Consider the following 106442-nt stretch of genomic DNA (forward strand, 5'->3'; position numbering starts at 1 on the left):
GTATTTTTCGCCTTGCCTAGTCAACACGCCAATCTATCCGTAGCGTATTTTTCTCTCACTATTTCTCTCCCATATAAATTAGTGCGACGGAGACATTGGCGTTTTTTTTTATATGGAGCGTAAACGATTATGATGTTATTTAGGCATCTGAAAGTCCTGAAACGAATGCTCAAAATGCGGAAAGCATTTCGTTTACTTAAGTGTGTCGCTCAAATAGGCACATAATGGCGTGTAACGATAACGATCAATACCTAAAAAGAAATTAACCATATCACCAAATATGAAAATGATTGGATGAAAATGGTAAGTTGAGATTTTATGCTAATTTAATCTCCTCCCTCCTACCCTTATCCCACGTTATGTGGGGTCGGTACAACATGTCTTCCATTCTCCTCTATCTTTCGTTATCACAACACTCACATCTTTCTTTCTCATGTCCTCTTTCACATAATCCATCCATCGTTGCTTGGGTTTACCCCTCCCTCTCCATCCACCAACCTTCATCTCCAAAATTCTTTTGCCTATATGATATTCATCCCTCCTCATTACATGACCGTACCACGCCAACCTGCCACTCCTCATCTTTTCCGTTATAAATAGGCGCAACTATACTTTTAACTAAATCAAATTACATGTTCAAAATGCGTTTAATATATAAGTACTTATACAGCTACATATGCGGTAAAATACACGCCCGCAAAGTCAAATTCCTCTTTCTGATTCTAGATATCAGACATCGTCTCAACCCTGTTTCAGTGGAAAAGCTCCCAGCATCATCGCGCGCGAGCGCAGTCCGCCGCAGACACCGGCGCGTACGCACGTTCCGTACGCCCGCGCGACCAATCACGGCGCGGTAAATAAACGAGTGTTCGCGATAAGCGCTGCGCGGCGCTGTCAACATACGATAGTGAGTTTTTGTGAGTCCTTAATTGGGGGTTAGTGTACGTTAATTAAACTGTGACTTCTGAATTTTTCGAGGATTGACAGTGGAGACGACGAATTTTAATAATATAATTTTATTTAGGCCTAACTGATTTTGTGAGTAAGTGGTTGCCAAGTCGCGTAGTTACGCTGCCGTGTAAGTATTTAATAAGATTATAATTTGTGACGTATAGGATGAATGTATACAATGTATTTCAGATGAAAACGTGTTTTTCAGTACAGATGGTGTTTTTTTACGCACTAGTGCGAGAAGTGGTTCATTATATGCTAGGTCGAAACTTCGGAGAGCCATCTGTACTGAAAAACGTCGTACGATACAAGTGCGTAAAAAAGGAAGTTCGAAACGAGTGGCGATAAATTAAAACACGACCGTAGGGAGTGTTTTAAATCGACACGAGTGTGCTATTACAGTAGGTACAACTTTTTCGCACTAATGCGCAAAGTAGTACTTTACTTGCCTATAATATTGAAACGTTAGAGGCCATAATATACTGTAAATTGTTGTACGATCGTCGGTCGTGCTTAAATTTATCACCACTCCTTTCTACTATCGTCTTTTCAACACTTGTATCGTAATGTATTACCTACTACCTATACATATACACTTGTTATATGTTCCTATGAAGATAGTAGGTATATGTTCCTATGAAGTTACCGCCGCGTGTGGCGTTATCTTTAGATCCTCACGTGTGATAACAATTATGGAGGCACTAGAGCGGTATTCCACATTGCCTTTTCACAGTTCGTTACATTATTAGTCGCGACATGGCTGTGATGCCTATGATTAATTAGGTGTAATGAAATCGGATAAAAAATGGTTATGGTTAAAAAGTGTAGGTACACTTTTCAGCGTGGAAAATAAATTCGTAAGTATTAAAGATTAAGAGGTTCGATATAACGTCAAATTAACCCAGATAGGTAACCATAAATGCAAAAATTCTTACCCCCGGATTATTCGGGATATTTTGGTGTTATTTGAATCGGTGTTATAACACCTGGTAGGGTTGTTGTTGTAGTCCTAAGGCACCCCAGGCCCTTTAGCACAACTTGCCTTGTCGCGCGCGAGTCCATACATCAAGCGCGACTTCAAGTATGGACTCGCGCCCGACAAGGCAAGTTGTGCTAGAGGGTCAGAGGTGCAAAGGGCCTTCACCAGCTCGCGCCACGCCTTCCTATCTTCAGCGACTCTCGTGGCCTCGGTCCAGCTCAAACCGCTTCCATGAGTGAACCGGGCGCCCGGAGCCACGGCTTGCATTTTGCGGTTTCCAGCTAAAAGCAATGCTTGCGTTATTTCCTTCCCCTCTCCGAACAGTCCCTCCTGGTAGGGTTAAGTGGGTTAAAGCACAGTATAATAAAGAGTACTATCGTACAGTATGGCCACTCCCTCTCCCCGCTGAAAGTGCCGCCCACCCCCTCTCGGTTACCTGTCAGTTACCGCATGTCAAAAACGCGAACGGTCGACCTGTCATATTTCACTCATACAAGCATAGCACGCGTTCACCCACACGAGCTTAGACTGTGTGCTAGGAACACGCCTCTTTCATATATTTAATCGCCAGTGGTTAAAGTGAAAATGGGCAACATTGGGAAAAAATCTTGTAAAGCTATTCCTGATGTCATCGCACATACAGGTAGGTAGGTATATCATATCATATCACTTAAATAATTCTTCAAATTATAAAACTAACAAAAATTTTCAGCAATTAATTCTTTGCAGCACTATTTACGGATCTCAATATTTTTGATTTAATTTTTAGTTCTTAAAGTCCCAATAATGTTTTATTGTTTTTAATTATTCCGCATGCAGAACCTATATTTTTTAAACACCTTGGTGGATAATAAATAGACTGAAGTGTAAACTTAGTTCTTACCATTGTTAACTATCACTGCGATCAAAATTAATAGCAATAAATGTCAATCAAATAACGAAACTCATGATAATTCAAGTTTAATGGTGGGCTTTAAAAGTAGGTGTCGTTATTCAAATGCCTAGATGACCGTTACGGGGTCACCATAAATAACGCCAAGATATTAAAATTCGTGTTTCTGAGAAATAAAAACTATGACCTTTGGCTTTAAAGTGATATGGGGTATGTTGTTACAAACGGTTTAGCTATTTGCATATTGTCACTACTTTGAAAACATCTCGTATCTCACGCTGCTCCTCAAAGTTAAAACGCAGTAAGTCTATGCATTCCATACATACTTACTACAATTTTCTTTTCATTGACAGACGAAGATACAAGTTTTTTTAAAAGTAGTGACGATATGGATTATCATAATTACACTATCAGTACTAACTAATCTACATAGAGACTGTGCAAGTGTTATTACAAACGCCATCGTTTCATTGAAGTGTGAAGTTATTAATGTCCTAAACAATGAGTTATCAAAATCGCGGCATGTAGCTCTACTACTCCTACTGTACTACTACTACTACTTTACTTATTATTTACCTAACCGTTTCACTGAAGACAAAAATGCAGCGTTAGCGAAACTGATTTCATTTCAACCAGCTTTACACAACGCTAGCGTTCGTCCTCACCCCGCCTATAAAGGATGTAGGTACCTAATCACGTGGAACTCATATGTTGTACCTGTACCTATCTACTAATCACATCTCTTATCGTTTTACTTAGGCATAAGGGGTCTTTAAAGTATGACGTACCTAAGCAGATTGATAACAATTATTTTCCCCCATTTCCCTTGATGTCAGCAACAGTAAGCAAAGCTCTTCTTATGACGCTGAAATACCCTCATTCCTCTACTACAACAAGGCACCTGCGTAATAAGTATACCTACGTACTGGAAACTCCGCACGATGCCATCACCATTATCCGCGATAGCGCCGTGTCGTCGCTACACGATCAATTGATCATAGTGGTATCAAGATGAAATAGTCGCTGTGCATTTAGGTGTGAGGCCGACGCTCGTAACTTGTCGTAAGCCTACACCTGCGATGTACTGCGTGTGTTATATATTATAGTCGCGCGAGTGAGGGTGGATTCAGCTTAAACGGGCCATAAAAGCGATATAACATTTCTATTTTTTCGAAAGAGATCGTAAGGATACTGACTTGTTCCAGTAGTGACATCAGCTGTTTGTTTACCTAGCAAATCAGAGATAAGACAAATGTACTAAGAGAATATCGCGCCTGACGTGACTAGTGCTATCTCGCAATTAAACCAAGCATTCTTGCTGAGATTCGCAAGAATGCCTTCAAAAATACTCTACATCCTGCGATTGCCTTGATTTAACTATTTGAATTGCATTATTTGACATCGACACAACGTTAGCGGCATCTAAACTACACTCAGAGACAATTATCGACAAGTTTTAAAAACTCAGTAGGGGAGAATCAGACCGTATTTAAATATTTTTAGTTAATTCACTTTCATTGTGTAAGTAAGTTTGACTAATATTAGGTACATTAATTTCCCAAACTGAATATAAATTGAATATTGAGTGAGTCCTGTAACTGCTCGGAAGTCTGAGCAAATTTTTGGGAACAAGAGATTTTTGCAGTACTTCGCGTGTACCATGTCTGAGGTGAAATAGTTATTTGTTATAGGTACAAGAGGGCAAAGTTGTATTTTAACGCCGAGCGTGGAATTGAAAAACGAGCAAGTGAAAGGATTCTATAGTTGAACCACGAGCGAAGCGAGTGGTTCGAGAATAGAATCCTGAACTTGCGAGTTTTTTAACACACGAGAAGTAAAATACATTTGCACCCGAGTGCAACACAAAACTTTTACCCTCACTATAGCGAGGAAACTACAACGCAAAAAATGCGTTTATCACTGCTTCCAGTAGTTCCACAGGTGGTAAATCATCTTTATTACTAGATTCACCTACTTTTATCAATTTTAAAGCAGTTAATTTGACTTTATTCAAGGTCAAATTACTTTACCCACTAGTGGATAACATGCGTTTTTACCCGCTGGTATTAAAGGACAATTTAAAACACGTGTTTTCGAGCTAGTGAGGGGAAAAAAGTCTAACTTTACAGCAATAGCGATATTATAGCCATCCACAAGCTCTTTCGTTGCTTTTAACAAGCCCAACATTTCTGAAAATTTCTAATTGACATATAAATGAGAGCGTTCTTGCCATATTTTATGAGTCCTATCCTATGACAGCCTTCCCTGAAATTACAATGAACACCAGTTTTTAGTTAAACTTATATGCCAAACCTACTCCAAATATCTGAACAACACTGAAGTAAAAATAGTATTGCTTAAATTTACAAAAAATATGCGAAAACTAGGTAAGCGAATTCAGATTTTAGGTCATTGGCGATGGCGCCAAGACCTCTTATACTGGTTTGCCTTTCCTCGGCCGCTCGTACTCGCTAAAATATTTGAATACTTATCGGTCCAGCACTCTCTCCCACGCGACACCCGATACCAAACAATACTCGTAGACACCGCAGACGAGCTACGCTGTCCTGCAGAGGTTCATTCATTTAGATTTAGGTCTAAAAAGGAAAGTTCTTACAGCTTACATTCAGCTTTGTAGTAGTTGTGCAGGCAGACATTTGTCAGATTTATCAGACGGTGCTATTATAGAAATTACGAGTATAGAATAGAATAGAAAGCCTCTTTATTTTCTTAACAACTACGTACATAGTATATATGTTACACTTGTTTTACATTAATTTTAACTACTTATTGGTTTTGACATAAATTTGATTTAGCTATTGTTAGTTTTAGACTTAATCTTATTGTTAGTATCTTGTTATTATTATATATATATATATATATATTTTTTTTTTTCTTAGTTGTTAGGAACCCCATTTTATTGGGTAAAGGCCTCCTCCAATTTGTTCCATTCGTCCCTGTCTTTTGCCTTATTCATCCATGTTGGGCCGGCGGTAGCTGCAATGTCGTCACTCCATCGTTTTCGTGGTCGTCCTGACTTTCTTTTTACGAAAACGATTATAGAAATTAATAATTATAAATGGAGAATCTATGTAAAAAACCAGAACGGAAAAAAACGAAGCACGGAGTGAGATGTTGCCTTATCAGGTTTCCAGTAATTATGGTGGGTTCGACCCCCGCTTCGTATGTCGTTCCGTTGCGCAGAGGTTGACCATGGTTCAGACGGAAACGCAGCATGCGTGAATGCGTGATAGGTACCTTTACGATATTTGACTAGTTTAAGTAGGATTATTTGGTTTAAAGTTTAATCATTTGCTGGCGACTTTAAGTGATATCCTGATATATTTTTATCCTTCCAAATCTCAAGGGAAGGCGTTCTCAATTCGTCTGTATTTTTTTATCCGTCGCCTCATATCCCAAGAAGGACGGTTATCAAGTCGTCTGTATGTTTTTTTTTATGTTTGTTCCTCGATATCTCCGTCGTTACTGGACCGATTTTGAAAATTTTTTTTTTGATTGAATGTATATGCATACAGATTGGTCCCATTTTTCTCAGAACCCAGTTCTGATGATGGGATCCTGGAGAAATCGAGGGAACTCCTCAAATCTGAAAGGCATACATATGGTGATTTTTGTGTTTTTAAAGGAACAGCATGCATTTAGGTACGGAACAGTGACATTTGGTGCAGTGGAACTGCTGATGATGGTCAGAACGGAACTCTTCAAATCTGAACGGCACGCTTATAGTGACTTTGGTATTTTTATACTAACAGCATGCACTTTCGTCCAGAACAGTGACATTTGGTGCAGTGGAATTTCTGATGATGGTCAGAACCGAACTCCTCAAATCTGAACGGCACGCTTATAGTGACTTTGGTATTTTTATAAGAACAGCATGCACTTTCGTCCAGAACAGTGACATTTGGTGCAGTGGAACTGCTGATGATGGCCAGAACCAAACTCCTCAAATCTGAACGGCACGCTTATAGTGACTTTGCCATTTTTATAAGAACAGCATGCACTTACGTCTAGAACAGTGACATTTGGTACAGTGGAACTGCTGATGATGGTCAGAACCGAACTCCTCAAATCTGAACGGCACGCGTATAGTGACTTTGGTATTTTTATAAGAACAGCATGCACTTACGTCCAGAACAGTGACATTTGGTGCAGTGGAACTGCTGATGATAGTCAGAACCAAACTCCTCAAACCTGAACGGCACACTCATAGCGACTTTGGTATTTTTGTAAGAAAAGCATGCATTTAAGTTCAGAACAGTGACATTTATTTAGTTATGTTTGTTAAGCATATTGAGTTTTGAAGTCAAAGTTTGTCAAGCTTCGATTTCTTGTAATATAATCGGATTCATGAGGAATTGAGGAAACTCCTCAAACCTTAACGTTATAAGTATATTCATTTGTGTTGCCATCCAATAATTAAAGCATTAAAAGCAGTTTAAAAAAATACTTACACATATCTACATAATCCAACATTCGCAAGTAGCTTTCACCAGAACCCGAAAGGCGTCGGTTTTTTTTCTTAAAAATTTTTTTTTTAATGTTTGTTCCTCGATATCTCCGTCGTTTTTTTGATTGAATGTATATGCATACAGATTGGTCCCATTTTTCTCAGAACCCAGTTCTGATGATGGGATCCTGGAGAAATCGAGGGAACTCCTCAAATCTGAAAGGCATACATATGGTGATTTTTGTGTTTTTAAAGGAACAGCATGCATTTACGTACGGAACAGTGACATTTGGTGCAGTGGAACTCCTGATGATGGTCAGAACGGAACTCCTCAAATCTGAACGGCACACTTATAGTGACTTTGGTATTTTTATAAGAACAGCATGCACTTACGTCCAGAACAGTGACATTTGGTGCAGTGGAACTGCTGATGAAGAGTGATCCGCCCCTGGTTAGAGTTCCGTTCTGATAATCATTCTCATCTGTAAGTACTTCAGAATCATCCAAATTTCAAAATTGGTTCAGAAATGACGGAGATATCGAATGACAAACATTAAAAAATATACAGACGAATTTTATTGATAACATAATCCAACATTTGAAAGTATTTATCACCAGAACCCCAAAGGAAGGCGGTTTTTTTTCTTAAAAATTATCTGCCAAGTACTTACCATAGATTTGCCATAGATATACATGACGAGCTTATGTCAGTGTCATTGTCTGTCTTTTTATTTTACGACTGTTCACAAATATACAATGTACAGTTCCGTGTTCCCGGCGACATGAAGCTTGCAATCAGCGAAGGTGCCGCTCCGTGGACAGAATTGTGCTGTTTTGTATGTAAGCTGCAAGCAAAGCATACACCAAGGGTACAATGACGAATATGCGTCAATGCAGCTACGCGCAGTGGACAGTAGGCTTGAGAAGTAGGTATCTTCTACGTGAGCTGTAAGTTCCTCTTTTTGACACATCTGTATTGAAGAGTGTAGCCATAGTGTGGTGGTGTGGCTAAGACGTTACGATCGTGTGTGAGCGGAAACCATGCCGTCGTAAATCGACTTGGCGTCGCTCTGTTCATCAAAAGCTCAGGGTGTTAGGGATGGGGTGGGAGGAGGTTACCCAAACTGCCCAAAACCGGAGAAATATGATTCGAGCCCCACACCCCAGCAGAGGGTAACAGGATGTAAAACAGAAGAAGAAGTGGCTAAGACATATCGTTTGCCAAATCTTGCGATTAAGTATTTACGAATTGGTTGAATCAATTAGGCCCTATGTACAAGGAGGCGCCTAACAAAACGGTAAATGTACGTTCACGATAGCACTCTTTATTATACTGTGTTCATGGTTTGTGGTACATCCTGATTGCATATTCGTCTATTTGTCATGTACCTGCATGAATATGGTAGAATACTCGTAAAACGTATTGTGAATCGCTGGCCTTAGGTGCAAGTGCAATCTTAATTCGCACGTCGCCGTGAGATGAGATGAGCTTGCGGCTCTTGTTGCGCGAATCGTCCAGCTGGACTAGCCGAAGTGACAATCGCTGACGCTACATGGCGATCGAACACAGTCTGGCTCTGTCGCGCTACTACAGACCCGCCTAAAATTTACCTACAATTGCATACTTAGGTGGAGTTCTGACGTGCCACGTGCCTAAAATGCGCTCGGAAATTTAGCCACAAGATAGGGTACGCGAGCCACGTAAAGGCACACCAGAGAGTGGAACAGCTACACTTTCTTAGAATTTCTTGTAATGTCTGCTCCAGACCACAGTCGCTGTGGCCGAAATCGGTCATGACAGCATCATCATCATAATAGAAGAGCAACAGTGAGAGCTATACGCTTGAGACCCGTAAGCGATTGAGACGTTGGCTGGGTACTGGGTAATCGTCTCGTGGGAACGACGGGCGCGTATTAAAATTCATTATATAAATTGTGGAGTAGTCGGCGCGTGCGCCGCGCCGCCCCGGTAATTGCGCCCTCAGCCGTGACCCGCGACCTGCGGCCACTCGCACTCTCGACCAAGTCTCTATCGTGCATCGTTTGTCTGGAAGAAATAGCGACTAATAAGGAGTTGGTCTCAAACCCCGGCTTGAGGATCGTATCAATGAGTTTTTCGAATGTGTGATATTTGCATTTGATATTTTCGTCGCTTTTCGGCGAAGAAAAACAAACCGAGAAAACCAAATTAATTTCAATAAAGTTTATCCCTCAGGTTGGAAGGTCAGACGGCAGTTGCTTTCGTAAAACCTAGTGCTTACGCCAAATCTTGGGATTAGTTGTCGCATGACTCGCCGTGGCCCCGTGTTATGCCGGGATAATGCAAGGAAGGGAATGCCAACCTCTGTTGGTTTAGTAGGTAATGTCCGTTTCATTATTTTTAGGTAAGTACTTACTTATATGTTTTGATTTTTGCTTACCTACTGGTATATAATACGATGTCCATAACATGGCATTAGCAAACCAGAAACGCAAAGCCTTTGGAGACGTTCAAGCAATGCTAAGTTGCTCATCTTGGGCGTATCTTCAGTAATTACAGGTGATAGGAAAATCGTGCTGGATTAATATCCGACATTTTTCCGGGATTTCTAGCTCTTCCTTCTCGCCGAAGAAAAAATGCAAAGCTGGAGAGCTTTAAGAGACACTCTTAAGAACAAAATAAAATAAAGAAAGAATTAAGGCTCACTCTCACTCTATATTCATTTATTTTTTTATTATTTACTTCAGAAGAGAGCATCAAACTAATTTAATCACAGAAGATGGCGGGATAATTTAGTTTGTTTGATGCTGCAAACTACACAAACATCACAGCACACACGTTCTCATAGCTGTTTTGTTGGTAAAACCGTCACTCACGTATGCTCGTATGCGTATCTTGTTTCAGTGTAGGCGTATTTTATGACGGACTTGTCGTTTGGTAATAAATCCGTTAGCGTTTCTAAATATTTAAGGAGGCAGGTCTGTACCTACGTTTCGTATGTACCTATTTAAAAAGCGTAGACAAATAGTTTGTACATTATCGGATACTTAGTTACAAGTGTTACAACATTCGTTGGTTAACCAACTAAAGACAAAACTAAGAGGATCTGTCACTGAACGACCTGTTTCTAACCTCCTTATTTTGCCGTGTATCGATTTTATTTACCCGCCCAAACTGGCTTCTTAGATAGGTACCTTAATTGAAACAGGCACCTGATATTACCTACTCATAAAAATAATAATTCCACCCTTGAGTTATTTTGGTAAACAAATGAGGTTTCGAATAGCACGCATCACGATAAAATATCAATTCTGTGACAGCGGTCGAATCAGCACGCAGGTATGTGACGAACAACTCTCGCGCGTGCGTCACCGCTCGCCCGTGAGGCCCTACTGATTTGCCCCTCGCGAGGGGTACTTACAGTTCGATACCTACACGCGCGAGTGGGACAGGCCTGTCTACGGTTGTACTCACGTTATTATATCGCTATCGCAGCGGGCGGAGCGGCGAGCGGCGCGTCCAGTCCACGGAGTGTAGCCGCCGCGTGAACTCCTATAAGGTACAGCGGGGCAAATCTCGACTGGGGGGCAATTGTAACTAATCATTTTTTTCTATTATTACACTATGATGTTGAGTTCTACATGTATCTACTGAACACGCCTACGATATACAATCGATAGACACTCTTATAATAATGCAAACATTGTAAAACATGGAAAAAATGGACCAGTTACATTTGCCCCCCAGTCGAGATCTGCCCCGCTGTACCTACCTTATGCCTGAAGAGGGGCCTCCAAATTGGCCCGAAACATGTCGCAGCAATAGCGATATAATAACGTTATAGTACAACCGTAGATTCATTAATTATTTGAATAATCAACTGTCTAAATTCTGACCACAATATTGACAAAAACATGTTATTGTCTTAATAAAATCAGTCTACATCTCGATATAGCTATATTATCTTCTATAAATATTCAACCATGACACCTGTAAATAGCATGTGAACAGTTATCCATCATAGCCGACTTTCCATCTCATTGTTTTGCCATAGTTGTCGCCCGTATGAGAAAATTAAATGATCTCTGGAAATCTGCACTGGTGCTACCTTTTAAGCTAGCATTGTTAAGGTGGCATTGCTACAGTCACCAGCAAAGCAATAACATCGCACAAAAAGAAGGCCGCAAAAATATCTGACCCAAGTGCGAAGCACAATCCTAAATAATCATAATCTAGACAGAGACACAATCTTATCCGAGCACGACCTACCTCTAGAGTAGAGGTTCCCAAACTATTTTTATTTCCGCCTCCCTGTGTCAAAAAGGAATTGTTACTTAAACCATTGCTATTACTACCACCAGCACCAGGGTAATGATTTGTACTGCAAAATAAACTCAGGCAAGTTAGTTAGTTACATTAGGTTATGGGCCCGGACGTTTCCCTTCCTTAAGAGAAATTCTCTTAGAATGGACTCCTGGCTTTTTTCTTGTACCTACTTACGCTTAAATCGTAAATTTAAGCGTAAGTAGGTAGTCACCGTAACCAAGATTAGGAAATCATCATTCAACAGAGATATTTACGAGAAACTTTATGACCGATAAAATTATCAATTAACATTCAACGTAGGTACCTAATCTACAAATAATAAATAAACATTTTATTATTAAACCCAGATTTGTAATTTATTAGCTGGGCAGGTAGGTATATAGAGTCCACCGTCTGCCCGATTTAGAGATAGAGAGCCAATAATTAGAATCCTTTACTACCAGCTTTGCATTGCAGCATCCTTACATCCTTTTAGCTTACCTTACATATCAACAAAGTACACGGATCGTAAATTTTAGCAGTCTCCAGTCCCCGCACACTTGTACTAACTCGTAAAACTGCATCATTTGTATTCCATCCCGACGAAAACAAAATCGGACGTCAGCGTCCGTTGAAAGATAATCCGGTTTGGGCCGTCGTCTCTAGCGCACGCGGGGCGTGTGATGTGACAAACTCGCATTTCATCATGCAATTGTACTCCCAAATGTGGACCCAGCGAGCCATCCGCGAACGCTTCTGCGAATTGTTTGTCGTACGTCGTACACTTTCATTTACTTGGCGAGAGGACGTCTCAAGGAAAACCAGAGAAAAGCGACATCAATTTTCATTTTAAATGATACACACTTATGAGCGCAAAACTTTCGTTCCGGAGGTCGCGGTTCGAACCCCGGCTCGCACCAATGAGTTTTTCGGAATTTATGTGCGAAATGTTATTTGATATTTGCCAGTTGCTTTTCGGTGAAGGAAAACATCGTGAGGAAACCGGACTAATTCCAATAAGGTCTAGTTGGAAGGTCAGATGGCAGTCGCTTTCGTAAAAACTATTGCCTACGCCAAATCTTGGGATTAGTTGTCAAAGCGGACCCCAGGCTCCCATGAGCCGTGGCAAATTCCGGGATAACGCAAGGAGGATGATGAGGCACACTTATACTAGTTTTCAAACTAGTGTTAGGCAAGCGATTGCTATATCACCCCAGCTCCGGTTGTCACAAATAATTAGGAAGCTTGCACACTCATAAACGTGACCATTCCTAGCTAGTTTTTGTTACGAGAGAAAATATCACGCGTTGTATATAAACAGCCATGTCATATCCATTATCATGAATTACATATCAAATTACAAGCAAAATGAAAGTAAACATGTCATGTAAGCCAAGCACGTTTGAGAGTTAGAAACAGTCCGTTCAAACGCAGTAATGCTATATACTTAAAAGCCTGCACGGTTAGTGCATTATTGCAGGCGATGTGGGGCATGCATTCCTTGTTTTTGCGCGCGGAGCGGTCGGACAGCTCGTCTAGCTGTCGCGGTACTGTTGCGCTCTTATCAGTCTTATCACGCCGCGCTGTCTGCGGTTAATTGATGGCTTGTCGCGGGGCGCGACTAACGAACCGGCCGCACCCACATGAATGCATGTTGAGTGCATTAGCACACCTGATTGTCTTCTTAAACACCCTTTCTTTGTAACCCTGTTGCCGATTATGAGCTGTTTTGAGTAACTTGTTGACTATATTGACAGTGCAAGTGTACAGTTTGTAGTGAAAAGTGGTTGGTGTGGGTTGAACGGCCGGGTAGCCCCTAAAGCTGCTCTCTGGGATGTTTGTCTTGAGTTTGTGTCGGCCCTAAAAACGCAGCAATGTCGCGTCGCGCAAAAACCATGGCGCGCAATTCGCCCCGCGCCCGCACGCCGCAACCCCAAATATTCTTCGAGACGTATCCACTCGTTCGAAATTCGAAATCGGGACGCGTTTATTGGTCACGACTGTCACGACGAAGGCAGTTGGATAACCGACAATCCATTAAAGGACAAATTAAACATACAAATTAGGTAGACCCGGTACATTTTTCTCAACAGATCGTAGTGAAAAGTTTTACGCAGCGTTTTTCCAACATTTGTTTATGCAAACTATCATGCCCAGGTAATTTTTGTCATCGAAAAAATTACGAGTTTATTCAATTAAATTTTCTGTGCTCTCCTTTTTGTCTTACCATCTACGATTTGGTTATAAATTCCAGATGATGACGGTTCTGATAAATGATAGTTAAGGTTAGATGTTGGGTCATGATCTGAAGGTCTGAACTTCGTGTTCACACATGAATGACAATCATGACGACCGATCGTTCACGTAATAGCAGCATTCTCCAATATTTCCCACGCATGTAGCTCGCGCTTTCAGCGATGCACAATGCCTATATGTGTTCTCGAGTCGAGGGAACACTGTTCAATGTTCATAGCTGGTTTTATACTCGACTGAGCTCGTGCCTGGGTATTTATCCCTTGTACTACGTAACGAGTATCTTGTGGCCAGTGTTTAGTCAATGAGTTGGTAAGCTCTGTGAATTACCACCTAGGAAAGTACTCGCGTTTCGCCGCGTCACGGTGTCTAACGATGTTCGTGCGCTTTGTAACAATTGGAGGCACACTTGAAGCATATTAGTGCCTGCCTATTTACAACTTACAAGGCGCGCCAACGAGTTCAGGTCCACAGACATTGCGGACTGTGGGGGTTAGATACTTTTTACGCACCTATCAAATACCGCAATGTACTTAAACTTGTATACGAGTTCTCTCAGCATATAAATAGGCCCTAAATCCATGGATCTTAATGCAATGGCATAAAGTTTGGAATGGATTTTGTTAGTACCGCGTCATATTAGAGCGAACTGTTGTACTTGGAGCTTGTGGAAGCCTCGTTAATATCAATCAGTCAGGAATTACGATCCGATTTAGTAAAACGATTATCGTTTAGCGCGTTAGGAACTTTAATGGTCGGATTTTCTAAAGCTTCGCTGTAACGGACACTGGGATTGTCTTACGAGTTTTTCTTAAGTTTAGCTTTTTTTTAATACTACGTCGGTAGCAAACAAGCATACGGTCCGCCTGATTGAAAGCGGTCACCGTAACCTGTGGACGCCTGCAACTCATTGAGTGTCACATGCGCGTTGCCAACCCATTAGAAACTTGTACACTCCCTTTTGCTGTGTTAAGTACCTATACAGCAATAATTTTTAAGAAAAAAAAAACCGCCTTCCTTTGGGGTTCTGGTGATAAATACTTTCAAATGTTGGATTATGTTATCAATTCGTCTGTATATTTTTTAATGTTTGTTATTCGATATCTCCGTCATTTCTGAACCAATTTTGAAATTTGGATGATTCTGAAGTACTTACAGATGAGAATGATTATCAGAACGGAACTCTAACAAGGGGCGGCTCACTCTTCATCAGCAGTTCCACTGCAGTTCCACTGCACGTAAGTGCATGCTGTTCTTAAAAAATACCAAAGTCACTATAAGTTCCGTTCAGATTTGACGTACCATCATCAGCAGTTCCACTGCACTAAATGCTGTTCTGGACGTAAGTGCATGCTGTTCTTATAAGAATACCAAAGTCACTATAAGTGTGCCGTTCAGATTTGAGGAGTTCCATTCTGACCATCATCAGGAGTTCCACTGCACCAAATGTCACTGTTCCGTACGTAAATGCATGCTGTTCTTTTAAAAACACAAAAATCACCATATGTATGCCTTTCAGATTTGAGGAGTTCCCTCGATTTCTCCAGGATCCTACCACCAGAACTGGGTTCTGAGAAAAATAGGACCAATATTATCTGTATGCATATACATTCAATCAAAAAAAAAATTTCAAATCGGTCCAGTAACGACGGAGATATCGAGGAACAAACATTAAAAAAAAAAAAAAACAGACGAATTGAGAACCCCTTCCCTTGAGATTTGGAAGGCGGTTAAAAAGGAGTGTACAAGCTCTAAGGGGGGTTCGGGTTGCCGACGACTCAAAGGACAATAGACGGAACAAATTAGTTCCATAGATCCTTCCGTCACCAACACACCGCACGCGCACCCTCGTTGAGCTCTGGCAGCCTTACTCACCGAACTATTTGCTTAAGAAAAATAGAAAACATTTTCTCATGCAACGTAGATACAGTTTGTTTTTTAATTTACCAAGAATAAATAATATGTTAGCACCCATAGTACAAGCATAGTACTTTGCTTAGTTTGGGGCTAAGTTGATCTGTGTAAAGTGTCCCCAATAAGATAGAGATGTCATATACTATGATACTGTCTGATCGCAGAATGCAGGCATAACTAAAGTTTGAAAGATTTTAGATTCCTGTCTACCTGTAGACAGCGGGGTGTGTACTGTGTACTAGTGTGCCGTACTTAGCCAATGTCACTATAGTTTAAGCTTCGTAAGCGTTTCGTAGCTAGCGCTACCAGGGGGGTTACCATGACGTGCTAAAGCCGTTCAGTTTAGGTTGAGAGAGAGGGACGGAGCTATGTAACTGCTATAGCTGTGTCCCTTTCTCTCAACCTAAACTGAACGTCTTTACGTCATGGTAATCCCCCAGGAATCGTTCTTCTGTATCTTTTATAGCTAAGCTACTAGTATTTACTAATAGGTACTCACACAATAAATATTTAATTATCCAATTACATCGTCTAGATCCCGTCAATTAACCGCCTAACAGGCTCACTCCTTTATACATACTTATGTTTTATGAGTTTTGAGCTTCAAACCAATATCTGACTTAAACCTTCTACATTAAAGTAAATGTTCTTGCCTAGTCCAAAGTTAGTTCGGGGAACTCAGCCGACAGAGGCGAGTTCAGAGCAAGTTCTCAGCAAATTAGAAATAGTCTTAATTCCTTCATTTGGCTTTTATTTGCATAATGATCACCTGTTTGGAATGATGCCTTCTTCATTAAAAACTTCTAATAGTTATTTGTTATACAAGGGGGCAAAGTTGTATTTGAACACACGAGAAGTAAAATAAATTTGCACCCGAGTGTAACACAAAACTTTTCCCCTCACTATAGCGAGGAAACTACAATGCAAAAAATGCGTTTATCACTACTTCCAGTAGTTCCACAGGTGGTAAATCATCTTAATTACTGGATTCACCTACTTTTATCAATTTTAAAGCAGTTAATTTGACTTTATTCAAGGTCAAATTACTTTACCCACTAGTGGATAAAATGCGTTTTTACCCGCTGGTATTTAAGGACAGGACATGTTTCCGAGCTAGTGAGGGGAAAACGCTTTTTCCAGTGCCCATTCAAAATATCGTAGTGAGTGTAGTGACTTGTAAAGTAATGGAGCAGTCCAAGGGGAAATAAGTACCTACCTATAATATATTATGCTCTCAATATTCACACCCCTGGGGATGAAGCAAACTTGGATTATATAAGCGCTTACAAAACAACCATAAAGGTATAAAGATGATTTTAAGCATCCTGGTGGACAAGAACGGTCGCGTGATAAAGCCTATCACGTGATAACAACGTCCGTTGTTTTCGCACTATCTGTATCTATTGACGCGATATAGTAGGTACAAGTGAGTAAAAAAGGAAGTTCGAAATGAGTGTCGATAAATTGATGAAATGACGATAGAAATCGACACGACTTACGAATTTTCAGTACAGATAGCACTCCAAAGTTTCGACCTGGCATATAATGAACCACTTCTCGCACTAGTGCGTAAAAAAAACACGATCTGTCACTGAAAAGGTGTATAACACAGTGTTCTACGCCCGCTGATAATTCTTTAATATATCTTGAGAACTATCTTATCCTATCGATTTGAAATAGTTGTTAATACGAATATTGTTAACATCTACAAATTGAAGGTAGGTACTTATATTTCTTTTATTTTTTTTAATACAGAGTGGGGTTAGGGGGCGCTGCTGCCTCGGCGCCATGCCGGCATGCTGCTGCCCGACCAGACGTACGAAGGCGCGCCGGCCCCGGCGCCCGCGCGGCTGCCGGCGCTGCTGCGCGCGCACCGCGTGCGCCCGGACTTCTTCTGCGCCAACCGCCCGCGCCGCTCTGCACACGCACGAGACGCGCGCAAGTATGATTTATCTGCAATCTTATAGTAGGTATAGATAGACGATTAAGCAAATCTTGTCACTAACATATATATTCATATTTATTTATTGCATTCCATGGTGTTATAAGATGTTACAAAGTAGGTATACGTGCTCATGGAGGGCGTGGTATTAGGGCGTGGCAACATATTTAATATACATTAAACTCTAACACTATACACATTTTACTGTATACATACATACTTACATAAATAGATAGATAGATAGATATAGATACATTTATTGCTAGGTACTGGCAGGCAAGTATGGTCGCGCGATAAATGATAAAATATCTGGCAGTCCCTATCGCACTATTTGTAAGTGCGATAGGGACGGCCAGATGTTTTATCATTTATCGCACGGCCATACTTGCCTGCCTGATCATACGCTGTCAAACATTGTTACAATAATGTTTAAATATTACAAAAAGATGTCTTAATATTATTTGTACATAAAAATACATATTCCGATTATAAAGACACAGAGATCAACAGAACAGTCAATATAGATAATAAAATAATAATATATCTTAAATTGGAATTTTCAAATCCACACCCATGAACAAACACTTCTCACATAACCTTTTTGTGACAAACAAGCAATAAACATGATTTGGACAATAAAATAATAATTAATAATTATGTTACACCCGCGCTCGTCTGTTATGAGATTGTACATCCCACGGAAGTGCGGAGGTCGAGGCTTCCTAAACGCCAAAAATCTCCACAACCGTGAGGTGTACAATCTCAGGAATTACTTCCTTAACAACGAGTGTGGGATGCATCGTGATGTGGTGGCAGTGGACGGAAACCTCACGCCGCTCTCCTTGGCGAAAGAGAACTGGCGCAAACCTGTGGTACTAAGTACTGCGGACCGCAGGGCGGTATGGGAGAGCAAGCAGCTACACGGGCGGTTCTACAAGGCCCTCACGGGACCCGATGTAGACCTGCTCGCATCGGTGAACTGGTTACGATTCGGGGACCTCTTCGGAGAAACTGAGGGTTTTGCCTGTGCAATTGCGGACGAAGTTATGATGACGAACAACTACCGGAAATATATCCTGAAGGACGGCACGGTCGACATTTGTCGGGCATGCCGCCGTCCCGGAGAATCACTCAGGCATATCATTTCCGGTTGTTCTCATCTTGCTAACGGTGAGTACTTGCACAGGCATAATCTCGTAGCCCGGATCATTCACCAGCAGCTTGCTCTTCAATACGGCCTTGTGGACCGCGAAGTACCGTACTACAAGTACTTACCTGCGCCAGTTCTTGAAAATGGCCGTGCCACGCTCTATTGGGATCGATCTATTATCACTGACAGGACTTATATTGTAGCCAATAAGCCTGACATTGTGATAATAGATCGACCGCAACGCCGGGCCGTGCTCGTTGACATCACCATCCCCCATGATGAGAATCTCGTGAAAGCCGAGAAGGACAAGTCCAGTAAGTACCTAGACTTGGCTCACGAGATAACCACCATGTGGGATGTTGATTCAACGATCATTGTCCCGATAGTCGTTTCAGCGAACGGTCTCATAGCGAAGAGTCTCGACCAACATCTTAAGAGACTCTCGCTCGGTGGTTGGATCAAGGGCCAGATGCAGAAGGCGGTGATTTTGGACACAGCGCGGATAGTCCGACGGTTCCTCTCTCTGCAGCCCTAACCACCGGCAGCTTGGGCCCTGCCCCGCTGCTGGCGGCACCCTAGGTTAGGTTTTTATAATGTGTTTATACTCGTATGTTTTATATTGTTTTGTAAGTGTTTTATTTTATTTTACTTTTATACTCATATTGTAAAAACCCTAATCTAAGAAAAGAAATAAATAAAGGAAATTGTTAACGCCCTGACTGGCAACACAGACAGGATAGCCAACCTCCGGTCACCCCGCTGATCCAATGAGCAGCGGCCAGAGCCTCGACCTGCCGGACCAATAAATGAAGACTGAAGCGCCGCGGTTTCCCCGTCGCGACACTATAAAAGCACGGTGCGCGTCACCAGCGTCCCTTTTTTTTACTAATCGAAAACTCTCTCTGTCGCGTGTCCTAGACAAAAACCTGTAATTTAAATTCCATTAAAAGAAATGGTAATATTTTATACTGTTTTATTTAGACAATTGAGTTCAGGCTCAAACAGAAATTAATAATTAATAACAATCACGTCTGTAAGTCTGTAACCCATAAAGGGGTAGGCCAGCCGAGCACTTGATTCAAGTTTCAGTGCCACTCTTGGCAAATAAGGGGTTGAATGAAAACGAAATTGTCACTAAAGGGCGCGAAATTAAAAATTTATTGGGACTTGAGTAAGGTAACGGCGGCTATCAACGCGGGTACCGAAATCGACGTCCATTACCGCCGCATTTGCAAATACGCATTTTATAGGCAAACCGGCCAATTTCCTAAATAAAGTTACTCACACAAAGGAAGCCTGTTTAGTTGACTAACGCACATATAGGCGCTAGAGAGTGTGAATGAAAGAAGACACTCGCTATTTGACAGTTTTTGCCACGGGGCCGCAAGAAGAGGTTGTGTCATACTGACGCGTGACGCTAAACCTAAGAAAACTCCAATCTCATTTAGTAGTTTACGTAATAATTGTGACAAATAGGTGAAAGTTATGCATTTTAAATTGTTGTTAATAGTTTTCTACATGACTTCTGAGTACTTTTTACGTATTGTTTAGCCTGGAAATGTGTTTAAAGTGGAAATTAAAAGACAGCGGTGAAAGGCGCCATTTTGTGAGTAGATTCTATTACTGTGGTATACCACAGTAATGGTTAAAGTAGTGATATTAGTTCTTTATGCTTTATTTTAAGTATATGTGCTCGGTTATATAATGTCTTACAGTTGTTTCAATCTTGATCTATTCACGCTATCAAAGAACTATTTACGTGGTATGAAAAATATTCAACAAAACCTTAATTTTTAGCAAAAACTTCATTACTGATTTCGTAGTTTCTATGAAAACCGTTAATTTGTCAATTTTTTTAAACATTGAGATAAAGTCTGATGTTTACTTACCAGTTATGTAAACTTGGTTTTAATATAAAGTTGCAATATTTTATTTTGATTAGTAATGAAAATACATCTGTATGACATTGTTTTTATTGCTCGGAATTAGATTTTATTATACTCCAATTTATGCCTATCACCGATGGTACGATCGGATAACCTTCGGTAATGGAATATATAAGAATCTATTACCGATCCATGCAATATTTGTTTGGGTCGGTAATAGGTTCCTAAAGAAGTATCTATTACCGAGCAACATATTAGTCTTGTATCAAAATATGACATTTAGGGTACCGTAAGTACAGATTTCTTAGATGAAACTGAGTCTTCTGTGGGTATTCATAAAGGAAGATAGTATAGGTATATGTATTTGTCATAATTTGTATATTCAACCGTCGGTATTAAGCTCCGAATTTTGAGATGGGTTTCTATTTACCGATGGCAGAAAAACACTGTCATTCATACCCTCGGTAATGAAATCTCAATTCGCGTTAATAGAACCGCAGGCTGTTCATTACCACGGTAATAGAAAATTTAGGTATGCTGGCTTCAATAATTATTTTATGACATATAATAAACTAAAATCATCCAAAAACTCTTCAAAACTAATAGTTCAATAAATACTCTTCCATAATAAAATATTTGTGGCCGTTAACGAGCTTTGATACCCTTAATTTTTTGGAATCTTTTGAAATCTTCCTGAAGTACCACGTTAATAGGCGCCATTACCTTATCATTTTTAGTGTCAAGATTTGCTTGTATATATATATAAGAGTGGTAGAATCAGTATTAGTAGTAGCTAGTATGTAGCAGCCGAAACACCTCTTGCCTCTTTGGAATAGCATGCATAGATAAATATGCCTATATAAATAAGTATTGATGACTGAATAATGTGTTTGGTCCAACTATTAGACAGGGACTGCAAAGGTTAAAATGAGCAAAAATGGCAAAACTCAACAAAAACCTTTGCCTTACACTGTATAGTGTAAGATGGTCAATATAATTTAGAATGGTAATTTATAATTTTTGCTACAGGGCGGTGACGGAGGGTGCGGGTGGCGAGCGGCGGCGGCGCGTACGCCTTTCTGCTACGCAACATGGTGAGTATTTATGTTAAAATACATATCTTAGATAGATAGACAGATAGATACATTTTTTATTCACCACAAACTTACATGCTTTCCAACATCATTTGAAAGCTTCCAAGCAACTTCTACGTAGATCTGTAGACTTATACATAAATACAATGGGAGACCAGGACAACTTCGTCGAAGTGTCTCCGCTGACTTATACTAACGGTTAATGTTCGCCAACAAACTCACAAATCAGCGGCCGCTGGTGCTTTTCCTAATCACCCATTGAGTGTCAGCTGTCTCGTCTAGTGTACGCTAATCAATGAAGCACTCGATCCTAAAAAAAGTTCGATTCAGTGCACGTTTCTCTCCAACAACATCTGAATTATTTGGAAGCTTTCAAGCAACTTAACTACTACAAGTGAGACGTAGACCTGTCCATCAGAGCCACGTAAGACAGGATACAGGACAGTTTCGTCGAAGTGTCTCCGCTGACTTATAGTAACGACTCTCCCGTTCGGCTACTCAGTCAACAAACTCACAAATCAGCGGCCGCTGGTGCTTTTCCTAATCACCGATTGAGTGTCAGCTGTCTCGTCCAGTGTACACTAATCGACGAAGAACTCGATTCTAACAATAATATCGATTTAATTAACGTCGTAATCGTCATCCGAAGATAAATTGCCAACGATTTTAGCAGTCTCGCCGGTGCAGATGCTATTTTAAACGCCAAACTTTTATTAAATTATTTATGACCGCCGTTAGTGCGTTTTCACATTATCCGATCCGATATCGGATGTCGGATCGATATCCCATACATTACATGCCATCTTGGATTTCTTCCATTGAAATCCTTCCGACATCCGATATCGGATCGGATAATGTGAAACCGGACTTAGGAAAACTTTCTTATGAGACAGTGATGGCAACTTATATGCTTATACTTCACTTTTACTAATAATGTTAGTAAACTGCATTAAAATTATACCTAACTAAGGGCCACTTGCACTAACGAAAATGGAGTGTTAACCCGAGGGTTAACCCACCATTTTATATGGAATTTGACAGATGACAGCTCACTATAGTTAGAACCCTGCCGGCGTATCATGCTGCCAATTTTATCACTTATCCACGTGGATAAGACATCTGTCACTCTCACACTGACATACTTGCTAAAGCGTGACGGATGCTTTATCCACGTGGATAAGACTTCTGTCACGCTTTGGCAAGTATGTCAGTGTGAGAGTGACAGATGTCTTATCCACGTGGATAAGTGATAAAATTGGAAGCATAGTACGGCGGCTGAGTTGGTGCAAGTGGGTCTTATATCCATAAAGTTATTCCTCGTTGATCGGTGTATTTGTGTAATCCCGCGTAGGAACAAAAAGTGGACGTAGCGATCGCGTCGATCAGTATCAATCAGGAATTATGTCGTTTCCGTTAGCTTTTTGTATCGTATCGTGCCGATGGTGTCGTAAGCTGCGCCCATTTTCAACGGATTACACACTTGGACCAGCGTAAAACTAGAATAATTTTATTAGACTATTATTGTACTTTGCCCTCATTTGGTCTTCCGTATTGGCTCGATAGAGATCTACGATAATGATAATTATAACTATTAAGTATAAGAGTTTGTGACTTTGGATAAGTACCCTGCGGTTTTTCTGTGGCTACTTTTTAATAAATGTAGTACCTACCTAGTTTATAAGAATATTTTGCATGCTTCTTCAAGCAAAATGTACGCACATTATAAATTCTATCCATCTATTGTAAACACGACATTTTAGCATAAAATATCAATAGGCCGTATATAATATCAACTGAAAACTTAACCTTATAAGCAGGTTTTACGAAATGCAATGTCATATGACTTCAACGTTAATTGTGTCGCTTAACTTTAAAAGTGGGTAAAGCCATTCTGCTATAAGGTTGACTATATAAAAATATAATATGATCTGAAAGATAATCAACCTTATAGCAGAATGGATTTACCCACTTTTGAAGTTAAGCGACACAATTTTGTGAAAAGTTGTCAGTCATTTATTTAATAATATCATTTGCAAATCATGTACAAGAAAATGACAATACTCGTGTGTTAAACATGAGCCCTCAGAGGGTGTATCAACTTATTTTGATTCCTTGCCTTAGGGGTGATATGAATGATATGGGGTTCTTCAAGAAGCAGGTATTATTAGTATTATTAGTGTTCACAAAAGTCGGCAACGCGTAAGTGGCTCCCCTGATGTTGCTCATGTCCATGGGCGGCGATGACTGCTTCCCATCAGGAGGCTCGTCTGCTCGTTTGCAGCCTATTTCATAAAAAAACATGTCAAAATTCCAGCAGAAATATACAAAATACATAATCGAATGTCGTGACAAATATGATAAGATAGGATAAGTTTGCCGTGTCTCTCAGGCTGGTATAGGTATTTTCTGTATGTGAAGTGTAAACTCAAAAACTGCTGAACGGATACTCTGGATACAGTGGATATCATTAATATTAAATATTAGGACATTCTTACACAGATTGACGGAGTCCCAAGGTAAGCTCAAGAATACTTGTGTCGTGGGTACTCAGACAACGATATACATACAAATACTTAAGAAAACATCCATGATAGGAACAAATATCTGTGCTCATCACACAAATAAATGGATTCGAACCCGGGACCGCGGCTTAGCAGGCAGGGTCTCTACCAATTATGCCAGACCGGTCGTCAACTCGGCTTTTCACCCTTTGAGTATTTCTAAAAACCTTTCAGTTTAGGTGTATAATTTGTTCAAATTTTGTGGTACCCGTGCGAAGAAGGAACAGTTTGATCGTACGACGTTCCGGGGTAAAAAATATATCCTCCACCTAATTTAGGACCTCTTTCTCTGAAGCCGAAAGATGGAGAGCAATACGCCTCCTGAATTCAAACTCGTCGTGGTTAGCGCCGCGAGAAGAAATTATAGTGGCAGTCTGACTAAGGAGTTATCGCCGACGCTAGCGAGTGCACCGCACCCCGCACCGTGTCAGCATGCTCGCATTTTTATCACGTTGCAGTAACTTACTAGTACTTACATTATATAAGGTACTAGCGACCCGCCTCGGCTTTGCACGAATTTCAGATTTCAGATCCGTTGCGTACTTTTAAAGATCTAAGCGTACCTACACACTTACACAGGGACAGACAGGCAGCGGCTTTGTTGTATACTATTTACTTAGTTAATTATTTAGTGATAATGATTACTGATTAGTAGATTAGTAATAGATACTAAGTTGTTCATATGCCCGTGTAGTCATGGATTAAAAGTTTCGTCCCCTGGGTGTGGTAGAAGGGGACTATACAATATCACAATTTCGTTATAAATATGTCAACCCCTTAATTGCTACAGCCGAAACAGGAATTTGAGCAGTTTCAATTCCCTTTTGGGAATATTTCATATTTCTTTGCCCTAGGTATTCTAGATAGATGGATATGGATGTTAGATATTGATGAAGCGTGAAGGGCTCGTTCGCTAAGTTTTCCAAATACAGTGTAAGGAAGAAGTTATTTACCTACTTAATACATTGTAACTCGGGTGTCGTGAGGGCCGGCGGTTTATACTGAGTAACAAGTAAATAAGTAACAGCATAAAATAGTGGTAACAGGATAGTAATTTTAAAATTTAGTACATTTCGTTTCGAAGCGTATATCTACTGGCAGATTCTGATTGACTCTGCAGTTTGAAGATAGATAATGTTTGTATAATTTATGTATGTTACAGAATTATAGGTATGTTATCAGTTAGTATTCGTTAGTATTCGAGGTCGGGTGTCGTGAGCGACCGGCGACGGTGTATTCTGACATTTCTGACTACTTAACTTGCTGGTTTTTTTTTATTAATTTGCTCTCATGAAGCTAGGAGGGCTCGCTCGCTAAGTATTCGAAATTCAGTGGTAGGAAGAAGTAATCTAGTACATTGTAGCGCGGGTGTCGTGAGGGCCGGCGGAGCGACGCTATCGCGCGCTTAATTGGCGTTATCGCGCCGCCGACGCCGCATTCAATTGCGCGAGAAATGCACCAATATTTATTGTCAGCGGGAGCTGGTTCCATTTGCTGTGAGAGTGAATCGAGCTGTTAGGAGAACTCGTGTAAGGTCAGCCAGCCGACTTAACCAAAGCCAAGGCACAATCTATCACGCTCCATCGTAGTCATGCTCACGCGCTTGTATCGCATCGTAAACTGGGTAAGCCATAAAAATAGACCACCCCGTGCCCCCCTGGGGCCTGGGCGCTGACCACGTGACCCCCCCCCCCCCAGCACGAAGCTGGATCCGCCCTTGGTAGTATCTTTTTGGTGTGACATAGCCAGTTGTATTTCTATAGCCACGGAGCGTTAACGATTGTGATTTTGGCTAGACCGGGGGTGATTTCAACTGTGTAGAATTTGCAGACTTTGCAGGTTGTAAGTTGGCGTTATGCGATCGCGGAGCAGCTTTAAAGTTGACTAGGCGGAAAAAATCAGGGGTTCAATTCGGCACGGCGAATTTGACGTTTCACGTTGACTCTCAAATGATAGTGGATTGGATCACGGGTTGTCGAATACGTGCAAGGTCAGGAGCACTAGTGAGGAGTCTATCTTACCTTTCCTCTGTCATAGCATACCCATATAACCATAATCGGTCGCCGTTCCTACGCAAATCCTCCTATTTTGTGTACACACAGGTCTTCGGGTCTCAATGTTTAGTCGCAGTACGGTCGACGTTTAGTCGCGGCGACCCAAATGGGGACGATTGGTAACAGGCACAAATGGTCACAGAAGTGACAGAAGTGTGCACTACGCGTGCACACATTGTTACCGTTTGGCGACTACTTTCCGAAAATCATTCGTTCATTTCATTCTTTTCAAATGGCGACTGTCAGAGACGTCAAAGTAAAAAAGAAATAAAACCATTTGACATTAAAATGTAATGGCGTAAGAATTTGTTAAAGATAAATATTGTTTGCATTTGTAATATAATGTGGGCTAATTACCATGGCCAATTAAATTGCTCGAGTGATTTCATAAAATAAGTCTAAATTTATCAACGCGCCATCAATTTACCTCAGTTTAACCAGTAATAATATTATTGACTACTCGGTGTTTGCGTGTTATGTATATTGATTGGTGAAGTTTTAGTGCTCCGGTGCATACACTATACTGAAATATTAAAAATAATGCCTAGAAAACCAATAAAGTTGTTAAAATATGGATTAAGACGGTAATATTCCATGTAAAAACAGTCGCCAAACGGTCACCAAACGGTCGACAAACGGTCGCAAAATGGTCGCAGCGTACACGCGTGACCGAAAGCTGTTTTCAAAATGGCGTAATTCTTGTATTATTTTTTTCCAGGTATCCTCAAACTTTATAAACAATTAAATATGCCGTCGTACTCAGTTGCCCTCACTAAAGAAGATTTAAAAAAAAATGTAACGTGCGTACCGAGCTGCTGGGTTGTAAAGGATCGGGGATCATATTATTATGGTCTTCTATAGAGCAACTAGTATTTTGCGGCATTTCACAATTGACACTTGTTGAAGTAGTCGTCAATAATATTACTATCAACATTAATTTCAGCGATCTGTACTTCTTTTGTCAAGATTTTTGTATAGATAAGTGTCTACAAATTTGTAATGTTAAAGAGACATAAATAAAACGTAGTAGAGTAAATAAAATGTTTTTTTTTGTAACCCAAACAAAATACTTGTAGATACGAGTGCGGAAAAGAGGAAAATCGATACGAGTAGCGATAAATTAATACACGAACGAAGGGAGTGTTTTAAATCGACACGAGTTGTGAATGTCCTTTTCGCACGTGTATCGTATGACGATTTTCAGTACCTAAATCCAAGCTAAGAGTTTCGACCAGACAAGAAATGAATCATTGCTTGATTTGCTCGCACTACTGCGTGTAAAAAGCAGCATCTGTACTGAAAAAAACTATCATTGCGCAACAGAAATTCTATTAATATCACAGTAAATACTCTATTTCATTTGATTCCTACTTTTATTGTGTAAAGCAACACTGCACTTCATTTTTATCAATAAGAATTAAAAACCGGCCAAGTGCGAGTCGGGCTCGCGCACAAAGGGTTCCGTAGCAGCAAATATAATAAACTTATTATGTCAATTATCTCAAAAACTATAAGAGATACTTTGATCAAACCAAAAATCGTTGAAAGAGTTAATTAGCATGCATCACCTCTATTTTTTTTAGAATTTTATACCCCGTAGTTATAAAAATAGAGGGGGGGGGGACATACTTTTTACGACTTTGAGAGCTGATATCTCAAAAACCGTTCACTTTAAGAAAAATGTTTTTTAGAAAACTTTATATCATTTTAAAAGACCTTTCCATTGATACCCCACACGGGTATGTACATCGAAAAAAAAATTTTCATCCCTCAGTTACATGTATGGGGGCCCCACCCCCAATTCTTTTTTTTACTATTTAGTGTCATAATTTTGTAGCGGTTCATACAACACATATTCCCATCAAATTTCATCACTGTAGTACTTATAGTTTCCGAGTAAATCGGCTGTGACAGACGGACAGACGGACAGACGGACAGACGGACAGACGGACATGACGAAACTATAAGGGTTCCGTTTTTGCCATTTTGGCTACGGAACCCTAAAAATTATATATTTAATACATTAAGTAACTATAAAGTGCTTATCTATTTGTATTATCATTCTGCACTTTTCTTAACTTTCCCACATTTCTATAAAATGTCGAAGAGTGCTTAAATGGTCGTCGTCGTTTATTATTATTTAATTCGCTCATATTTAAATGATTCAAAGCAACCAGTCCACAACTTCACAAGAAAGTTTGAGAAACCTTCGTATTTCAGATTGTCATTTGCGGTTACAGTGGTTTAGGAGCAGTTCGGTAATCAGACCTACACATGTGTGTACAAATTCTGTCAATGTCACTGTCAGAAACCGTTCTGACAGTGACAATGACAGCCACAAATTCGTCCACATGTTGTTACCGTTATGTGTGCAAACGTCGACTAATAAAGTGTCGTTAAAAGTCATTCTGACAGTGACATTGACAGCCACAAATTCGTACACATTTTGTTACCGTAACGAGTGCACACGACGACTACACTTTGTTATTGTAACAATACGGTCGCATTGTTTGCACGACGTTACCACGCGTTATGTCCCATTTGACAGTTAGTTACTGATTTGAAGATTTTGCGACTGAAATGGTTGTATGGGTAGAGCTTGTTTGAAATTCGGAACAACAACAAGACGTAAAATCGTCGACCGGGCTCAAGGATGACGCTATTGACGCTAGTTTAACACGACGCAAGACCGGGCCGGGGCTGAGAAAGCACCACGTGACTACCAATCAGCCGTCATAGAAAATGATATGACTGTCTCGGCCTAGCTCAGTCTAACACATTTAATTCTGGATTGTGCAAGTTTTCGACTCACCGCATCTTGCAAGAGCGAATGACACCCAAGTCTTGTAGCGAGGCGTGCGGCTGACGCCATTATCCTCTGCTGGCCGTTGTTACGATCGCGGGAATCTATTTTGCTTCTATTGCTTTGTGTTTTCCTTCAGGTGCTGCTTAGCGCATTGTTTGATAGCCTCGGCGAAGGATAAATAACGGACGTGGACGTGGAATACAGATTATTTTTGCAGCTACTTATTTTCAGCGAATTGTTATTCTATTCGATTGTGTGGTTATTTGATTACATATATACTTTATTAGCAAAGACCTATATAACTCCGTATAGACAGATAAAGTCTAAGAAAAAAACGTACCTCAGTACAGTACCATACAGAAAAAGGTACGGTGGCCTAGATGGCATTACACCTTTGGGGTACGCTCAGCTAGATGGCGCTAATATTAATATATGACATTTTAAAACATATCAAGCTAAGAATATGGGCCAAATTGTCAAAACTGAGGTTCAAAAGTTTTAAGCCTGTATCAAGAGATGGCAGTCTATGCACTTCGACAGTAACTCTCTATAAGACTCGATCCTCTTTGCTATTAGTGATAGGCAAAAGAATATTAGTGATGAATGTTGATGGATGGAGAGGGCCAAACAACGATGGATGGATTGCGTGAAAGAGGACATGAGAAAGAAATATGTAAGTGTTGAGACGATGAAAGATAGAGGAGAAGGAAGAGGAAGACATATTGTACCGACCCCACATAACGTGGCTAGGTAGCCATTGTACTACTCCTCTTGGAATTGATTCTGAAAAGTTGTACTTAATGAAGATTGTCTTAGCATCAACACTGTCAATAGCATCTACTTTCGCAGTTTAGTTGGTATGAAAATGAAAATGAAAATGAAATAAACGAAAATGAAATATTTATTTTTCAAGTAGGGATATTACAATGCGCGTATGAACGTCAAATAAAGCTACGACGAACCTCGTACACTCCTGATGTGCGTCGTGACGGGAAGACGGGAAGTTTAATCCTTTTCCGTTTTGGGCCAAAGTTACCCTTTATAGGTTAAAGTACTCCGATATTACCCATTCTGTATTACTTAAGTAGGTACGTAAGGTACAGCAACATTTCATCCAAGAAGATATCCAATACTTACATAATATAGGTAACCATGTACGTAGCAGTTGAAACTGAAATCTGCATCTCCATGACTAAAGGCCGATCTGCCTTCCGGGCGGGACGCTACGAGTGTGACTGTGTGTGACCCCAGAACATTGTAGATCGCGGGCGATTAGCGCGCGTTAGCGATGCGGCGGCACGCACGCACGCGCAATCGCACGCGCGGCGCCGGCGCCGGCTAGTTTTCCCCCAATCCGCGGGGTTATCGCATGCACAGATTCGGATCTTGCAGGTGTCGTGAAGAAAATTTTGAACTAACGCAAAATAATTTAAATAATATTTGGACAGTAAATAAATCAATAGAATAATAATTTAAAAAACAATATGTAAACACCCGTAATTACAATTTTAACAAAACTGAAAATCATAAAAAAGGAGAAAGTGCCGCCAAGTTTTTTAATAAGGGGTCGCATAAAGTCTTGGAACGGTTGTTTTTGAACAAACACAAAGTGATTTTGCTACAATTTTTTTTCTATTTATTTCATAAATAAGAGAATTGGACAAAAAGTGAAACCAAATAAGTGTTTGGCGGCGACCGAGTAGGTAATACTCGATGGCCATGGGTAAGTGATATTATTCATTACCGTTTCAAATAACGAGATACAATGTTAGGTATCAGCATGAAAATAAAGACTTGCCGGCAAAAAGCTAAGCTACGAGGAAATAAGTTTCGTCCAGAACTTCAAATGGACTCTATTGAGAGCCGCGTGCGTTGCATATGGATCGCGCGGCGGGCGACCGCCGTCCAATCGTCCAGTTTTTACAGGACGCAACACTGTACCCTTGTTTTATCCCTCCACAATTCCTGGTGAGTCAGACGTTAAGTGAGCCTGTACTTGAAGGTTTAATTGCCGTTGGATTGCCCCATTTGGCGCACAGTTAGGCAAAAGCTTCGACCCGTCTTTTACTTTTAACGAAAATGTGAGGACTGTGAACTAAACTCTGGTACCTACTCATTTCTTCATAGTCATTACTTGGAGATGCCTTTACCTACTCTACACATGCCTTACCTTATCTAAGTACGTATCATGAATTCATGTTATCTTAATTGATGAAAACAGGAAATCATAGAAAACATTTTAGGCGTGTAAGTAGAAATGCGTTGTATCTTAGAGTCAGATCAAGTTAAGTTAATTAACGTGCATAGTGTGCATTGCATACGCGTTTTGAAACTTTTGAATATGGGACCAACATCATGAAAAATGATGTGGTCATTCGTACATTTTAGTTGACGTAAGAAGAGTAAATTTTTCAGAGTTGTTAAAATTTTTAATGTAATAAAAATATCAGTTAAGATAATTAGGAAGGACTTAACAACACCTTATATCCTATTTTTACATCATGACTATTCATAATATGTTTAATTCATATAAGTGTAACGCTTCTGAACATATTATATGTAGGTACCTATACGAGTTAGTATAGGGAAGTTACATTACGATATATGGGTGTGAAAAAAATGGGGTCATTTACTCCGAGTTGCAACCGTCGATTCTAATGTGTGCGAAAAGGTGCCATCACCAACCATCCTGCTTAACGTTTCGATTATGGGCAAACTCTCCTAATGGACCCAATTAATGGTCGACAAACATGACAGTGACGTCGTTAACTGTACCACAGTCTTACAGAAATGGAAGACTACTTAGATATTATTTTCTGTGCAACAAAGTTGCTACTTGCTACGAGATTCGTGTGGTGGTAGCGGCCGCGTCATGATGAAAATAAGGGGGATAAAATTATCTGTTTACGCCTTGATTTAAGAACTGAAATAGTTATAGGAATTATTGAATACCCTGTAGAAATTTGATCGAAAAGAAGATTAAGAAGAATCATTGTCACTCAAACAAAAATAAAACGAAACAAATAGACATGAAATAAAAGGAATATAACATCAATAATTTATGACGGTATAAAAAAACCGCTAAAGTGTGACAAAAGGGAAAACCTCAGCATTTGCTGCATGACAGAGCGAAGCATAGCACAAAGCCGTTCCCGGTTGCAAATTTCATAAGCGAAAAATATGTATTTTTTCGGTACTTTCTTACAATTACAAATTACATCTACATCCGTAAGATCAACATGAACGGTAAAAATATGTGAATACGAAGCCAGTTAAAATAAATCAAAAAGTAGACTAAACCCTCACGATACTGTTGACGACCGGTCTGGCGCAGTCGGTAGTGACCCTGCCTGCTACGCCGCGGTCCCGGGTTCGAATCCCGGTAAGGGCATTTATTTGTGTGACGAGCACAGATATTTGTTCCTGAGTCATGGATGTTTTCTATGTATATAAGTATTTGTATATTATATATATCGTTGTTTGAGTACCCACAACACATGCCTTCTTGAGCTTATCGTGGGGCTCAGTCAATCTGTGTAAGAATGTCCTGTAATATTTATTTTTATTTTATTTACTGTACTTTTGATAAAAACCCAAAACGTTGTATGTCCATATGATTTTACCAGCTTATAAATCAGGACGTGAGTAAGATCTAAACAGCAATAACGTCCTTCTTCCTCTGTGATTCCGCAATTCTAAAAATGAACGTATTTCTCGACGCGAATTAATCTAGATAAGGACTCACCCGTGTTCGTTGTTTTACACGGATTCACCGGTAAAAGGCTGTAGCACAGTAGAAGCGGAATATAGTACGGTACCAATTTTTACAGATAGATTCGCAAGATATACACATAAATACGCATAGGAATGCCGTTTGATAATTATATGATGTAATTGACACTGCCCGCATCGCCTGCGTTTGTTTCCCGAGGGAACTTCTATCAATGGAAAATATAGTGGTAAGGTAATACTATAAGGGTCACTTGCACCACCGAAAATGGACGATTAATCCGAGGTTTAATATGGGACCCAAGGTTAACCCACCATTTTATATTGAACTAGCTTTTACCCGCGGCTTCGCCCGCGTAATAAAAGTATTCATTAAGATTTTCATTTGGATCCTTAGGTTTCTCTGTAGGTATATTTATCTGCGATTATTTCGATTGCACATAATTAATACTTTTGCTTGCAATGATTGTAGAAATATTACACATCGACCACAGCGTAGGTAATTCTATATACGCTGGGGAAACCTTTATAAACATCCCACATAGCCCGTATTTCGACACTATGATCGGTGGGTAAAAAGTACTTTTTTCTATTATCCCTTACTGTTCCCCAACTGATCAAACTTATTCTTTATTATTGCAACTTAATCAATATTATTCGTCATTGATATCTAACTCAAAAATAGTGCAGGACTATAGGCCAATTCTCACATTATGTTGATAGGTTTGAACTGGTTTTGATACGAGTTTTTGTGATAAACTTGTTGGTGACTATCGTCATTTGTGAGTGTGCACGGGAAAACGTCCCACTTTGTCGAGTGTGCCATAAAGCGGCTTTGTCAGTTTATTCATATAAAATAAAGATACAAGTAAATCTCGCGTTAATGGTAACCGACAAAAATGGGACGTTTTACTAAACACACTCATATTTGCTTCATTTTACAGCGCAAGCGAACTTAGAGGTCTTGTAAAAAATAAATAGTTAATTGTGAATCGGTCTCCTGAAGTGTGACGGATAGATAATAGGCGCCATCTAGACGTAGAGCGGTGGCATTCGTGCTTGCACGCTAAGCTCGGCGCGCGCGCAGTGTGAACCTTCAGAGCAATGCATCGAGTGTGCTGGCAGTGAGACAGAGGGCGTGAGTGACGTTATTGTTTCAGGAATTTTTATAATGTCAACTTTGCATATTGGTACCTATTTATTATGTTATTGAAAAGTTTATATTTCGAGAGGAATAGAAGATGAACGTTTCACGCGTCGCTAAGAACAGATGATCGGGGTCTTCGGGGTGCGTAGCCGAATGGCATAAACGCTCACGAGACGAAACGCTCGTAGATATCTATCTCTATCGCTCTTGCATATTGGTGTGACAGAGCCAAACTACCTTTCGCGGCATTTCGTTTTCGCTTCGCGTCGGAGAAACGCCATTCGGCTACGGCACCTGCTATCCAATTGTAGAGGAATATGTATTAGGAACTGGGTGCTGACAGCATGCAGTTATCATGCAGTTGGGTCTGTATCAGCTCTAAGCCACCGAGAATACATACATTCAGATCAGATATCTTGCTAAACATTATGAAGCTTTTGTGACTTTTTAGTTTTATCAACAAAAATAACTCACTTTTCTGGAATGCTAAGATTTGATAAACGGAGAAAGCTCTAAAGACAATAAAGAAAAATAAATAAATAAAATAAACAAATATAGGAAATTCTTACACAGATTAAGTGAAGCCCACGGTAAGCTCAAGAAGGCTTGTGTTGCATGTACTCAGACAACGATATATATAATATACAAATTACTTATATATACATAGAGCACATCCAAGACTCAGGAACAAATATGGGATTCAAACCCGGGATTATGAAGTGAAAGAGAAATGTTAGGAAAGCAAACCCTTGGAAGCAGTAGTCGAAGATGGAGTATAGGAACGCAAAAATGTCTGCTGCGAATTTTTTTTTAAATAGCAAAGTAATTCTCTCATATTGTATAATTTGTATTTTTTTAAAGTGTTAGATAGATAAATTTACATAAAACAAACAGATACAAATTAACCAAGAATAATTTCCTTCGTACATAAAAACACATACATTTAGACGCGTGCGCATACTCGTGTCACACATTAGAGTTCAACGCGCGCTCCGCCTGTTTTTATACGAAAACTAGATTACTGACTAATCAAACTAAATCCATTTATTATTATTTCTCGAACATTCAAACATTACAATGTGTGTGTATGTAAGTTTTCCTCAGTCACCTGTTGACCACGAAACCTGAAAAATGTTCGAAACGTCGGGATATATGTATTGTAAATTAATTACGCGATATAATCCTTTTCCATACTTTTATTTCATAAGCCTAAGACTGTTTTGATAGTATTTGTAAGGCTACGAAAGCTCCCGCTGAGGGAGGGAGATAAACAAACCAGTTCCCCCTCCACCCCCCCTCGCCGCGGCGCTGAACTTTTGGGTGGCTGTACTCCGGTGCAAAGACGTTTACAACTCTCAAGCTCTCAACCAAACTTGAGCTGTAGGGGACTTCATTCTAGACCAGAAACGCCGAAATTTACTGAATATTAGGTTGTTCTTTTCAGTTCATTGCCAAGCAGGTGTATTAAAATAGGTATTTCTGCTAGCAAATTTATAGTAGTACCTATTTCATTTAATCAATTGTATGTACAAATGTCACAGTAGGTACAAATAACCAGGTCATCGGATATTTGGGTAAATTCTTCCTAATTTCAGGAGTGGTATAGAAGTTGTTTGGGTTTAATGTGTGTCGACGGCCGAATACTCGGGACGTTTCTACTCCAAAAGTAGGTGTCCGCTCGGCGCGGATAGGGTTACCAGGTGCAAATTAAAATAAGTCTTGATAAAAGTTTACGATTTACACAAAAAATAATATCAACAGGAAATTTTGCTATAACAGAAAATTCCGTTACTCTTCTTGCATTCTTATTGTTACACACGAATTCTAAATATTTAAAGTCGGGTCGCTGGTTCAAATACTTCGAGTCCGGCTCAAAGGACCATAAGAGAGAAGCTATATGTGTAGGTAAAAGAAATGAAAGATCTTTAATATGGGAGAAAATAGATTTTTTTAAATTGTGTTATTTAAGAAATTGGAATTGAACATTAGTTTCTTGAAAAATATAATTTATTCAACACATAACTAATTTAAGTTGTAACTACGGTCGTTAAAATGTAACTAAGTAGATAAAATGTAAGAAAATAACGGAATTTGCACCATTTATAACTACTTATATGTACATACTTCGAATTCAAGCAAGAGTGGTCATGCAAGCATCAGGAGTTAGGCACTGGTCCCATCAAGAGCGAGTAAACTATGGGCTATAAAAACGAACAAAATATAGTCGCTCCCGTGTAAATAAAAGAGACGCGATGATAGAGCGGGCGAGTTATATATAGTTCATGGCCGAGCTATGAGCTACAAATCGCTCGCTCTCTCTTTTATTTACACGAGAGCGACTATCTTTTGTTCGTTTTTATAGCCGATAGCTCATAGTTTACTCGCTTTTGGTGGGACTAGTGCCTTAGCAGGGTTATCAGTTTACGTGAGTCAATGCCATTTTTAAGTACTATGTGTTCCGTCGAGGAACAGAGATTTTTAGTTTTAATTTCTTTTCTTGATATAGTTAAATAGTTATTTCATTTTCATACATACAAGGCAACACAATTTTGAAAGAATACTTTTTTCCATGTATATGTAGCACAGTTTTTTGGAGCTGGCAATTACAGAAGTCCCAAAGCGACTTTCCGGTGCGCCTGCCACGGCACCTGGCGGATATATAGAAAAAACTCTCACTTCGACCGTGCGAGCGCCATGATCTGCGCTCCCGTTATTACGAATTAAAAATAGTTATCGGTGCACCGGCGCGACACAAACGTGAAAATTGACATTTTAAGTGATATTCCGACCAGTGACCTAAGCTTCCGTTTATATGTGACAATCGTTTTAGTGTGAGGATTTTCCCAAAGTGTTTCCACGTGGCCCCACAAGCGCCTCTGGACAAATGTAAGTAGCCTCACCAATTAAACGCCGCTACATATAGTTTTTTGATCCGTTCGATCCGGATTTTCTTTCTCACGTTGTGTTGCCCGTGTATTTTGCGGTATTACGTACCCATCATTCCAATTACATACGTTTGTAGTTCAATTTTTCATTGTAATTTCCGCCATCTTTGCTCACGGCAAAATGGTACCGAATCCTACAGACGGTGTCGAAACCGACACATCGTGTATGACACAAGATTTATTCGAGCGAGATCTAATTCTCGACGAATTAAAACGAGCATTACAGTTCGCAGCAACGAATATAGAACAATTTCGTTCAAGAACTTCCGATTTAACAGCACACCAGCGAAAGTTTACCAAAATTCAAACTAAGATCGAAAAGGCATTAATTAAGTCTAATAGCTTCAACAAAGAAGCCAACATTAAGATTCGAAATGATTTCAACGATTTATATTACGCGATAGTTACGCATTTAAATAACCTAAAGGAGGTAGATGTAGAAAAGCGGCGAGCGAGCCGCATTCCTGTGCCTAGCCAACACGACACGTTTATGAACGACCGTCGAAACTTGCCTAAATTGTCGCTTCCTGAATTTCACGGTGAACCTACTGGCTGGCCCGCCTTTTTCGACTTATTTCAATCGTTGGTCCACAACAACAATGCCTACACTGACGCGGAAAAGTTTAGGTATTTACTACTTTCGGTTAAAAACGAACCATTTAATTTAATTAAATCAATTCCCATAACGGAAAGTAATTATTCAATTGCGATCGATGTTCTAAAATCCCGTTATGACAACAAACGCATTATTGCGTCACAACATCTAGATAAATTATTCGATATCGATTCTTGTTCCGCGCGCTCATCAGCTGTTGCTATGCGAAATTTGCTTAATGTTTACCACGAAAATATTAAAGCACTTGAAGTTTTGGAGTTTCCGATTAAAGAATGGGACTTCGTTCTGTTAAATTTATTATTACGTAAAATTCCCGTTAATACGCGAAAAGAATATGAACGTTCTTTAACCAACCCAAGTGAAATACCTAAAGTCCAAACCTTAATTACATTCTTAGAGCGCGAACTTACGGCGGAACAGATGATTACAGTTTCCCACATACAGTCCACAAAAAATAATTCCTTAATTACAACAAATAAAAATAATTTAAATTCAAATCAAATTACACCTAAACGGGTTTTAATTACGAATACGTCAGACCAAACTCGACCGTATGTCGATACGAATAAGGTTCGATCTTGCGTGAAGTGCAAAGGCTTCCATTCACTTCACAAATGTTTAGAATTTTTAAATTTGTCTACTAAAGATAGATTCACATTTGTTCAAACAAATAACATTTGTTATAATTGTTTATGTTCCGGACATGACTTACGTAAATGTAAATCAAGTTTTAAGTGTCGTAAGTGCAATAAGAAGCACCACACCTTAATTCATTTAGATTCGGACCTTACGCGTACGCGACCCTTCCCGGCGAACAATGAAGCCGCTGAACTAGTTGCCGTCTCGCTCGCTCTAACGGAGCAGTCGCAGCCCGGCGCGGGCGCTGTCCCGAGCCCGACAGCTGTTCACGGCGTGAATCAAAATAATCTAGGTTTAGGTATTGAGCCTCATACGGTGTTACTGTCAACTGCGTTGGTTGACCTTTATTACGAAGGTAATAAAATTGCTACAATTCGTTGTATGTTAGACGGGGGCTCACAAGCAGCTCTTATTACTGAATCGTGTATGCAACGATTAAATTTACCGCGACGAAATGTCAGCGAGCCGTTGGTAGGTGTCGGTGATTTACCGCTCAACCCTAGGGGTACCTTCGTGTGCTCAATTTCGCCCAAGGGCAAACAAAGTCCAAGTATTCCTTTGGAGGCTACTATTTTGTCAAAATTAACCCGTCAAATGCCTAGTGTACCACTAGCACCGTACGGGGAATGGCCTCATTTGCAAGGGCTCGCTCTAGCCGACCCTGAATTTCATAAACCTCAGCCGGTTGACATGATACTTGGCGAGGACATTTTCATGGATGTCATTCGTGAGGGTATAGTCAGGGGTAAACCTGGCACACCCACCGCAATCAATAGTGTATTTGGTTATTTACTAGGGGTAAAGTCAACTTTACTTCTAATATTTCGACTCCACGCCATACTTGTTTTACGTCGTTCGACAACGACAATCTCGAGAAGTTTTGGGAGCTGGAGTCAGTTCCAGAGATGCGGAGTTACACTCCCGAAGAAAAGCTATGCGAATCCTTTTTCCAAAGGACGCATACGCGCGATGAGACAGGGCGATACATAGTTGCTCTGCCATTCAAGCCCGATGCACCGCCCCTCGGCGAGTCTCGGCAAATTGCTCTAGCACGTTTCCACAAACTGGAATACCGTCTAGAACGAAACCCCCAGCTGAAGGCGGAGTATCACGCGTGCCTCCAGGAGTATGTGGATCTTAACCACATGGAGCTCGCGGACGATAACCCCCGCTGGCGCGAGTTATTACATCCCGCACCACTCGGTGTCGAAGATTTCCGACACTACCCGAACTCGTGTTGTCTATGATGCTGGTTGTCGCACAACGAGTGGCTACGCGCTCAATGATGCGTTGCTAAAAGGGCCTAAGTTACACTTAGACATAGTAGATGTACTTCTAAAATTTCGAGTACATAAAGTTGCATTTTGTTCTGATATTAAACAAATGTATCGGAATATTCTTGTACGTGAGAGTGATAGGGACTTTCAGCGCATCCTGTGGCGCAAGTCGCCAGAGGAACCTCTGTGCGATTATAGGCTGCGTACCGTTACTTTTGGTATCAGTAGTTCCCCTTATCTCGCCTTGCGCACAATTAAACAGCTCGCGCATGACGAAGCCGAGCGTTTCCCGCTCGCCTCGCCAGTCCTCCTAAATGACGTGTTCGTCGACGATGTGGTGACCGGCGCAGATACCTTAGCCGAAGCCCTCAATCTGCAGCAGGAGCTGATAGGTATTTGTGCCACGGCCGGGTTCGAATTGCGAAAGTGGCAAAGTAACTCGCCAGCCATTCTCGCTGCCACGCGACCGACAGAGTTTCATGGTGAGCGGCGCGAAAATGTTCATTTTGCCGAAATGGAAAATGACAAAGGGGTCAAGGTCCTTGGACTTCAATGGAATCCAAGATCTGACGCATTTAGTTTCAAAGTTCAAAGTTCTTCGCAGGCCTGTACAAAGCGGGCGATTCTTTCCGAAATTGCAAAAATTTACGACCCCCTCGGGTTATTATCTCCGGTGACATTGTTTGCCAAACATTTAATTCAATTGCTATGGTTAGCCAAAATTTCCTGGGACTCAGAACCCCCTATCGATATTATTAACTCATGGACGAGTTTTATTAACGAGCTACCGCTCCTATCGCAAATTTCTTTTCCTCGTCATATTTTCAATACTGACGACTTCGATTCAATCGAAATTCACGGATTTGCCGACGCAAGCAAAATTGCATACGCAGCATGTGTTTATATACGTCTGACGGACAACACCGGGCGAGTTCAAACCTATTTAGTCATGGCTAAAAGTCGCGTTGCACCTCTTCGGGTATGCCTTACTATACCTAGAATGGAATTGATGGGTTGTGTAATCCTATCAAAATTAATTGAAAGAGTTATGCATCTTTACGGTGGTCACATTCACCCCGATCAAGTGTACGCATGGTCTGACAGTTCCGTCGTGCTCGCGTGGCTTCAGTCACCCCCGCACGAATGGAAAACGTTTGTCTCGAACCGCACTAGTGAGATTTTGTCCCGTGTCCCGGCGCGCTGTTGGCGTCACGTCCCGTCAGCTGATAACAGCGCTGACCCGGCGTCTCGCGGTCTGCTCCCCGCCGCGCTCGTACAAAATGACTTGTGGTTCCATGGTCCTACATGGCTCCAACAAAGTCGCGACTCCTGGCCTATACCAAAACCGGTGGTAAACACGAACGAGGAAAAACGCAATACACATGATTCGGCAAGTCTTAGTTACGCATGTGTGTCCACATTGCCTCCTTCCCCGGACGACGACACTCTTATAACGCGATTTTCGTCGCTAGGTAAATTAGTTCGCGTCACGGCAGTCATATTTCGTTTCTACAATAAATGCAAGAAACATAAACAAACATTCCCAAAGTACGTCACCGTACCAGAGTACAATTTTGCATTAAATCGACTAATATTGATTACACAACAAAAAGTGTTCGAAGACGACATTAAAAGGATTTCGTCAAATAAACTTCCGTCAATTCGTTTGCGGCGTCTCACGCCCATGATAGATAAGGATGGTTTGTTACGCGTCGGCGGACGTATTCACAAATCGCTTTTACCTTTTGAATCAAAACATCAATTGATTTTACCTAAAAGACATCCTCTTACAAATCTTATTATTGACGATGCGCATATAAAGGAACTACATGCCGGTTCGCAGTGCGTGCAAAACTCGCTCTTACAGCGATACTGGATTATCTCTGGTCGTGATATTGTTCGCCTCCGCGTACATCGTTGTATCAAATGCTTCCGCGCTCGACCGACTCGCTGCCAGCCGCGCATGGGAATGTTACCCTCGGTTCGGTTGCGCCCCGCACGTGTGTTTAGTAAAACGTCTTGTGACTTTTGTGGGCCATTCTACGTACGCGCTAATAAGGTTCGTAATGCAAAAATAATAAAATGTTACGTTGCAGTTTTCGTATGTATGAGCGTTAAAGCTGTACATCTTGAGTTAGTTTCCGAACTTTCCACGGAAGGTTTTTTAGCCGCGTTGCGACGTTTCACGTCCCGTCGAGGATATTGTACGGATATATATACCGATTGCGGACGTAACTTTGTTGGTTGTAATAATTACCTTCAAGAGTTATATACTTTTTTACGTAATGATTCGGTCATGAGTGCCCTTAATCAACAAACTTTAAAACAAGGATTAACTTGGCATTTTCAACCACCTTATGCTAGTCATTTCGGTGGATTATTTGAAGCGGCTGTTAAGAGTTTCAAAACTCATTTACATCGCGTAATAGGTACACAAACGCAAACATATGATTGTATGCACACTTTGACGTGTCAAATCGAAGCTGTATTAAACAGTCGTCCGCTCTGCGTTCTGAGTTCGGACTCCGCGGATCCTTTACCTCTTACGCCGGCCCATTTCTTAATCGGTGAGCCCTTAACGGCCCTACCGGACGTTTCTCTGATAGACGAGAACCCTAATCGTCTTACACGTTGGCGCTGGATACAGCAAGCTGTCCAGCATTTCTGGCGTCGATGGAGTCGTGAATATCTCCATCAACTGCAACAAAGTACAAAGTGGCTTCAAGACCGCGGTCCCGCCGTTCGTGAAGGTACTGTTGTTGTGGTATGCGACGACCACCTGCCGCCGCTGCAGTGGAAACTCGCGCGCGTTAATGCTGTCCATCCGGGCAGCGATCAAGTTATTCGCGTCGTAACATTGAAAAGCGGGAACACGTTGTTCAAACGACCTGTTGTGAAGGTCTGTCCCTTACCTTTAGAATAAACTTATACAATCGTTACGACTCTTAATGTTAAGTTAAATATAAGTTTCATAAAATATTTTGGTATACTTTCGTATAGTTTCTTTTTTTTATTTCTTTTAAAAGTCACTCCGTGTCTTTTAAGGTGAGCGGCATGTTCCGTCGAGGAACAGAGATTTTTAGTTTTAATTTCTTTTCTTGATATAGTTAAATAGTTATTTCATTTTCATACATACAAGGCAACACAATTTTGAAAGAATACTTTTTCCATGTATATGTAGCACAGTTTTTTGGAGCTGGCAATTACAGAAGTCCCAAAGCGACTTTCCGGTGCGCCTGCCACGGCACCTGGCGGATATATAGAAAAAACTCTCACTTCGACCGTGCGAGCGCCATGATCTGCGCTCCCGTTATTACGAATTAAAAATAGTTATCGGTGCACCGGCGCGACACAAACGTGAAAATTGACATTTTAAGTGATATTCCGACCAGTGACCTAAGCTTCCGTTTATATGTGACAATCGTTTTAGTGTGAGGATTTTCCCAAAGTGTTTCCACGTGGCCCCACAAGCGCCTCTGGACAAATGTAAGTAGCCTCACCAATTAAACGCCGCTACACTATGCATATGCATACATTTGTAAAATCTTATGATGATTGGGATTACGTATCAAAACCACAAACATTTGTGAAAAAAAATGGCCGATTGTATCGAACGCTTTCGACCGACACGTACCAAGGAAGCTATTCCAAGTCTAAAGCTGAGTTTAGACGTGCAAGTTATTGCTGCAAGTTTTGAGACAGAAGTATATGCAAGAAAGAGATGCAGATATTTGCCACTCACTCTTACCTATAGTTAAGTCTCAAAACTTGCAGCAATAACTTGCCGGTCTAAACTCAGCTTTACATCACGAATGGAATGAAAATCCGCGGTATATCTGGAAAAGCCCACCGTCTGGCAACCCCTCGTAGCTTTGTGTACGCGGAGCGGGGGCGCGCGGCGGGGCGCCTCAGTTCGCCACTGCCGGCGCTCGCGAGAGCTCGCGTGTGATACTGCGGCGCGGCCGCGGCCTGGGATGCGCCAGCGCCGCCCGCCATGGCCACGCTCGGCCTCTCCAAGGTGTTCATCCTCGACAAGTACTTCACCGAGCTGCAAAAGTTCTGGGAGACGGAGAAGAAGCTGCAAGGTGAGTTAGATTTTTTGCCGCGATGAGTCGAGCGTTCGGTTTTGAATCTAAACCTGTTTGCTCGCGCCGCTCCAGTGTTTCTGTGAGGTGTTGCCGTAAAGCCCTTCGCGTCTGAAAGCTCGGAGGACGCCGCTCTCTTGCACTCTAAAAGCTCCACATATAATACGTTGGTATGCCTTTAATGCCTGATCTGGTATAATCGATGTAATATCTATCAGGTAAACTTTTTCAGTCCACCACTTTAACTCGAAAAGTTCATCTCCTTTGCTATATTAGTTCTAGCTTACTACAACTCTACAATTCTGGTATGCCCCAATCCTATATGCCGTAGAAGCTTAGAGAATCCTTGAAACAATCCTTTGTATTTACAAAAACCAAAGCTACGGCTGCACGTAAATTGCCATGACCTCTCGACCACTTCTCAGTATCTATCTAGGTTGTCTACTTGTTAAAGCTAGAACTTTCTGACCGACTTCTATGATTGTTGGTCTGCGGAGAACAGTGCGACCTAGAAAAGACATGTGTTTACGTCGACCAAGTTGTGGTCGAAGTAATATAAGTCGAGGTGCGCGTACGCCTTTGTTTTGGTTCCCGCGACCACGCCGCGCATTCCAATAAGGTCGTTCAGGATATTCTTTATAGCTTTATTGCTACTGCCCTAACTTCTATTTAAGGCAAGGACATTCTAGGATATCTCGGTTGGTCACATAGAGATGTGCTCTCCGTATGTTTTTTTATTTTGTTGTTCGACCTATAGTGACTAGAACTGATTTAGAAAAACACCATAATGATATGTCTTGGTAAATGATAATAAATACTAAAAACGCATTGTTCTTTCGTCATATACCTCATACTAGAGCAAAGTAGTAGGTAGTGTCTATGTAAGATTACAAAATTCGTCGTAGGCGTACCGGATTGAACAATAATTCGCCTCTTCCCAACCAAGAGAATCATCTGTCATCATGTTAAAGTACATTAAAATACATACATACATACATATAATCACGCCTGTATCCCATAAAGGGGTAGGCAGAGCACCTGAACTACTAAGTTTCAGTGCCACTCTTGGCAAAAAGGGGTTGAAAGAAATCCAAATTGTGACATTGCAGTGACAGGTTGCCAGCCTCTCGCCTACGCTACGCCACAATTTAACCCATATCCCACAGTCGACTTCTACGACACCCACGGGAAGAAAGGGGGTGGTGAAATTCTTAACCCGTCACCACACGGGGTAATTAAAATGTACCGAATTATCCAGTATTTTGATTTTCCTAGTGGCTCAGAGCAAAATCGATTTCTTTACTTAACTCGTCCACAATAACGAAATAAGATTGTGAGCGAAGTGGGGTTCATTCAGTGATATTTTCCTCATTCAATAAAAACTTCTGTTTAAACAAAAAAATCTGTGCTTTTGAATGATATTGCGGCTTGATTTCTCTAACAGCCTACATTGTACAGTCGACCAATTTAAATCCTAGAATTCCTAGAGTAGAACCCTGTCTTCTTTTCACTGTGCTGTCTGAGTTCTATTTGCTAGTATATTAGTCACATTGTCTTTTACTATGCAAAGGTTCTACAGTGGCCTAGGATTCAATTCGGTTAACTATACATCATATCATCTGATTCATCTGTGTGGCTACGGCACAGGTAGCGGTGGGTGCGCTCTGAGGTTAGGCGCAGGTCGTTATGCAAAGCGGAGGCTGCGCCTAACGGACGGCGGGGCGGGGCGGGGCTGCGCACGCGGCGGCCTATCGGGCTATGATGACCCCGCTGCTTAAAAGCTTCTACGCAGGGGATATGCTGATAAGACTCCTATACAGCTGATAGCACGTAAAACAAAAGATGCTTAAAGACTCAAGTAGTAACCTTGACAATCATCGATTTTACTAAAAGATTAATTTAAAATTGTAAAAAATAAGAACCAAACTGGGTTCTTATTCTTATTAAATCAAACACGGAAACGTGCTATCTGTGAAGAAAATACTTAATAGATTTTTTTTATAAGAATCGATCTTTGAGAAGTCAGAGCACGTATGTACATAAAAAACTTGGGTAAATAGAGTTTTATCGGGCTACCTATAACTAACCTATTTAATATTGCTTAGTAACTTTACGATAGATAACCACAAAATTAAAATTTTGAGAAAACCCCCGACCGCGACATAGTGGTCCGATTTTCATGAAACATGGCTAAGAACCCTCCCGACTCGAACTCAGCTTTCAAACAAAAAAAAAACTGAAAACTGAATCTAAATCGGTTCATCCGTTCGGGAGCTACGATGCCACAGACAGATACACACTCAGACAGACACGTCCGTCCCGACCCGTCGTTTTTGCGTCAGGGATTAAAAACTCGTCGACGAGTAAGAATGATTAATACCTACTTGGATCGTATAAAATTGCAAATAGATACTTGTTAATTTTACGACACGGATAAGTACCTACATACGACGTGTGGTGTGGGACACCTTGCGAGGTGGGTGGTGTAATAGCATATTATTTTATACGTATTTATAAGTACTACACGTTTTCAAGCGGCAGACGTTCGATCACTGTCATCGGTGCGCTAAAGCACTAACTCACACTGATACCGCGTCCAACAGTTGGGATATCTGATTATTTCGTACCTCTAAAATAATAATAATTCCTTGCCTTCGTGTATCGATGAATGACCGAGTGGTTCAGGCATCCGTCCGGTAGACGGAGTACACTGGTTCGATTCCAGCTCGGAACACTTGGTAACTTTTTCTTTGTATATGACATTTAATGTTTATTTCATACCTACCTGAGATGGAATAATCTTTTTAAACTAAATAAAATAAGTAACAAATTTGAAACAAATCTCACTGATCAGGCAGGCCTGAATTAAAAAATAATAACTATCGAAAAAGCACAAAAGTAGAACTCGTATGCATGCCTAAGCCTAAAGTACCGGTATGAAAATTTCAAGGCTGAATGTTGGGTAAATGAGTATGTCATTATTTTATTACAGAGCTTGTAAGAATTGTAAGCCTTTTAAGCCATTACTCTAAAACGAATAATTAAGTGCTATATCAAAAGCTTGTGAAAACATTAATAATTTATTAACATCTACATAAGGCGGGCGAGGCGCCATCAAGTGTCACGCATCTACCCCTTTTGGAGTATCGTCCATTACATATTTATTAAAAAGACCCGGACCTGAGCTGTCGTTTGTTCTCACGTCTGAATTAATCGCGCTTTACCGATATGGTCGAATTGTCGATATTATGTAAATTCTGAACATTAAAGGAGCTTCGCCGAAACCATCCAACACAAAACTTCTTTTAATCCTTATAGCCAAGAGATACAACCTATAAACTGTAAAAAAAATAAAAAGGTTGTGTCGTAAAACTCGTAAAGCCTCACGTATAATTTGGATGCGATGCGAGGGCGTCGGCCGAGCTTTCTCGTTCTTTGGAGCTTCGGTACCGCTAGCTTCCGACTTGCTTCATACTAGAGATGGGCCGAATACGGACTTTGCCGAATTCGACTTTGCGATATTCGGTTCACCTCTTACCGCCATTTTTAAATTTTATGTTGAGTTAAAATCTTTTAAATTTTTATTATTGGTTGGATAATTTGTTGTGATTAAAAATGTTCCTATAATTATTTTAGTACCTACTGGGTGGCTATGGCAACTCACGAAACGCTACGAAACGAAGCGCTTAGATATCTATCTCTATCGCGCTTGCGCAAAGAGCCAGCGGCGTATCGCTTTTTTGGCGTCGGAGAAATGCCATTCTTGATAACTGATACAGATTGACTAATAAAATTATTTTTTCTTTCTTAAGCTACTTTTTACTTTGTTTACAAAAATAATTGTATTTATATTTTGACGCACATTTACACACTTTCCTTAGAATGCTAAATTATAATGTCACTAGCTTTTGCCCGCGGCTTCGCTCGCGTTAGAAAGAGCCAAAAAGTAGCCTACGTCACTTTCCATCCTTTCAACTATCTCCATTTAAAATGAAATCACGAATTGACGAGCTCCGTTTTGCCGTGAAAGACGGACAAATAAACAGACACACACACTTTCCCATTTATAATATTAGTATATTAGTATGGATTATACGATGAAATACAAGTAACCTACGCTACGCTATAGTTACGTACTTGGTAATTCGGCAATATAACCGAACTATTCGGCCGACTACGAAAATTGAAACACTTGCCAAATATGCCGAATTCCGAATATTCAGCCCATCTCTACTTCACACTATCGACCAATCAAATGTAATATTTAGCCGAGGAATCAAACTTGACTCGTTTAAATTATAAATGATTTATTTTATTTGTAAATGGTAGCTTGGTAACCTACTAATAGCGCACTTCACTTATTTGAGAACGGTAAATATGATTTATCACTATCACTACATAGTATAAAACAAAGTCGCTTTCTCTGTCCCTATATATGCTTAAATCTTTAAAACTACGCAACGGATTTTGATGCGGTTTTTTTTAATAGATAGAGTGATTGTAGAGGAAGGTTTACATGTAGGTATAGTACCCGTGCGAAGCCGGGGCGGGTCGCTAGTTGAAGATAAAAACGTAAAGCTATTTATGAGAGGATAATGATTTTTCTTTTCCGGTATTCACTGTAGATATACTTTACAAACAAACAAGAACTCAGCGGTTACTGAGCGTTCTATAATACACATTTTATGTAATCAATCAGCAATACAAATAATGCAGGTTAGGTTCAAAGATAACGTTATTTACAAAGATAATGCGTGGGACCGATTCGAAATTCATCATTTGTGACGATTTTGATCTTGTTTGACACGACCTTGAACCTACAAATACCAATAAATCAACCTTGAACTACCAATAAATCGATGTATCTGTGGTTGTACTTACAAAACGCCAGTCTCCATCAAAACAATATCACTAATAACCAGGCAATATATTCAACGGCGTAGTAAAGGAAATTTTCATTTTAGAATTTATTCCCTTCAACGTCATTATATCGCGTCATTCGTGTCCCAGAAACTTTCCCCTGTGATTTCAACCCTCCAAATACAAAAACTTGAGAAATTTCCATAACCATATTAAAGTGTTAAAATATGATCGGCCACCATTATGAGCATCGTATAACGTAGCACGGTAATGCGCTGCATATTGCACGCGTGCTAGGCTCGTGCAAAAACACGCGCAATGCGCGTGAGTCGCTCGAGTTTTTGCGCGCGAGAATGCGAATTGAGCCGTCTTCGCGCATCCGTCGTGACAGTTACACTTGCTGTCATTTCAAATGTAGAGGTATGATGTGCAAAAACGGAACACGGAAATGGACGAGAATTTATCTCCGGGATCAATTAACAGACTGTATGAATTAAGTTTCTCTTTTTATTGATCCCTGTGTGTACAATTACGGACCTAGGACTCGAAAGGGAAGCAAGATAAGAACACAGAATTTAATTAGGTATATTTTAAATATGTGTATTTATGAAGTCTATGATAAATTTAGACCGACGACTACAATATGTTTTCCGATCCTATTAAGACAGTAGACTTAGTAGAGAAGTACCTACCTAAATAAATACGTCCGTTTTGGCAATGTTAAAAGTGAAATTATATTTTGTGAATTTGTAGGTTATATATACATACATAAAAACTGTTTAGTCTTCTCCTTAGCGATATGGGTTTTATAAATTTTATTCCAAGAAATAATTGAAGATTACGTGAGATTATGTCAAATTGTCAACACAACACCACGCCAGCAAAATTGTCATTGTTTGTTGCGTAAAAGACATCAACGCGCATAATGCGCATAAAACTTTTCAGTCGTGCTAAACCCACCTTTGTTGCAACTGGATAATGATGATAATGATAACTGATAATAGGTGATAATGGTTTCTTAGAGAATATCAAGCGTTGTTTAATCTATCTACTAGTAAAATGAGTAATTAATGGATAAGAGATATTATGCGGACGTAAACTAGTGTGGATGCATACATTCGTACTTTGTTAGATATCCGATATCCTGTAGCTAATATTTACATCGAAGAACTGAGTAGCATACATTTAAATAATCTAGCTTATCTTAGGCTCAATTACACAAGAAATAGGTCCAAAATCAGCCAGTAGTTTATACCTTTCATGCAGGAAATACCGTTTATTTCGTTTTGTATCAAAAACGAGCAAAACAAAGCAAAATAAGCAAATACATAATATACTATGCTCCAGTTGAACATAATTCAAATATCACCTATAGCTATCAAAAAAAACTTATCTACTATTTGGCAGGACCGTGAGTCTTAGCAAGTTTGGACCTGGGGATTATGTAAAAATAGTTAAATAAAGTAACCTAGCATAGACTGGTCAGAACAAGCTGTATTTAAAAATTGACAAGCATAAAAAATGTAGCTCCTATGTAGCCTTAGGTCTTCGTACCTTTTCCTCCGCTAGACTTAACTAGCTAGTGTCGTATATGTTCCAGTTCCAGGTGATTTATCGTCTGAATTCTAAGCTGTACCGGTTCTGCGTCGCTCTATATCAGTTGTCAACCTGATTAGTAGCTAATACTCCATATTAGTGTAGAATATTAGATGGTGGGGTCCTTGCTGGCTGTTCACCTCAGACCAGACATGCTGCCATAATTCGATAAATTCTAAGTGTAAGCTCTGATATTTCCAAATGTGACGTTTCATAAAATAAAATAAAAACATATCGTATATGCATTTCATGCGTACCTATAATTTTAAATTTGTTGCCTACGATCCGTCGGACCATCGGTTGGTAACAATAAATGTACCTATAGTTTTTATGATACGACGGTGACGTACAACGTAGTTTTGGAACCTTAAATATCAGTGAGGTTTTGGGAGAAACTGATAACATCTTATGAAGCTCGTTAGACAGTCGGACAGTTCGTGGAAGGAAATTCATGTAAACCTTACTGTGCGCTACATGAAGATGAACGCCTTTTTACCCGCAAATCATGCAATGGTAGTCCATAAGCATCAAATCAATTTATACCTAATTCATAACATTTAAATAGAAAACGAATCTAAACTGTGACCTTTCTTCGTAGGCATGAATCAAAATTTCAGACCCCCTGAGGTTCCACAACCTCCGGTTGGCAACCAGCGCTCTACGCCATTATAGGCTCTATACACAGAGTAAATTGTGCCGCTGATGTAATCGTGTCCGCGAGTGCTCCATTTAGCCCGAGCTCGAGCGGACCTGGAGGCCTAGCCGAACTGACGTTCGTTGACGCTACGTGGCGATGGTAACGCAGTCTCTGTTGCGCCACTACACAGAACCGATTTTGGACATAGACATAGAATGGCTTTATTTAATACTAGCTTTTGCCCGCGGCTTCGCTCGCCTTAAATTCAAAAACTGCGCAATGCTCCATAAAAACTTCCACCCCCCATTTTAAAGAAGTGGGGGGTTAGAAAGGGACAAAAAGTAGCCTATGTCACTTTCCATCCCTTCAAATATCTCCTCTTAAAAAGTCACGTCAATTCGTCTCTCCGTTTTGCCGTGAAAGACGGACAAACAAACAGACACACACACTTTCCCATTTATAATATTAGTATGGATCACAATGTTACAATGTTAAAATTAAAATAATTAGGTTAAACATGAATATTAAAAAGGGCCCCGACTCAGCATAATGTTGCAGTAAATTACTGCAACGCTGGTTTTCAGTCGGACCCTAGTAGTTCACTAAACCTAAATTAATTAACCTAAACTAGTTTGTGTGTGTGTGTTTGTTTGAATCTCGGCCATTCGATTTCGTGAAATTCGTTCAATAATATCTCCACTACTAGCGATTTACGATTACTAACAGAATCGAGTGGCCATTACCACTAGTTTTAAAACTACTAGCTGTCCTTTTTCAAAAATAGAATTCCGTCGTTTTCCACAGACATTCGAACGGCGAATTCGTGCGTTCGAAATTCAAAAATCGATCCCCAGAAGAGCGATAGGAGCTACGGAGTGTAAGCGATTGTGACGTTGGCTAGTGCCCTGTGCTGGCTGGGCTTTCACAACGTTGCAACACGACCCGAGCTTTTAGCCATATAAAGCGGTATAGTTCTTAAATGCAAGGATTATATTATAATTTAATTTATCGTGTTCACTACGAGTACTCTACGTATACGGCTCACGAACTAAGCTTAAGCTGTAGGTAGAACTTTTTAAGTCCGATTTAATTATAATCATCATATATATATATATATATATATATATATATGATAGGTTTACATTCTAGAGGAAATTGTTTAACTCACCACTCATTGTAATTTAGGATATCTCTTGTATGGGTACCGATGGGTGGTCTCTTGTGTGGACTTTTAAAACTTGAAAATTTTGAATCTAAGATTCGTAAGGTTTCACGTAGTTGACTAAAAATAGCTTTAATTACTGTTGATACCGATTCGAATTTCAATTTCATCAAAAATTTGTTCTAGAAACGATTTATGTATGTTGTATAGTATGTTTGACACTGACATATCCGGTCCATATCGTATCAAAGTTTATTGCTGACGGTTATAAAAATTCGAACCGGACCAGTATTGTTAGCACCCGAGAATTGTGCTGTGAACGCATAGGCCGTGGAAAGTCAACAGTGTAACATTATGTACTGTTTAGTGTATATCTGACATCGCACGAGCCTGAAGTGCCGCTTGCAATTACGGCGATACGATAGGAATGCGGAGAGAATGTGAATGTCAGCGAGATAATTCCATAATTGTCTTTATTGCATGGTGATGTGGAGATTAAGTGGTTCTACAAATATTGTAAGATATTTTCATTTTTTTATCTAACTTAATGCTTCACGCGAATTGATTTACCGATAGCATTATGTTACAAACAGTAACAAATCATAAGTTTCATCTAAATGTTATATATATATACCAATCACACAGACAAGTACATAAAATTTATATCTTCTGGGCGAGATTACTCCGTCGAAGGCCTCGTCTTTGCCTTTGGCTAGTCTGTGGCCAAGAGTAAGCCCATTTCAATTTAGACTATTATCACAGAATATATAATGGTACCTATTATTCATCCTCTAATGGTTAAAGTCATAATAGTTATTTGTTATACAAGGGGGCAAAGTTGTATTTTAACGCCGAGTGTGGAATTGAAAAACGAGCAAGTGAAAGGATTCTATAGTTGAACCACGAGCGAAGCGAGTGCCTGATTTCAGTTTTTTAACACACGAGAAGTAAAATACATTTGCACCCGAATGTAACACAAAACTTTTCCCCTCACTTTAGACTATTATCACAGAATATATAATGGTACCTATTATTCATCCTCTAATGATTAAAGTCAAAAAGTAATTATAATTGGAGTAATTAATAGTGTTAGGGTTTAATCTTTTCTTTTAATAATCCTATCGTATTATTTAATTTTGTGCTTAATAGAGGCGGTATTGTGCTTTCTCCGTTAGATGTTTTATTGCATATTTACGGTTCCTCAACCAACGTTTGTCATCAAATTAAATGTTCTAGATATTTATGGGACCGACGTAAGAAATACATGCATACACCTTCCTAAAATAATAAAATTGTAAGTAGTTAGGTAAATACAGTCTTTTAAAATAGTTTTAAATTACGAGTGATCTAGTGATTTAGCAAGCAATTGAAGCAATAAATGTGTGCGTGTGTGTGTTAATAATAATAATTTTAACACCCCCTTTCCTCTCGTGGGTGTCATAAAAGTTGGAATTGAGATAGAGTGTAGGTAACTGCAATAAACAATAACACAATGTAGTTTTCAACTCCTTAATTGCTAAAAGTAGCCTTGAAATTCAGCAGTTTCATGACACACACATTGTCTTGCTGCTGTTGTGTTCTGTCTACCCCTTTGGGAGTACAGGTGTGTTTATTTATGTATGCATGTATGTTAAATGGACACGAATTTCCGCTAGGCTTCATATACATAGAGCCGGCTTGGCACCTGCCTTTTCCTTATAAGATATTTTGTACGCATACACAAGTACTCATCCCAGTGTTAATTGATCTCTGGATCCTTCAAGACTAGCATAACCAAAAGGCAGGCTTATATTGGCTGAGTATACTGAGGTTTTGTGAACCACAGAGTATCACTTTCTGTGGTATTTACAACTTAATGGCAACCACTTCATTACCTGTGGAGTTAATTGTGTTACTCCACTTAAACGCAAAATGTTGCAAGTAAAAATACTTCGAATGGGAAATTTTAAAGATTTAAGGATTACCTATAGTCATATCTTGTACTTAGCCGGCTAGCCAGAGATAACTTGGGAAATTCTCTAGAAATCTTCCCATAGCTTCCCATTAAGGGACTAAATTAACTACAGTTCTTCTGTAACTCCGTCAAGATCTGCGGGCGCAGGCGTAACACATTAGTTGGATAAACTTTATGGCATCGGTGCGTCCCTATCGCACTTACAAATAGTGCGAAAAGGATGACCTGACGTTATATCGTTTATCACGCGACCGCGCTTGTCTGTCTGATGTTTTTAGTTCCAGCAATAATCTTTACGGAAAGGCAGGGAAGCAATTGCAAATTTTATGACCATATTTATTCCAATTAAAACATCCCTTTAAAGGGTTCTTAAGAAAAAGCGCCATCAGTGTCGACACATACTTGGCTGTCTTTATACCACGATAGACCGACTTAGCATCATCAAGTCATAACTTATTTAAGAGGCTGTTAATTAAAATTGCTGCATTTTTCTCTCTTTGACGACGTTCTTTATGGCCAGCAAGCATGAGAGTTATGTTATGATTATGGAAGCTTCGCGCGTGCGCGTTTTTGTGCGCGAGCCTAGGATGCGTGTGCGACGAAAGGGCAGAAATAATGACAAAATCAAGCGTAGGCAATAAATTGTGTTAAACCACTATTTGCACTGACATTTTATGAGACAGATTCATATTAATTGGACTGTTCGACATGGTTAAAACCATACCAGACTGGCCAATCAGAAGGAAACAATCGGCCAAGACTTGATGCTAGATGCATAAAGCTTCCAAAAGCATAACTTAATGTATTTCCTATCGTAAAATTAATACATTATGTATCATCATACACCCTCAATGAAGCCATGGAATGCGAAGAACTGTGAGAGGCGCGAGGTTATGAGTAATTGGTGCAGAGTGTGCGCGCCGTCATTATAGACACCTGGCCATACATTCCATTTGCAGTACGACATAAAGTCTAACATACCCATAAACCAATTTAACTGAAACCTCGAGAACCTTAACAAAGTATACATCGACTAGTGTCTTCACCGGCGCGACTGATCTTTCGACTGGCCCGTTCTTGCAAGGATTCGGAATATCTTATAACATTCCCCACTGAGCGAACTGCTTCAACTAAAGAGTGAAGACAATTCTATTTGTTCCGCGGGTAAAAAACTATCTTGCAGGCACGCTAGTCTACTATGTGGCAGGCATAGGTTAATGAAATTGCACTCGCTTTTCACGCGACAATTCTCATTTGTATTTGTTAAGGTTTTTCAATGCCTTCTTTGATACTTTTTAGGGTTCTGTAGTCAACTAGGAACCCTTATAGTTTCGCCATGTCTGTCTGTCCGTCCGTCCGTCCGTCCGTCCGTCCGTCCGTCCGTCCGTCCGTCCGCGGATAATCTCAGTAACCGTTAGCACTAGAAAGCTGAAATTTGGTACCAATATGTATATCAATTACGCCAACAAAGTGCAAAAATAAAAAATGGAAAAAAATGTTTCATTAGGGCACCCCCCCTACATGTAAAGTGAGGGCTGATATTTTTTTTCATTCCAACCCCAACGTGTGATATATCGTTGGATAGGTATTAAAAAATGAATAAGGGTTTACTAAGATCGCTTTTTGATAATATTAATATTTTTGGAAATAATCGCTCCTAAAGGAAAAAAAAGTGCGTCCCCCCCTCTAACTTTTGAACCATATGTTTAAAAAATATGAAAAAAATCACAAAAGTAGAACTTTATAAATACTTTCTAGGAAAATTGTTTTGAATTTGATAGGTTCAGTAGTTTTTGAGAAAAATACGGAAAACTACGGAACCCTACACTGAGCGTGGCCCGACACGCTCTTGGCCGGTTTTTTTTAGTATAGCTTACAATCGAGTCTGTAATTACCTAGCTATTTGATTGTTTTGGATCATGATACATCTTTATTAAGTAGGTAGGCACAATATCATTAAAACGGCCTTGTCCATCGCCGGAAACGCCCAGGATACCTCGCGTTCACGTTCACGATTTCTCGCATACCTACGAAACAGAATGAGTCAGTAGCGAATTCAAAAGAATGTAAATTTTGGCTGTAGAGTTCTCACAGACATGAAGAGCTGCAATTAAATTTAATAATTTCTATTATAATGTTTGAAAGCGGAAGATGATGGTACTACGAATGTGCTGAGCTAATGACGACAATTTATATCTGAAATTTTCTGACAAGTAGTTGAACTGGTGTAATCATCTATTCTTTCCCGGTTATTGCCGTGGAAACGACAGAACTTCTTTCCATCCGTAATGCAAAGTTCATAACAAAAACTTGGGTCACGAAAAATTATTAGTTTTTTGATGTGGCATGTTGTGCACTGGTTGGCAGTTGTTGACTTGTATATTCGTAGCTATTTGTAAACAAGTGTTCTGCAGACTTTTTGCTGAAAAGTGGTTGCAGGTCATCTCACGGGGTGACCTCTTTCTGCCAAATTTGGTGACGCGCATCAGATCGTGAATGGAGATGCGTAGTTTTGGATGAAAGTGGCCGGAGAGAGGCCGCCGCCACGGGCCTCTGTCCTTCGATCGCAGGCTAATAAAAAGGTTTTTGACGCTATTCAAGGTACCACCTCAACGAGTTCGGGACTTTAAACGTATTTCAGAAGGTCCGGGTTCGCTTAGCGCTGTATGCTGCGCTCGCGCGACCGGTTGTCCCCTCTCCCCCCTCGCCTTTATGCCCTGGGCCCCCTCAAGCCCCCGTAATAAGATCAGGTGAATTCCATGTTCGAAATCGTAAACTTAACATTGCAAGGGTTTTTTACTAATATCCTCGCAAGTCAGTGTTGTTGGGACGCGACCGGGCCGAAGAATGTGGAAACACCTGTTGCAACTAGTTGTAGATATTACTACAAGCTCCATGCAAACTGGTTTTTTGAATTTTCCCATGAAAGGCCTAACGGTTCCTCTTGGATCTAGAGTTATTTGACTTTGAGAGAGGATCTTTGTACCTACAATTTGAAGACTGTTTTGATATTGAGGTATTTTTTATAAAGCGTTACAATACAAACTTCTTCTTCTAATAATTCAAGAGTTTCTGTGATAACAACATACAAAGGATTGACGGCAAAGTGGTGTTTCCGTAAACAAATTGCCTACCTACTTACTTTTTCGACTACATAGGTAGGTAGTATAATTTCTTATCTACTATATTTTCACCCGGTTACTGAGAGAGACATAATATTTTGGTTTAGCATTAGCATCCCATATTATGCACTTTACTGCACATTACAAACACCCCTCAATTGCTAACAGTGGCACTGAAACGAGCAGTTTCATGTGCTGTCCATCCATTTTTGGGAATACAGGCATAAGTTTACGTATGTACCTACACACGCTAAAAAAATCATCACTCCTACAGCCGAGTAACGAGCTAGTGTCGTCAACTCATCAAGTTCCCGGTATTGGCATGCGCACGGCGTGGCGGTCATTTCCCACCGTTGTTTTTGTCGTCATCGGCGCACTTTCATTGCTCGCGATGCCCTTAAGATATCGTGTTCCTGTTCTGGACTAAAAACTGTATCACTTACCTAGAACTAGATTTTAATTCACGACCAGTTTGATGATGAAGATGAAGATGAATAGGATAGATCTTGTAGCGTTAATTACTTTTTTTACGCTGCTCCGTATCTAACACGCCGTATACGTGCCTTGTTCTTCTATAACTTGTTTGTATCGCTATTCAAAAGGAACATACATTTATTAATTATTTGAATGTAGGTGCATCATCAGCAATTCGTACTTTCTCTTTCCTTCTTGGAAGAACATGTTGTTCTTATATGAATCCAAAAACGAAGGATATTTTTACCTTATCTTCGAACGTATCTTAACATGTAATAAGAAGGTCTGTTTGGTAAAAGAAACAGTCAAATTTAATTGCCCTAATATACCCTATCTAGACCCTCTATAACGTTTCTTAATTAGTTGCCTGACGCCAAGTTTGTTGTTTGCAGACGCGTCGTCATCGAACGAGGCAGTCCACCTGCAGCGGCGGCTACTGAGCCTCAGCTCCGAGCTGGTGACGTTGCGGAACCACCTGCATGTGGGCGCCAACGCCCCGCAAACAGGTATCTATAAGTCTATTCTGTATTTATACAGTGTTATACTTCGACATTTCTGAATAGGTACTTTATTTTCGATGTATCTTAATTCTCACTTATAAAACATCGGAAGGGCTGACCGCAGTGAATAAGAAAATTCATATTATACCAATGACAGCAACCACTATTTCGAAAAGTTGCATTGCTCTTTTTGCATTTTTTAATTATAACCTGCATATGTACCTAGTAAATACCTACTGTATTTCTTAGAAGACGATTTTTGATATGCCTCTGACGGAGACGTATTTTGACGATTTTTTTCTGACTTGCAAAATGGAAATGCTTGGAACTGCCCTGACTGCATTTGTTTTCAGAAACATTTTTGACTAACTTAATAATTATGAACAGCTACAGGTGGAGCCAGTGCCGCGCCTACCAAGCCCGGTACACCGCAGCCAGCTGTCCCGCCACGCGCGCCACACTTGCTGCCGCCGCCGGCGCCGCCCGTGCCGCTCGCAGCCCCACCACAGCTCCCCACTCACCCACCAGCTCCACCAGGTAATGATGAACAAATAGTGCCAACGGTATCTAGAGATAACTTTGAAGCTGGCGCCCTTGCCACTAGCGGCCCCGCTCCAGCCTTCCACTGACCAGCTCCTCCAGACAATGATGAACAACTGCTAATGGTACAGCTAACCTCGAAGCTGGCGCTCGTGCCGCTCGAGGCTTCGCCACAGCTTTCAACTCACCCATCCACTACACCAGGAAATAATGACCAACTAATAGAGCTAGCCTTGAAGGTGGCAACTGTTGGTTAGTGCTGACACTGACACCGATGCACGATGCAATGCCGACGATAAATATGATAATATTTTAGTGTATGTTTCGTAACCTTTTCTCCGACTAAATAAATAAAAACAACTTGTTACGTTACAGAGAGCAGATGGCGTGGAGGCGCAGCGCCGCCGGCGCCCGTAGCGCCCGCGCCAACGCCGACGCCGACGCCGCCAGCCACGAGCGGCGCCGCCGACGTCGATGACTTAATACACTTGCGCGGGCCGCTCACGGAAGATGCAGTGGTGCGCGCGCTGCAAGCGCGGTTCTACCATAACAAATTCTACGTAAGTTCCCTATAGCCTGTAGATTAGATACATAAGGAATTTAACTTTACCTAGTACATTGTTGTTGATTGAGCATCAGTTTTTGTAAACGTCAAATGTCTATAAAATTATGACGTTTACCTAAAGTATGCCCTATCAAAGACTTGCTTATTTGGTCTGACTCTAGTAGTAGTACCAAGAATGCGAAATTTTCAGAATATTATCTGTTCAGTAGATTCACCTTTAAAGGCAGTTTATGTGTAAACGGAGTTACTTTCTCATTCACAATATTTACGGATATCACTCGGCGGTGACTCATATCCCTATTACTAATACGAACATACATTGAGACACTAAAGAATTTTATTGTAAGCGAAGCAAATGCCCCATTCATTTTTTTCGAAACCGTCCCAAACAGAGCCCTTATTTGAAACCAATATTCTCACCAGCCTGTGAGCGTTTCATTCTAAAACAGCTTAAATACTCAACCGTTATAAGGGTATAAGCCCTTCGTATCCTGTGATAGTGGGGACTGTTTTTTGTTGTACCTGTCGCGGCGCCGGGCAGGTAACACTACCTGCGCATTGTCACGGGATGGTTTACATTTTATGAGTGTATATTTGCTACTAATGCGCGAGTAACGAGACCATTGATACGGCTTTCATTGTGTTTTATTATCATATGGGCTCCTAGGAATTGTGTAAAGGACAATTGCCTTCTGAGAAAGTAATATAAAATGAAAGTGTACCTACAGCTACAATTCACATAGGAATACATGATCTACATGATTCCGTGTCTAATTTGACTACGCAATCTACATAGTCATACTAAATTTTTCTTAGATCAAATTGGTGTACCGATGGCCGAGTGGTTGAGGCATCCGTCCGGTTAACGGAGTACGCTGGTTCGAATCCAGCTTGGAACACTTGGAGGCATTGGTAATTTTTTCTGTGTACGAGTATATGACATTTATTTAATGTTTACAAAATTTTTGTCGTGTAAATTCTTTACGCACTATGATTTCTGCATTGCACTACTCTATTTCACTTCAGATACGACAGGAGAATGAGGAGAAAGGACACATCTTCCTTTGTTTTGCTACAAATAATTCGGATGTTTTTGTTGTTTCCTAAGTTATAATATTTCATAAATTATCCCTAAACCAGAAACAGGATAATATGCCAATTTTTGAAAATAACAGTAAGTAGATATCTGTTTCCATTTCTAGACGTGGATCGGTCCAATCCTAGTGGCGTTGAACGGGTACACGGACGGGAGCAACGCGCTGACGTTATCGGCCGCGCGCGCGCAACGGCCGGAGCTGGCGCGGCTTGTCCATGATGCAGTCAGGCATCAGGCAGACACCGGTTACCCGCAGGCTATCATACTGTCAGGTATGTACGTTGCCCAAAGATAGTCCACTGAAAACAAGAATCTTAGACTTTCTTTATGATCTATTAGGAGATCGGTCCAATTCTAGTGGTGCTGAACGGGTAAACGGATAGAAGCAACGCACCATATAGGTATAAGCAAAATGCTTAACACACACGAGCGCGGCATCCCAAATTCCCAATTTGATAGTCCGCGGGTGATGGGGTCCCCAGACGCCGGAGGACCATAGGAGCGTCACGCACGAATTTATCAAGAAGCAAATATGGATTATTACTATTAGATTTATTAGCATTCACGAAGCCGCGTGCCTTGCTTTGTATTGTCATGTTAGATTTGTCAACTGCAAGCGTCATCGTGAATGACACGATCTGTAATGTAATGAAGTAGTTATTACCTATTGTCATTTTAATTACAGGTGTATCGGGATCGGGCAAAACCTACGCGTCGATGGTGCTGCTGCGGCGGTTGTTCGACGTGGCAGGCGGAGGGCCCGAGACCGACGCCTTCAAGCATCTGGCGGCCGCCTTCACCGTGCTTCGCTCGTTGGGCGCTGCGGCCACGGCTGCCAACTCGCATTCTTCGCGAATTGTAAGTTAAATCTTCAAACAATCCACTTCAAATGTTAAAATTATTGGATTGTTTCACGTGCATATTTCCAATACCTAACTTTGCTACCATTTGTATTTTACTAGCTTTTGCCCGCAGCTTCGCTCGCGTTAGAAAGATACAAAAAGTAGCCTATGTCACTCTCCATCCCTTCAACTATCTTCACTTAAAAAATCACGTCAATTCGTCGCTCCGTTTTGCCGTGAAAGACGGACAAACAAACAGACACGCACACTTTCTCATTTATAATATTAGTATGGATGTTGGTGATACTGTACCTACCTATGTACGTACCTACTAATAACTTTGTATTTTATCTCAGGGCCACTTCATCGAGGTGCAAGTAACGGACGGTGCACTGTACCGGACCAAAATCCACTGCTATTTCCTCGACCAAACGCGCGTCGTCCGCCCGCCGCCCGGAGAGCGCAACTACCACATATTTTACCAGCTGTTAGCCGGACTCACTGCCGAAGAACGCACTGCGTTGAGACTCGAAGGCTACGCGCCCCAAGATTTGCGGTACCTCGCTTCGCCAGCGCCACGACGGCCGGACCCTGATGACGCGACACGTTTCCTCGCCTGGAAGACATGTCTTGGAATCCTCGGCATTCCATTTTTGGATGTTGTGCGAGTTCTGGCTGCAGTGTTGCTACTTGGAAATGTCCAGTTTGCGGATGGTGCAGAAGGCGCTGAAACGGCTGGTGACGCTGAGCTGCAAGCTGCGGCAGCTTTGCTCGGAGTAGCGGCACCAGCTTTGCTACGTGGACTGACAACGCGAGCTGCCGCAAGAGGTCGTGCTGCCGCCCGTGCACCTGCAACCGCTGCTGCGGCTGCCGCAGCACGTGACGCCCTTGCCAAAGCCCTTTACTGCCGCACAGTCGCCACCATCGTACGGCGAGCCAACTCGTTAAAACGCCTCGGCTCAACATTAGGCACATTGTCTTCGGACTCAAACGAATCAGTACACAACCAGGATGCGGCATCACGTCGCGCGTCGACTAATGGTGGGCGCGGCCGAGCCGGAGCCAAGTCCATGGCAGTGCTTAACGACGCAGTGCGCCACGCCACAGACGGCTTCGTCGGAATCCTTGATATGTTCGGGTTTGAAGACGCGGCTCCATCGCGTCTAGAACACCTGTGTGCCAATTTGTGCGCGGAAACTATGCAGCACTTCTATAACACACATGTTTTTAAATCATCGGCGGAATCGTGTCGCGAAGAAGAGGTGGGCGCGGCGGCGTTGGAAGTAGATTACGTGGATAATGTACCGTGCATAGATCTGGTATCATCGCTGCGTGGTGGGCTTCTGGCGGCACTGGACGCTGAATGTGCGGCGCGGGGGTCACCGGAGCAGTACGTGGCGCGAGTGCGAGCTGCTCATCGCGGCCATCCTCGTCTGGCCGAACCGCGTCAGGCAGGAGCGGCCGCCGCGCGCAGGTTCGCCGTGCGTCACTATGCTGGAGAAGTTACTTACGACGCCAGTGAATTCTTGGATGCCAACCGTGACGCTGTGCCCGATGAGTTGTTAGCAGCATTTGACACGCGTGCCTGCGAATTCGGTTTCGCGACGCATTTGTTTGGGGCGGAGTTGAAGATATTGGCAGCGGCGGGTGGGCCGTCGGGCGGAGTATTCCGGGCCTCGCCGACGGCGGCAGCTGCGGACGGAGGCTCTACGCTAACGCAGGACTTCCATACGCGGCTGGACAATTTGCTGCGAACACTGGTGCACGCGCGTCCACACTTCGTGCGTTGTTTGCGCGCGAATCACGCCGAGGCGCCCATGCTCTTCGAGCGTCAAGCCGTTGCCAAACAGGTACTTACCTACACGTAAATACAATTGTACATCTTATGTAAATTAAAATTTGAATTGGATTTTTTACTAGATGATTTCGGGTCGTTTTCGATCATAATACCGTACAATTAATTAAGTATATTATGACCATCATTAATATCATCATCTGCTAATTCCAGGTGCGCGCTCTCCAAATCCTCGAAACAGCTCAACTCATGGCAAGCGGCTACCCGCACCGCATGCGTTTCCGCGCGTTCGGCGCCCGCTACCGCGCGCTGTGGCGGCGCGGCGGCGGCGGCGGCGGCGGCGACTCGCTCGAGCGGGACGCGCCGGGCGCGTGCGCGGCGGTGCTGCGGGCCGTGGCGGCGGCCGCCGCTCCGCCCGCGCCGGCCTCGCCGGCTGCGGTGCGCTGGGCGCTTGGGAAGCGGCACGTGTTCCTTAGCGAGGGGATGAGACAGGTAATTTGTTGAACGTAATATGTAAAAATCACCATTATCGTATCAGCCATCTTCCGGATGTCGTCGACCTAACGACGTTCCCTTAAGAGTGCCCTTTTCGTCTGAGAGCAAACAACATTCTGTTAACACATTGAGCAACCTGACATACAGATGTCGTAGTGCGAAAAGATTTGCTTTCGTATTGTTACGGAAACGTACGAACGTGTTATGCTATTTCAGTCAGCCTCTGTACAAAATGTACTGACATTGACTGAACTAGCATGACAAATAGGAACGTTTCCGGAAAAATACGAAAGAAACCCTTTTCGCACTAGATCTCTGTACCCAAAATAAAGCTAAGAAACAAAACTATTAGCTAATCGGATCAGCTATCAAAACCAAAAAATAAAATACAAAATCACACTCACTATCATGCATCTTCTTATCCAGGTGCTGGAACGAATGCGGCGCGGGCGTCGCCAAGCAGCCGCCGAGTGCATCCAGGCGGCGTGGCGGCGCCACCGCGCGCGCCGCGCGCCCGCGCCGCCCGCGCCGCCGCGGCCCCGCCCCGCGCCTATTGCCGGTACTCCGCCGCCGGAGCCGACGGACAAGTGCGACCCACATCTGGTTTCGAGGACCTGCTCGCTTTTCGGGCTAGACTTGGTAAGTGAAGTTAGTTAAAAAAAAATATGAATTTACCAAAAATCTCAGGAAAAAGCAAGAAACTGCCTTCCTTTATTTATCTACAGAAAACCTACCACTTAAAAACATTCCAAAGTTGTATCTAAAGTGCCTTGTGTGTGGAGCTGTTCTTTACTAAGTTTATACAGAAGTCATTGCAATTTATTCCACTGATATTGACAAAAATTAGGCAGGCAAGCATGATCGCGTGATAAACAATACTTAGGTATAACGTCAGGCCGTCCTTTTCGCTCTTTTTGTAAGTGCGATAGGGACGCACCGATGGGATAAAGTTTATCCAACTAGTGTGCTACGCCCGCAGGTATTAATCATTCTAACTATGAGCCACTTGCTATGCCAAGCGTCCGCGTTAATAGTCAAGGCTGATGCCGCAACTGTGCATTTTAGCGCTGACGCCAACCGCTAGTGTGGGAATAGGGATGAACTTATCTCCTAAAGTCGTGCTTTCTGACCTAATCCATTTTAACAGGAGCGACCACCGCCATTACCACCATCGCGTGCTTACACCGTTGCTGGCGGCGTGAAGCTGGGCTACCCGCAACAACGAGCTGTTCTCTGCGAGTGGAACGAAGGCGACGCGGCGGGTGCGTTGCGGCTGCGGCCCGGCGACGTGGTCATCGCTGTCGGCGCCGCGCGGCGCGGACATGTGCATGTTCAGGTGTGTATTCTTACATAATATATGCAAACATCAAGCTCTTATCTCGGTTGTAGAATGTGTAAGTTGTCAACCGATAGTAGTTTGTGGCTTTAACGTGGAACTTACGTTACGTGGTTCTGGACTCATAGCGCCAGGACTAAGGATCCGTAGAAATGGTAAATAATTGCATTATAGAATGAAAACTAAAATCCCATTTAATCCAAAAGGCCTATTATTCAGTAGCTGAATTCTTGGATGAATAGAACAATAGAACACAAATATTGTTTCAAGGTTTTAATTGAGATCAAATGCTAATTTAGTCATTGCTATATTTATTATTCATGACACCCATCATTTTTGACATATTTGTATTCCTTTGTAAATAATATACCTATGTACCTAATTGTAAGACTGACGATGTATAATTAATACAAATAAATGAATATGAATATGAATGTCACTGTAAGTAGCTCCACCAATTGATAGCAACTATAAGGTATCAATTCAGTATCAGTTTTTGCATATACTACGTGTTTACTCCAAAGACGGCCCAGCAACGGGTGTTGTTCACTATTCGTTTGTGAAATTCTTAACTGTTAGTTTACCTTGTTGCCATGTTATAATGAAGTTCTTTATTAAGTAGGTAGGTAGGCACTTTAATGTAGTAACTAATTAATAAATTAATAGTTTAAAAAACACTATATAACACGCTTTTATAAATGATCCTGACCCACCGTAATACAGTTCACACTAGTACGGGGATCAGATGACACTTATCTTTTGGTTTTGTACCATAGTAAAATGTTAAAATTGTAAGTAGAATAAGCACCTTTATTGACTCAATAAAATATCTTTTATCTTTTAATTGGTGGAGCTACCTAGTCTGATCGATTCGACACAAAGTTAGCTAATTAGTGTTGTTATAAGACTAGTCTTGAAGACTTTTAAACCTTAAAGACTTGCAAACCCTTAAGACTCGGGCTTCATAGAGAGCTCAAGCCCCCTAAACCTCGAAGGCCTGTGTCAAGCTTTAAGAGCTCAAACAACGAGCTTTATATTAGGCAGATATTATTTATTTTTAACCCTTAATTTGACGTGTCGGTTTGGTAGATTTTAGGGTTCCGTACACAATGGGTAAAAACGTAAGTCTATTACTAAGACTCAGATATCCGTCCGCCCGAACAAGTCACCACGCTGTATCTCATGTATCTCAGGATACTAAAAAGTACGGAGTTCTCAGTGGGCGAGTCTGACTCGCACTTGGCCTGTTTTTTTACTTCTGTTGACCTTAGGACCTAATTTATTAAAAGCTCTTAAGACTTAAATGCTACAAACCTTATAGACTTAAACCTTCAAAGCTTAGGAGTCTTTAAAGCTTGAGGACTAAAGACTCGAGGATTCTGTGCTCGTAAGCAGCAACGCAAACTTATAAGGTTGAGGCTTATATGGTCCAGGCTTAAAGGTTCGAGGCTTTAAGACTCAGAAGTCGCGACTCGAGTTTTGTAGTTTACGCCTCAAAGCTTAAATTCACAACACTATAGCTAATGCATATACTTTGCTAATAATGTATGAGCTCATACGTATTAGACATGGTTTCCGGGCCTGGTCAGATATGCTAGACAATTGAAATACCACAGTTTTGGTTCACTACTTGAATATTGATTTATGATTATTAATCCACTTGTATTTCAAGATTTGGACTAATTCCAAGAATGTATTCTCAATATTCTCACGGTTGAAGAATGTAGTCTGCTGATTGTTTGAACATACACATATTTCCGACTTCCACAAATCACAGTTTTCCGCTACTTAGGTATTTATTTGACTCACTGATGTGATCGTTGACCTCTTATAATGCACTCCAAGAAGTTGAGATCACGTAATTACTTTTGAAATTTCTTTAGTTATATAATTTCATCTTGTGTCACAGGTCGGTACCAGGACAGTGGCAGTCCCGCACCGCGTGCTGGCGCCGCCGCGCGCGCCGCCGCCGCGCCTGCAGCCGCCGCCGCCCGCGCCGCCGCCGCCGCAACCCGCCTCTGCCTGACACCGCCCTATCTTTGTCATCCAAACATAATTATTGTCTGCGAGGTGAATTGTCTAATTTTCTAATTGGTGGCCAACTCGATGAAAAGAGTAATAATAGCAGTACCACTAGTACCAATCTTTTTAGGGCCACTTGCACCAACGAAAATGGAGTCCCACCATTTTATATGAAATTTGACGGTTGACAGTAGGCCTGGAGGGCTTTCAGAAATATCTGACAGTCTTAGGCCCACTTGCACCAACGAAAATGGAGGGTTGGGGATGGATAGGTTGTCTGTACATGACGTAAATCGAATTGAACACAAAATTTTCTGACATTAAGACATACAGTTCATCATGTCAGTGATTGACTCGACATGAAGTTAAGTTAGGTTCTATGACGTCACTACATGTCTGACAGCGTTTTCGGTGGCAAACTTAAAAAAAAATTACACACATTTTAATCGAAAATACGTAGACATACACTTTTAATACCCAAACTTTATAAACATTGGTTTCTTATGTCAAATACTACAGGAAACAATCATTTCTTGTGCCAAATTCGATAAGAGTCTAGTAGCCTATTTACCTACTATAATTTATTTATTGTGGTTGATAAAATATTTTGAAAGGACTGTTAACTGTAAATCCTCTTTGGAATTAAAAAATAAACTAAGAGTATGTCGAAAATGCATTTAGCCTCGCAGACAAAAAATGGAAGACAGGTTTTAAGAATGAGCTCTATAGAGATGAGTGAACTGATCATATTTACTGTATACTTATGGTGCCTTATACGTTAAGTGTAAATATTAGTTAGGTATTTATAGGGCGCAGGCCTCAGGTTCTCACAGTATTACACCCTTACAAGACGACTGCAGTACGCTTCTACGGATGAAAAAAAAAATAGAACATTGTCTCATTATATTCATCACAATCATAAGAGACGGTCATCATTCGCTCGCCCTTATCCCAATTACTTGGGGTCGGCGCTGCATGTCTTTTCCTTCCATATCTCTCCATTGGATGTTATCTCATCATTCACTTGCATTCTTTTCATCTCTCACACAATACATCCACAGTATGATAAGAAATTTCTTTTGATTGTGCAGAATATAAAATAGTTTGTGAACGGCCTATGTTGCCAAAAATATGACAATACATCCTTTTTCCTATGGTAACAAAGGTGTGTTGTCACTCTTGAGCTACATAAATGTACGTACCTTTAAACATACTGTCCTGTCATGGTTTATGTATGTCATAGAGCTTGGCAAAAAAGAGTAAAAATTAAAAAGTGGCAACATCTTCGTGTTTGTTATTAATATGTGGGAGATAACGAAACGACACGACGGTGCTGCCACTTTTTAATTTCTAATATTTTTGCAAGGCTGTACTTGAACTTTGCCAGTAGGTATTTAAACAACGTCGAAATTTGGCAGAGTTACATAAATTATACGAAAAATATCAAAAACCATTAAATTATTCTAAATATTGGAAGCTATGCAGTCGTCTAGACTATAATAGTAAACTAAGCAGGTACGATTTTTAATGTATCTATTACCTAATACTACTTTTTAGCGTAGCTAAGTACCTACAATCGAGATCATAAATATGTATAATTGAAATCTAAATCAGCCACAAGGAATTATAGCTTTTTATTATATTTTTTTACCAGTTTCTACGAAAAATAAATTAAGTACGAAATAAGGTTTCGACATGATTGGTGCATAGAAGAGTTATGTGTCATATTAATATTTTCAATATTTTGTATTAAGTTGGTAATAAAGATTCAGGCTTGTGAGAGCTTTATGTATTAAATAAAAAATAGCGTATATGCGATTTAAAACGTAAAATTATACCTACATATAAAACATGTTCTGATATACTCTGACAAGCCTTAATGTGCAATTATACGGATTATTAGTTTTTACAAGTAATAATATGTTACTACCAGCTTTCGAATCTAGAATACAGTCTCCATCGGATATATCAGTGCGTACAAAGTGCTCAAATATATCTTAACGTGTCAGCAAAGTTATTAGGTTCACATCTACATCTATATATATCTATGCATATATTGTATATATGTATGCAGGTCTGCTGAGCTAATGATTTTGGCAAAAATTTTTGGGCACTTTTACTGCTATAATATGTCTGGGGCCTATCGCGAACACCGAGATTTATAAATTGCGGGCATCTGTCACTCTAAATGTGCCTAAATGGTAAAAGAAGAGAATGGTTCCCGCAATTTGTAAACTTGTAAATGTGGTAGGACCTCTAATGGCGACTGTTCACGGACGGAGCTCGGAACTTGCCAACATGAGTCTGATATCGTCGACAAACGCTAGCATAATGATTATACAAATGTATTGTAAGGTATCGTACAAAATAAAGAATATAATTATTTTAACACTGAGTTTTATAATTGTTTTATGTTCATGTCCTACATAAAATAGATGAATGTGTAATGTTAGTGCACGTGGGCTTTACGGTATTTTGCAGATTTTTGGGGACAGATTTATGAATGCAAGAGCGATCGAAACATCAGTGGTTCAGTGCTAGCCTTTTATGCATATCATTTTTTATAACACTAACTTCATAATAGCAATAGTAATTAATTACTTCCTTCAGCCTAAAGTAAGAGCATGGCTGGTGACCTATACAAAATAACCGAGAAATTCGACTTTAAATGGCCAATCATTGGTTAGTTTATATCCACACCAAGAATTTGTCTCGGACCGTTTCCCTTGCCCTTGCCTAGCTGAGAGTCAAATCGACGAAATTTCCCATTCCAAACGATATTTACTCTGCTCACCAACGTATTGGAGACAAAGTTCCTTATTTTGGATACCTATAATATGTCCCATCTGCATTATTAAAGGTAAGCTCTTTAGCGATAAGACCGCCAGTTGCCTATAGTTATGTGCTTATTTTTTTTGATGTCATCTATTATATTGGTGAGCAATAAAGAATATTCGTATTGTATTGTACTGTAAACAGCAGGATACAATATAAAAGAGCGTCAAAATTAACTTAATATATTTTATTTCATATTGCGAAGACAGATCTTACACGAATAAGGCAGTATATACAAGAAGCTATCCATATGCAGAGTCCACACCGACGTTTTTTACAAAACACAGGTATGGACGCAGCATTACATTCAGCATGCTACGTCGTAGGCCGGCAACAGACGAGTCTTAATTTTCATAATCTTAAAAAAAAATTGTATGCAAACTGACACTGACAGATCTGTCATTGTCAGTTTGAACTGTCAATTTGCATACAATTTTTTTTTAAGATTATGAAATTTTAAGACTGTCTGTTGCCGGCCATACGCTAATTCTCTCGATACACAAACAACAGTATTTAGAATAATGTATAATAAAAAGGCAGTTATATTAATGTTTTACAACAATTAACGCGTAAAATTACACAGAGCGCGGCACGCGCCATTTTTAACACACAACATTTTGATTTAGAAATACGGGGCTAAGTGCAGTCGAGGTCAGTCCAACAGTCTAAAAGTTGTCCGAAACAGAATTGGGATCATCTTTTTACTGCTTCGCCTATGCTAAAGTGCATTTTCTCTATATACTGTGCGAAAGTAATACACCCTTGGCTGTTCAAACACTAAACAGCTGATCCAACACAGGAGACGAGATACAAGTGATACAACCTCGAAAATCTCGCAATTCTTCAGCTCAACAAACAGAAATCTGACCTTTCCGCGCGCCGCGACTACTCATACAGTTAGCTCCAAAAGTCTTTTAATGTTGAAAATTTAAATCTCCTGAGATATTTCTCTACTCCTTATACACATTTTTATGAACATATAATATTCCACAATCTATTCTGATTCTGATATATAATTCCAAATTCATGAATATGAAATGTAGTGATTCTGATCTGGGGGACCCAGGATGTTATAAACGAGGGATTTTATGATTTTTAACAGTTAAGAAAAATTCAATAATTTCTCGATATAGTAAGACTTCTAGAGGAATAAACACATTTTAATATTAAACTAGCAACTGAGGCAGCGTTTTGTCAAACACGCTCGATTCTGATATATTTCAGATATAGGTAGATCATATTGAAACATGTGTTATTTTGACAAGTCGCTCCGTGTTTATTGTTTAACTAGAATAGAAGATAGGTTTCGGAAAATATGGAATATCCACAAATATAAATTACTTCTGCTATGCTTCGTTGAATTATCACAGGCGGTGGCAAGCGCCTTACATAAGACCACGGAAAAAGGGACGTAAATGCGGCGGCAATTTATTTTGTAAAATTTAATTTATTTATATAAGTAAGAATGAGAAAAAATAGGTTCAGTTACTCGTGGTCAAATTAATTAAAGTGCTCACATATTTTTTTATCCGAATTCATAGATCATCGACAATATTAGGATTGGATAGAAGTTTAAAACGACCATTTGACCAGTAAGCGACGCGTCGATATTTTTTCCACTGGTAGCAGATTCGTAACTGGGGTTACTTAATTTTTTTTAAATGTTAGAACCTTGAAAGTATTTTGGTTAAAATTACAAAAAATGCCTATACCGCATTGCGTCCCTTAAGAGGTCAATTTACCAAAAAGTTAGCAACAATTGAGTAGAAAAATATGTTATTATTATTTCCTTGTTGAACTACTGATTGGGCTAAAAATGACAAAGTAAATGCAAAAAGAAAAAGAGGTAGAAAACGGGCACATCCCGATCTAAGGAAAATTTGGCAACGATGGTTTAGTATAATATTATTACATAACAAATATACCTATGGTGCTATACAATCTTGGTATAATGTCAAGCAGAAATGGTCACAATGTGTTGTCCATGTTACATAACGTGATTAATTCTAACTATATCCAATTTATCTTTATAAATAATACTGCATATATATGTATATTCATAATACGTATTTGAACATAATCTTTTAATCGCCACGGGTGTTAACGTTTTTTATTTCATTAAAGGAATGATTTGTGAGACTAGCCGTGGCGGTCAAAAGGTTACCTATTGACACAAAAAAACGTGCAAAAAAGGCAAAAAGTACACTCCGATTACATCGGTCCGCTCGAGATTATTGTAAAAGTATCAAAAACGTGTCTTATAAAGAAGTTGACGAATACATTTCAATAGAATAACTGATAATTTTATAAGAAACAAGCATAACATTAAAATTACGTATTTATATAACATTACAATTCTCAAAATTTCATAGAGATTAAAAATTGTTCTTTTATTACTTAATGATGAATGCGCTGAGCGACTTGGATGCCAAGCACGCAGTGATTTGAAGTTACTTTGAAAACGTATAACAATATATCAACCTATTTTCACTTCCTTAACGAACACTTTCTATTTTAGCTAGAACTTGGTCCTTCGAGCCGGATATACATTCCATTGCGTATTTGGATAACCCTTTAAATCCACTTCCTAGGCGCCACAAAACTTTATACCATGCATTTGGTCAACGGAACACTATTTCAGTTTCTGTGGAGCTGAGCCCAAAATCTGCGCACTTGGCTACAAGCGCTCGTCGCGCGAATGATAAAGCTTCTAAACATTCAATATTTCTATAACACGACATCTATAAGATCTGAACAACGAACGAACACGAACATTCGGCGATGAACACACGCTAAGGCAGTGCGGTTTGTACTGGAGCCACCGGCTATATATAGCACAGTCAGGCGATTACAAAATCATAAAAATATAATTTAGACGCCAAGGCTAGCAATACTGTAGCTTTGAGCAGATACATCCCATCACAGCTATACGCGGCACGAGTACAGGCGGAAATGTTTTTCGGTAACTCGCTCCGCACAAAAAAAAATTAAGATCGACATTTTCATGACAGCACACGCTACACCTTTTTTATGCATTTGTCTACGCTTCTTGCGTTCATGCGTAGCGTGCTTTAACTTTAAATATTTTTGACAGATGTTTTGTGGTCGAAAACAATGCATCACTTTTGTTGTCGGCATTGGAACAGTGGAGTATAAAAGTGACATGTTACTCGCTAGTTGTGCAAAGGTGTGCTGCAAGAGGAGGGCGGGCAGCGCTCCAGGGGCGAGCGCGGCGTGCGGTCCGCTTCGGCTTCTGTCTCCGCTTCCGCCCCCGCGCCTGCGCTCGCGGTCTCGCTTGCACTCGCTTCCGCGTCCGCCTCAGCGCATAGCGCTGTGAACACGCTGCTTGATGTCACGTCGCGCACGTAGCGGCGCTGCTCCGCTGCGAAAATAAAATACTCTTTATAAGTACTTGTAATACAAGCGCCTAGTTACCTATTAAATTAAGAGTAGAGTACAAATGCAGTCTAAATCGTCTTTTAGACTCTGGATGATTTTGGTATTACAATCACGAAGGCCAAAAATGTATCAACATGATTGTATACCTAATACACAAATTTCTTGGGAATCACCGCAGAAGCGCTTACGCTTTATTTTACGATTTTTATTTTGTTCCCATGGGAAGCCTTAGTGAGCATAAACAATCTTAACATATTTTTGACATTCGGGGTCAGGACCCCAAAACCGGGAGGTATGTCGTGTTGCAAAACGCAGTACGAGCAAAATCAACCTAATATTTTGTTACATTGACAATCTTCATCTAATAATCATCTCAAATAAGTCATATTTTACTGTGGTGAATTTTTAATCATTATTATATATATATAATAAAACTAAGTCGATAAAAGTGTGCGTGCCGATAAAACTTAAAAAGGAGTCCCGGCACGATAAAGGGACTTAAATAGTGTGATAGCCCTTTATCCCCCCTCGAACAAGAAAGTTCCCGTTTTAACCTAAAGGGCGTGTTTTTAAAGATATAAGGGCTTCTTCAACCCTAAGTATAGTGGCGCCATCTGTTGTCGAGTAGTTGAACTTCATTGAAAGTATTCTACAGCAGCAGAACCTATTGTCACGGCAGACGATAATATCGAGAACATTCTAGAAGATATGAGAAGGAAAATATTCTAAAACTTTCTCGAATATTCTAGAGCCTATAGCTCTCTGAATATATAAGAGCCCGGTGTCGCCCGCCAGAGTCAGTTCGATTTGAACAGTGAAACAAGCGATTTCGAAACGAGAAGGAAAGAAGTTACAAAGGAAAAAAGCTATAACGTCAATGAACTACTTGAGTACATTGCTCACAACAAACCACTTCTCAATGACAATCAAAAAAATGTTTACAACGTTATAATGAACCGAATAAATAATAACACTGGTGGAATTATTTACTTGGACGCACCAGGAGGCACCGGTAAAACGTTTCTATTAAATCTACTATTGGCGGAAATACGTGCTACAAAACACATCGCACTGGCACTAGCATCATCCGGCATTGCATCCACACTTATGGAAGGAGGACGAACTGCCCATTCTGCCTTACAACTACCGTTGAATATAGCCGAACAACAATTCCCGGTATGTAAAATCTCAGGAAAATCTGGACGAGGTCAACTTCTAAAACAAGCTAAAATTATCATCTGGGATGAATGCACCATGGCCCATAAAAAATCACTAGAAGCCATGGACAGAACATTACAAGAATTGCGAAAAAACTCTGAAATAATGGGAGGAGCTCTACTCATACTCTCAGGAGACTTTCGACAAACACTTCCAGTTATTCCCAAGTCAACACCAGCAGACGAGATCAATGCATGCTTAAAAAAGTCACATCTCTGGCCACAAGTACAAATACTGCAATTAACAAAAAACATGAGAGTTGAATTATCAAAAGATGAAACAACAGCATGTTTTGCTAAAATACTTTTACAAATAGGCGAAGGTACATATCCTACTGATCAAACGAGCGGCCTCATAGAACTCAATAGTGATTTCTGTAACGTAGCCACCACTGAAAACGAACTAATCGACAAAATTTATCCAAATATTATTCAGAACTATATACCAACGTAGAGTGGTTATTTCAAAGAGCGATTTTGGCCACTAAAAATAATATTGTTGACGATATCAATTTTAATATTCTAAAGAATATACCTGGTGAAGAGAAAATATATAAATCAATCGACACGATGGTATCCATTGAAGAAAGTGTCAACTTCCCTACTGAATTTCTAAACTCTTTACAAGTACCAGGAATGCCATTACACTGCCTTCGTCTGAAAGTTGGATCTCCAATCATACTACTCAGAAATCTAAACTCCCCAAAACTATGTAATGGAACGAGGATGATCGTAAAACAGTTATCGAATAATATCATTGAAGCTGAACTTATTTCTGGAAAGTGCAAAGGACACACAGTATTTATACCTAGAATACCACTGATCTCTTCTGAATTGCCATTTCAATTTAAAAGATTGCAGTTTCCAATTAAATTAGCCTTCAGTTTCACGATTAACAAAGCGCAAGGGCAAACTTTAAAATATTGTGGCATCAACCTCAAAGAATCCTGCTTTTCACACGGTCAGCTATATGTAGCTTGCTCAAGAGTAGGAAATTCGAAAAATTTATATATATATACCCCGGATAATAAAATAAAAAATGTTGTTTATAAACAAGTAGTGTAAATGATGAGAAAATGTTTTCAATAAATTTTTTTACCGTTTACGTCATAGTTTATTTTTTTATTTAAACTACCACGTAATCTCAAAATATCAACTCCCGAGCGAAGCCGGGTATCATAGCTAGTATGAACTAAATATCAAATAAACTAGCACAGATGCTCGAAGGATCCTAACCAATAATGAATGCTACGTATTGAGCTGAAGTAGGGCGCTGAAACCGCAAGCATCCTCCGCCAAGCGGGTACGATTTCGCTCTTAATTTTTAACTGCGTTTTTCACTCGTAAACCGATTTCTGCGCGACGCAAGTCATAAAGCGGCGGGATATGGCGACGATAAACCCTGGAGCCCACACCGCAGGACGTGACGATAATAACACGTTTTAATTTTTTTGACCTTCACGGCAGATACGGAGACATATAATTAGGTGAACTTGGCACTTGACACTGCGACCTGGTTGTCATCGAGAACATGAAGGCACGAAATCTTGCCAACCGAAGATTATCAGTGTTCCTATTAGTTACATTTCAAATAGATAATAAGGAACTGTTAATTAATGTTAGCTGTTACTTTTGCAAAAATAGCAAGGTTCTCCTTGCAAGATTCATCCTGCAAAATATTATAACGTAAACAAGAGCGGCAGTAATCGCAAAGACCTACTTAATATGAATAATTTAAAAGTTTAGATAGCCGTCATAGTTCTCTAAACACTTTAAATACAAACAGTCGAACCTAAGCTAAAACTCAGGCTGCCGCAGAGAAAAGTGCGGGGAGGTTCATAGTTTGTATGATAACTGTCTGTAATCTAACCTGTAGCGTTCAGGCTTTTGTTTCAAATCCAAACGTAACAAATAATGATGACCTTAGCTTATTCGCTGTCGTCACGATACTGGAGAAAGTGACAGCTGTCTTGGGTGATGCTCATTTAAGCCATCACGACACGGCGTCGGCATATTTGACGAATCCGGTACAAGACAGCGTGAGATTTGATATATGTACAAGTGTCAATTTCTTTTGACAGCATCACTAATCTTGTGACGAATGAAGCGAAGGTGCACCGAACTCTACGAATCCATCCATTGATTTAGTTGGTAACACTGTTCGTTAGTCGATACTCGTAAATGTTTCAAAAGCTTTTTGGTTTAGCTTTCATATGGATGAGGCATTATTAAATTTTATTCCATACCTACTTATAGTACTAGTATCACCTATGTAAATAAATAAAACTCAATTCGTTTAGAGTGGCATCTGAATCAAGCACTGTCCTGTCTTAGGCAGCGTTCTCACTTAAGCGTCGCGTGTCTCGGGGCGCGCAACGGACGTCCGCGCCACGCCGCCTGAATGTAATTCAAAAAACGAGGACGTAAGACGCGCCGCCAAGCGGCGCGGCGCGCGCCACGCAGCCTGGGGCGCGTCTTACAAAACCGCCTATACAAAATGTACTGAGGAGACGTTTTTTGAATTACATTCAGGCGGCGTGGCGCGGACGTCCGTTCCGCACCTCACGACATGCGTCTCTTAGATGTGGCCGGTCCCTTAAGATGACTTCCATGATAGGTGATGTTACTAATTAATAAACACTTACGAGTATGATTGGTTTTTGTCTCCATAACTGGTTCTTCCAAAGGCACATCCTTTGATCTCCTATTTTAGGTGCAAGGTGCAATCATTTTCTCAGCATTTTCGCATGAAGGGAGAAAATTGTGTTACTTACGCATATTCAGGAGTGCACATACGTCCTTGTATGATTTAAGAGATACTCACCAATCATATTGTGCAGGTTATCTATGACGATCTCGGAGTTGTATGTGGCGTCGACTGCTCGATGCAAAAACGCCGTCCACGACCGCAACTCCGCTTCCTGAGGACAAACAACGAAATGTTAAGTATTTCTATGCAATTAACCTTCTGAACAACCAACACATATCAAGAATGTCTATTGCATCAAATTCCTCAATACAATTTAATAAATACGAATATTTTCCCAGTTCATTAACACCTGAACTCGCTACTTTTATTACTGCAGGTCAATGAGATCACGCAGGATTAACCAATTACTGCACGGGACGATTGCCTCGTCACACAATTGTCACGGGTGTGAGTCGCCAGAAATATCCGAGCGGGCCAGGTGCTCAAAAGTTTCTGGGCATCCACTCGCGTCTTGAAAGACTAATTCTAGATCTGATGGCACCATTTGGAGCGGTCGAGGTGCTCAAAAATATCTGAGCATGCATGTTGGGCTTGAGAATAAGTACCTATACTATCAGATGGCGTCATTAGATATATCGGCGGTCAGAACTGTTTGAGCTACGAGTATCTGGACCTACCTAGCACCTTTACAACTTGGCCGTTCGACCCAAGGTGTTCAATTTGGCCGCTTTAGTTTATGGCGACTGTACCATAGAACATTTAGTCACTTGGATTATTCTGGCACCTTATTCCAACGTGTTAAGGGATACATGTGGTCAGCTAATCAGCTTAATACAGTCTTTGTTTGAATCTGGTGTGGGCTCGCGACCTCCTATTGTCTTGGGTCGTGAAAGCAGACAGTGACCTTAGGCAAGCGATTCACATGTCAATTGTTTCAATTAAGGGTACGGTATAATTAACCTGGTTTTTTAAATCAATCGAACCTTATTAGTCTTAATACCTACGTTCTTGATAGCATATTAATTTGGATAGGTACGTACTAAAACTACTAACAGTTATTTGTTATACAAGGGGGCAAAGTTGTATTTTAACGTCGAGTGTGGAAATGAAAAACGAGCAAGTAAAAGGATTATTCCATGGTTTTTTAAATCAATCAAACCTTATTAGTCTTAATACCTACGTTCTTGATAGCATATTAATTTGGATAGGTACGTACTAAAACTACTAATAGTTATTTGTTATACAAGGGGGCAAAGTTGTATTTTAACGTCGAGTGTGGAAATGAAAAACGAGCAAGTAAAAGGATTCTATAGTTGAACAAATGCGTTTATCACTGCTTCCAGTACTTCCACAGGTGGTAAATCATCTTTATTACTAGATTCACCTACTTTTATCAATTTTAAAGCAGTTAATTTGACTTTATTCAAGGTCAAATTACTTTACCCACTAGTGGACAAAACACGTGTTTCCGAGCTAGTGAGGGGAAAATATAATTTCCAATATAGCTGGGTTACCCTTCGTATGTACTTGCACTAGAAGACTTATTTTTCTCAAGATTTATTTGGATGTTAGAGAACACGAGTCCCAAATACTCAAGATTCTTGTCAACACTTACTCTTAGTTCTTAAAAGTTGTTTGTAGATTTTAAATTGTTTTTATGGCAACATTGGCAACGGAGCACAAGGTCTTTGCACTGTTCCTAAATATTTATGTAACGATCGGATACATACAGTTCGAGTACAGCGAACGGGACATAGTTAGTGTTAGAGAGCATATTAATACGGGTTCGCTATTTGGTTATCTGTAAGTACAGGGACTAAATAGTAGAAGGTGCAAAAACATTTTCAAAATACACAAGCCTTATTGGCAGCTACAACTCTACTAATAAGAGTAATAGTCTACGCTACACCAAGGAATACGATAAACTGTTCTTAGGGACTCCTGGAAAAACAGCAGGATAATATGTTTCGAAAGTTTCATATATCCAACCGTATGTTGCAATGTATAGAGAGCGGATTCGCCTGATTGATTTCGCTTGAATGATCTGGCAGCCTAAACAACGGACACGTCAATGTTGGTGTTGTTATGAACATTGTTCCTTATTTGCCACGCAAGATTACGGTGTATAGAAATAACAGATCGAAAAGCCACAAAAATGTGTGACATGCTTTTATAGCTTTACAAACAACATCGTAGCCTATATGTTTGCGGCCTGCCTTATGTAGCATATTATTGCAGGCGACTGTACAAGACACCCGATACGGGACGCCCCGGAATCGAGGGCGCGAACCCGACGTAGGGAAGCCGTATCGCCGCCCTTCCGTGTGGTATGGGAGCTACTCATGACTAAAATCACGCATCAGGACATTCAAATACTTGATGAAGACACTCGTAGTAAATAGACCTCAGCGTCATCGAGTAACGCTGACAATTGGTAAGGAATAACGCCGCAGAAAACTCGATTGTAAAAGGAATGCCATCCTCAATTTTTCACAATGCTGCAGCTGGTATTCTGACTTCTGTCATGCTCAAAATGAGGGCAATTTAGCGGAAACATAGTATTAGGCGTAACGTGAGCCACCAAAAAGCACACCAGAGATCGGAACAGCTACACTCATTTATCATTAATTACAAATTTCTAACCCAGTTGCTGTGGACGAAATAGGCCAGGAATCGTCATCAATATCATCAATGGTTGAGAGTAATAGCCATCGCCAAAGGGAAATGTAAGGTGCAGTACACATAACAGATTCGTATTTGATGGCTTTATGTGATGTGTTGCTTGAACTATTGTGTTGTGTCGGGTGCGAGTAAACTGTAAACAGAATGAGCCGTCGCAACTGTAAAGTTGTTGAATCGTGGCTGTATCATTGCAAAATAGTCAGATTCATCTGCCTAACCGCCTAATACATTTGCCAAAAAAGTTGACACGGACAAAAAGTGACTCATTCAGGTTGATAATGAAAAACCTTTGGATGTGAATTTACACCAAGCCTTTCTACTTCGTAGAGTTAGAACCCATACTAAGCAACACTATAAAAGAAAAGTAGTGATATAGGTATGTCGACAAAAGTTGACTTCTGTGGCCCCAATAAAAAGGAGTACAAGCACGCAGTAAAAAGGTGTAAGTTCCACATAAAACTTAGATATGTCCTTACATTATTTACACATGAGCTGCGCGATACTTGTTCCCTGCCCTTTTTCGCTAGCTATAGGCACAAAGTACTTACATATTCGTTTTACGCTAATGGAATATGGCGTGATCGACGCATTAACGAGAAAATTCGCTAATTCATCAGTTCACGTCAAACAATGTTGATACGATCACCGGAACTACGAATGAAATCACCGCATCGATTTTCGCTAACAGGCGATAAAGGCGAGAGTAAACAAACGGTTCTCATGAATATGAATACATTGTGTGCTGAAATGCGGAAAATGGACGAATATCAGTACCGAATAATGTTTAGATATAATCTAGAAATGATTAATTTGACCCTTATATTTAATTATTATGAATGACAAGCGATCCGCCCACAAGTTTCGAATTAATTACGTGGGCAGAATAGAAAAGCCAATTAAAATGCTATCTTGAAATACAAAGTGAGATATATAAAGTACCAAGTAAAAATTGCCAACTATATAGTTACAATATCCTATTAGGTAGGTACTTTTATGAGAACCTAGACAGTTCGAGTACCCTGAAACCGTGAAATCTAACTGGTTTAATTTAGAATTCTGATGAATATTTTCAAAAGTAACTGCTGATACTACTGATTCCGCTGAAAATATTTCTTCCTGATCCCGAGTGGTTAGGACGTATGACATAATAGGTACATTAGGTATATATTTTCAAACCATAGTACGACATAGCTCACCAACGATTTTCTAGGTACAGACAAACGCAATCGCACCCATGTTGAAATAGGTAGTTGTTACAATGCTGTAAACGCGTTATTTACACATCTATAACGGTCCGGTCTTTTTCTATCAGCTAGCGACGTGGCGAAAATAGCGAGCCCTTAGAGACCGGCGCGCGCGCCGCGTAAATATAGCCGTGACGTGACGGTCACGGCCGCGGACGGTGCACCGGAGTGACCCGCCGCCTCCGCGGAACTATCATGGCTGTTACAGCTTTATCGGACCGTTTGTGGATGTTACGTCAATGCGGAAAAGGTTTCCCTATGGTAGGAAATTGTTGTTAGGACTTAGGCTAGCGAAAAATGACATATTTTAAATATACCATATAATAACATGTATAGCCGCTCACGGGCGCGGACGGTGGTGCACCGGAATTTTGACCTATTAACTAGGTCAAAACTGCAAGAAAATCCGTTCAGTAAGTTTAGAGTTAAATATAAAATCATACACAGACAGACACGGCGGGGGACTTTGTTTTATAAGTTGTAATGATGTCAGCAAAGAGTATCGGACCTTTTGTGAATGTTAATGTCAATGTGGAAAAGGTTTCTCAGTGGTCAGGAAACTGCAAGTCAAAGCTCAGGCTGGCATACAACGTCAAAATGCTGAGCATTACCGTAATGTAATGCAATAGGCTGTGTAGAACAGCACTGTGTTACAGAATATCAGTGGATTGGAACATTGACTAGACAAGTAGACAGGAAGAAGTGGTACCGTGGTTAGACGCCTTCGCAGAAGTCTTCGTAAGAGTAGGTGGATTAGATGGATGTTTCAGCATTCAGTGTAAATTATATCACTCGGGAGTCGGGACATTTGGAATAACATTATGTTCATGAATAATTTATTTATGTGTATTAAGCGTTGGTGGCCTAGCCAGTAGGTACAATGTTATTTATTTATATCTTAGGAATCTCATCTACATTCGCTCCAAAACTACAATATTTAAAAAATTAGAGTTATCCGTTTCTTCGTGTAGCTCTTGACCCTTTTCGTTTCTCCAAACAAAAGTGAATTAGCTCTCCAGTCCAATGCTGGGAATTTGATAGCGCCACACAATCGATAGATCTAAAAAACATTAGAGTATTTTTTCTTGAGTTCTATTGTTTTGTTATGTTACTCTGAGTTCATTGTTCTATGTGGGAGTACTATCCTGCCCGCAGCAGCCTCCAAGGCTTTCTAGTACAATGATTGGAAAGTGAAACGAAACGCACGCACAATCGTCAATGACTTTTATTTTCGCGTGAGAAAAGCGGCTGATTTGTTCATTGCGGAACGGGTTAAGTGAGTTATGGAAGTTTAAGCGTGAATTATTGAATTAAGAACGAGACATTAGGTGGATTAATGGGGCCGGTACAATTGGCTAATGAGAGCAGAAAGTTGTCGCGTGGGAGGCGCTCGCCGCGGGACCCTGGCGCCCACATCCACACCTCATCACGGTCGCACAATGAGCCGTGGCCGGTGGTGCTTCTCACGAAGCAATAAATCAACGACAATATACTTAAACGTTACAAGGAAATGACTGCAGCACCGACTCCGCATGGTCAGATGTATCTGTGTCCGATTTGACATGATATGATATTGTTTATGTTTACGCCTGCAACCTAGAATTTAAATCTAGATAAATGTTATCTTGCAATAATGTGCCATAAAAACCTAATTCAGTCTTTTTTATTTGTGTTCAAGATTTAAAAACTACTAAGCTATTGACTTCATACTAAAATATACCGTCTCCGTGCCGTCGTGGGTAATAAACGATGCCTTTAACGATAATCCCTATAAGCCGCATATAAACTGGATACCTACATATATTATGTTGTTCTTAAAGGATTAAGAGATCAGCGTTTTGCGGTCAGTTGAGCCGTGAACGGGCACTGTCTATGTTTCGTGGAAGTCCGAAATAAAATCTGAAAAGAACAAACACATAGACAATATAATATCGTCACTACTTTAAAAAAATCTCGTATCTCACGCTGTTCCTCAAAGTTAAAACGCAGTAAGTCTATATGCATTCCATACATACTTACTACAATTTTCTTTTCATTGACAGACGAAGATACAAGTTTTTTTTAAAGTAGTGACGATATGTACGTATAGATGTAGAAGTGCGTCTGGATCTGGTCTTTGCAGATGTTCAAAATTGATCGCTACCAACTCAAGCATATGTACAAATAGTAAGATGATGTCATCTTGACGGACTTACGGATCTTCATGTCAAAATTTACTGGCCAGTGAAACTCGGAGAGAAATGGGAAAACTCGGCCAGACAAGCGGGTCAGGCGCAAGGTTGCGCACTGACCGAGTCTGCGTCATAATTGAAGTTCGCGGAATTAAATGGGGCCAACCTTTAATTACGGACTCTTCGCGGCGAAATTGATGCCGCTCCGATTGGCAGATGTGACCTGCTCTCGGACGGCGATTTCTAGGAGAGAAAACTGAGATGGCAATAAAAACCTGTTAACTATCAAGCCTCAAATTTTATTTTTGGAAAAGAAAAAGGAAATGCCTTGATACTGATCATTTCACCTAGTAGTGTCAGGCTGTGTCTACAGTGTCTGCAAGTCTGCAACGTAGGTATTTGATGACTAAGTACATCATATTTTCATAGATTTTTGACATGAATTATAAGGCGTTCCTGACAGTTTAGCACAACTGGCGCTCTCGCGCGTGAGTTTATACTGTATACTTGAAGTCGCACTAGATGTAGGCATGTAGGTACTGAGTAAGAACGCGAGATGACTGTGCTAGCCTGCCTGATAACACTCCGATCATCCACTTCACACAAAATAGTACATTACGATACAAGTGCGAAAAAGAGGAAGTTCGAAACGAGTGGCGATAAACTAAAACACGACCGAAGAGTGTTTTAAATCGACACAAGTTACTAATTTCCTTTTCGCACGTGTATCGTACGACGTTTTTCAGTACAGATGGCCCTCCGAAGTTTCGACCTGACAAGAAATAGACCACTTCTCGCACTAGTGCGTAAAAAAACACTCTATGTACTATTGATTGAAAAAGTGCATGGAGGAATGATGATGAATAAAAAAAAAATAAAAAAAAAATATTGGGGGGACACCTTACACAGATCAACTTATTCATTGATAAATTCGCCATGCACTTTTGCAGCTGAGAGTACCTACTGAAAATACTACTCAAAAAGTTCAAAAAGCTAATATTTAAGCAATTATACCCTCCTTATTACAACATTAAAATAAAAATGTATTCCGAAGACGAGCAAAATATCCCCCAGCGAATGCGTAAAGAGGTCAAAGGTAGGTCTGGGTGGGTCATAAATAAAATATGGGACCTAATATATTTAGAGAGCTCGGGCGGGCAGTAAACTCCGCAGACGCGGGCTCAAGGCCCTGAAAACAGATGTCTAGCGACGGGAAAGAGGAAATTACATCGATCTCAAGGCCAGGAAGACATCCGACACCGAACTAATACCTGATATTTAAAAAAAACTGAATGGGTATCAGTGGCGGGGCGTGAACATTTTCGTTGGTAAAGCCGGAGGGGTTTTCGGAATCTGTTTTGTAGGGACTTCTACAGATATTAGATAATTTTAGGGAACCCGTTGGGAATCGAGTTGTATCGACGCTCCGCCACTGATGGGTATAGTTGCCATTAGATATCTGAGAAGCCAAGGTAAATATCTGAACAGGCTTCTTTAAAGTTAAGGTGGTAGAATACGTGTTCAGATATGTTTGAACTTCTAGGCTTAAAGACAAGGATAGTTTATTTTTGAAGTATGCATATTACAATGCGTTTATGAACGTCAAGTAAAGCTCCGCCTCAAAATATTTCAGTCCCCCCTAAGTCGCAGGAGGGTACAGATGTAGTACGAAAAGATTTGCCTTCGTATTGTTACGGAAACGTACGAACGTGTCATGATGTTCAGTCAATGTTAGTACAAGATGTACTGACATTGACTGAACTAGCATGACAAATACGAACGATTCCGAAGGAAAGCCTTTTCGCATTACATCTGTATCTACTATCCACTATGAGACCACACTTCCTGACTTCGGTTCGGAAACGGTGTAAACTTGTAGAGGGTCGTGTAAAAAGTACTTGCCTCGTAGTCAATTATAAGAGGAGTTTTATAATTTCGCCTGTGTGGTGACGGGTTAAGAATTTCACCACCCCCTTTCTTCCCGTGGGTGTCGTAGAAGGCGACTGTGGGATATGGGTTAAATTGTGGCGTAGGCGAGAGGCTGGCAACCTGTCACTGCAATGCCTCAGTTTCGTTTTCTTTTAACCCCTTATTTGCCAAGAGTGGCCCTGAAGCTTTAGTAGTTTCATGTGCTCTGCCTACCCCTTTATGGGATACAGGCGTGATTGTATGTATGTATGTATGTATGTTTTATAATTTCCCACCCTCAAGGGAAAGAATTGGTTGTCACGAGACCGCTCAGTGTAATTGCATTAGTCATAATCATGAATTCTCACAACTCCCATTAGCTGCATCGCTCCGTGTCGCCGACCCGTCTGTCCAAGTCTGCATTCAAATGCCGTCTCGGATGCCAGGACATTCATATTTTACACTAACCAACTCTCATTTTATGCTAAACAGTGCAACACAGCCAAAGAGGGATGCATATTAGAATAGCAATCTCTCCAGTACATATATGTATATGTTGAAATTAGTTTAGGCGCTTTGCACTGTAAGTATTAAACTACATATTTTATAAATATTTAAAAAAAATACTATACAGTTAGGCCATGTTTTGCTACTAGTTTTGAAATACAAGTAATAAAGAAAAAGTATTGTACGCATCGTAATGCATTTTTCGATAGTATAATATGAACGCAGAAAATAATTCTCTTACTAGCATAAGGGAACGGAACTAGTATTTATTTTCACATTTCACCATGACCGTGAAAAGCTACTGGCGCCAAGCCAATCGTCAATCATAAAGTACATGTCTATTCACTTGACATGTGCCGGCAGCATAAAGCACACTGTAGGGCTTGCATTCCGGAATTCCGGAATCTCGAAATTCCGGAATTTCGGACAATTTTTCCGATATTACAGTTCCGGAATTGAAACACATAATCTCGAAAATTCCGGAATTGAAAAAAGATATATTTTTGGACGAAAACGTGTAATATCAGCCTGGTTATTTTACAAAACTACCACCGCGTCTATAAAAGATATGTAAATTCATTAGGTTAGACACTGCTCGGATTCTGGTAAGTGCCTATTTTATGACCAAAGGGTTGCATCCAGGGCTAGTTAGAGCGAGATAGTGTAGTTTTAACCCACTAATATTATACCATTGTCACTTTCTGGTTTTGCTCTCAATTGTTTTAGCTAATAGGTAAGTGAAATATATAATCAGTTCAAAGTAAATATTTGTTGTAGAAAGTTGTGTCTTGTGATAATTTAAAATTACTAACCAGGAGTTGAGTGTTATACTCGAATACTGAAGGACAATTAAATATAAATAAATAACATTAGGTACAATATTATTTTAATAGCGTTATTTATGCTCAATTTATTAGATCGAACCTAAAATTTCAGTAATAAATAATCTAAATTAATCGGTATTAAAGCGGCATAAACTCAAAATTTTCCTTCTTTTCTCATAGCACTGAATATTTTAGGCATAAAGTCTTAAGTTCAGACGCAAATCGTAGTATTTGGTATTACATTCATTCACAAGCATACCGTTGTAGTTACTTTATACACTTTTCACAAAGACGTGTGCATATTTTACTAAACTCTATCTAAGTCTACCATTTACCACAAAATCAAAAGATTTGAGAAGCGAATGTATGGAAAATGATGAATATGAAAAGAATGATTTATTTTTTTACAAAAAATTAAGGTGTACATGTAGTTGTAGGTACCTAGGAATACAACATAAAATCTGTCTTTTTGGGCTAACTTGGATATCTTTTGTCCCTACTCGAGTCTGATAAAGGTAATTCAATATTTCTTTTATTACAGTTATGTGAACAAGAAGTTATGCCATTCTTATAAATTATTACTTTTATATTATTCCGATGGTCAATGGATAAAAAAATAACTTTAACGTTGACCACTATCAGAAAACTGGCACTAAAACCTCGTTTGTATCGTTCGAAATACCTTGCAAGACCGATTTTGACACAAAATGGGCTTTCCTGTAAAATTACTAAAATGAAAATTTCAGTGTTATATGCCTTTCAGGTACGGAGTTATTGTCTTAAACGTCGATTTATAATAAATTTCAATTTAAAATTGTACTATTTCATCAAAAACCCACCAGAAAACCAAACCAAAAAAATTGTTCAATTCCGGAACTAGTTCCGGAATTCCGGAATTGAAGTCCAATCTCGAAAACCAGTTCCGGAATTGAAAATCGTCCGATATTGCAAGCCCTAAAGCACACTTAGAAATACCATAGACTAGTACATTTTAAAGACGGATAACCTGCACTCCGCCGTCATCGTCATTTGTACCACCGTCATAGTAATCCTTCAGCATAAATCGGACATCCTTTCACAACGTTCTACAACCTTATTAGGTATTGTTGTAAGCGACATTTCTTATTTCGGTACCCATTTCTTTATTTAATTTTTAGCTTGAAGCGTATAATATCAGTGACCTACAGCTATTTATAACTTTCAGACACGAAATGTAATTTGCCTGTCAGTTGTCATAAGCACAAAAAGCATTAACCAGATTTATATTCTTACCCTTTATAAAGATTCACTTAAGATTGACAACCACCATATAATACACAGCGTATTATATGGTGGTTGTCAGTCTTCTATACTTACTAGTCCCTGACAAAACCAACTGTTTGCTCAACTAGTTGGCACGAGTGATTCGCTAGTTAGTGCCTTTCTAGTGCGCCACTTAAACTGGTTATGAAAGTGCCTAGCACCAAGCTAGACCTAACCGCTTTACAGCTTCAGGGACGGTGTAAAAACAGTTATTTCGTGTTAAATTAACCACGCCCAAGTGTATTGAAAACGGGGTACTGTACACGGTTCTTTTTATTATAAAATTATAATTTTCTATAGTTTTTTATGACATGAATTATTCTGTCTTTTTGTGTAGAAATGTTTCCGGATTATCTTGAGAACACATCAGCATGACATGATTATCGCATATTTAAATCTGTATTTCACGAGCGCTGGTGCGCTTATCATCTCAAATAAACTCCGCTCATATTCCCTAATGGCAATAATCCAATTTCATATTGACAACAGATAACACTGTATTGATTTTCGTATTGCAATATCGTGCAAAACAATGCCATGTTTTGATAGATTGAGCTCAGGGTAAGGGCAAACATTGTTATCGTATCGCGAATTTGGTGTCGCGATACGGTATCGCCGCGCGACCTACTTTCCTAATCCCATCTTATTCAACTAAATGTGGGTTTCCATGCCTTTAAGTCCTTATTTTTTAAATGTGATAAGGTCCTTTCTATCCGAAGTATAAGGACCTTTTAGGCATTGAACGCCACATCGCCTAAAAACAGAGGGTCTGAGCTAAGTTATAATTCAGAGCGGCTTGTTTGCTGGGACCCAGGTGGCTCATTTCCGTTTCTGAGCTTCTGTGACAGTGTAATGGAGGAGGTAAATTAAACACAAGAGGTAAAATACAGCGGCTAATTAAAATACAGAAATGTTTTAGTTAAAAAACAAAAAAGGTGTAGGTATAGAAGGTTTTCAAGTATCGCAGATTAATTGTAAACCAAGTTTCAGGTACGAGGAATTTATCAAAAGATACAATACAATACAATACTCTTTATTGCACACCTTGATAAAATACAACAATACAAAACAAGGAAGAAACACGAACAAAGGTAAACAACAGGCGGTCTTATCGCTAAAGAGCGATTTCTTCCAGACAACCTTAAGGTAGCGGAAATTGATAAATTTATATAATGTCAGTAGGTGTCAGCAAATTCGAAGAAATAAACTTATCGCACAATATAGGCAAAAAAATAAAATATTATACATAAACATACATATATAAAGATAAATAACTAAATGCATAAATATATAAATAAAATATATATAAATAAATACACATATAACAGTACCAGGTAATACATATATAAAAACAAACAGAACTTAAATGAAACATTAACATTAAGTTGTATAAATCGCAAATAGGGATTTTTAATAAGCAAAGATAGAGATACAAGACACGCAAATGTAAATGAAAACCGACCAAATTAAAAAGCGTTATTATTTTTCAATTTGCTATACCCTGCTTCACATAAACCTCCCACCAAAACAGTAGGCACCCAAGCTCTATGAAAACTTAGGGCGCCCACCGCCCACGCGTCCTGCACTTTCACTGCCATCAGCGCACAAAGGCGCCCATTAGAAAGCGGCATTACATGCAAATCCACACATTATCCGCCATTGTGCCTTTTGTCTATCGTTTTATTGTGACACTTTTTACCGCGAGCGCTGATTGTCGTGTCGTGCTACCGTAGAGTCAAGTTCGAGCGACGAATTTATTACGGTTCCGTGTCGAGAAATAGCTGCAAAGCAAATACCGGTGTCGATTTTCTCTGCTCAAGCGATTGAAGGTTTTATACTTCGACTTGATATTCCAGAAGAAATAATATTTGATTGGGTGCCATCGAAAACAATAAAACACTTTGGACCTTAGCCTAATATTTATCTAGTTGTACGAAGTCCGAACATGTCATATCTTTTATATTGTAGTTTAGGTACTAGGTATCTAACGGAACGAAATATTAGTGGCAACAAATAGAAAACATTCTATGAGACATGACCGGGACAATTCTCCTCTTTACGGGGCACAGGGACAACGAGCTTCAAGCGTAGATATATCCCGGTGTACCAGGTATACCAGGATACAACGCAACAACACTACAACACAACAACAGGAGGAGGAGGTTGCAGGAGGCAACGCAAGTATAAAATATATTTATTACGTGTAGAATTTTTCGGGAGTGAAGAGATCAATGATCACGTACAAATGGAACACATTTAGAACCACTATGGAAGTTATAACGAGTTTCTGATCCGAAAAATCGGGCTTCCCCTTGGGAGTGAAGGGACGGATCCTATAACAAGAGACGAGGGAACTTATGTTCACTTTATAATTGTGCCACGGAACCCTAAAACTCTAATGTGAATCTGTCTATCTCGAAACCAGCTCCCGTCGACGGATGACTAATACACATTTCGTCGGTTTCGCCAAGCGGCGCGTGCGGTGACGTTACGTCATTGACCGCAGCCACTTGCACTCTCGTTGAGCAGTCATCGGACCAAGTTTCAACATTACGCCGACGAGACAGAGTCCACTGTCTTGTACTTACTTTTGTACTGAAACGGTCGATGCATCGCAACAATAGACGCGGACGTCATAAGTCTCGTGTATTGCATACGGAAGCGTAATAGTCTAGACGTCCATGCCCATTTGTGGGTTTTATTCATGAGCGTAGCGTAGTCGTAGAAAATATTTGCGTAGTGTAGCGAGCTACTCCGTATTTGTATAGAAAATCAGGTATTCCTAAATTTACATATACCTAGTAGACATGTGGTTGCGCTCAAAGTCGTTGACATAGCTCAAAGTACGAGCGATGACCGAAGCATGGCTCATAACAACGGGTGGACGCCGAGGCAGAGAAGTTTTTGAATGGCGACAAAAAACAGCAAGAAACTTTTTATGAGATCGCAAGGAAGAATTGGATGAGGAAAACGTATGATGGTGGTTTTAGAGATTCTCGTGAAAAGCCTTAGCGGTGCATAAATTTCAGGAAACATCTTCGTATGCTAGCCTGCCCCACCCTACCTATACCTTATTAGATTACCTGTAGATAACTCTAGTAAATAAGTCAGATATACATCTCATCAATGGCATACACACGTAACGTAAGTCATATTGGTTTTGGCACATGATAAAGGCATAAACAAAACAAAGATAATAACAGCGACAATTACCTCGAGCTCAATTCAATGAACTGGTTTAAATTGCAAGCCGGAGTCAATGGCCGTCGCTAATCGTCTGTGTTTAGTTAGCGGTTGATTGATAAGCGATCACCTGTTTGTAAGTACTAAAATCTCGGCTCTTTCAAGAAAACAAATACGTTACAAGCGATATGTTCACAATGTAATAACCACTTAAGATCCCAAGAATCACCCGCGGGAAATGATGTGATTACATTATCATTAATCTAACTCACCGTGGCACTTAATTACTAATAGGTAATCTATTAAATTAAATGCTACTGCAATTCTCTAAAGTGGAATGTCTGTAACCTAGGGGAGCGTCCTTGTCCTTCCTACTCTATAAAGTCCACAGAGACCCGACCGAGTATCTGTACCGTTGAACTTCTGTCTAATATGTAACGCTTCAGACTAAACAATATGGATGGACCCTAATAAAGGACAGAGTACGTAGCCAAATGCACAGACGATCACGATAATATCTGTTTCGTAGATATTTATCTCTATCACAGAATAAATATTAGTACAAGTACAGAAAGCCCACTCCAACAGCCCATCTAAAGAAATAACGACTCGCGCTACGATACTATTAAGTTGAAATTCCGACCGCGCAACGCTAAATACCTACAATTATATTGACGTAGAAGCGCGCTCTCTTTCTATCGCGTAAGTCGTACCTTTTCTGACGATATAGGGTAGTCTCCTTTTAAAAAAATAATATAATCTTAATATTTAAATAACCTACTAATCTTTAAATAACTAACCTACGTTAATAAAGGTACCTACCTACTTATTTTGGTAACCCAACTAGTATCTATTATACTTACCTAGAAGTATTAAACCTATTTAGTATAATCATATAATGATAAGTAATGGTAATTGGATGTAAATCTATAATAATAATATCAATTTAAAAACAGTTCTTACCTTTTATCGTCCTTAGGGAGCTTAAATAAAGTTAAATTTGGTTCGCATTCCGTGTTAAGACAGCTAAACACTGCACAATATTTCTTTGGCCTTCTTTTTGTTCATTGTTATCAGATTATTAATACTCGTATCAATTCTGTGACAGCGGTCGAATCAGTACGTAGGTATGCGACGAACACCTCTCGCGCGTGCGTCACCGCTCGCCCGTGAGGGCGTGAGGCCCTACTGATTGCCACTTGCAAGGGGCGCTTACGATTCGATACCTACACGCGCGAGTGGGACAGGCCTGTCTCTATTGCTCTTGCGTATTGGCGCGACAAAGCCAAACTGCATTTCTGTCGGCGTCTGGCGTCGACGATTGCCATTCGGCTACGCCGGCAGTTGTCAAGAGTCTGAGGTCTTGATTTATTGGTCAGGGGCATCGACGGGGCTAACAGCCCTGAACTCTTAATGTCACGATCCGGCGGTGCGACCAATCGCAGACAAAGCAGACACGCTCGCTCCGGAAGCTAAAGATGAGTAACTGAATGCCGATAGTTCAACAACACTAGACAGAAGTTGCAGAGTCAGCGGGTGAAGTGCCGACGACTAAGCTTTTGAAATTATTTGGATTATCCTTATCCTCAAGACTTAGGTCCCTCTGCATATTAGGTACCCTTTTCAACATTATTCACGTGGTCAATATGATTGTTGACATATAATTGATTTAAAGATTTATTGATTTTCACGATTTATAACGACACATTGAATTACTATTTCTGTGACTACGGACGTAAAAAACACTTATAACGAGATTGAAATATTACGATTAAAGATTAACTTATGATGGTCACCTTTTGTCAAAATAATAAAAAAAAACGTCAAGGCGTTTCAGGTAATTAAAGTTGCATTAGAACTTAAATGCCTCATAAAGTCCCGCATCACATAAAATCTCCTTCTGGTCAGGGTCAGATCCTAGATTATTGCGACCCCAGCATACCGTGGGTAAGTCTTCAATAGCTGGCTGAAATATCAGTTTCACAACGAAACTGCAAGTAACCTACTTTGTGGCTTTGTAAGTAAATTAATATTCAAGCCGCGAGGGTTGCGTAACAACGTTTCATGCATGTTTCAGTGGCTACCAATACTTTTCTACTTCGTATCATTTCGGCGTGTTTGATACAATAAGGCTTGCGTGCGTTGCATGCACGTATTAGGGGAGCCTGAATTGTAAATTATACATGACGTTTTATAGCTCAAAGAGCAATAAATGCATGACCTAGCAGAAATAATTAAAATAGAAAAATGTAATGGTTGTGCATAAAACTCTAGAATGCAATTATATAAAAACGCAATCCAATTTTGATTTGTAAAAGCGTTATTAGCATAAAATGAGAGTTAGTAAGTTTAAAATACGAACGTCCTGGCATCCGAGACGGCATATGAATGCAAACTTGGAGAGACGGTTCGGCGACACGGAGCGATGCAGCTAATGGGAGTTGTGAGAATTCATGATTATGACTAATGCAATTACTCTGAGCGGTCTCGTGACCACCGACTCTTTCCCTCGAGGGTGGGCAATTATAAAATTCCTTTTATAATAATCTACGACATAAGTACCACCCCTACAGTAGTAGGTACCTACTACCTACTCAAGGCTTGGTCATTTTTAGGGTTCCGTAGTCAACTAGGAACCCTTATAGTTTCGCCATGTCTGTCTGTCCGTCCGTCCGTCCGTCCGTCCGTCCGTCCGTCCGCGGATAATCTCAGTAACCGTAAGCACTAGAAAGCTGAAATTTAGTACCAATATGTATATCAATCACGCCAACAAAGTGCAAAAATAAAAAATGGAAAAAAATGTTTTATTAGGGTACCCCCCCTACATGTAAAGTGGAGGCTGATATTTTTTTTCATTCCAACCCCAACTTGTGATATATTGTTAGATAGGTATTTAAAAATGACTAAGGGTTTACTAAGATCGTTTTTTGATAATATTAATACTTTCGGAAATAATCGCTCCTAAAGGAAAAAAAGTGCGTCCCCCCCCCCTCTAACTTTTGAACCATATGTTTAAAAAATATGAAAAAAATCACAATAGTAGAACTTTATAAAGACTTTCTAGGAAAATTGTTTTGAACTTGATAGGTTCAGTAGTTTTTGAGAAAAATACGAAAAATTACGGAACCCTACACTGAGCGTGGCCAGACACGCTCTTGGCCGGTTTTTATTATTATTTTGACTTACGCTGACGTATTCTCCAGAAGTGTGTGTAAGTCTTTCGGCCTGGATAACTAACACAAACGCTGTGCAACTGCAAGTTCACAAGGCGATGATAGCAACATTTTCATGCAACGGTTTGAGAGCACTGAACGATTAGAACATCCGTGTATCCTAACGGTTGGTCACGTCGGTGACCTGAACAGGTGTCGCGCTCGCGAATTGATTCGCACCTGAACAACGACCCTTGTAACTGTTAAGAACAGGAGCTCAATCTTATCAGTAATCAATGATAGGCAAGCTTACTAATTACAAAGACATATGTAACTCCGTAAAGACGGATAGTCTAAGAAAAAAACGTACCTCAAAGCCCTCGAGAAAAAGGTACGGTGGCCTAGATGGCGTTACACCTTTGGGGAACGCTCGGTTAGATGGCGCTAATATTAATATTTGACATTTTAACACATATCAAGCTAAATATGGGCCAAATTGTCAAAACTGAGGTTCAAAAGTTTTCAGCTTGCGTCGAGAGATGGCAGTCTATGCACTGTGATTACACATTTCACTTTGACAGTAACTCCCTATAATACTCGATCTTCTTTGCTAATTACTATGTAGATATTGTAAATCAACTGCATGTGGTCGTGTTACTCGTGTTCTAATTCTTCTTCCTTGCGTTAACTCAGCTTTTTTTCTACGGATCTGAGGAGCCTACTAAACCTGAGGATTGACGTAGCCACCATGCATTGGGTAGGCATTATTTTGATAATCTTCTACTTAATTATAATAAAACCAATGACAATAGATTCCAAGGTTTGTGTATGTACCCAGAAAACACACAAAGCATTAATATTGTATAAAAAACAACAAACAAAAAACAACAGATCATTTATTGACATCGGTAAATGTTCTTGCAATTTACTTATCAGCGATTACTTTCATTCTATAGGCGCGATAGCAATGAATAACCATTCCTAAAAGATACCTAAGGTTTATTTTATGTTACGGGTACTATACCTACATGTAAACCTTCCTCTACAATCACTCTATCTATTTAAAAAAACCGCATCAAAATCCGTTACGTAGTTTTAAAGATTTAAGCATACATAGGGACAGAGAAAGCGACTTTATTTTATACTATGTAGTGATACAATTCTTCCGTCTGTCGTAAATCCAGTAGCTTTTAAACGCAATACAGAAAGGGAATGCTGTAGCGATTTACTTTCAGTGTAAACGACGAGCTGTAAGACATTAGTAAAGCAAAACAATCCTCATAACAAAGAATACTATTCTTTCATACTAAGCCTTCTTCTTCGTAAACCACTTTGATATTTCAACGTTTTCAAACGCACGCTGCAGCGTTGCGGTTTCTAGACAGACGCGCGTAATATCGGTCGCGAATTACCGCAGCAATTTTAAAGTAATAAACTTTCACTGGAGATTATGGGCATGTGACATACAAAAACCAAAAATCCTTATCATCCTAAAAAGACCTACCTCCTCGAAATAAAATAAAAATATTTCAAACGCACGTTGAACCCAGCGTTGCGTAGACAGACGCAACAACAACGGTCGCGAATTACCGCTGCGATTTTAAAGCGATAAACTTTCACCGCGCTCACGATAATGATGCGCCCGCGCCGATGTTTTGTTCGAGCAGGATATCCCACTGTTTTCAATTGTGTTTGTGTTCGATAATTGTTTCCGATTGATACGTGAGAGCAAATATGAAACACAATATTTTATAACAGAACAATGTTATCATTTGGATGTTTTCATTTACGCATATTTACTACCTCGAAATACAAGACAGATTGGGAAGCTGGCGACCTCCAAGCGGCGAGGGATTCGGAAGATCGAGACCCGTGGATACAAATGACAGGAGCTACTAAGGCATGTGGTCACTGGTCCCGATCCTCAGTAATGAGGTACCGATAAAGAAAAATTGGAAGCAGATAACAACATATAGATTTTTGACATCCGTGGACGGCCCTCTTGTTATCATAATTGACGATCCAGAACTACTACGAATTCAGTAACGAATTATGACCAGGTAGATATTTATCCACAAATGTCCCAGAGCAGTGATGACGGCACAGGGTCACAGGTAGAGCTAGAGACCGTCTTAATTACAATTGCCTTCAATTGTCTAATGTCACCAATTGGCGAACAGCGTGATTTGATCACCGGCCACAGGGCAGCGACCTTTTGAACTCGCAGTCACAATGTTTTCGAGACTCTAGGAGTAATTACTTAATTAGGAAAGCGTACTCTTGGTACCTAATTAGAAAATTCATCGTCTGGAGTGCGATACCCCTTATATAGCCAAGGCGTCTGAACTCAAACTTTCATACTAGCTTAAATCTTAAATAACAAAACATATAAGTCATACAAGTTTTAAAAGGTAAACTAGTTCAACAATCGTTTTATTGACATTGTTCGCGCAAACACTAAATCATAGTTCGGTTAAACAAGGTGGGATGTGTGATCGTTAAACCTCGCGGTGACTTAGCACGCTCAAAAGTACTTCTATTGTCATATATTTTGGAATACCATTGTGCTTAAACTATGAATAGCACATGATATTTTGACAAATTTCTCACAATCATCGTACAATGACTGACGGCGTGAATAAAATATATTGTAAGGGAAAAAGAAGTGCAGTGACCTAAGTCGCGACGGAACGTTTAGTGGTCACTTACGATTTTATAGCAAACAATATTCTCTCGCATTCAACGTTTGCTTCATAAAATTCTAATATTTATATGTTCGTTCTTGGATTTTTTTAGAAAATATAATAAATAATTCTACATGAGCCACTAAAAAAAAAAGTTCACACGCGTTATCTTTCCGTGGTTACAAATCGATGGTAATCATACGAGACTGAGTACAACTAATCGGTAATCGGATCGACCTACAATGTAGCGAATTAGATTATCGCATACCCAGTTATGTTATAGTGCGTTCACATTGGAAAAAAAATCGCCAATAAATCAGTAAACATAACTTACATAACATGTGCACTTCACTTCATTTGTTGTGCGCGTGCCGCGCACGCTGCAGGACACCATCGCGAGCGCAGACTTCTGGCCGAAGGGTGTGGTATTTCGGCGGTTCCGGGGCAACCTGCCGAATCCTACGCCGAGTCAGATTGACGCAACGGAGCCACGCTGTTACGTCGTCGCCCAAATCTAATGTTTAATTTGTTTATTTTTGTATGTCTTTTGTATTATTTTTTTTGTAAGTCTTGTTTTGTATTTTGGAGTTTCACAGTGCCTTGGTGTAAACTGTAATGCTGTGTTACTTTTTGATTAAATAAATAAATAAATAAATAAATAATAAATGTTAATATGACCGACACGTAAATGTAAACATTTTCGATATGTCACGTTTTCAATCAAAGGTACCATATTGTCGATAAGATCGATTTTATATTAAAGCTGTGTTGTTTTGGCTTTGATTGTGTGGGCTATAAGTTAATTAAAGTTTCAGTACCGGACGGTCAATGTCTTGCGCCCCACACGGGTGACACGGGCAATTAACGTGGACCCAATTAGCTCGAATCGCACCAATGAACCGATATACTTATACATAGAATAATCCGGTCCATGTACAGGCTTCTGTGGATGAATAATATAATAGTCAATGAAAGGTACCAAATAATGTGTGTGGACGCAATGTAACTAACATAGATTTAAGGAATGTACAATTACAGTATGGTTTTTTCCGAAATAAAAATTATTGAAATGTATTTGGAGCAGTCTTTCAGAAACTAGATTACCTTCTTGTGCGATATGCTATAAAATACTTCAAAATATGTGGTAAAACCCTAAACTACTAATTCTTCTACCAAACTTGATGTTCTTAGCATGCCTTTGTCATTTATATTTAATATTTATCTGCCGCGACTCGCAATCGAATGGACTTGCCGAACGGACACACCGTATAGGTACTGAAAGAGTCTGTTTATTACTCACACACGGGTAATTAACACGGATCCAATTAGCCGGCACCCAAACACGACACCGATGGTATCAGCGATCAATTTACATTTCAGACGGAGGTCAATAAAGGGATGTATCGAGCGAGGCGACTAATGGCCAACTGTCTGGCTACGTGTGAATGCGAGGTCAGAAGTCTCAAAAAGGGTTAATATATCAAACCAAGTAGACCGGTATTCATACAAATTTTTAGCCATTTCGAAAATATGAATAAGCCGAACCGAGAAAAGCAAAGGTTTCTTGACTCATATTTCAATGGCACCAAAATTCGCGAGCGATATTTCTTAGCTTAGCGCTTCTGAATATTTACTCCTCATAAGCATTTCAGAAATAATTTATTTATAGCGAAAAATTTGTGACCGAGATTTCTAAAGCTATAACTTCCAAAGCTCCTCCGGAAAACGGATCCTGTTTTATTTCCGGACGCGTCTGGAAATCCGGAAACCGAGACAAGACGAGCCTGTGCCGAAGTAGGTCGCGGGACGGGACATACATAAACATGTTGCTTTTTATGGCTGTCGTAACGGCGCGCGAGGGAGAGATCATTTCGGTAAGGACTTCGGTATCTAACTAGATAGTGAATTTATTGAAAAAATGTTTACGACGCGACGATAGAAAATTGTGTACTGGCACAGTCGGTTGCAATCAATAGCATACTAAGCTGGATGTCAATGCACTAACGATTTCGCTGGAAATTTGTTATGTGGGGGTTTTGTGGGTGACAAATCGATCTAGCTTAGTTTTAGGTCCCGGGTAACGCGAATTTTTCGAGTTTCATGCGTTTTTCTTTCGCATTATTAAACGCAAAAATACGGTAACCGTATATCATTCACGTTCGCGTCTGAAGAAATCAACCATTAAACTCTATGAGTAAGCTTGCATTTACGCTCCTAGCTCCTACGCCTCTTGCTACGAAATTCGCGGTCTCATTATATGACTGGGCACAAAGATCCTGTCAAATAATGTAGAAAGTGTGTACTTAAGTGACGTGTAAACAAGCAGAGTCATCGCCGATTTTAGGTCACGGGGCGGCCTTAAAACTAATCGATGACACGGATGCGTGAATTACTTGTACCTATACCTACAGTCTCGGTCATAAACATGTTAATTATGTACACATTTTCACCTTCCAATGGAAAAACGATGTACGCAACACATTGAGGTTGATTGTAGCTTCGATGATAACATCATTTACCCATGCATCTCCTCATATATAATCGTGTTGTGAGATCATAGCTTTTGTCAATTTTATGGAGACAATTCGTGAGTAATGGTCAAATAGATAGGCAGGATACTTAGGTCGGTTGCACCAAACCGACTGTCACCATTAAAAGCGTTCGATAAATTTTATTGTATGCGGAAGTTCCATAGAACGTCTGCTGCGTGACGATGTGTCTGTCACACAGATATATGAAATAACGTCAAATGTGGTTGATGCAACTGGTCTTTAGTGTTAGGTTGCTTCAGATACACAAAGGACAAACTTTCCATACTTAAATAGTATCGGTTCAAGTATGATTAGATAAAATGGTAATAGTTACTTTTAAAACTTTGAATAGCGCTCATGATACGAATTTTGGAGGACGCCTCGATACGTCGATAACCACTTGAACTAGCTTTAATCTATATAAATAGCATGCATAATTTATAAGGCGCGGATATTATTGGCCTGATACATGGTTGTTATGGGATTGACCTTGGTAGATATTAGATAATTTTTTGACAAAAACCATTTTTGGTATCACGTCAATGTCTTAAAGGAATGTGGACTGTTGGGATCTGAGTGCCTTCTAATAAAATTCTGACGATATCTGTTTTTTAGGAGCTCAATATTTAGATGATTTTACTTTATATCGTGGAAAAATAAATGGCCGGCGCAAGTATGAGAGTGTGAGACGAGAAGAAATTTCAAGTCTAAAGCTCTGTGCCGTGTTTGCAGGTCGTTAGCAATGACCCTCGCCTTAAATATGAATTAAGGCAAACAACCCCCGACGGACTTGATATTAAAACGTTATACGAACCGCATACGTCTGTGTATAACGTTGCGTCTCGCTCTTGAAGCTTGAGATTTTGTTATTTCTGGTTGAGCTCTCCAAAAAACGTCTCGTGCAAGTCGTGGGAAAATACCGTTGGGATTTAGTATAAAAAGGCGCTGTATTAAGATCATATTGAAATTGTATTTGCTTAAGTCTAATTTTTAGTTTACGAGAGCTGTGTATAAGCTATTTAGTTAATTAGCTCATATTAGATGTTTATAAGCGGATCTATCGCAACAAAGTTCTGTGATCGCAACGCAAAATAAGAGTATCTAATCTAACCTAAAGAAATTGGCGACAAACTGGCCCCGTAGCCGAATGGCATTTCTCCGACGCCAAACGAAAGCGATACGCCGCTGGCTCTATCGCGCCAATACGCAAGCGCGATAGAGATAGATATCTACTAGCGCTTCGTTTCGTGAGCGATTGTGCCATTCGGCTAGCCACCCTGGTATCGCAAAGATTTAAATGTGTTCAAATTGCGAAACCTTTAAATATTAGGTACATGTTGAATTCATAAATATGTGTACCTACATTTCACCGCATTGCAACGAGTTAAGGTGGAGAAATGTACACATATTTATGAACTCGACTGCTGCAGTTAGCAAACGAAGTTAAGAATCCAGAGTAGAAGAGAGATGAAATTAGAAAGAGGAGAGTAAAACTAACAGTAGCCTATACGGAAAAAAATATTACATTGATATTATTTATTTCTCAGGGAATCTAGGTCAATTAGCACTTTTTCAAGGGTGGCTGAGTTGACCAGAACGCATTCAACGAGAATTGGAAATGTCACGCAAAGACCCGCCGTGACACTTTCAGTAAACAGGAAACACATGAAAGGTGGAAATAACCGACAAAAAGGTTACACCAATTAACGGGAATTTTTATGATTTTAGTGCCAGTAAAAATATTTTGCGTATAATTGTTATTACCCGATTATTTTTTAAGAAAGTAAGACAGTACCTGTCTGCCGGTGTCATACCCATTACCATTAGGTATGACACAAATAGAGTATCCTTGATCGATCGTATTGACGGATCTCTGATTATTCTGAATACAGATAGTTAATTACCTCTAAGTTATCAAATCCTAAAGCACAGAGAGTATTTAAGAAAGATCAGAGAACTATACTTACATACCTATAGTATTTTAAACAGGAAGGACACACTGACATCAGATCATGCTAATTTGTCGAATGCTGTTGGTGTACCTATCCATTATATTTGACATGCGATTTCAAATCTAAGAAGTTTTCAACATGTCCTTCGACTACCACTGCCTAAAACGCGATCAACAGACGATGTTCCGTATGTTATGAAACGATTCCATTTCGCCTTACCGTTTCACCACTGAAGTTCCCACGGCTGAGGCCAAGTTTAGGGTCTCGAGGGTCATTAGTTGTCATTACCGGATAACGAGCGGGCGCAATTTGTGGACGAATTGTTTTTGTCGCTAACTAGAGCCCTTGACCACCCGGAACTGTGAATGAGATTGCATTTTGTTGTTCTAAAAGTAGCTGAGCTGAATTGTTTACAAGTTGGTGCGGCAAAAAACCTTATAATGTATCAGGTACTACCTAAACCTGTTGGATTCTAAAAAGTAGATAGAGAGTGAACAAGAAGTTGGGTTAGAGAATATAATACTACCTAATATAGTGATGAGACCGCTACGTCGACCTTTTTATGGATATACGAGGAACGGTCTTAATATGTTGAGTAAAAAATCTTATGGCAAAAAAAATTTGTCTATAGTAAACATGGGAGGTAAAATGAAAGTGCGGTGCCGGTTGAGCCTTAGCACTGGAGTAAGTTTGAGTACCTACTAAAGAAAATACGCCTCACAATCGACTACACAAGATTTCTTCCATTTTGCACGTCTTTTGTAGTATTTTACAGTGTTTTACAGTATTTTACTGTGTAATAATAAAGATAGTTCTACGTGCATTTGTACACCAGGAACCGGAGACAATCGGTGGCTCGTGCGAGAAAAAGGCCCGCGCCTGATTACACACCGCTTGTAATTGCTACACCTACGTGCTGGTAACCCGTTCAGGCGTTCAATGCTAATCGATCGCCTTTCGTATTGGATACTTGTTATTAGGAGCTAAAGCTAGAGAAGATCGTAGGTACCCACTACCTAACCCTCCTCGAGAATGCCAATGGTAAATGTCAATAGGTACTCGCTTTCGATCTCAAAACTTAAGTAAAGAGTATTTATTACAGTAATAATTAAAAAAATATTCCCAAGAAGCCAAGTATGTCTCAAAAACTCTCCGGCATAAAATGATGGTCGATAAATACTACCGTATGTCGCTTTTCCCCAGCTTCGCCATAAGCAATATTCGCCAGCTAAGCAATATCCATAGAGTACACCAAATCGTCGAAGGCCTACCTTGCATTATTTGCTCCCAGATTTTGTCGCCGCCCGAGATAGAGCACATGTCTTCTTCTAATTTTATTAATGACATAAGGACATATTCTATCTTGCGGCGACATACTCGCCGCCAATCATGTGCTAAAACCCTGCTGTCTTCAGCAAATTATGTGTAATTACTTGCGTCTAAATTGAAATCTACGCGTTTTCCTAATGGCATAACGAGAATAAAGAATAACTTTTATTGAAAAAGAAATCGCAGGAAAATATGAATTCGCTCAAAGCTATGAACGGGTTATTTCTGCTGTAACAACAAGCCTGCCGGTCTGTCCTGTCAGTTACTACCCTTTCTGCTTATGCACTTGCACGGTAATTACTTATTGTCGCGGAGCAATCACGGTAATGGCGTTATTTGAACAGCTTTACGGCTGAAGGGAGGATTTGGCGGTATTCGCCTGCCGCATTACAACATTTGGGTAAGTAGGGTAATCATTAGAATTAGCTCGCTTCGCGCAAGGGTCAATGCACTGATTATCAGTAATCATCATCAACCCTAATGTTGTGTAAGGCTTTCACGTGTTTCACTTTCGGTGCGCAAAGAATGGATTAAGAAATCTCTCCAGATATTCAAAATAAATAGTCTGAATCATACAACTTTGACTCCAACATTTTAAACGACTGAGAGAGAGAGAGAGGGAGAGATTGAAATAAATATCGATGAATGTGTTTTTAAAACTTCGATTTCATTGTCCTGGTGGTGGATAAGTCAAGCCGCGAAAAGAATCAATAAGCGACAGTTTAATCGTTCAAGTTTCTTGTACCCAATTTACTAGGTTTTTAATCCATTAAACCCGTACGAAAGTTCATAAAAACGCGTTGTCATCAAAGTATTCTTTGAATGGTTCCGCGATATAAAGGAAGTAGGTGTAAGTGTTCAAATTGAATAGAGACCATACTTTACACGATAAAGGCCGGAAAGGAAAAAGAAGCGACTCATGGAAGTACTTGAGAGTATTAATTTAATACTCCTCTAGCTACTCTGAAGAACGAGGAACAGACTTTCAGAAAAATTCACTACTTTAAATGGAAGAAAGGTGGAGTGGTTCGTTCGCATGAAAATTTCGTTAACTTGCAGGACAATCATCAGTACTTATTGACTAAGGTTAAACGCAAACTGACGCGTGATATTCTTCTACTAACGTAGTTCTATAAAGACGGCTTGCTTGATCAAATGAGAACAATGGAACATAAATATATTATGATACATACCATTTCAGCAAGCATGGCGTCTATAACTCGCTAGGTGAGTAGAATATATGATGCGTATGGTGCCGTCAGCCGAATGGCATTTCTGCGACGCGAAACGAGAAAACGAAACGCCACGAAAGGTAGTCTGGCTCTGTCGCGCCAATGCGTGCTAAAGATCGAATAAGCTCTATAGGACCTGCTGGCTACCCAAGAAAATCGCTGATCATCAGTTGAATGTGTGACTGTCTATAATCAGCTTGATCATCCTGCTAGCATCCACGCTATCACCTAGAATGGCATACATGGACGTGGAATATGTTGCTTGCTGTAACAATTAAAAGGTACTCACCCATTTTAACCAAGCATGGCGTCGCGACTGGCTGGTGGGTAGAACGCAAGGCGGAGCGTATTGTGGCCGCGTTGGCGACACATTGCGCCATGCAGCGCTGGAGGCCCACTGCTTGCTTGACCAGGTGAGCACTTGGGGACCTGGACATACAGAATTGTAAAACAAAGTAACGGCCTTCCTCAGCGCACGGTACGCGTTACGAGCGGCGAGCGTTGCCTAAAGAGATTTTTCTACTTTGTAGGGGAAAAGCTTATACGACTGTAAATATATGCTAAATAAACTTTAAAAAGTGATCACGAAATTGTACTTATATTATCCAAGTAAAGGAGAGATAACAGTTGCGAGAAGAACTTTTTTAATTCTGTCGTTCTGAAATAAGTTAAATACGAACCAGACCACGAGTGAGAATGGCATGTACAGAGTTGGTGTTAATTGCTAGTCGATCCACACTTCCAGGCTCCCAACTGTCCAGCAGTTTGGCATCGGAGGTAATGTGATGATAAAATTCTAAAACTTACCTCATCACCTGCCAGCCAGTTGCCTGCACCACGAGCCACTGTTTCCAGGACATGGGATATGTTGTGACCTCAACATAGTCTAGGCAAACGTGGAGGGCTCCACTACTTCAGCGCCGTTGTCGGTCTGCACAAAAATCATAGTTATTAGATTAAATGATTTTTTTATGTAAATTAATGAATTAGTTGTAATCCCAAGTAAATGAAGAGAATTTTACTGTAGGAGGTCAACATATTTCTGCTACAATTCACTGGAATCTATATTCTAGAAAACATGTTTACATTCTAACTTACTTAAAATATTATTAAATAAAAGAGTAAATAAAATTTAACATCATCATTTATTTTTCCACTATTAAGAAATACATATTATGATTAATTTAAATTCCCAGCTTATTTCGATGTAAGATTTCATAATTATTTAAGTATTTATTTTATATTATATTAATTTATCATGAAAATATTTACACCCTAACAGTACAACAAGTTATAAGATCACAAAAAGATTTGTGATTGTATATTAAAAAAAAAACACAGTAAACAATTAATAACTGATTATGCTATGTTTCAATATATTTTTTTAAAACTTACTGCATAAATTATAATCTATTCGTTACCATTAATAAAAATACAAATTCCCATGTCATAATATCAATAAACTTGGTAACAAAGAACCGAATTACATATAATTTATGAATTAACTAAACTTATGCGAAAAAACAATGCTAATGTTACTTGCAAATATATTTCCTAAATACTGATGAGTGCGACAAAACTAGTGATAACGTGCCAATGTTATTGCAATATGGGACCAAAACATGGTCTTACCAGTAGTATTCGTAGATCCTTTGCGTACGGCGCCTGTAGCGCTCCTCCTGGAGCTGCCGTTCCGCCTGAGCAGTTTTGCCTTGAGGCCTCCAGGACGTCCAGGAACCGAAGATCGTACAAGGATTTGCGCTCCGTCGAGTTGTAACAGTTTCTTGCATTTTGCCGTCAAGTTACTACGTTTACAGCACTCACAAAAATATGCATTTATCACTAGTGAATCAGTAAATATGTATTCTATCTATTTTATTTGATAACAAGGAAAATAACAAACGAAATTGAACTACGAAGACCAAATCCAAATCAAAACTCAAAATCACACAACCTTCCCATCAACCGCCCAAACTTCAACTGAGGACATAGACAAGACAGAGGCAAATCAAATCGGATTAACGGATTGTTTGTCAAAGGTTACCATATTAAATACCATATTCAAAAATATTAACCCTTTGCCGTAAAAAGTACAAAAAAGTTCACGTTAACGTAATAAAGATTTAGTATTCTATAAAACAGTTTTTTACTTGCATATAATCTCTCAATAGCATTATTTTTATTATTTTCTAATTTCTTGATTGTTCACTATGTTTTGGACCATACCCTTTCAATAGATTGGTTGTTTCCATTGTTGACTGCTGTTGACGATCTTTAGCCTGTGATTGGTGAAAGTACCGTTCTGTTTTAATATTGATTTCACTATTGGTTAATTTGCTGTCAAGAATAGGCGCCCTGTAAACCGGCGATGAGAAAGGAAAATTGAAGCGTTTCGTTTGTCATTGCGAAGCGGCTGTCAAACAAAAAGTAATTTTGCCCTAAAACTATACATATTAGAAAGTAAATTATTTCAAAAACACAATGGCACGTGAAAGCAGCGCAGGTTTTGATAGGCACATTACTATTTTCTCCCCGGAAGAACTGACTTTATCAAATCGGTAAGTTGCTCCAACTTTGGACCTACAACCTGGTCCACCAAGCAACAAGACTCCTTTTTTACTGATTGTAATGTATGCTACAGGGTTATCTAGCTGTAATTGGCATAGTATTTTACTAATATATCCATATACAATATCATTCTCCCGGTGTATCGTTTGTTTCTGAATGCTGACTTGCGGGTTAATAAAGTAATAAATTGCAACAGGAATATTCAATTTTGTAAGATTGCTTACTTAGTATTACTTGAATAAGACAAGTATAGTCTGTATATGTATGCTGAACATAATTTCTTGATCTGATCAGCTTACAAAAACAGATAACAAATAATGTGTTTCAGAGTATGCACTAAAAG

General features: G+C 40.0%; 1 protein-coding gene across 2 annotated transcripts; it reads left to right on the plus strand.

The window, feature by feature from the left end:
• The first annotated feature begins 836 nt into the window (after nucleotides 1–836).
• LOC125232023 (unconventional myosin-IXAa) lies at nucleotides 837–67074 on the plus strand. 2 transcript variants are annotated; one of them, XM_048137633.1, is made up of 13 exons: nucleotides 837–1078; nucleotides 17498–17684; nucleotides 21750–21814; nucleotides 57871–57984; nucleotides 58366–58515; nucleotides 58894–59078; nucleotides 60286–60451; nucleotides 60865–61037; nucleotides 61378–62871; nucleotides 63030–63308; nucleotides 63738–63950; nucleotides 64459–64647; nucleotides 66557–67074. In XM_048137633.1, exons 2-13 carry the CDS (start codon nucleotides 17539–17541, stop codon nucleotides 66671–66673), a joined length of 3291 nt encoding a protein of 1096 aa, XP_047993590.1. In that variant the 5' UTR covers nucleotides 837–1078; nucleotides 17498–17538; the 3' UTR covers nucleotides 66674–67074. The 2 variants fall into 2 exon arrangements, with proteins under 2 accessions (XP_047993590.1, XP_047993591.1); XM_048137634.1 differs by lacking the exons at nucleotides 837–1078; nucleotides 17498–17684; nucleotides 21750–21814 and adding an exon at nucleotides 43482–43673.
• Nucleotides 67075–106442: the final 39368 nt, after the last annotated feature.

This window comes from Leguminivora glycinivorella, chromosome 12 (genome assembly GCF_023078275.1).
Source record: "Leguminivora glycinivorella isolate SPB_JAAS2020 chromosome 12, LegGlyc_1.1, whole genome shotgun sequence".
Lineage (NCBI taxonomy): Eukaryota > Metazoa > Arthropoda > Insecta > Lepidoptera > Tortricidae > Leguminivora > Leguminivora glycinivorella.

Bases quoted from the DNA above. Each gene is read 5' to 3' on its own strand.
- LOC125232023 (XM_048137633.1), top strand. From the start codon at position 17,539: ATGCTGCTGCCCGACCAGACGTACGAAGGCGCGCCGGCCCCGGCGCCC. The intron at 63,309-63,737 runs GTAATTTGTTGA...CTTCTTATCCAG, and splicing joins TTAGCGAGGGGATGAGACAG to GTGCTGGAACGAATGCGGCG. The intron at 64,648-66,556 runs GTGTGTATTCTT...CTTGTGTCACAG, and splicing joins GCGGACATGTGCATGTTCAG to GTCGGTACCAGGACAGTGGC.